Here is a 128,067-nt window from a genome sequence, read left to right on the forward strand (position 1 = left end):
ACGCGGGAGTGGGAGGGGGGCCCGGGACCTGCCCTGCCTCCCCCTCTCCCTTCTCCCCAAGTCCCCTTGCAGGCAGCGGCTGCAGCTGCGTTCCCTCACGAGGAAACAGCTCGGAGGCACGATTCGAACTCGGGGCACTTCGCCATCTGAGCCGCGCCTGGTCCTCAGCTGCACACGGCCGAGGCGCACTGCGCACTGGCTCGCGCTCCAGGAAGAATGCAATCACTTATTCACTCATTCGCACCCTAACAGGGGCCACGAGCAGATTAGAGCCCTTGACCGAACAGCCCAAGTCCCTGCTCCAAGGGGACTCAGGGGCTGGCAAGGGGGACGTTGCACAAAAGTCACAACACTGACCCATCAGTGAGGGCAAGTGCGGGCAGGGGTGGGTGGGCATGAAGTTTGCTGTTTTACGTGAGGTTAGCAATGAGATTTGAGTAGAAACCTGCAGGAAATGGGGGCGGGGGGAGAGAGAGAGAGAGAGAGAGAGAGAGAGGGAGGGAGGGAGGGAGGACAGGAAACAAGGGCACAGCACGTGCAAAGGTCTTGGGGTCCGAGGAGCAGCTGGGTGTGTTCAGACCTGCAAAGATGCCAAGGCAGCTGGACCCAGAGGAGGGCAGGCAGGAGAAGATGGACACCCCCAAAGTGCCCAGCCTTGTGACCCAGCCAGCACAGGGGCCAGCTGTCCCTGCACACGTGTGTGCCTGTGGCTGGCCACCTCCCTCCCCGCTGTTGCTCAAAGGATACTCAGAAACTGAAAGCAGAAGCAGAGGGTTTTCTGCGCCCTCCCCGCACCGTCCCCAGCCCTGAAAACACACAAGTGACTTCCTCTCTCCAGCACATATAAGGCCCTGCCCGGGTGACAAGGGAAGTCGAGGCCCGGCTGCTGCCCAGCCATGGGGGACATCTTCATCCGTCACATTGCCCTTCTGGGCTTCGAAAAGCGCTTCGTCCCCAGCCAGCACTACGTGAGTAGGCAGTGGCACGCAGCCAAGGGACAGTGCTGTCACCCTCGCCACCCCTAGGGCCACCTGGACTGGGGAGGGTCATGGGGCGGGGGCTTGGTTGGGCACTTGTGCCCAGGTCTTTGGGCCTCAGTCTGCCCGTCGGGGGTCAGCAATGGCCATGGACCCCCTTTCCGCCAAAGACGCCATCCAAGCCTGGCCCAGATACCAACCTTTTGGTCCTGCCCTACCCAGTCCCCTCCCCACTGCCACCACCTGCAGCTCAGAGCCCAGGACCAAGGCCCACTCCTCCAGGGAGCCCTCCCTGACCAGTCCAGCTCTGGGAGGCCTGGCACGCTGTCCTCCAGCCATCCATGCTACATTAATGTGTTGTGCCTTCCAGAAAAGCGACAGCACCCGGGGGGCGGGGCACGGTCACTGCTTCCCTGGGAGGCTGGAGAAATGTCTGTCTGTCCAGGCCACCATGTTCCTGGTTTCTAAGCCCAGAGGAGGGCCAGGGGACTCAACTCAGATCCTGTGGTACTCAAATGGGATGTTTAGTGCTAAGACCGATCTCTCCCTCCCTCTCCCTCTCCCTCTCTCTCTCTCTCTCTCTCTCTCTCTCTCTCTCCTCCCCTTCCTTTTCGCTCTCTCAGTACTGGGGTTTGAACTCAGAGCCTACACCCTGAGCCACTCCACCAGCCCTTCTTTTGTGATGGGTTTTTTCAAGATGGGGTCTCGAGAACTATTTGCCAGGCTTGGCTCCGAACTGTGATCCTTCTTTTCTGCCTCCTGAGTAGCTGGGATTACAGGCGTGAGCCACTGTGGCTGGCTTCATTTTAAGTGATTTCAAATTTATGGACGTGTTCCCCTCAAAGGACTAACAACTGGAATAGATTTGCACTCACATTTTCTCTCTCTCTCTCTCTCTCTCTCTCATTTCTCTGTTTCCTGTCTCTCTCTGAATCTCTAGACAGTAAGTAGGACACTGTGTTTCGTTTCCCCCTAAGTCCCTGCTGTGAACTTCCCGAAATCTAGCAGCGCCCGGTCACACGAACCTCCATAACAACGCTCGTCACGGGGACTTCACCCAGATGTCCCTTGTGGTAAAAAAAGGTTTTTAGGTCAGGATTCAATCCAGGATCAATTAGCTCGCACGACTTTGACTTTGTGCTGGGGGTTGAACTTGCTAGGCAGATGTCCCCACTTCAGCCGTGTCCCCAGCTTTTTCTGCTTTAGTTATTTTTCAGGTAGGGACCTTGATCCTCCTACCTATGCCTTCCATGTAGCTGGGATTACAGCCACACCCACCACACCCAGCTTCTTAGTTGAGATGGAGTCTCCATAACTTTTTTCCTGGGGCTGACCTCAGATAGAACTCCTCCTTCCGAATAACTGGGAATTGCAGGTGCCCTGGCTGTTGTGTGAGATGGAGTCTCACTGTGTCACCCAGGCTGGCCTTGAACTCTGGCTCCTCCTGCCTCTGACTCCTGAGAGAGCTGGGAACTGTGCCATCTTGAAGAGAGCTGCCGTGTTCCCCGGGGCCTCCCCGGGTTTCGGTTTATGTCATGCAGAGGGTCTTAGGGCCAGGCTGTGTTCACCCTGCGTCCTGGTCAGTGGTATTCGAAACCCAGGCCGGGGGCGTCTTTCAGGTCTCTCTGCCGTCCAGTCTTTTGTTCTTTGTCAGTAATGACTAACCCGGGGGTTCCGTGTTCCTCACAGTTTTGGGCTAAAATGACTGTGTCACTCAAGAGTGATTTAAAAAACTTTTTGGTGAGACTGGGATTTGAACTCAGGGCTTCATGCTTGCAAAACAGGAGCTCTAGCGCTTCAGCCACTCCTGCAGTCCATTTTGCTCAAGTTATTTTGTAGATGGGGTCTTGTGAACTATTTGCCTAGGCTGGCCTTGAACCATGATCCTCCTGACCTCAGCTTCCCAAGTAGCTGGGATTACAGATGTGAGCCACCACACCCGGCTGAACCGGTGAAATTACAAATTAGGCTCAGTAAAAGATTAACAGTGGCAATAAGATAGAACAGTTGTAACAACACAATAAAAGCTATGTGTGAACAGGGTCTCTCTCTGTCTCCCTCCCTCCATCTCCTTCATCCCCTCTCTCCTTAAATATCTTTTTTTTTCCCTTTTTTTTGTGGTATTGGGGTTTGAACTCAGGGCCTACACCGTGAGCCACTCCACCAGCCCTTTTTTGTGACGGGGTTTTGAGATAGGGTCTCACAAACTGTCTGCCTGGGCTGGTCTTGAACCTCGATCCTCCTGATCTCTGCCTCCCAAGTAGCTGGGATTACAGGTGTGAGCACCAGCACCCATCATCCCTCATCCCAACAACCACTGTACACTCTCCCCTTACGCTGCCTTTGCTACAAGGTCCCAGATGTGGAATCGTGCCGTGCCGGGCCGTGGGTGACCTTTTGTGTCTGACCTCTTTCACAGTGCGTCCTGGGTTCTGCTGCTTCACTCACTCATTTCTTTTTCGTGGCTGAGTAGTATTCCCTTTGATATGTTTGCAGTTTATTTTCCCTGAGTGTTTTTAACAATTTTGTTGAGATATAATTCACACAGTATACAAACCACCTCAGTAAAGTGCACGATGCAATGGTTTGAAGTGTACTCAGAGCTGTTCAGTCAAGCCCAAAGGTAATTTTAGGACATTTTTCATTATACCTCCTCCAGAAAAACCCAAAACAAAACACTCTGCCTGTTTTCATGACCCCGTCCACCCTAGCCCCTGGCAACAACGTGTATAATTTCTATCCATATAGATTTACTTATTCTGGACATTTCCTATAAGGGGAATCACACATTACCTCTCATTTGTTTTTTTGGTGGGACTGGGGTTTGAACTCAGGGCTTCGTGCTGGCAAAGCAGGTGCTCTAGTGCTTGAACCACACCTCCAGTCTGGTTTTGCTCTGCTTATTTTGGAGATGGGGGTCTCCTGAACTATTTGCACGGCTGGCCTCCAACAGTGATCCTCTGGATCTCAGCCTCCCAAGTAGCTGGGATTACAAGAGTGAGCCACCGCGCCTGGCCCCTTCTGAGTTCTTGTATCGTTTGAGCCCAGCCCCTTCCGTTTCTTACCTTGTGTGACACCCATGCTGGTCCTGGGTGTGACATTTTACTTTTATTTCCAGTTTTGGATGAGGAATCTGAGATGGGCGTCTCACTCTGTAACCAGGCTGCCCTGGAACTCGTGATCCTCCTGCCTCAGCCTCCCAAGCACCGGGATTACCCGAGTGCATCGCCATGCCTGGCTTAGCTAATGGGAGAGACGCTGTACTTCTTGACTATAAGGAAACACCCAAGGCTGGGTACTTCTAAAGAAATGAGGTTTATTTGTCTCACAGTTGGGGAGGCTGGCAGTATAAATGGCACAGGGCCAGCTCTGGCTAGGATGTCATGAGGGGTGGCACCCGAGAGGGACGGGGAGGAAGGGGAGGGAGAGAGAGAGGACTTGAGTCACACAGAGGCTGATCTCGATCTCAGGATTCCACCGAAGATCCCACAGAAGCGCTCAATCCATTCCCTAAATGCCTCCCGCTAGGCCCCACCTCTTAAAGGCACAGCCACCTCTTGACATTGACACCGACAGGCAAACCGCTGTTGGGGCGGACAGACGTCCTGACCTTCACAGAAGCTGACCCAAAGTTGAGCTGCCTTTTTTTTTTTTTTTTGGCAATACTGAGTTTGAACTCAGGGTCCTGCACTTGCTAGGCAGGTGCTCTACCCCATGAGCCTCTCCCCCAGCCATTTTTGCTTCAGGTATTTTGGGGATAGGGCCCTGCTACCTTTGTCAGATCACGATCCTTTTACCTCTACCTCCTGGTAGCTGGGATTACAGGTATGTGCCACCACACCCAGTCCTGGGGTCGGCAGCTGAGTACCTGAAGCTTGTGCCCTGTGTGTGCCCCAGGCTGCCCCAAAGACCCCCTCACCCCAACCTGCCAGGCTCCCAGCCGGGGCTGTAGGGCCGCCCTCTGCGAGGTGAGTGACCCATCCTGGCCTCCACAGGTGTACATGTTCCTGGTGAAGTGGCAGGACCTGTCCGAGAAGGTGGTCTACCGGCGGTTCACGGAGATCTATGAGTTCCACGTGAGTGTGGGGGATCGGGAGGAAGGGGGGCCATGTCCAGTGGTGGCTCTGCCCTTTGGGGCTGTGGGGCGCCATGGAACTCAGGATCCCCCAGCCCCTCATGACAAAAGCCGGGCGCCGTGCCTCACACCTGTAATCCTAGCTATTTGGGAGGCTGAGATGGGGAGGATCATTCAATTTGCTGTAGATTGAAACCCGCAGAGAGATAAAGCAGGGAAGGGGGTGGGGACGGGAGGAGGGCCACTGTCGCACATTGATCCTAATCACGGAAAGGCCTCACTGAGGGGTGCCATTTAGGAAAAGACCTGGAGGAGGAGAGGACAGGGGAGAGAGAAGGGAGGGGTGAAGGAATAATAGGAATTGAGAGTGCAAAGGCCCGGGGCGGGGGTGGCCTGAGTGTCCACAGGTGGCAGGAACAGAGAGAAGGAGGAGAGTGATGGCAGCAGAGGTGAGGAAGGAAGGGACAGGTCGCTTGGGGCCTCAAGCTACCCACAGCCAACCAGGAAGTGGCTTCTTAACTGAGGCCAGACGAGGGTGGAGGGGACAGAGATGGGAGGAGGTGGCTCTGACCAGGTAGCCAGTGGCGGGGGTGGGGGAGGAAAGGGTTTCTGGGGTTTCAGGGAAGTTTCTAGGCCGGGGATGAGAGCGGTTCAGGTTGTCACACTTCCCCACCTTGCTGGTGTTAGGGACACAAAGTCTTCTGCTTTCTATCTAGAAAACACTCAAAGAAATGTTCCCTATTGAGGCGGGGGAGATCGCCGCAGAGAACAGGGTCATTCCGCACCTCCCAGGTGAGCGGCTGGGCCCCCCCTCCCGGCTCCCTTGAACTTGACCTTGCGCTCATGGCTGTCCTCTGCCACAGCCCCCAGGTGGTTCGATGGGCAGCGGGTGGCCGAGAGCCGGCAGGGCACACTCACCGAGTACTTCAGCACACTCATGGGGCTCCCAGGGAAGATCTCCCGCTGCCCATACGTGCTGGACTTCTTCAAGGTGCGCCCCGACGACCTCAAGCTACCCACGGACAGCCAGTGAGTGGCCGGCTTCACCCACCACACGGGACAGGGAAGGGGGACAGGGAGCCCCGAGGGCGGCAGGACTGTCCCTGGCTTGCAGATTGGAAAAAGTTCAGAGAGGGAAGCAGCTTGCCGGAAGTCACACAGCACGGAAAAGTAGCAGGCAAGGTTTTAAATCTGGACAGTGGACCCAGACCTCACAAAGTCCTGGGTCTGACCCCGTGACTGCCTGGTTGTGCCGCCTCAAGCTGCTGACCTCCACTCTGTGTGGATTGGCTGGTGAGGACAGAGGTAGCGATAGGTGACAAGTGCTGGTCACTGTACGACATCACCTGGAGGATGCGGGGCACCTCTGCTAACTGCTGAGGTTTTGGGGCTCCTGTCCCAGGGCCCTACCTGGAGGCATCGGGAAGGCCTCCTGGGCTCCAGGCCTCCTGGAGGACCTCTTTCCATTCTTTTCTGGTCACTGAAACGGGGGGCAGCCTGGAGGCGGGGTGTGTCCTGCACCGAGACACCTGGCTGCCAGACAGAGGCTGACAGCATGGCCCCTGCCAGCTGTGGCCTGACCTGACCTTGAACCTGCCCCTGGCCCAAGGAAGGGCAGCTCCCACCTGCCGGGGTCCCCTCCCCATGCCTGCTCTCTTGGGCTCCAGAACTGACTTTATCCGGCTGGTGGTGCCATGTCTCTAGGTTCTGTAGGGAGGCTAGGTGGGGTCTCCCCTTTGCCCCTTCCTCAGGCTGGCCAGCAGACGCCCTGGTCATTCCCCCAAACTCCCCTGGCAGGTCTCTGGGCGTGACCCAGGGTCATGGTCATTTCCTTCGTCCCATTTGCTGGTGGGAAGTCCTTTTGCAGGTCTAACCCAGAGCCTCCCCATGATAACTAGAGTCTGACGGAGACTGTGTTCTTTTCTCAGGGCAAAAAAGCCAGAGACTTACCTGATGCCCAAAGACAGCAAGAGCAGCGTGGCCGGTGAGAGGCTGGGGCATCCCAGGCAGGGGTACCCTGGGGGATCCACACTGTGGGGTGGGCAGGGAAGGGGGCAGGAGGGGAAGGCAGGGTGTGCAGGCTTGTGGTTGCTCATGGAAGATCTGGGTCTTGGCGGTCACACTGCAGGTGTGTCACATGTGTCCTCACATCTGTGGCTGTGGAGTCCAACACAGACCCTGCTCTAAGAGGCCTGGGGGATGTTTGTGACTGAGTGAATGAATGGGTTTTGGGAGCAGGGCAGGACAGCACCTCTTACAAGAGCCCTTATCTCCAAATTCAGTCACATCTTAAGTTTGTGGGGGTTAGGGCTGCAACATGTGAATTTGGGGGTGGGGGGTGTCACAATTCATCCCAAAAGGCAGCACAGCATCGCCCTGCTAGAAATAGTCCTGTTGCGATTTGTAGGATTAAGCAAATTCCTAGCAGGGATCCGAAGTTTCATCATGCTGAGATACTGGATGGCGTTGGGAGGTCAATGAATGAGTGGCTAATAATTTTTATTAATGGGTGTGTTTTTCGGATGTTTGTCATTAAGAGTTTCTGTAGTTGAATTACAACGATGATTTTTAGGGCTGATCGGAAGTGCACATTGAGGTCCCCACAGCTCTAGGTGTCACAATCTCTGCTTTAGCAAGGTTCCCAGTCAATCTGAGTACATGTTAAGCCACATTAAAGCCATGGAAGAGCCAGGCGAGGTAGTACACACCTGTAATCCCAGCTAATCAGGAGGTGGAGGTAGGAAGATCGAGGTCCAAGTTCAGCCTGGGTGAAAGAGTGAGGCTCTGTCTGAAAAGCAAACTGAAAACAAAAGGGCTGGGGTGTGGCTCAAGGGGTAGAAGGCACCCTGGCACCTTGTTAACTTGTCACCTGAGAAGAAGTCTAGCCCTTTTCCCCTATGTGGAAGATGCTAGGTGCTTAATAAATGCAGTGCTGATACCTACTGTGCAGTTGGGTGAGGCTTAGCTGGGTGGGGCAGGTGTCACTGCCAGCTCTGGTGGCCTGCATGGGGACTGCCCTGCCATCCCAGCTCACCCGCCCTCCCTCTGTCCCTAGACATTACGGGCCCCATCATCCTGCAGACATACCGCGCCATCGCAGATTACAACAAGAGCTCGAGCACCGAGATGGCGGTGGCCACGGGTGACGTGGTGGACGTGGTGGAGAAGAGCGAGAGCGGTCAGCCCTCCCTGCCCTCCCTCCTCTTCCCCTGCCCCTGGGGCCCCTACACAGGCTCAGGCAGCCCGAGGTCATGTGGGGACATGTGTGCAGACTGCATTCATGCGGGTGGACATCCTGGGGAGGGACTCATCGTTGTCCCCTGAGCCTGTGTGTGCAGGTGTGGGCTTTGGTGGCATTGCTGAATGTGAGTGCTGGGTGTCTGTGTCTCTCTTGGCGTCCTTGTCACCTTGGTACACAGCTGACCCTCTCACTTCCACATGCCCCGGCACAGGCTGGTGGTTCTGCCAGATGAAGACAAAACGGGGCTGGGTCCCAGCTTCCTTCTTGGAACCCCTGGACAGTCCTGATGAAGCGGAGGACCCGGAGCCCAACTACGCAGGTGTCCCCTGCCCTCCACGGCTCAGGGTGGGAGGAAGCGGCAGGAGGGGCCCAGGGTGATGGGAATTCTGAAATGACTGCTCTGGGGTGTCTGATTGCTGGCTGGGCAGAGGGTAGTGGGGCTGAGACTCCATTAGCTCTGGTTTGGGGGCCCTGGTAGTTCATAGTGTTTTTTTTTTTTTTTTGCGGTACTGAGTCTACACCCTGAGCCACTCCACCAGCCCTATTTTTGTGAAGGGTTTTTCAAGATAGGGTCTTGAGAACTATTTACCCAGGCTGGCTTCGAACCGTGATCCTCTTGATCTCTGCCTCCTGAGTAGCTAGGATTACAGGTGTGAGCCACGGTGCCCAGCCTTTCTTCTCTTTTTGAGACAGTTTCTCTATGTAGCCTAGGCTGTTCTGGAAAACTTGTAATCCTCTTCTTGAGGATTATAGACGTGCGCCACCATGCCTGCCTTGTCCTGATGTCATTGGTCAGCACAGGAGTCATGGAGGTGGATGGGGACAAATATTGGTAGCAGCATAGGGCTGGTCCAGCAGGGAACTGAATACTGAACCAACCTGAGGCTTGGAAGGAGGCTGCTTGGGGTTGGGGCACCCTCGCTGCCCACAAGGAGGGGCTGGCAGCCCTAAGGTTGGACGAGGTCTCTGCTCAATTGGAAAATAATTACAATTGATTAGTTGTGTTTTTTTTTTTTAATTTTTTTTATGGTACTGGGGCTTGAACTCAGGGCCTACACCTTGAGACATCCTGCCAGCCCTTTTTTTGTGATGGGTTTTTTCGAGATAGGTTGTCAAGAACTATTTTCCCAAGGCTGGCTTTGAATCTTGATCCTCCTGATCTCTGCCTCCTGAGTAGTTGGGATTACAAATGCAACCACAGGCACCCAGCTGGGTTGTGTTTTAAAATTAAGAGATTTCACCATTTGATGGGGGATTTATGGTGCTTCTTTATAAACTGGAAAAGCAGGGAGTGGTGGTGCACACCTATAATCCCAGGACTTGGGAGGCTGAAGTAGGGGGATCTTAAGCTTCAGGCCAGCCTGTGCTGCACAGCAAGACCCTGTCTCAACAAAGAAACAACGAAACAACCAGGAAAGGCCTGTACCCCATGTATCAATGGTTGGCCACATGAACAGGTGCTCTGCCCACCCAATTTTCCTATTTGGGTGCCTGGCCAGACTTCTGTAGTTTCCAGGCTCTTGGCATGGGCAGTGTGGGGTAAGCTCAGGTGGACATAGAAGGCAGAAGTCCAGGGCCTTTCGCAGGAGTGGGTGCAGGAGGCACCTGCACAGGGAAATGAAAAGGAGCAGGGCAAGGGACAGAAGAAGGGGCCCCGAGAGGAGAGCAGAGGTAGAGAGCCCCATCCCAGGCTGACGGACCTCTCACTGTGCCCTGTGTCTCCTCCATGGACCAGGTGAACCCTATGTCACCATAAAGGCGTACACGGCTGTGGAGGAGGATGAGGTGTCCCTGTCTGAGGGGGAAGTCATTGAGGTCATTCATAAGCTCCTGGATGGCTGGTGGGTCATCAGGTAGGACAGCCCCTTCACCACTCCATGCAGCCCTGAGTCACCCTGGGCCTGGGTGGACCCCCCTGGGGCTCTGGGCTAACTTGGCTGTATGACTCTGAGTGAGCCACGGTCCCCCCATAGGCGTCAGTCTCCATCTTGGTAGCAGGTGTGGGGTTCGGAGTCCAGTTGTCATGGGTTGGGTCTCTTCCTGGTGGTTCTTCCCTAGCAAGGCAGCTGTTATATGGATTACTATCTGACGAATAGCACAGCAGACCACACGGCCCTGTTCCTGTGAAAACTGACACTGCAGTTTTGTCCAACTGGATGTTAGGATATGAACTATTTTTTTATGGTTCTGGATCAAACAGAACACTGGAAAGAGAGGGCCTCTCAGGTCATTGCCTGGATTTTCAGAGCCCAGGGACACCAGGCCAGCCCTTGTCCCAACATTGTGGCCACGAGACACGCACAATTCCAGGCTGGCCTTGGGCTGTCTTTAAGATAGTGATTCTCAGCCACACTCAGTTAACCCCCAAGGTGCACCTTCAGCAATCTCCTTATAATTTTCCCACTAACTAAGAATTAGGTTTATCTGGTGATGTTTGTGTTAGGCAGAGACTATTTTTTTTGGTGCTACTGGGATTTGAACTCAGGGTTTCACACAGAGCTTTTTAAAAAAATCTCTTAAGTATACTATTGAGAATAGAAAAGAAAATCTTTTCAACAAATGGTGCAGGCACAGCTGGATGAAAAAAACCCCTCAAAACAGAAACAGAAAACCCCTGATCCCTACCTCACACTATAAACAATTATTTTCGATGGATCATAGCTTTTTATTTTTGTGGTACTGAGGTTTGAACTCAGGGCCTACACCTTGATCCACTCCGCCAGCCCTTTTTTGTGTTAGGTTTTTTCACGTGAACTATTTTGCCTGGGCTGGCTTCAAACCTCCATCGCCTGATCTCAGCCTCCTGAGCAGCTGGGATTACAGGCGTGAGCCACTGGAGTCCGGCTGCATCACAGCTTTGCCAAAGATAAAAATCTAAAACTAAGCACTTGGGAAAAAGCTGAGAACTTGGTGATTTTCTTAGGACACAAAATGCAATCACCATAGAACTATATACTAAAAAACAGAATCCTGAAAGTGTCTTATATCTGCTAAATCTCCCTCTCCCCGCTAGACTTTGACAGGACAGCTGGGCGGGCTTTACTTAGTACATTTGAGGAAACTGAGGCCCACCAGGCAGGATCTGGTTGTTTGCAACCTTTTAGCTTGCCTTGACACCCCCCACCTCCGTGCACCCCACCCGACGACTGCTTGGACCTCCAGGACCACCTCTGTTACAGGAAGGAGGACGTCACCGGCTACTTCCCGTCCATGTACCTGCAGAAGTCGGGGCAGGAGCTGACTCAGGCCCAACGCCAGATCAGGGGCCGAGGGGCGCCACCCCGCAGGTGAGTGAGGGCCCCGGGGACTGGGGGGACCAAAGGGTTCGTTTTCCAGGCCAGGCTCTGGATGGACAGTGGGGGACTCCCGGCCTGGTGGGGGATCCAGGACCCCCATGGGATCGAGCGGCTGGATCTGAGCTCCGCAGGGTGGGGTCGGTACGGGGGTGGGGAGGGTCCCTGCGGTTGGTGGGTGAGGCCTGGGGCAGTCCTGGGGCCTTCTGGGGAGGTGGCAGGCTGAAGGACAGTGCGGGGCATGGGTCAGTGCCTATAAAGGGCGCAGGTGCACCACCCGCCGCCCCACTTTCTCGGGTCAGTCTTTGGACCCGAGTCCCGGTGTCAGGGACACCGGCTCTGACGACGCCCCCGTCCCGTCGGGCCAGGTCGACCATTCGCAACGCGCAAAGCATCCACCAGCGGTCGCGGAAACGCCTCAGCCAGGACACCTACCGCCGCAACAGCGTCCGCTTTCTGCAGCAGCGTCGCCGCCTGGCGCGTCCCGGGCCGCAGAGCGCCGAGAACAAGACGCGTGAGTGCCGGACGGGGCGGGGCCAGAGGCGGGACCAGGAAGAGGCGGGGCGCCGAGGCGGGGCCAGATTGCCGAGTGTCCAATGAATGAGGGCCGGTAGGGGCGGGGTCAGAGGAGAGGCGGGGCCAGATCGCCGAGAGCCCAAGGGGTGAGTGCCGGACGGGGTGGAGCAGGGGCGGAGTCAGACTTGAGGCGGAGCCTGGAGGCGGGGCCATAGCGCCGAGAGTCCAAGGCATGAGCGCTGGCTGGGGCGGGGCGTGGCGAGTCCAATGTGTGAGCACGGTGGGGGCGGAGTCAGGTTTGAAGCGGAACTGGGAAGCAGGGCCACAGCACCGAGAGCCCGAAGCACGAGCGTCGGACGGGGCGGGGCTAGGGACGGAGTCAGGGCAGAGGCGGGGCCAGAGGGCAGGCGCACACCCGGGCTAGGCGGGCTGGGGTTGGAGGGCGCGGGGGCGGGGCGGAGTCAGAGGAAGAGGCAGGACCAGAGGGCGCTGATAGGCTGGGCGGCCCAGGCGGCGGGGCGGAGCCAAGGCAAGGGGGCGCGGCCTCTGACCTCCCTTTCTGTCCACCTGCAGAGAGTACGCAGAGCCAGGGCTCCAAGCCGCAGCCTGCGGTGCCCCCGCGACCCAGCGCAGATCTCATCCTGCACCGCTGCAGCGAGAGCACCAAGCGGAAGCTGACCACCGCCGTCTGAGGCCCCAGATAGCGTTCCGGCTCCTATACCTGTACATACATGTAGATGCCCGGCGTCTGGACGCCTAGGGCAGCCCCGACCCCTCGCCCCAATTAGCTATCCGCCATCCCCAGTAAAGGTTTTGCTTGGAGTGAACCGAGGCTCTGCAGCGATGCGGGACTGGGGCTATGTCTAGAATGAGCAGAGGAGGCCGTGAGCTCTGCTGCGTGGGAGGTCCGGTTCCGTACTGCCCCGACCCTGGCCAAAGACAGGTTTGCAGAAGGCCAAGTGCAAGAGTAACTTCCGGTCCTCGATGACCTTCTGCATGTGCAGAAATTACCTTTGCTCCAACTCTGACCGCCATGCATAAGAGTGCTGAAGGGGGGGCCGACGCAGTCCCGTCCCATGTCATGTGGTCCAGAGAGAGGATAAGATAAATATTTATTTTCATCACTTTTAGTTTCATTGCTTTTTGCCTAAGCAGAAGTCCTGATCAAATGTTTTTTTTTTCCTTCTATTTCTGGTGCCTTGTGCCAACGCTAGCACCTTGCGTGTGAGGTTAGGGAGGCCCAAGGCAGCCAATGTCTGTAGGGACACACGTGAGAGTACAAGAAGGGGCTGCAAGACTGGCAGCAGAGCTTAGGATCCCTGGATCAGGCCTTGTGGGTGCCTGGCTAAGCAGGCTGGAGGGGGGGCACAGATGCACGTCCAGGGGGAGGTGGGCCTGGCTTCCGGAAACTCCTTAGGCCCCAGCTTGTGTTGCAGGAGTGGCCAGCTCTTTCTTTTGACCATCCTGGGAGGGGAGGGGGACAGGGATGCAGTGCCTGTCCCTCCCTGGACCTGACAGTGACCACCACATCCAGCACCCATCCCCCAGGCCGGACCCTTCTGCAGCATGCCATACCGCTTCTATTGATTGGCAGACACCCCATCCCAACACTGTGACTGCCAAAATCCACCTAGCCCATTCAGCTGTTACCCATAGTCTTGGCTCAGTCACATGGGTGACAGTGTTTATCACTGGTCACCTTATCCCAAACAATCCAGGTCCCAACGTACACTTTAGGGTAAAGAAAGACTGGGGCTGGGCACTGTGGCTCACGGCTATAATCGTAGTTTCTCCTGATGCAGAGATAGGAGGATCCGAGTTTGAGACCAATCTGGGTGAAGTAAGTGAGATACTAGCTCAAAAACCAAAATAACCAACCAAACAAAAGATGGGCTGGGTTGTGGCTCAAGGGGTAGAATGCCTGTTATGTTCAAGGTCCTAAGTTCAATACCCATCACACACACACACACACACACACACACACAGAGTCTTGGGAGTTGATTCAAAGCAGAAGAGAACAGTTCCATGAATGAGTAACAGAAGGCTGGCTGGGCTAAGCCCTGCTATCCCTTTCCTGTCACCCAGTGGAGTCACCCCAGGGAGCCACACACAAGTCAGTGAGGAGCGCAGGGACCAATACCTGTTGGGTCTCTGTGTCAGGCTCAGTGGCTATTCAGAAATGAAGAACAGGGACTTTGGAGTCACAGAGACCCAGGCTTGAATTCTGACAACTCCTGTAATTGCTGTGTGACCTCAGGCAAGCCACACACCCACTCTATGCCTACCCTACCTGTCTATGAGTGAGGGTGTTATCTTTTCCTGTGGGAACCACACCTCTGATACATAGTGTCAGCCTAAATTCACGGACACCATGAGCTGGTTCTCCCGCTGATTCCTATCACAAACCAGTTCATCCTAGATTCTGTCTCAGGAGGTAAGCCAGTTGCGCCACCAGCCAATATCTTAAAGTCAAGAAATGCCTGAATTGGGCCATTTTCCAGTGTCTGAGGACATGAACTCGTTCTGGCTGGGGCTGAACACCTTGTGCAGGTAGCAGCAACCTGGGGTTTGTTCGCTGGCTCCTGGGCCTCCCTTTAATCAAAGGCTTTTCCTAGCCAGTGGCTCCCGCCTCCAAGCCCAGCTACTCGGGAGGCAGAGATCAGGAGGATCAATGTTGAGGCCAGCCCAGGAAAACAGTTCTTGAGACCCTATTTTGAAAATACCCAACACAAAAAAGGGCTGGTGGAGTGGTTCAAGGTGTAGGCCCTGAGTTCAAGCCCCAGTACCACAAAAAAAGAAAAAAACACAGAACTTTCCTGGTTTTTACTGAACTACGGTGAAGCAGAACACGTCATACAAACAGTTCTGATTTTGTGATATTACAAATCCATTTCTGATTCCAAGTAGAAAAAGACCTCAGAGAAACGGAAATATTTAATCTTTCACTTTCTCGTCTCACAATCCCCTGGGCCTAGAGGATCCTAGGTTGGCTTCCCCTGGGGCAGGGCGTGGGGTTCCGCTTCAGGACGTGACCACGTGGAGCGGGGTGCCCCACGGCGCGTCTTTGACCTGGGCACTGTATTTTGCCTTGCTCAGCTTCATGATGGAAAAGAGCTGTTCGCAGACGTAGGTGCTTCCGAACATGGACAGGATTCTTGCGCAGTGGGTCCTGTACTTGGGGTAGCTACTCCACAGGTATTTGTAGAATTCGGGTATGCCCACCTTGTCGTACTTGGTTTTGAGCACCGTGTTACACTGCAGGTCAATCACCTCCATCTGAAGCTCTTCGTGTACACAGTCGATCTTGGTGGAGAAAGGTGAACTGAACAGAGAGAGCTCGCTCTCATAGACTTTGAAATCCGAGAGGCGTTTCTGGAACTCGGCCTTCAGTTCCACGATCTTGGGGATGTAATTCAGGCCATCGCTTTCGTTTTGGGACACAGATTTCAGCGTGGGAAAGTGGGCCAGGTTATTCCTGGCCAAGTGCGCTTCCCAAAGACACAGTTTGGCCAGGAAGGCTCGGATCAGGTCGTACATCTGGGTCACGATTTGGGAGTGTCCTTGCAGGGAGATGGTCAGAGTGTTCAGATGTGTCGTCATGTCAACCAGGAAGGCCAAGTCCATGACCCAGTCCTTAGAGCTCAGTTGAGGCACGGGTTTTCCTCGGGATGACATGAACGTGTCAATTTCTTCCAAGGATTCAAAGAACCTCTGGAGCACCAGCCCCCGACTCAGCCACTTGATCCCCGTGTGGTACAGAAGGCTGCCGTACTGGCTGTCCAGCTCGTAGAGGAGGGTTGTGAACTCGCCGTGGTTCAGGCCGCGGGAGCATATCCAGTTCACTGAGTTCACGACCACGTCCATCACGTGATCCAGCTTCAGCTTCTGGGCGCACAGGGCCTCGGGGTGGATAATGCAGCAAATGGATTTGAGATCGGAGCCTTTGCAAAATGTTGCCACTTTTGATTTCAGCTTCGTCACCACGCCATTATTGGCGTCGACCATGGCCGGGGTGCCCGTGGAGGCCACGCTGACCAATTTGGACCAATCGATATGGAATTTCTTAAGACTTTTCTCTACTCGTGAAAATACCTCGTTTGCGGACTTCGTGCCCGTCATGGGTACTGTGTCCAAAAGTTCTTCTGACACGTCGAAGTTGTCATCCACCCCGCGGATGAAGATGGCCAGTTGGGTGATATTGTTAATATCTGTGATCTCATCGATTGCAAGGGAATACGCCACAGAGGATTTGATTTTTTCACGCAATTTCTCCCATAAGCTGCCAGCCACATCTTCTATGGGCTGCGCGACGTTTTCGGGTGGGCTCACGTTGGGGAGCGCTTGTTTTGGCTCAGGGCACAGGATCTCTGAGGACCCCAAAAGATACTTCCTGAGCCCCTTCTTCAGCTCCTGAAGCTTGATGTCCCTCGTCTGCTCGGTGTACTGGTCGTAGTGCTTGCTATGGTTGGTCTGGTAGTGACGCCGCAGGTTGTACTCTTTGGACACAGACATGCTCTGCTTGCAGATTAAACACGTGGGAATGTTCTGCACCTCCACAAAGAAGTAGGCTCGCTCCCACTTCTCTTGAAACACACGGCCCTCCTGATCTATCTTGCGTTTTCCCACTGCGGATGAGACACAGAAACAAGAACCATTTCATTTCCGCTCTTGTTTTTGGGATTTGAACTCAGGGCCTCACACGTGCTAGGTGGGTGCTCTACCACGCTAACCACTCCCTCGCCCACGAACCATTTCATTTTTCTCTTAATGGTACTCTTAGAAAAGCAACAGCAGAATTGTGATCACAAACATGAGGAACACTGGACACCAGTGGTTCACACCTGTAATCCCAGCTACTCATGGGGTAGAGATCAGAAGGATCACAGAGCCAGGCACCTGTGGCTCACGCCTATAATCCTAACTACTCAGGAGGCAGAGATCAGGAGGATCGCGGTTCAAGGCCAGCCCAGGCAAATAGTTCTTAAGACCCTATCTCGAAAAAACCCATCACAAAAATAGGGCTGGTAGAGTGGCTCAAGGTGAAGGCCCAGAGCGCAAACCCCAGTACCACACACACACACACACACACACACACACACGCACAAATAAACATGAGGAAGAAAACCAATGAGTGGGGTCAGGGTGGGGTTAACTGAAGAGGAAGCCATTCCTGGTCTCTCGAGCACACTGCTGCGATGCACTGGGGCCAGCACTTCAAATCTCTAAGGAAAATTTAGAGATTGGGCCGGGCATCACACCTGTAATCCTAGGTACTTGGTAGGCAGAGATAGGAGGATTGCAGTTTGAGGTCAGCCCAGGCAAAAACTTAGTGAGCCTCTATCTCAAAAACAAGCTGGATGTGGTTGTGCATGCCTGTAATCTCAGCTATTTGGGAAGTGGAGGTAGGAGGATCACAGTCTGAGTCCAGTCCAGGCAAAAGTACAAGAGTCTATCTGAAAACAAAAACAAAACCAAAAAAACCCCTAAAGAGCAAAAGGGGTGGAGGCATGATTCAAGTGGTAGAACACCTGCCCAGCAAGTGCCAGACCTTGGGTTTAATCCCAATATCATAAAAGAAGAATTTAATTTTTTTGCAGTACCGGGGCTTGAACTCAGGGCGTACATCTTGAGCCACTCCATCAGCCCTTTTTTGTGATGGGTTTTTTTCAAGATAGGGTCTCCTGAACTATTTGCCCAGGATGGCTTCAAACCTTGATCTTCCTGATCTCTTCCTCCTGAGTAGCTGGGATTACAGGCATAAGCCACCCATGCCTGGCTGAAAAATTTCATTAAAAAAATGTAAGCCAGGTGTGGTGGTGCACGCCTGTAATCCCAGCTACTTGGAGGCAGAGGTAGGAGTGTCACAGTGCAAGGCTGGCCCAGGCAAAAGCATGAGACCCTGTCTGAAAAACAAATGAAAGTGAAAGGAGTGGGGGTGTGGCTCGAGTGACAGAGGGCTTGCCTAGCAAGTGTGGGACCCTGGGTTTGATCCTGAGCACTGTGAAAAAAAAAAATACAGGTGACAGAATTAAAGAAGTGCATAACATGCAAGGAAAAATAAAGTACATACAACTGGGCAGGGGTGGCGCTCAGGGGTAGAGAACTTGCCTCCCATGTGCGAATGCCAAAAAAAAAAAGTTCATATGAAAGATGACAAGTTTTGCTCAAAGTCTCAAGGCTCTAGGCTGCAGAAGCCAGGACCCCAGATGTGTCCCCAGCATAATGGGTGCTGGGGCGTTGTCATCACGCAGACTACTTACCATTGCTGAGCTCCAGTCCTGGAAGGGGTCTGCAGAGAAAGAGACACTGGTCAAGGTGATTTAGCTCATCTGTCCCCTGTGTCCCTTGAGTTTTGACTGGCGCACTTTTGCTGAGTGTCAGTGCAGTGCTAGGTGCTATGGGAGCTGGAACTGGGTGGGACCACAAACGCACCTTGCAGAAGTGGTGACAAAACACAGGTGAGGTGTGGTGTGGCCAGGAGTCATCTGCAGGGAGCCCCTGGGACAAACTCCTTGGGTGCCACTTGTCCACTGTGACCGAACCCAGGACCCTACTGACCTAATGACCGTGAACTTGATGAACTCTGCAGCATCCAAGATCCTTCTCATGGAGCTGATTTCCAGGTACCCGGGGGCTTTGAACACCACCCCCGGGGGCATGCCATCAATCACCACGCAGCCAGGGTTGAAGGTGATTTTCCTGTAGGGAACTTTCACGGGGAAGTCCACACCGATTGCCTCCCCTGGGACGAGACACATGACATAAAACTGGTTGAGTATGCAGCTTACTTTTCCCAGATTGTAATTTGTATTTTTTTTTTTTTGCAGTACTGGGGTTTGAACTCAGAGCCTTCACCTTGAGCTACTCCTCCAGCCCTATTTTGTGAAGGGTTTTTTCAAGATAGGGTCTCACAGAACTATTTGCCATGGCTGGCTTTGAACCGTGATACTCCGGATCTCTTCCTCCTGAGTAGCTAGGATTACAGGCATGAGCCACTGGTGTCTGGCCAAAGATAGGATCTTATTATGTAGCTCAGGATGACCTCGAAGTCACGATCCTCCTGGTCTGCCTCCCAGTGCTGAGATTATGAGTGTGCACTACCATACCAGGCCTTTGTGCTTTATCTTTATTGCCAAGATTTTAAAATCAGGGGCTAGAAGAGTGGCTCAAGTGATAGAGTGCCTGCTTAGCAAGTGTGAAGCCCTGAGTTCAAACCTCAGTACCACTCCCCCAAAAAAGAAGCATTTACGTATTCTGGATATGTAAAAAGTATAAAAAAAAAACTTACCAAATTTTCTACTAAAGAGGTCATTGACTTGCTCTCGTAGCTGTTTAATCTTTTCAATGCTTGATAATCTTTCCTTTTCAGTCTCTAAAAACAAACACAACCAGGTTCTGAAAGCATTTTTTTCCCCAAGAAAGATGTTAGAGGCATTTACCTGGCTCATCGTTCACTTTACTCTCAGCAGTAATGAAGCATTCTGGAAACTTCTGAGTGGAAGCCATTACAGATGAGAGAATATTTTCCGAATGGTAACAGTACATAACCATGTTCCATGCTACGCTTAAGGAACGCTTTTGATGTTGTGTGAGACGCAACATGGGCTGGGGGGCAGTGGCTCATGCCTGTAATCCCAGCTACTCAAGAGGCAGAGGTCAGGAGGATCACGGTTTGAAACCTGGGCAAATAGTTTGAGACCCTATCTAGAAAAAAACCCATCACAAAAAAGGAATGGCTCAAGTGGTAGAGCACCTGCCTAGCAAGCATGAAGCCCTGAGTTCAAACCCTAGTACTGAACAAAAAGAAGATACAACATGGTACAACACCACTACTCTTCAACACTGTAATACAAATCTTTGCCAATGCAATATGACAAGAAAAAGGAATATAAGGTACTAGGACTACAGGGGATCTTTTTAAATACTTTAAAATTCTATTCTACTTGATCCTGTTCTATTTGATTTTGAGTAACAAAAATAATCATGGGTCAAAATTCAAGAGACACAAAACAGCAAACAGAAGCATCTCTCCCCCACTCTCTCAGCTCTGTTTCCTGCCCTGAAGGAACTATGCTATTAGATTCTTGTGCATCTCTGCAGATAGATCTAAGTAGACATGTTTAGAATAGGAGGTTATTCAATGAGTGCAGCAAATAAAATGTCACCTCTGTGGCCAATTCTAATTCAAAGGCAGCTGGGGCTTGAAGCTGCCTGTCCTGAAGTGAGTAATCCAGGCAGGCCCTGGAGAAGCTATACATCTCATTAACGATGTGTGGTATCAGCAAGATACCTGGTGTAACCTGCAACATATTTTATATTCCTGAATTATTATTCTTTAGTTGTCAAAGTGAACGAAGCGAAAAACAAACAGATGGGTGCCAGTGGCTCATGTCTATAATCCCAGCTACTCAGGAGGCAGCGATCAGGAGGATCGTGGTTCGAAGTCAGTGCGGGGAAATAGTTCGAGAGACCTAAAACATAAAACAGGGCTGGCGGAGTGGCTCGATTTGTAGAGCACCTGCCTACCAAGTGTGAAAGCCTGAGTTAAAGCCCTAGTCCTGCCAAACAAAAAACCAAACAAACAAAAACAAACCAGCCAAAGAAACAAACAACAATAACAACAAAACAACAAGAGACTTACCCATGTCATTAAATAGTTAAGGCCAAAGGAAAAACGTAATACAACTTATGATAAACCAAATAAACGTCCCTACCTGGAACTGTCACTTGCACAATCTTGAGATCTTCTACACCCGTGGCAGAAGTTGTCACACTGGACAAGTTGGTGTGTTCTTGAAACAGACAGAGAAGTTTAGGTTACTCTTTTCATGGAACTGAGGTTTGAACTCAGAGTTTCACACTTGCTAGGCAGGCGCTCTACCACTACAGCTGTGCCTCTTACCTGAAGTTTAGAACTTCTGGGAAATATGGCCAGTTTGCTTCTAGAAATATCAAAATGTTACTTTGGTCAGAAGCCTAGACTGGATTTCTTGAATTGAAGGGCTGGTGGAATGGCTCAAGTGGTAGAACATTTGCTTAGCAAGCTGGAGACCCTGAGTTCAAATCCCAGTATCACCAAAAGAAATAAATAAATACAAGTTTTTGGTTTTTTTTTTTTTTGGATTGTGAAGAACACTGAGCTGCAGGGTAACATGGTGGCTTGGCAGAAGTTGATATATCACTGTCAACATCAAGGAGAAAGGCACGGGGACTTTGCTTTCATTCTTCACCTGATGCTTCCATCTGTCTAATTTTATTTACAATGAAGGCTGTTAAAATTACATTTCCTGCAGCTGGGTTCACACCTATGGGTGATTATAGGTTCAAACCTATAATCCCAGACTCAGGAGGCTGGGGTAGGAGGACTGAAGTTCAAAGTCAGTCTGGGCTACATAATGAAACCCTACCTCAAAAAATTTTGTATTTCATAGCTGAAAGGGGAAGGAAGGAACAAAGTTATGTAAACACACCTCAGAGATCATTTGAAAACCAGACACCATATGAAACATGAGTTAACATAATTAGGGAAAGGCTTCATCAGACAGCACACATTTTCTGGTTAAATGATAAATGTGATATTTGAATTCAGTTTTTTTTTTTAGGGCACTGGGATTTGAACTCAGGGCCTCACACTTGCTAGGCAGGCATTCTTGCTGCCTGAGCCACTCTGCCAGTCCTTGTTTGCATTTTTTTTTTTTTTTGATAGGGTCTCGCAAACTATTTACTCGTGTTGGCTTTCAAACCGTGGTCCTGCTGATCTCTGCCTCCTCGGTAGCCAGAATTACAGGCATGAGCCACTGGCACCCAGCACACTAAAAAAGTTTGAATTTGACCAGCAAGGGTTGGTCCATCCCAACTGAGGTATCTGACAGACAGGGACGAATTGTTCAGTTGATCTGGCTTGTTCTCATTTCTCCTCTCACCTGCTCGCCATCTGGAATTCTGTCCCTACTTTTATAGAGCACAGTCTGGTCTCATTGTGGCCCAGCGCTAATTTGAATGGCTTAATTGTGTCACATCAAATGTCCATGCGTTAGGGTCCTTGTCTTTCTCTCTTACACACACACCTACACATGGACTTCAATCTCTTCCCCACAGCAAGCCTTCCAGAAAGGCTGAAAGCCACACTTAGCAATGACTGTGACAAGGATTTTACAACTAACCTTCCATCTGGACATTGGCTTCAGGGTCCTTGCTTGTTTGTGAAGAGAGAAGCTGCAGGGACTCTTGGAAAAAAAGTTCTAAATTGACATTCATTGTTAAGAACTCTCAGTGGGCTGGGCAAGGTAGCCCATGCCTGTAATCCTGACTACAAGGGAGCAGAGGTGGGGAGATCGCAGTTCCAGGTCAGCCTGGGCAAAAAGCAAGACCCTATCTTGAAAATATTCAACACAAAATAGGGCTGGCAGAGTGGCTCAAGAGGTAGAGTGCCTGCGTTAGCAAGCACAAGGCCCTGAGTTCAAACTCCGGAACCACAAAGATTAAAAAAAAAAAACCCAAAAAACTCAGTTTACCACTTTCATACCTTATCCTGGCATTTTAAATACATACGTAATAAATATTCAGGGGGTTTTGATGTCATAAGGGATGGTAATAGGGCCATAAAAGAATTCATAGGGATTTTTTTCTATGGAATTGGGGTTTTGAACTCAGGGCCTCATGCATGCTAAGCAGGCACTCTACATTGAGCCATTTTCAATTTTCAAGGAATTTTCTAATAAAGGATATGCAGAGACAGAAACTTCCAGATGTTATCAAATAACACAGAGTTACCCACATTCATGGATACAGGAACCCTTCTGTTTGCAATTCCTGTATTCATAATATATTCTTGTCCTCAGGAATTACTAGCTTTTAAAAAAAATGTTTGAGCCAGGTGTGGTGATACACACCTGTAATCCCAGCACCCGGGAGTCTGAGGCAGGAGGATCATGAGTTCTAGGGCAGCCTCAGCTATATGGATACCCTGTATTGAAAAAAAAAAAAACAAAAAACACAAACTGTGTGTCCCCTCTTATCCTGCCAGTGACCCCAGGATGATTGACAGCTTATTATTCCATGGAAGTCCAACCAATTTTTCTGGCAGGCAAGAATGACAACATACAGCTGGGCACCATTAGCACTTTGGAGAGTTTTCTTGACTTAGCAACAAACCTCCTGTGGGACTACACTTGTTACTGTCTAAGACAGATATTCAGCTCCTAAATTCAAGACAGCCTTGTCACTAAACTGACAAATTTTCCATGCCTCTAGCTTTATTAACTTCAACTTGGACATACAGAAACCCCTTTAAGACTTCAGGAATTTTTTTGGCAGTACTGGGGTTTGAATTCAGTCCTCACATTTGCTAGACAGGCGCTCTACCACTTGAGCCACATTCCAGCCCTTTTTGCTCTAGTTTTATTTTTTGAATAGGCTCTCAATGTCTGGGTAGGCTTAACCATGATTCTATTTATGCTTCCTGCAAAGCTGGGATAACAGGTCTGCACCACCAATGCCCAGTTTTTTATTGGTTAAAATGAGGTTCTCATGAACATTCTGTCTGGGCTGACCTTGAATTGTGATCCTCCCAATCTCTGCCTCTTCAGTAGCTGAGATTACAGGTGCAATCTCCCAGCTTATTCTTAAGATCTATAAATGAATGTAGGAAATAATTACAACATTTTACTAGGGAGGAACCAAGGGCTTCGTGCATACTTAGCAAGTATCCACTGCATCAGATCCCAGTCCTAGAAAACTTTTCTTTTAACTGAAGAAAAATATTCCACATTATTCAAAAGAATTTTAGCATAGTATATTAAAAATCAAAATGGAGCTGGGGATGTAGCTCAGCAGTAGAACACTTACGTAGGCTGCATGAGACCCTGGGTCCCACACTTAACACTTATGGAGAAAAGACAAAATGAGTCTGTTGTGGTGATGCACACCTGTAGTTCCAGCTACTGAGGAGGCTGAGGTGGGAGAATCCCGAGCCCAGCAGTTCAAGACCAGCCTGGGCAACATAGCAAAGACCCCATAGCAAAAAAAAAAAAAAAAAAAAAAAGCAACGTGTAATTAAGCACCAGTGTGAAGTCAACTTTCATTCAGGTCATGATGGTCACATAAGGAACTAGAGTCCTTAATACTATTTTTAGGACAAAGGCTCAACCTCTTCTGAGACAGGCAAGTCAGGAAGTCACTGTTTATTTTCAAACATACATGTTTAAGACTGTGTTCTCTATAAAATACTGCAAACTCCAAAATAGAGGGAGGGACAGGGGAGAGGGAGAGAGAGAGAAGAGGGAAGGAGAGAAATTGAGAGAGGGAGGGAGGGAGAGAAAAAGAAAGCTTCACTTTTCTAACCTTCCATTGGTAACTCTGCTCCTATTACTTCACGGCTTGCAGAAGAGCAGCGGTTTTCTGAAAGGAAAATAAGCAACAGATGAGAATGACAGAAGCACAAGTTGGAAAAAAGAAGTCATTAATACAGCACCAAGGCCACAAGGCCACAGTGGAAGATCCACGAAATACTTCCACTCCTTGCACAAAATTTAAGCAGGTCATCCTTTCTCTACTTCTTTTCGCTATTTTATGTTCACTGTGGAAATTTTCAGGTACCCAAAGTGGAGATGGTATAATGAAACCCACCTACCCAGTTTCCTGTGCAATCCCATTTTGTTGTTGGGACAGGGTCTTGCTGTGTATCCCAGGCTGGCCTGGAACTCACTGTCCTTCTGTCTTAGTGCTGGGATCACAGGTGTGTATAATCCTGTTTATCTGTGTGGACCCCACCTGTGCCCATGGGGGTTTACAGTAAATAAGTCCCAGCAGTGGTAGGATTCCATGTACAAACAATTCTACAAGTAAGACTGTGGGTAAGTAAAAAATAGGGACTCTTTCTTGGCTGGCATGGTGGCTCGTATCTATGATCCTAGCTATGAGGGAGGCTAAGGTAGGGAGGTTCACTGTTTGATGCCAGTCCAGGCAAAAAGTTCACGAGTCCCCATCTCAAACAGTGGCTGGGCACAGGGGTGCATGCCTGTCACCCAGCTATGCTGGGAGCACAAACAGGAGGATTGTGGTACAGGCCAGCTAGGGAATAAAGTGAGGCTTCTTTCTTGGTGGTGGTGCCTGCTTAGGTCTCTTACCTTGGTTTTAAAGTTTATCTGTTTTCTCCATTGTTTCTTACTGTCAGTAAAAACTGGCTATTCTACGTCTTCATTGCACAGTGCATGGCCCTGGCATCGTGCAGAACAGGGCGCCCTCCCCACTACCATGTTCCCCATTTTAAGTTTGCCTGACAGCTCCTCACCATTAGCTCCAGGTGTATTTGATCACCTGGTTAGGTGTGGTCTCATTTCCCCACTGTTTCTCTTCCTTCTTGCAATCAATAAGCCTCCCGTGGGAATGTTAACCCGAGGGGAATTTGATCCTAACTGGCTGCCACACCTGAGCGATACAGTTTGGCCCAACGCAGCCTCCATACCTCGTGGAAATCAAAGCCTAACACAAGAGCATGTCCTTATAACCAAGCAAAAGAAGATCAGCCAATCACAGCAGCCACACTTCAGCCAATCAGAAACTTCCAGGTGATCAGACCATGCCCATATTAGGTAAATGCCTACTGCAGCCAATCAGCTTGAGTCTGACGTCACTTCCTTTCCTCTGCTATAAGGAGACCCGCACGCGGGGAGGGGCAAGTGGAAGTCAGCCCTGTGTGGAGTGCCGCGTGGCCGTTTGAGCCTTTTTCTTCCAGTACATTGCGGCTCAGTTTTTAACAGGAGAAACGTTAAGACCACGTGAGTACTCTTTTAAATTTAGCATCTGTTGATGATGCCTGCTCGATCCACCGTTTTATCGTAATGGAACAAAAAGAAGTTGTCCAACTCTTGCGTCTCCCCATTTCTAGTCGTTTGACGATCTGATCGTTCTTTCACACTAGGATCGCGACAAAACTTGCGCGTTGGGGTTGGGGTGCGGCTCGGTGGCGGAGCGCACGCATCCCGTGAGAGGCCTTGGGTTGGGTCCCCTCCCCTGCCCGACTTCCTAAGCAACTGCTGCGTACTTGAGGCACACCCTTGGCCCTTTTGCTTTTAGGTTCTTTTTATTTTGGTGGGACTGGGGTTTAAACTCAGGGCTTCGCTTGCAAAGCAGGCGCTGTACAGCTTGAGCCGCTCCTCAGTCCATTTTGCTCTGGTTATTTTGGAGATGGGGGTCTTCTGGCCTCGAACCATGATCCTCCTGATCTCTGTCTCCCAATTTAGTTTTTTGTTTGTTTTTTAGATAGGGTCTTTTGCTTTTGCTGAGGTCAGACTGAGACTTCAATCCTCCTACCTCCCCAGTAGCTGGGATTATAGATAGGCTACACCTCTCTCAGCTCTTTAGCTTTATTGCTAAGCAAGAAATAAAGAACCAGAAGTGGGCTGGGGGTGTACCTCAAGTGGTAAGAGCACTTGCCTTGCAAGTGTGAGGCCCTGAGTGCAAATCCCAGCTCCATCAAACAAACCAAAAACAACAAAAAACCCTCACAGAGGCAGAGAGTAGAAGGTGGCTGCCTGGGGCGGGAGAAGGAGGGATGGGGAGTGAGTGTTTAGTGGGGGCACAGTTTCAGTTTGGAAGATGAAAAGGGTTGGGGAAGCGAGGTGGTGACAGCTGCATAGCACGAATGTCCTCTAAAGTCACTGCACTGTGCATTGAAAGGTGGCTACTGTAAACGTTATGGTGTGTACATTCTGTAACAATAAAATATAATGAAAAGTTAATAAGATTTCATAAAATCTTAATTCTAATATAAAAATTAGAATAAGGAGAAAAAAAGTAAATGAGTAGCAGATGATTGCGGTCAATTTACTGAAAGGACAAGAACAGCAGAAATATTCTCCATCTGGACCCCACAGTAAGCTCACATGGACTGAGTGGGTGTTGGATGGACTGCTCAAGTCACAAGTTAAAACTGAAAACTAATTGTTTTCTTACAATTTATTTATTTTTTATTGTCTTCTGCATTTATGCAGATTATAGACACAGATTAATTTTATATGGAATAGGTTTCTCTCTTACTGCTTAAATAAATCTCTTCTTTTTGGCAGTACTGGAATTTGAACTCAGGGCTTCACATTTGCTAGGCAGGCACTCTACCACTTGGGCCGTGCCTCCAGCCCTTTTTGCTCTGGTGATTTTGGAGATAGGATCTTACAGTTTGCCCAGGCTGGCCTGGACTTCGATCCTCCTATTTTATGCTTCCTGCTGAATTGATGATGACAGGCGTGTGCCACCATGCCCAGATTTTTACTGTTGAGATGGGGTCTTGTGACCTTTTTGGCACAGGCTGGCCTAGAACTGTGATCCTCCTGGTCCCAATCAAATAGCTACAATGACGGGTGCACCACCATTTCTAGCTAATGGTTGAGATGGGGTCCTGTGAACTTCCTGTGTGAGCTGGACTCAAACCGAGATCCTCCGGATCGCAGCCTCCCAAGTGGTTAGGATTACAGCAGTGAGCCACCAGCACTTGGCTTTTAAAGTGTAATCTCAAACTTGTGATCTTCTTCACCTTCAATTGTGTGCCGCTATGACTGGCTTATTCATTTATTTATTATCCTTATACCATAAAATTTGCCCTCTTGAAGTGTACAATTTGTTGGTTTGGGGTATATTCACAGGGTTGTACAATAACCATCACTACTTCTAAAACATCTTAATCACCACCCCAAAGAAACCGTGGCCCATTACCAGTGACTTCCCTACTGTCTGCTTTCTCCAGACCTTGGAAACTATTAATCACTTCCTGTTTCTATGGAACTTTTTCTTTCTTCTTTTTTTTTGGTGGCACTGGGGTTTGAACTCGGGGCCTCACACTTGCTGGGCAGGTGCTCTTACAGTCTGAATCACTCTGCCAGCCCTCTATGGACTTCTGAACCTTTCACATAAATGAATCACATGACATGTGGCTTCTACAGTGGCCACATACAGTGGCCTTTTCACTTACATAACATTTTCAAAGTTCATCCACACTGCAGCTCATGTCACCACTTCATTCCTTTTTTGTGGCAGTGTAATATTTCACTGCATGGCTAGACTATATTTTGTTTACCTATTCATCAGCTGATGGACATTTGGATTGTTTCTACCTTTTGGCTGGGCATTAGGTTTTCAGTTCTCTTGGGAATTAACATGTAATTTGGCATACACTAAAGCTTGCTGAGTTATACAGGGACTGTCAAAACTTTTTCTTCTTGGTGTAGTGGGATTTGAACTCAGGGCCTTGGGCTTGCTAGGCAGGCCTGTATGTTGAGGATGTTTCTATGTTTTTCTCTAGTAGTTTCAAAGCTTTAGGACTCATCTTAGTCTTTGATCCTTTTGCAGTTGATTTTTGTATGGGGTGAGAGATAGGGATGGAGTTTCAGTCTTCTACATGTGGATATCCAGTTTTCCCAGCACCACTTGTTACAGAGGCTGGCTTTTTTGCAATGCGTGTTTTTGGTGGCTTTGTCAAGAATCAGGTATCAATTCCTACTTGCACTTCTCTCTGGGTCTTCTATTCCACTGGTCTTGGTGTCTGTTTGTGTGCCGATGCCATGCTGTTTTTGTTACCATGGCTCTGTAGTAACTTAGTCACTGTGATACCTCCAGTGTTGCTCTTCTTTTCTTTGCTCAGGATTGCTTCGGTTATTTGGGTCTTTTGTGCTTCCATGTGAATTTCAGGATTGTTTTTTCTATTTCTGTGAAGAATGTGGATGGAATTTTCCTGAGGAGTACATTGAATCCTCAAGGGGTTTGGGCAGCGTGCCATCTTAACAACATTTTGCTGAATCATGAATGAGAGATCTTTCTAGCATCTTCTGTCTTTCCTTCCTTCCTTTCTTCCTTCCTTCGTCTCCCTTCCTCCCTCTCTCCTTTCCTTTCTTCTCCTTCCTTCCTTCCCTCCTTCCTTCCTTCACTCCCCCTTCCTTTCTTCCTTCCTTTTCCTTCCCTTTCTTTTTTTCCTACTTTCTTTGCTTCTTTCCCTCCCTCCTCTCCCCCCTTCTCCTGCTTTCTTTTTGTGTTCATTTACTCATAACATATTTTTTCATGTTTTTACTTTAAGACTGTGTTTGTCTTTGCCAGTGAGGTGTGTTTCTTGTAGTTAGGTCATTTTTTTTGTTTAAATTCAATCTGTAAGCCAGTGTCTTAATTCAAGAATTGAGACCATTAATATTTAGAGTTATCATTAAAAGGTATATACTAATTCCTGTCATTTTGTTGTTTGTGTAATGATGTTTGATGCTATCCTAATCCTCATTTGCTTGTCTGCTCTTCTAGTGAGATTATTCTTTCCAGTATTCTCATGTTTGTGTTTATCTTCCACTTCTTTACGTACAATCCCGTTGGGTATTGTGTAGAGATCAGCACTGGAGAAGCAGTGCTGATTCAGTGCTCATGAATTCTTTGTGTTTGTGATTATTATGGAAGGTTTTTATTTTTCTTTCAATTATGAAGCTTTTTTTTTTTTTTTTTTTTTTTTTTGTGGCAGTACTGGGCTTTGAACTCCACTACCCAGGGCCTCAAGCTTGCCAGGCAGGTGCTCTACCACTTGAGCCACTCCTTCAATTCTGGAGCACTGCTTTGCTGGATACAGTAATATAGGATGGAAGTTATTTTCCTTTCAGGGCTTGCAGTACACGATTCCATCCCCTCCTGGCTTTTATTGTTTTGGTGGTTCTGGAGTTTGAACTCAGGGCCTCAAGCTTGCTGTACAAGTGCTCTACCACTTGAGCCACACCTCAGCCTGTACTCCAGGCTTTTAGTTTCTGTTGGGAAATCTACTATTTTTCTAATGGGTTTGCCTTCTCTCTTGCAGCTTTCAGTATTCTTTCCTTTTTCTGTATACCTAATGTTTTAACTAAAATATGAAGTGGGAGGTTCTTTCCTAGGCTCATCTGTTTAGTGTTCTTAAAGCCTCCTGTACCTGCATGACCATCTCTTTCTCAAGAGTTGGGATATTTTATGCTATTATTTTATTGAATATGCTTTCTTTGCCATTAGCTTGTATCTTTTCTTCTATGCCCATGATTCACAGTTTTTTTTTTTTCCAGTAGTGGGGTTTGAACTCAGGGCCTACACCTTCAGCCACTCCACCAGCCCTTTTTTGTGAAGGGTTTTTTCAAGATAGGGTCTCATGAACTATTTTCTTGGGCTGGCTTCATACCACAAACCTCCTGATCTCAGCCTCCTGAATAGTTACATTTATAGGCTTGAACCACAGGCACCTGACATGGTTTGGTTTTTTAATGGTGTCTCAGAGGTCTTGTATGTTCTGTGTGTACTTTCTTATTTTTATGTAACCCCAGCTGTGGGGTTCCAAGTCTGATAAGGTACTTGGTTCTCAATATTTGACTAGACTAGGACATTCCTCTTTTTCTTTTTTGTTTTTCTTTTGGTGGGACTGGGGTTTGAGCTCAGTGCTTCACACTTTCAAAGCAGGTGCTCTACCACTTAAGCCACACCTGCAGTCCATTTTGCTGTTTTTTTTTTTTGGGAGATGGGGTCTCATGAACTGTTTCCCTGGGCTGGCCTCAAACCTCAATCCTCCCCATCTCAGCCTCCTGAGTTAGGATTCTAGGTGTGAGCCACTGCACCCATCTCATCAGTCACTCCTATCATCATTCTTTGGAGCTCTTTGGGATCTTATCTGCTTTACTATCCTCAGAATCTGCTGCAGTCATTGGTTTTGGAGGAGTCATGTTACCTTGTCGTTTCATATTTCTTGTGTTTCCACACTGGGATTTGTGCATCTGGGGTCAAGTAGCTGGAGTTTTTAATCTCCTGTATCTTTCAGTTGAAATACTCTCAATGTTCAGGCAGGGATGGGTGGTGGCAGGGTGGAGGTGCAGTTTCTCATTACTGAAGTGGGAATGTAGCCAGATAGTCCTAGTGTGATCCAGGCACCAGGCCCAATCTCCAGCACCACTCAGAAAAGAGAAGTCTAGGTGTAGAAACAACCACAACTGATAGACACATGCGCGATGGAGGTACAGAAAATACCTGATTAAAACCATCACTGCCATAACTCCCAACAGCCTTAGAGGAAAAAAGAAGCAAAGATACTACTTTGTAAGATAAGACGATACTGGCTAATAGGGGTAGTAGGGATGAAAAGAAAATAGGAGGAGGAATACTACTTGTGAATAGTAAAAGCGAAATAAAAAAAATGGAAGAACAGGAAGGAAAAATAGAAGGGGGGGAAGGTGAAAGAAGGGAATAAAGATGATCCAGCTGGTGGAGTACCTCAAGTGGTAGGTTAGCAAGCATAAGGCCCTGAGTTCAAACCCCAGCATCCCAGCACAAAAAATATAGAAATGCAGTTCTCTTTCAACTTAAAATGTCCTCATATTGACAAATACACATATTAGTTGCTTTCAAAACTATTACACTTTGTTGAGTGTTAATAAATTGCATTTTTTCCTTGGCTATTCACAAAAAAAGGATGATCCAGCTAGCATTACGTGAGAAAGAGAAAATAATAACAATAATATCCATCAGACCACCGACTAAAACTATGACAATAATTAGAGAAGGGGGAACAGAGGAATGAGAAAAGATAAACAGAGAGAAATCTAACTGAAGAGAGAAAAAGAGTAAAAATAGGACTGGTGGAGTGGCTGAAGTGGTAGAGTGTCTGCCTTACAAGTGTGAAGCCCTGAGTTCAAACCCCAGAACCACCAATAAATAAATAAGGACAGAGAAATGAGGAGGAAGAAAAGAGGATTGAAAATTAAAAATCAAAACCTGGTGTGGCTGGCTTATATCTGTAGTCCTAGTACTTGGGAGGAGAGGCAGGGAGGCCAGAAACCCCAGACCAGCCTGGGCCCTATGGGGAGAGACTGTCTCCAAAACAGAATGAAAGACAACAAGACCAAAAACAAAAAAGCAGAGCAGGATGAGACAGGCTAAAGTTATTAGGAGTATAAACGCAAAGAAGGCTGGTGGAGGGGCTCAGTAGTAGAGCACCTGCCTAACAAGTATGAAGCCCTGAGTTCAAATCCCAGTACCACAGTAAATAAATGAGTTAAAAACAAATTGCATAAAAATAGAGTGAAAATATTTATATATGAATATTTAAACCAATCACATTAGTTTTAGAAGTCTCTATAGACTGGGCTCTAGTGGCTCACACCTGTAATTCTAGCTCCTTGGGAGGCTGAAATCAGGAGGGTTGAGGTTCGAGGCCAGCTCAGGCAAATACTTTGTGAGACTCTATCTCCAAAATAACCAGAGCAAAATAGACTGGAGGTGTGCCTTGCAAAGCCCTGAGTTCAATTCCCAATCCCCCCACCCCACAAAAAATGTTTTTAAATAAAAAGGTTCCCAGTCCTCTAAAGATGCCACCGTGGGCTGCAGTGCAACTATGGATCTGTGCCAACTTGTTTTTCTACCCAGTGAGGGTGTGTAACCTGGTTTTCTGTTTGCCTTCTCGTTCACCTGACAACCAGAGGGGGTGCTTTCTCAGTAACCCTCCTCTGGGCTCTGTCCTTCAGGTCTCCACCTCTGGATCCCTGCCCAGATGGGAAGTGGCTTCTGTTTTCCTCTCTGAGTCAGTTTCCTCTGCAGCTAACTCAGCAATCCTGGCCAGCACTCAGTAAATGCCTGCCGGGTCCCCAGAGACCAGGCCATGCAGGGACTTGTGGTCCCGAAAGCTGCCATCCCAGGATTTTCATGCAGTGGCCCTGAGCAACTGCCCTGTGCCCGTGCACTTGGTGGCCACCATGACCCCCGGCTGGCTGGGCTGTGGTGGGAGGAGGATTGGTACTGACTGTGTCTCTGAGTCTCTTTCATGTCTGTTCCTTCTCTCTGCCACACTGTCCCTGCTGGACCTCTTGCTCAGTCCTTCAGTCTTCCTGTTCCAGTCTCAATATCCTCTCCCCTTTTGATTAGATAAAATTCGATCTGTTTACTACTGAAATCACAGTGTGTGTTGTCTGTGACTTTTGATTGTTTTTTGTCGCCACAGTTCCCGCCCTCTGCAGTTGTGTGTCCTGTGCTCTTGGTCCCCTGGAGAGGACTTTCTCTCCCTCTGTTCTGCCTGCCAATGCCACCTTTCTTCAAGAAAAAAATTGGTTCTATCTGAACAGTACTGAAAGCTCAGGGTCTTCTATTGTCACAACCTTGATGGGGACCTTCTTCTTAGGTGGCTTCCTGGAAGATGCTGGCAAAGTGTGGGTGCCATTACTCCATCTTCTTAGACTCTCCAGTTTTTGAGACAGGGTCTTGCTGTAGCCCAGGCTGGCCTCAAACTCAGTATCTTCCTGCCTCAGCCTCCTGAGATTATAGGAATGCACCACTGCACCCGGATTATAGGATGTTTTTGGTTCTTCCTGCAAACTCTTTACTTTTTGTATGACTATCCACATTTTCTGTTTTATCTTTAGTCAGTTTCAGACGTGTGCGCATTTCATTAGGTTTGCTGCATTCACTGGCATACAATTATTCATAGTAGGTGTGGTAGGTAGCTCAGTGGCCCCCAAACATGTCCCAAACCTGTGGCTGTCTTGTGTATGATGGGGAAATTAGGGCTGCTAATCATCTGACATCCAGAAGAGATGATTCTGCATTATGTGACCGAGCGTGGTGTCACCAAGGCGTCATGTAAACAAGGAAGGCCGGGGCAGAAGACAGGAGACGAGAGGTCAATGTGCGTTGTCCATGTTTTGCCCTTGGACTTCTGTCTACTTTTCCCTCCCACAAGTCATGCCTTGACGACACGATGGCGCTCTGTGGAGCCCAGGTGACTTTACTGAGAGCTCCCCAAGGGCCAGTCAGATGTGCTGTCTTTATGGATTTAAAATTTGCCCAGTATTTTAAAGACTACAAGAAGCTATCGGTGCTTGCTATCAGTGTGAGCATTTAATCTCGATGGTTACAAAAGCACTCAGTGCTGTGGCACCTGGGACAGTCAAACCTTAGTACCCTGTGGTATTGAGAAGTAAGTTTCCAGTGTAACGAAGAAGGTAGCCCGTGTAGTTTTGTCATGACAAAGCCATGCCAGAGAAAGACAGCAAACTACACATTTAAACTCCACATTTTTCTTTCTTTTTTTTTTTTTGTTCCAGTACTGGAGATTGGCCTTGCATTAGCTCCAGTCCTTTTGCTTTTGGATTTTTTTTTTTCAGATAGGGTTTCATGCTTCTGCCCAGGCCAGACTTGGACAGAGATCTTCCTACCTCCACCTCCTGAGAAGCTGGGATTATAGCTGTGCACCACCATACGTGCCTTCTAATTTTTTTTAAAAGATCATTTTATTAATCCCAACTCCTCACACACATGATTTTATTTATTTATTTATTTATGGAAGTGCTGGGGGTGAAACCCAGGAACTCAAGCATGGTAGGCAAATGCTGTACCACTGCCCCAGTTCCCTACATGTTTTTCTTAGAGTAACAATTCTCTCTGAAAATTTGAAATGGCATGATCACAGGTCCATCCACTTCAACATTTACTTGTTTAGCTGCTGCCTTGGGAGCAGAATCTGTAAGAACCCTGTTCATTTTGATCATTACCAAGGTCACTTAACTTCATATGTAAGATTCTTGGGAATCAAGACATGGTTTAATCACAAGAACTTCTTCAAACGAACAGTAAGCTTTGTTGTTTCCTATTTTTGGTTTTTGGTTTTGGTTTTTCTGAGACTGGTCTTGTTCTGTAGCCCAGGCTGGCCTGGAACTCGTGATCTTTCTTCCTTAGCCTCCCGAGTGCTGGGATTACAGGTGAGCTCTGCCATGCCTGGCTCCCAACAGTATTTTACAACCAAAAGTTACAGATTCTTGATGAAGGACACCCCAGCTCAACAAGCACAAGTGAACACCCAGTGTGTATACAGTCCTGGGCTCAGGGCTGGAGGAGGATGCTGTGCCTTCCTGGGCTCACCACATGTGAGAAAACTCTCAAACAGGGGCATGAACAGGACCCAGCAGACCGCAGATGAGCAGTCTGTAGGAAGGGAGATGCCCACAGGGCACAGAGGGAGGGTGGGATCTCACTAGAAGTCACAGAGAGAGAAGGGAGGATGCCAGGAATGAGTTATACAAAAGCCCAGTGAAGGAGGATTTGGGCAAATCATGGACCAACCATAGTGTCCAAAGAATGGAGGAAGGGTGATTGTGGAGGGAAGAGCAGATGGAAGACAGGAGGCTGGAAGGAGGGGCAGGAATGCTACTGTATAATTGGAACTCTGTATTGGAACTCTCTGTAGGTGATAAAGAGCCATAGACAGACAAGGTGTGGTGGCACACACTTGTAATCCCAGCCCTTGGGAGGCTGAGATAGGAGGATTATGAGTTCAAGGCCAGATTAGGCTACACAGTGAGATCCTATCTCTTAAAAACAAAACACAAATAAAAGAGCCATACTCGCACAAAAAAGAGTATGTGAACGGGAGAGGTGCTACTTAATGCTGTAGGAAAGTGTTAAAGCTAAGATTCTTTTTTATTTATTTATTTTTGGTGACACTGGGTTTTGAACTCAGGGACTCACACTCACTAGCAGGCATTCTATCACTTGAGCCATTCCGCCAGCCCTTTTTTGTGATGGATTTTTTCTTGATAGGGTCTCTCAAATTATTTGCCCAGGCTGGCTTTGAACCACTGTTCTTCTGATATCTGCCTCCTGAGTAGCTGGGATTACAGGCGTGAGCCACCGGCACCCAGCTAAAACTAAGATTCTTGTAGCATACATTTCAAATTTGATAATCACATCAGAGGGATTCAAGGAAGAAGAATGCCATCACTGTCCAACATAACACCTTGGGAATGAGGCCAGCAGGAGTCTGGGTCTTTGTGTGGAGGACCCAGCCACACAGCTGCACAGGTCACCAGCCTGTACTATCTCTCTGAAGTGCATTTGGAATTAATCGTCTCCTGCTCTCACTTATTTTCTTGGGGGGCTGGGGATGGAACCTGGGGCCTCATGCATGGGCAAGAGCTCTACCACTGAGCCATATCCCAGCCCTTGAGTTCCCATCTGAGGCAGAGGACAAGCATTTGCATTTCTTACCTCTCATCTCTGTAATACTGTCCCAGAAAGAGGGAGGGCAGACTGGTTAGGAGAGGATGAAGTGAGAAGTATTGGGGAACATAGAAAACAAGAATATTTAATGAGCTGGGCGCTGGTGCTCACATCTGTAATCCTAGCTACTCAGGAGGCAGAGATCAGGAGGATAAAGGTTCGAAGCCAGCCCAGGCAAATAGTTCCTGAGATCCTAGCTCAAAAAAACCCATTCCAAAAAAGGACTGGTGGAATGGCTCAAGGTGTAGGCCCTGAGTTCACATCCCAGTATCAAAAAAAAAAAAAAAAAAGAATATATAGTGAACAAATTCAAGTACTGAAATGGCAGTACGGTTCTTTGTAATCAACACACCTGGCTCTTGGCTGTCTTGGCCTGTTTTTCACATGGGTGGTAATCACCATTTTCAATCACAAATAACGAACAACGACTGCAGAAGAACATTCATCTAAGGCTCTAAGGCAGCATTACCTTGCACATTATAGACACAGTAATTAGGGTCTTCTGACTCTTCCTTCACTGACACAGCTGGTGCCTTCGGTGAAATGCCTGTGAGGGCAACGGAAATCATACAATCAGGTGTCCTGCCAAACGCACCAAACGCAACCAGCAAATAAGCTTCCGGTTCTATGACCACCACAGCTTCGGGTTCTATGGTGACCATAGCTTCCGGTTCCAGGGTGACTATGAGGTCCAGTTCTATGAAGAACACAGCAAAGTTATAATTAGCAGGAGGCCGTATAGGTCTCAGTGCGAATGCATTGGCCTTACTGATATTAAGCTATAAATAACATAAGTACTTCATATACATGTTATTTAATTACATCTATAAATGAATATTTACAAGTCCATGTATAGGCACATATAAAGTAATATGAATGACATCAATATAAAATACAAACTCAGTATGAAAGGAAAGGAGGAAAGAAGGTGAAAGGAAGGAGTGGGGGGTGAATTTGGTTTCCAGTTCTGGCCCCAGTTTGGAGGAACAACCCTTTCAAGATCTTTGAATAATGGGGCCAGGGGTGTAGCTCAGTGGTACAGCACTTGCCTAACATGTGCAAGGCTCTGTGTTTTATCCCAGCCCCACAAAAAAGAAAAAAAAGATCATTGAATAGATGTATGCAGTTACATGAAATGCTGTAAGTATTCTTTTGTAATAGAATTCGAATTGGCAGGTATAATCTTTTTTTTTTTTTTTGGTGGGACTGGGATTTGAACTCAGGGCTTCACGCTTGCAAAGCAGGTGCTCTGTTGCTTGGTCCACACCTCCAGTCCACTTTGCCCTCGTTATTTTGGAGATAGGGATCTCTCAAACTATTTGCCCTGGCTGACCTCAAACCTAGATCCTCCTGTTCTCAGTCTCTCAGGTAGCTAGGATTGCAGGTGTGAACCACTGGTGCCCCTCAAAAGATATAATCTTAACATATTCACTATGGTGAAATGGATTTCCAACCTGGGGAGTGGGCTGGGGATGTAGCTCAGTGATAGAGCACTTGCCTAGAATGCATTCAAGGCCATGGTGTAGCCCCCAGCAACACAAAAAGCAAAACAAACAAAAAAACCCCGGATAAACTGCATCAGTGAAACCAAAAGCCTTTATCAAGGAAAGGTGTGACTGATAGCAAAAATTAGCCTTAGACTTCTCCCATCCTGAATGTTGCCTCTTTGCAAAGTGGCTCTCCCCTTTTCTGCTGTGCCCTCTAAGGTCGGGACTGGTTATATGACTTGCTGTGGATGATGGATGTTATCGGGATACAAGCAGAGGCTGGACAAGTGCCTTTAGATTTTATGAGGAACATTCTTCAATAAAACTTAAGGAACTACTTATGCTGCAGGAAAATTCAAAGTTACCATTTTTGAGCAAACATTTCAAATTTGATAATCACGCTGGGCGCCAGTGGCTCATGCCTGTAATCCTAGCTACTCAGGAAGCAGAGATCAGGAGGATCGCAGTTTGAGTCCAGCCCAGGCAAACAGTTCCTTGAGATCCTATCTTGAAAAAACCATCACAAAAAAGGGCTGGTGGAGTGGTTCAAATGGTAGAGCACCTGCCTAACAAGCATGAATCCGAGTTCAAAACACGGTGCCACCAAAAAAGTTTTTCTGGGTGTGGTGATGCACGCCTGTAATCCCAGCACTTGGGAGGCAGAGGCAGGAGGATCTCAAGTTTGAGGCTAGCCTGGGTTACTTATCAAGACACTGTCACATAAAAAATTAGTAATGTGCATGTATTCTCTTGTTAATATCTTTTGTTATTGATGCCTAAGCCATGAATTTAGCGATGGAAAACAGAGATATATTTCCAAATATACAAACTTGTCTGAATTATTTTTTATTTAAAATGTGTATTAGGTTTGTAATATTTTATAATACATTGTTAATGAAAAGTACATGTTCCAAGTTAATTAGAAACTAACAATTTTACTAACAGAAGCAACTGATAAACATGTTCTCTAGCTGTGCTGTCATGAAAAAAAAATCCTTTGTATTTAATCCAAGCAATCAAAACCAGATTTGACAGTTGTAAAATATGCCTGAGGGCTGGTGGAGTGGTAGAGTGCCTCCCTAGCAAGAAAGAGGCCCAGAATTCAAACCCCAGAACCACACACACAAAAAAGAGAAAAAAAAATAATAATGTGCCTGAAAGCTTTTAGGCTTTCTTCAAAATATGACAGAGAGAGGAGGAAAGGAGGTAGAAAGAGAAAGAGGAAGAAGAAAGGAGAAGAAAGAAGAAGAAGAGGAAAGAAAGGAAGGAGAAGAAAGGAGGAAGAGGAGGAGAAAGAAGGAAAGAGGAGGAGGACAGAAGAAAGGAAGATGAAAAGAAGGGAAGAAAGGGAAGAGAAGGAAAGAAGGAAGAAGGAAATTCAAAATTCATCATCTGATTTACTCGTTCTGTGTAGCCAGTCCAACACAAATATCCCAAGAAATATGATCTAAATAGCTAGCCAGCACTTGGAACCACTCAGGCAGCTGGAATCAATTCCTATTGTGTCATGAAATGCCCATGTTCCCCCCACCACCACAAGGAACCACATCTCCAAAGGGAGGCCTGCACAAAAGGGGCCTCTTTCAAGGGGGGTGAGAACATCTCATGCAGCTGGGCAGGAAAGAGATGGAGGGGGGAGCTAGGGGTCCCTGACATGGCCCTGGGGACATATTCATAATTCCTCATTTCCACCCAAATGGGAATTCCCAATTTCTCTGAGGAGCCTCCACGGGAGACTGTGACCATCCAAGACCCAGGCTGAACATGTCTGAATTTTGAAAAGCTTCCAGGGCCAGAGTTGAAGGCTGGTCCTGTTACTAATAGATTAAGATTCGGCTGAATTCTGCTGAGTCACAATGCTTGGCTCGGTTCTTTCCATTAACTTGGGTCTCCTCCAGTACCACTGCTATAGTTGCCATCTTGAATATTCCCCAAAGGCCTATGTGTTAAAGGCTTGGTCCCCAAGTTGTCACTCTTGGGAGGTGGTGGTACCACTGAGAGGTGAGTCTTGGTGGGAGGTCTTTAGGTCATTGGGAGTGTGACCTGGAAGAGAACTGTGGGATGGCAGCCTCTTCCTGCTTTTGCTTCCTGGCCATGAATGGAGCAGTTGTGCTGTACCACACACTCCCACCATATTGTGCTGTCTTGCCACAGGCCCAAAACACTGGGGCCAACTGATCCTGGACCGGAACCACCAGAACTGTGAGCCAAAGCAACCCTTATCTCTTCTAAGCAGATTATCTCAGGTGTTCTGCAAGGTGAGAAAAGGCTGACTAACTGCCTTCAGAGGACAAGGGCTACTGTTTTTAGTCATGTAGAAATGGCACTTCCACTGAGCATGGTGGGTGTGAGGATGGGAGGAACACAAATGCCCCAGCTAGGGTGAAAGGACTCTTGAGTATAACAGAGGAAGAGTGGCCACAGCACAGAGGAGTCCTCCCCAGGACTTGCGGCCTGCTGAACGTGAATGATCCTGGCCTGCCAAAGACTCTGAGCTCCATTCTACTTACTGAAGTTTCCTTTTTCCCTTTTACTCAGTTTTGTTTTCCTTTTGGATTACCTTGGGTTGAATTTTAACTTTACATTTTGAACTGGTTGGTGTTTTTTAAATTTTTCTTTTGGTGGTACTGAGGTTTGAATTGAGGACCTCATGCTTGCTATGCAGGCACTCTACCAGTTGAGTCACTCTACCAGTGCTGTTTTATGTTGGGCATTTTCAAGGTAGGCTTTCACCAACTATTTGCCTAGGCTGGCCTTGAACCATGATCCTCCCAATCTTAGTCTCCAAAGTAGCTAGGATACAAGCATGAGTCACTGGGGCCTAGCACTGAACAGTATCTTAATAGCTAGTATTTGCTGAACTAGAAGACTCTTTTACTTAGGTATTTGAGTCAAATATGATTATAAGTGAACATCTCAACAATCCAAAAATCTGAAATGCTCCAAAATCTAAAACCTCCTGCATGCTGACGTGACACCCTAAGTGGAAAATTCCATGCCTGACCTCATGTGAGGATCACTTACAAAACACAGATGTGCTAAAAATATTGTATCCAGTCACCTTCAGGCTCTGTGGATAAGGCCTATATGAAACAAAAATGAATTTTGTGTTCAGACTTAGGGCCCTTCCCCCACAATCTCTCTTTATACATTTGTGCAAAAAATTCCCAATCCCAAGAAAATCCCAAATCTGTAACACTTCTGGTTCCAAGTCTTTCAGAGAAGGGATACTCAACTTGTACTCTGGAAATAAATCCCAGATGAAGTTAATACATGTTTCAGTTCTCATCTTTAAAAAGCAAAACAAAAGACAGCAGCCAAATGATAGCTTGCTAAATACTTGCTCCCGAGAGCATTGCTGTACCTACCAGACTCTTCCATGGGTTCACTTTTCACATTGATGGGGCCACAGCTGCAAGGAGAAGGGACCCTGGTCAAGACGGGCAGCATGAGGACTGACCACAGGCTCTCAATGTTGAATTCTCATGGCACCACATCCCCTCCCCGTCATCCAAATGTAAAGTTATCTCAACTTTAACACTGACGCACTGAGTAACTGGTTATAGAATTAAAGGTGTCAGTTGCATGAAGTCTTAGGATGTCCTGTGACCTTCTGCATTTTTGAAATAAGACCAGCATATAAACCTTCTTACTGAAGTTTGTGTTCTTTTTTTTTTATTATTATTATTTTCCCTTCATATTGTATTTTAAATATTGTAATAAAGCCTTCCCACTATGTAAAAGTCATTACTTGGTGTTTGGATATGTATTTATTATTTATCCTTCCCCCTTCCTTCCTTCCTTTTTTCCTTCTTTCTTCCCTCCCTTCCTCCTCTGTTTTCTTTTTCTTTTTTTGTGGTACTGGGGTTTGAACTCAGGGCCTCACACTTGCCAGGCGGGTGCTCTACCACTTAAGTCACACCCCCAGCCCTGTTTGCTTTAGCAAAAGGGCTGTCATGTGCTGCAAACTACAAGCCTCCTATTTACACTGCCATGACAGATATGTGTCCTCACAGCTTTTAATGGATGAGATGGGGGTCTCACCAACTTTTTTGCCTTGGATGGGCTCAAACAGCAATCTTCCCTATCTCTGCCTTTCGAGTAGCTAGAATTACAACTGTGAGCCACTGTGCTTGGTCCTTTTTGGTTTTTTGAGTCAGGGTCTTGTTATGTAGCCCAGGCAGGCCTGGAACATATGATACTTCTGTCTCAGCCTCCTGAGTGCTGGGATTACAGGTACGCACCACCATGCCTGACTTTATTCTTTATTATTCTTTACCTTTCATTTGGTGGTTGCCTTGATCTCTCAGCATCTGTTGTTGCCCCATGGTCACCTATGCAAGAAATAAAAAGGTACAACTCTCTGAGCACATTGAAATATGACCAAACATTCAGTCATATAAACTGAAAGGAAATACAGAGAAAACAGAGCTCCCAGCTGCAGTCATCATGGAATGAGGAGAGGAGACCGACTCTCAGCATCTCTGAGTCCTGAGGCCCTGAGTGGGACTCCTGATGAGGATGGGGAGCAGACAGGTCCAGAAATGGTCAAGGATCCCAGCCTTGTGGCTCACCTGCTGAGCGACCCAGAGTAAGTCTCTAGACCTCTCTGTGCCTCTGTTGCCTCATGAAAATGGTGAGGATTCATGAATAGTCAGCACTCCTTACCCAAGAGTTCTCAATCCACAGACTCAACCGAGCATGAGTCAGAATCCCATTCAGAAAGAGAATAAATGTATTGACCACATACAGACTTTTCCCCCTTCTCGTTATTCCTTAAACGATATGGTCTAACAACTGTATTTCTTTTTCGTGGTACTGAGATTTGAACTCAGAGCCTCAGGCTTGCTAGGCAGGTGCTGTACCACTTGAGCCACTCTGTCAGTCCTTTTATGTGATGGGTTTTTTCGAGATAGGGTCTTGAACTATTTGCCTGGGCTGGCTTCAAACTGTGATCCTACTGATCTCTGCATCCTAAGTAGCTGGGATTACAGGTGTGAGCCTCCAGCACCAGGCTAGTTTAGCGAGTATTTATGTAGCATTTATAATTTACCAGGTATTGTAAGTGATCTACAGGTGACTTAAAGTATACTGGAGGATGGGCAGAGGTTCTGTGCAAACACTACACCATTTTATATGCAGGATTTAGTATTCACATGCGGGGTTCTAGAACAACTATCCCACAGATACTGACAGATGACTGCACATGCAAAGTGATTAGAACAGTGTCTGTACCATGCAATTACTAAGGTGTCAGCTGCTACTGCTGTTATTCTTTAGCAGACATAAGTTTCCTGGGATGACAGTCACATGGCCACTTACCACCAAAGTCCCTCTTTTACTGTGAGTTAGAGGACTACAGGAACTCACAATTGTTCCAGAAACAGACTTTGTGCATGGTGGGAGCACACCTTGTCACCCTCTGTGCTCAGCCCTGGGAATTGTCTCCCCCTTCACTCCAGGCTGACGTGCCACTTTACCTATGTGGCCTCAGCACGCTGGTCTTTCATGAACAGCAACTGGCCAAGGATTGCAACTACATTCTGAAATAACGATGTGAGAAAATAAGAGGTGGCCTCTGAATGCTTCTGGTAAAGTTACTTTTGGTTGGTGTGTGTGGGGGTTCTCTTCAGTGTCACTCGTCAAAGAGTCAGACGGGTTCTGAGTTCCCACAAGCACTTGCCATATAGCTTTGTTCCTATGATGTGGGCCTCCCTAGGGGACCAACCTGTTGACAACCTGCTTAGCTTAAGGGCCAGTGTGCCAAGGAAGCCCTTCTCAGCAAGCCATTCAAGCTCCTTCCTTGGGGCTCTCTGTTAGACAGACCTGAGTCTCAGAAGCACAGGAACGAATCCAAGATTCCTGCCCAAACCTAACAATGCCTGGAGTATGCAGAGTTGGTACTCAAAGGCATCCGGTGACCTTCCCTAGCAGCCACATGCTTCTGGGGAAAGGACAAGGTGGATGTCACGGTCTTCTAAGGTTGGACACAGAAGCTCCCTGACATGGGGCTGGGACAAGGAGCAGTGTCCTGGATCTCCTGGCTGGTCAGTGTATTTTTCCATGAGTTGCAAATTCCCTGCAGACGTCTGTCCCAGCCCTGGAGGGTCACATGTTACCTCCCTTTTTTGGCGGAGGTTACCAGGGATTGAAAGGGCCTCCCACACCCCCAGCCCAGAAAGCCTCCCAATGAGGGAAAAAAATCAAGATGTGGGCCACAGTGAGCACATCCATTAAGAGAAGCAGATGGGCTCTGGGCACCACAAAGGATGAGACACTTTCACTTACCCAGAAGGCTCTCGGCATTTAGGAAAGGTCTGCAAGAAAACCAACACCATTACCCGACATGAACAGCAGAAGAAACAGTCACACCCATGTGCACAGGCAGCATTTTGGGTTCCTCTGGTTTGAACTCAGGGCACTGCGCTTGCTGGGCAGGTGCTGTGCCACTTGACCCATGCGCCCAGACCTTTTTGCTTTAGATATTTTTCAGATAGACTCTTGTGCTTTTGCTTGGAGAGGCCTTGGATCATGATCCTCCTATCTCCACTTCCTGAGTAGCTGGGATTACAGCAGTGTGCCAATACAACTGGCTCAAATTTTAAAATGTGACAAGGTGTGATTAATAAACTGATCTCAACTGAGCTGCCAGCCTGTCTTTAACTGGCCTTTAAGAGCATGTTACCTGTTTATGACAAATGAAATCCCTTCTTTGTTCTCCAAGATCCATGTCAGGGTTGCAAGGTCATAATTCTCAGGATGCTGGAAGGTCATACCTTCAGGAAGGCCCCGCACCCCCACGGCTGCCTGGTCTCTCAGCATCTTCTCATAGGGGATGGGGACCATCTCTGTCCTTCCCAAGGCTTTACCTAGAAGAGGAGGGAGAGGACTCTGACTCCTCCAGCCAGCTTCATTTAAGGTTGTAAACAAACATGGGTGGTGGCATTTAGCTTTGAACATACATTACAAGCACACAGTACCTTATTTCTCTCTACCCCAACATAGATTAAGACAATTCCCAACCAAACAGCCAAGAATTTCAAAGAAAATGTTTTTGAGGCAGAGCCCACTATTTAGCAGAGGCTGGCCTTGAACCTGCCATCCTCCTGCCTCTGCATCCAAGTGCTGGGATTACAGTATGCACCATCATGCTTGGCAACAAATTAAAAATGTATACAATCTTTTACCTTAAACTTTCACATAAGAAAGAAAATAATTGGCCTTTTTCTCCATTCTCTTGGAGCATGAACAATTTGAGATGCTAATATGAGCTGCTCTTGGTGGACAGCACCCCTTGCTTACCTAGAGAATGAAACCCCAACCCAGAGTGTAACCAGCCATCACTATGACACTACACAATTCAAGCCAACCTGCCTGTAGAGAAAGCTAGGTTGTCAACAGGCCTTCAAGTCATGACCTGGGCTGTGTCATACTCTGATGCTTGGTGGGCCCCATTTCTCATAGAGAAGTGTCACCTAGGGCCCCAAGTCACCCTTTGGAGGTCCCCAAAGTCAGATGCTCACAGGTACCTGCAGGTCTCAGAAATGCATGAAACTAGGTACAATAAGCAAAGCCCTAAGAGTCTAAGGTCCTATGTGCTGTGCTGCTGTGGATGGGAGACAGGGTCTCACACATGCCAGGCAAACACTCTACCACTGAGCTGCACCCTAACTCTCTAGCTTTTTAAAACCCTGTGCATGTATTTTTAAAAATGCTTGTCTTGGGCCAGATGTGGTGGTGCATGTCTAACCCCAGCTACTCAGGAGGCAGTGGTAAGAGGGTCATAGTTGAAGTCCTGTGGGGACAAAAGCTCGAGATCCTATCTGATAAGTAAACTGAAAAGCAAAAGGACTAGGGGCTCGGTTCAGGTAGTAGAGTGCTTACGTAGCAAGAAGTGGCCCTGTGTTCAAATAAAACAAAAACTTTTTTTTTTTTTTTTTTTTTTTAGAATTATGGGTTTTTTCCCTTTTTTATTATTTTATTTTATTCATATGTGCATACAATGTTTGGATCATTTCTCCCCTCAAAAAGCCTGTCTTAATGCATGTAGAAACTATGGAAAGGTGGAGACACAAGTGAGGTGAAGGGCCATCGAACCAGTGCTGACCACCTTTCACAACTGCTCTGGCCGTGGCATGGGGAAACTTAAGGTGGCTTGGGAGACTAAGTATGATGAAGGTAGAGGTTTGGACAGATCCTAAGTGACTGAGCTGTGTTCTGTAGGAACACTTAGTCGAGTACACAGCACTTGGTTGTTGCTTGAGGAGTGGGTTTGACAATATTTGCAACCTTCTAAGTAGTCACAGTGAGCCACCGTCTGCGCTCCTGTCTTGCTCCTTAGGGACTGTTTTGGGGACTTGCACTTAGTGTGGGTGTTACCGTAACAAAAGCAGAAATGGTCCTCCACTGCCTTCCTGAGTATTTCCATCTCTCCCGAGTGGATCTGCATCCCGTTAGCAGGACATGGAGGTTTCACCTCACTCAGCCCTTCCGCATCACCTGCAAACATGCCACGGGCAAAGGTAAGAATCCAAGCTTTCACGTCTCCCTTCCCCGTCTTTGTTCCTGGTATTGAAAGGAAAAAGGGAGAAAAAGGAAAAAATGTAAAAGAAGATATTTTAAGCATATATTAATGGTACAGAATAACGGATTTCATTATGACATTTTCATACAAAGATCTTGTCACTTAAGAAGGAAGAGCCACTTGGCGTGGTTCAAGTGGAAGAGCACCTGCCTGGCAAGTGTGAGGCCAAAACAAGCCTGGCAAATGCACAAGAAAAGAAAACCACAGGTCTATACTCTTGATGTCAATTGATGCATAAATCCTGCAAACAAAATTCAACACCACAGAAAGTATTATTCTCTGTTGTTGAGGGGACTTCCTTTTCAGATAGAAAGATGGTTAATATATAAAATCAGTCCATATAATCCACCGTACTAACAGAAGGACAAAAATCACATGATCATCTGACAAGACTGAACATCCTTTTGTGATTAAAAAAAAGCACTCGACAAATGAGAAATAGAAGGAAATGCACCACTGTAAAGGCCATTGGTGGAAAGCCCACAGCTATCTTGACTCAGTGGTGAGGCTGAAAGGTTTTCCTCTGAGATCAGGAACAAAGCAAAATAAGCAAAATGCCTACTTGCCTCACTTCTATTTAATGTAACTGGATATCCTAGCCATAGCAATCAGGTAAGAAAAAGAAATAAAAGGTATCCAAATTGAAAAGGAAGAAATAAATGATCTCTGTTCATACTTAACAAAATCTAATATGCAGAAAACTCTAAAGATTACACACACACACACACACACACACACACAAAACCTGTTAGAATAAAAAAAAAAAACAGCAAAGTGACAGGATCCTAAATCAACACACCAAACCCAGTTGCATTTCTGTACACTAACAATGAATGATCTCAAAAAGATACCACAATCATACTACCTCAGTTTTACCCACCAGCATTTTTGGACTTATGAAATGCAGGGGACAGAGTCGTGAACACCTACAGTATTGTGCAAAGTCTTTCTGCAAATCCTTCCTGGCCTCCATGAAGGCCCGTCCTCTCTCGGTCCCCACCACGAACACGTCTGCCTCGTACACCGCGATGCAGGCCACTTCGGCCTTGGATTTGGCCAGCTCCTTGCACTGAAATAGAAGTAACAAAATGACACATTCTGTAGCAGGGCGGGTCTACAGTTCACGTGGTCCACTGAAGGGTCTCCTTGCAGAAAGCAATACAGAATTAGGTTCAAGGAGTGATATTTATTTAGAATGAGAAAAATTACCAAGAAAAAATTATTACGGAAATACCATAAACATCAGGAAACCCAGAGAACATATTTTTATTGATGGCCTGACATGCCTCTCCAATATGTCTTTTTTCTGTATTTTTATTTTTAGAAGTGGTGGGAAAGGAATCCAGAATTCATACACAGACTCTTAAAACACTGATGAAGGCAGAGTATGGACGCTCTTGGGATCCTCTAGAAGGCATGCAGCTGTTTCAACACCTGGACTTCAGTCCCATAAAATCTGTTTCTAGAGTCAGGTGTGGTGGCACACACCTGTAGTCCCAGTACTTGAGGCTGTGTCTTTAGAGGCCACTCATTCCTTGGCTGGTGGCCCCTGCCAGGCAGTGGCATCACTCTGATCTCTGATTCCAATGTCACACCTCCTTGACTGATGGTTCATGAGTGCCACTCCTTCACTCAAAATCTCCAAATGGCCACTATTGTGAGTAGCACCAAGTGGGAAAAAAGCTCAATATGACTGAGCCACTAGGCACCTTTTTATTTCTTAATTAAATGATTTAAACACCTTCTGAGCCTCTTTTTGTTTTTTTTTTTTTGTGGTACCAGGGTTTGAACTCAGGGTCTCATACTTACTATGCAGGTATTCTACCACTTGAGCCATTCTGCCAGTGCTTTTTGTGGTGGGTTTTTTTGAGATAGGATCTCATGTACTCTTTGCCTGGGCTGGCTTCAAAACATGATCCTCCTGATCACTGCCTCCTGAGTAGCTAGGATTACAGGCATGAGCCACTGGTGCCCAGCTGAGTCTCTGTTCTGGTCACTTTTCCCTCACTCTGCTCCAGTATTAATGGACCTGTTGATGTTCCTTGAAAATACCTAAATCTGTTTGCACCCCTGGGCTTTTGCACAAGCTTTTCTCACTACTTTGAACACTGCCCCCAAATGGCATGGCTGTTTTTCTCACTTCATCTCGGTCTTTGCATAAAAGGCAAGTGCTTGGATAATTCCTTCCGATGCCTATCCTACCCAGCCACTCCCTCCCCTAACCATCTGTTTCCTCTTTATATTATTTATACTGATACAAATGCATACACATAGAATTTGTTAATTGCCTAATTGTCTACCTAGACTGTAAGATCTGAGACTGGGACCATATCTGTCCTCTCAATTTTGTAGCCCCCATGTCTGGAAGAGTCCTGGAGGCAGGTGACCCTTTGTGAATGTCCCTCTTCCATGCCCTGGGGTCAGATATTTCTGGTTCTCTTTAAATAGATTCTAAAGTTTTATTTAAATTTTTTACAAGTATTTTGTATTTTTGATTGTACTAGTTTGAACTCAGGAACTTATGCTTGCTAGGCAGACATGTTACTACTTGAGCCACACCCCTAGGACTTTTATTTTTATTTTGTTTTTGAGATAGGGTCTTGCTAACTGCCAAGGCTGGCCTCAAACTTGCGATCCTCCTGCTGCTGCCTCCAGGGTAGCTGGGATTACAGGCAAGCATCACCATGCCTAACCTGTGTTTGGTATTTTTGCCAATTGATCCAATAGTATTACTGATAGAAAAAGAAAAATCTATATATTAAAATTTAAATTTTCATTTTTTAATTTTAGCTTTTGGCCTAGATCCAATCTGTGTGGCTGTCCTGTCTCTTCAGTCTCCTTCCATCTGGAGGTATCCTCCCACCTTCCTTTCTCTTTTGTAATGCTAACATTTATTAAAAGTTCATCCCAGGGGTCTATGATGTCCCTCGGTCTGGTTGTCTGAGGCTTCCTCGCTGGATCAAGGTTCTGCACTCTGGGCAGGAGTGACACACGTGTGGTGCACACACGAGGTCCTTTTCAGTGTGTCAGCTCAAGAGGCACCTGTTTTCATTGTCCCACTGCTTCTTGGGTCCCCTGAATCTGATGGCGTCTGTCTGGTCAGCCATGTAAAGTTAATGATCTTCCCTACTTTCTTTTTTCTGAGACAGGATCTCACTGTGTAGTCCAGGCTGGCCTAGAACTCTCTATTCTCCTCCCTTAGCCTCCCCTGAGTACTGGTATTACAGGCATGCACCACCACACTGGCTCCAATTCCCCATTTTAATCAATCAGTGTCTTCTGCTCAGACACCTGGAGGTTATGCACACTTCTTACCCAATCTTCACTCACCAGAGAGTTCACATATCAGATGTAAAGAGATGCGTATGAATAGCATATTGGTTTACCTCTGATTTCAGACAAAAAATAATTCTCAAACAAGGTAACAGAAGTACTGTCATTAAATATCCAATCTGGAAAGTTTAATATATATATGTAGTTACATCCATAATGTAAAAACCAAGAAAATAAGTAATATGACAAACTCATCATCCTATAAAGGACACCCTCTTCCTTTTTGTTTTCTTTCTTTTTTTTGAGACAATGCCTCGCTGTGTAGCCCAGGCTGGCCTCGAACTCTTGATCCTCCTGCTTCAGCCTCCTGAGTGCTGGGATTACAGGGGTCCATCACCACACCTGGCCTGAAGAACAGTCTTAAGCAGAAAGCTGTAAAACTGGATCAAATATCAGAAGTGACCCTGAGATGGTTTGCAAGCCTGCGGTTCCAACAGTGATCCAACTCTGAGCCAGCTGGCAGAAGCGCGGCCCTCTCACCATGGACTCCAGTGCAGACACGAGGAATGTCACCACCATCCTGCTTTCCGAGGACTCCTTGTCTTCAACGGGCAGGGTGGACATCGCTACTTGGGCCATTGTCCCTGCAAGAGAAGCAAGGAGGAGGTGAGTGGACGGATCCCCTGTCCTTCTAACTACACCATGAGAGCTAGGAGGTGATAGATTCAAAACTGAATTTTTTTGTGTGGTGTTGGGGATTAAACTCAGAGCCTTGCACGTGCCAGGCAAGTGCTCACCACTGAGCCACACCCCCAGCCCAAGTGACTCTTAAAGACATCCAGTGTGTTGCTGAAGACCTCGTGACTAAGAATGTTAACTTTCACAGTATACCCCATTAACCTCCCCATGATGCAGATTTGAGCATTATGCTAGAGAGGTGCAGCCCGTTTCCCAGTGAAGGAAAGACTGGGCCTTGTTTTGTCTTGATTTTTTGTGTGTGTGCTTACAAAGGAACCCAGGTCCTTGTACATGCTGAGAAAGTGCTCACCACTGGGCTAATGACATTTTGTCAGATTTCAGCACACATGTGCCAGATGCCATGTTCTGTTTCACTTACAAATAAAAGGGAGGTAAGTAGAAAGTTGAGCGTGGAGGTTCATGCCTGTAATTCCAGCTCCTTGGGAGGCAGAGGGAGGGAGGAAGATCTCCATTTCAATGCTAGCCTGGGGAAAAATTAGTCACTTAAGCCATTCCTCCAGCCCTTTTGTTTGTATTTTGTCTTTGAGATAGGGTCTTGTCTAGCATAATCTAGGCCCTGAGTTCAACCCTCTCACTGCATTTAAAGAAAAAAAGGGGGAAAACAAAGCCACCCCCACACACACCTCATCCTGAGCATCTGGTTCAGCTCCTGGCCCACTGACCGTGGTGTGGCCAGGTGATTCATATGGGCCATGAGGCCAGGGAAATATCACTGCCAGCTACAGACCTGCCAGGGTCCCCCACGAAAATTCTAACAATGCAAGTCTCCACCCACATTCTCTTAATATACCTGGGCCAGGGAGAACAGTGCTGAGCTGCTAGGATGCCAATTTTTTTATTAAAAATGTTTACAAATCGATTTTCCTACCCTGGGGATGGTGGTGTACACCTGTAATCCCAACAGTCAGGAGGCAGAGGCCGGAGGATCTCAAGATCAAGGCCAGCCTGAACTACACAGTGACACCCTGTTTCAAAATGAACAAGTAAAACAAACACCTAACATCTATCTCCTCTCCCTAATATGGAATAGTATGTGAAGGACCTGGACTTAATTAATTTGTATATAACAGCCTGGTTATTAACAGGCTTTTTTTGGTGGGCCTGGGATTTGAACTCAGGGCTTCATGCTTTGCAAAGCAGGCACTCTATCACTTGAGCCATCCCTCCAGTCCATTTTGCCCTGGTTCTTTTGTAGATGGGAGTCTCGAGAACTATTTGCCTGTGCTGGCCTCAAACCATGATCCTCCTGATCTCAGCCTCCCAAGTAGGTGGGATTATAGGCACGGGCCACAGTGCCTGGATAGTTTGTTCTTTTCATTAGTGAGAGTTGTGTTTTAGGGGTGTAACAGGCTTTGTTTATCCATTCAACAATAAAAAGCACTTGAGTTCTTTCTGGTTTTTGGCAATTAGATCTAAAGCCACAACAAGCAACTCTTCCCCGTACAAGCTTTTGTGTCAACACAGGTTTTTGTTTCTCTTGGGGAAATACCTGAATGGGTGCTACGGCTCTGGTGTGGACTGTCTCCTGAGGTCCACTGTAATCACAGGCTCGGTCCCAGGTGGTGCTGGGGCATGTGGGAGGCTGGGCCTACTGGGAGGTCCGTAGTCACTGGGGTGTGAGTTAATTCATGTGACTCCTCAGTGGTCCTCTTGAGTCCTTGAGAAGGCTGCTATGAAAGGGTCAGCCTGTCCTCACCTGTCCCCTTCTCTCTGCTGTTTGAGATGTGCTGTGTACTCCAACATGCCCTCTGCCATGATGTGCCACCCTCCCCAGAAGCCATCCTAATGAGGTTGCCTGACCTTGAACTCAGAACCTCCAAAACTGTGAGCCAAATCACCTTCCTGTGTACGTAGCCTGTGTGAGGTATTTTATTACAGTGATGAGAAGATGATCAATACAGCGGGCCACAGGTTAAGTGTGGTCTTAGCTTTTGTAAGAAAGTGTGAGTGGGAGCTGGGAGCTAGTGGCTCATGTCTGTAATCCCAGCTACTCAAGAGGCAGAGATCACAAGGAATGTGGTCGGAAGCCAGCCCTGGGCAAATAGTTCATGAGACCGTATCTCAAAAAACAAAACAAAACAAAAAAACCACAAAAAAGGGCTGGTGGAGTGGCTCGAGTGGTAGAGCACCTGCCTAGCAAGCCTGCGGCCCTGAGTTTAAATCCTAGTACTGCCAAAAAAAAAGAAAGTGTGAGTGGAGACTTGGAGGTACTGCTGCTAAGCTCACTGACTGGTCACTTAGGGCCTGAGCAGTCTGCTGGGCGCAAAGTGCAGGATCGAGCTGTCACCTCTGCCTCCGTTTTGGATTCTTCACTTTGAGTCAGATCCTCACTCAGTTCTGTGGGGAGGCAAGTCAGCCGCGTGGAGGTTCGCGTGGAGTGTTCGTGTAAACCTGGGATCCTCCCCCTTCATGAGGAAGACACCAAGTAAGAGTATCCAAGATGTTTCCCTGCCACTTTCAAAGAGGTCCTGTTCCACACCCCTGGGAAGGTGCCTGAAAGTCTTGTCACAGCCCTAAACTTGTCAACAGCTAGCCTGGCAGGAAGGTGGCTCCCCCACAGGGAGTAATCACCCATGACAGGACCTGAGTCCTCCCAGCAGGGACAGTCATCTCATAGGAACAGGATCGTCCTGTTAAGTGATAAAGGCTTTTCCAGAGCCACCTCGCAGGACCAGAACTGAGGTAACAATCGATCGGCCAGGATGGCTTCATCCTGCACGCTTCTCACCCTCTGCCCCAATTCCGCCTCTGCTTGAACTGAAAGCTCATGTGACACCAGAGATGGGGCCGAAGACGCTGGTCCCCTGTCCTCCCCACAGACATGCGGTCAGTAAATTCCCTTCCTGTTCTCACCCTCCTTCCCTCCTCTTCCTTCTTTCTCTCCCTCCCTCCCTTCCCTCCTTCCTCCCTCCCTCTCCTCCCTTTCTTCCTTCCTGTCTCTCTCCCTCTTCTTTCTTTGCTTTCCTCTCCCTCTCTGTCTCCCTCCCTCCCTCCCTCCCTCCCTCCATCCTTCCTTTTATTCCCTCCTTCCCTTTTTCTTTTGTGGTGCTAAGGTGGAACCCAAGTTCTCTAGCACTGAGCTACCTCCGTGGTTTTTGTTCTGTTTTGTTTGAGACAGGGTCTCTTTATCTCCTGCCTCAGCTTCTCAGTGCTGGGAGTGCTGCTGAGATTACAGCTGTGAACCACCACATCTGGTTCACCACTATTTTCCTTGTTTTTGGTGGCACTGGAGTTTGAACTCAGGGCCTCATTCTTGCTGGGCAGGTGCTCTATCACTAGAGCCTCTCCACCAGCCTTTTCCTGCTTTTAGGTTACTTTTCAGATAGGGTCTTGCTTTTGGTTCAGGACCAGCCAGGATGGTAAGCCTCCTACCTCTGCCTCCCCCAAAGCTGGGATTAGATTTGAACCACCACACCTACCTTGTTTATTGAGACAGGCTTTCACTAACATTTTGCCTCAACTGGCCTCCAACCTTGATCCTCCTAATCTCTGCCTCCCAAGTAGCTAGGATTATAGGTATGCACCACCACATCCAGTTTGTGTGCTGTCTTTGGGGAAAGTGGCCAGGCCTCATTTGATGAGACCCCTTCGCCCCCAAGTTGAGCCTCTGGCCTGGGACTCTAGTAACAGGTGAAAACCTGTTTTCTAAAGTAACTGTACCATTCTGTGTCCTTCCCACGGCCACTGTGCCGTTGCTAACCCATAGCACTGTCAGCTTTTAGGAACATATAAGCCCCTCATAGGTGTGTGGTGGTATCACTTGGTGGGTTTTGAGTCAGGGTTTCACTGTATAGCCCAGGATGGCCTCAAACTCGTGATGCTCCAGAGTGATGGGATTACAGGCGTGCACCACTGTGCCCTGCTCACTTTGTGGTTTTAATCTGTACTTTCCTAACAACTACTAATGCAGGCATCTTAACAAGCATTTATTTGCCATCCATAGATCTTCTTTGGTGGCATATCTGTTCAAACCTTTTGGCCACTTTTAAACTGGGGTATTTGGGATTTTGGTTTTTTTTTTTTTTTTTTTTTTTTTTGCAGTACTGGGGTTTGAGCTCAGAGACTACACCTTGAGCCACTCCACCAGCCCTTTTTTGTGATGGCTATTTTTGAGATAGGGTCTTGTGAACTATTTGCCCAAGCTGGCCTTGAACTGCAGTCATCCTTATCTTTATCTCCTGAGTAACTGGGATTACAGGCTACCGGTGCCCGTCTGCTTATTTTTATTATAAGGCTTATATGTTTCTTTACATATTCTGGATACAAGTCCTTCTAAAATTCATTTGGAAACACAACCCCCAAATAGCCAAAGCAATGCTGAGCAAAAAGAGCAACACCTGACTTCAAACTACACTATAGAGCCAATGTAACAAACCAGCATGGCAGTAGCACGAAAACAGACATGTAGACCAATGGATTAGAATAGAAGATCCAGAAATAAATCCACACAGCTACATCCACCTGATTCTAAACAAAGGTGGCAAAAACACACTGGAGAAAAGCCAACCTCTTCAACAACTGGTACGAGGAAAACTGGCTGTCCACATGCAGAAGACTGTGTGCAGGTGAGACTATCTTCCTCCTGAACAACAACAACAACAAAATCAATTCAAGGACCAGGAGTGTGATTCAAGTGGTAAAGCGCCTGCCTAGCAAGCCTGAAGCCCAGTTCAAACCCCAGTGCCGCAAAAACAGCACCAAAAAGAGAAAGGTTTACCTCTGGGAGTGAGTGTGCTTGCTTACACAAGCTGTTGGCGAATGCAACGTTTCCTTTAGCAGACACAAAATTACAAAGACGCCAGGGTGCTGGTGGCTCCACACCTATAATCCCAGCTACTTGAGAGGCTGAGATCAGGAGGATCGAGGTTCAAGACCAGCCAGGCAAATAGTTCACGAGACCCTTAGTGACAAAATAACCAGAGCAAAATGGACTGGATGAGCAGCTCAAGTAGTAGAGCGTCTGCTTTGCAAGCAAGGCGCTGGGTCCAAATCCAAATGCTACCAAAAAAATTCAATTCAAAATGGATCAAAGACCTTAACATAAGACCTGAAACTGAAACCGTGACAGGGAAACACGCGGAAACACTTCAAGATACAAGTGTAAGTGATGACTTTCTGAATAAGGCTCAAACAGCTCAGAAAATGACAGCAAGACTCTACTAGAGGGATTGCATCAAGCTTCTGCGAGGCAAAGAAAACAATCCCCACGCTGCAGACAGAGGGAGAAAAATTTTGGCAGTTCTTTATTTGACAGAGAATTTAATAAGGAGAAAATCTAAAGAACTTCAAAAAGTAAACACTAAAAGAAGCAGTCCAATTAATAAATGGGTAAATGAACTGAACAGACAGTTCTCAAAAGAAGAACAAACGGTCAGTAATAATGAAAATGTGTTCAGGGTCCATAGACATCAGGGAAATGTAGAAACAAAGCCACACCGAGATCCCATCAAACCCCCATAAAAACTGCTATCAGCAATGCTACAGTAAATGCTAAGTGTTTGAAAGGATATGGGGGCCCTTCCACACTGGTGGTGGGGGTGTAAATTAGTGCCGACACTGTAGAAAGCAGTCTGGAGGCTCCTCAGAAAACTAGAGCTGCCATTTGCTCCCTCTCTAGCACTCCCGGGTGCACATCTGAAGGAATGCAAGAAGAGAGACGCCTACACACCCGTGTCCACAACAGCCAAGCCGTGGGGCCTGTCTTGGGCCAGCTATGACTGGGTAAAGAAATTGTGCTGTACATGCCTGATGGAGTATTACACAGCCATAAAGAAGAATGAGATCACTGTTTGCAGGAAAATGGATGGACATGTTAAGCAAAATAAGCCAGAGTCAAAAAGACAGACAGCCCGTGTGTTCTCGTGTGTGGAATCTAGATTTAAAAAAAAAAATAAAGATATGATAGTAGAAGGGGGATTGATTAGGGAAGCAAAAGAGGGCCAGTAGAAGGGAAAAGAATGAGAAAGGATAAGGGGGAGTGAGTATGATCAAAGTACATTATATTTATGTGTATGTGTTTATGTGTATATCTATACACATATACACTTATACATATATACACATACACACATGTACACACACATATATATAAGTATACACATATATGCATAAAAATGTTGTAATGAAATCCATTATGCTGTGCAATTAACACATGCTAGCCAAATTTAAAAAAACAAAACCCTGGAGAAACAAACCTAAAACACCTCTGAAAATGCCACCTAATTTTCTCAGCTACCCTTGAGGAATGATTCCCTAAAGAAAAGCAAACCTTGACAAATCACGCCTGTAATCCCAGCTACCCAGGAGGCAGAGATCAGGAGGATCGTGGCACAAAGCCAGCCTGGGCAAATTGTTCAAGAGACTCTATCTCGAAAAAACCAGACACATATACACACAAAGTGTGAGGGCGCTGGTGGAGTGGCGTATAGGTCCTCAGTTCAAAACCCCAGTCTGCCAAAAAAAAAAAGAAAGAAAAGCAAACCCTAGAGCAGTGTTAGCATTCTGCAGCCTGTGAGTCAAATCCAAACTCCAGCCCAGTTTTGTAAATAAAGTTTTATTGGAACACTTGTTTGCTTACATCTTAGCCAGGCCTTGCTGCTGCACAGACAGGGATGCATGCATGTGACAGGACGGCATGCCACTGTGAGCTGAAGTTCTCCTAACAAGTCACATCAGATATCCAGGAATTGAGAGACTATCTGACTTCTGCTGACTGCAGCATGGTGGCTGTGGAGAAGGCTGCAGATCAAGAAACCTAATGTTATGTAACTTTTTTTGTTTTGATGGGACTGGGATTTGAACTCAGGGCTTTGCACTTGGCAAAGCAGGTGCTCTGCCACTTGGGCCATACCTCCAGTCCATTTTGCTCTGGTTGTTTTGGAGATGGAGGTCTCTCTATTTGCCTGGGCTGGCCTCCAACCTCCCCATCTCAACCTCCCAAGTGGCTAGGATTACAGGCACTGCCCAAATGTTATCTCGTGCATCTTTAGTGGCTTTTAATAGCCAGTTACCATCCACCTCTGTATCTGATCCAGCATTTTGTGACTACCAGATAAACCTCTTGGAATGTGTGTAAGCCTGACAGACCTCTCCCTGGTCTGTACCAACTCAGAAGCCAGGAATGACAATATCCAGACTGTAAACGACACCTTTGCCTTGTTCAGATGGCATCTGGGACTGGGGTGTGGCTCCATGGTGGAGCACTGGCCTAGCCGGCTCAAGGCCTGGAGTTCCATCCCCAGCACTGGAAGGGGAAAACACCCAAACAACCCAACCCTAAATCCCACGGAAGCGATTTCCCCGCTTGTTTATAATCTGCCTGTTTGGTGATTCTGCCTCTCTCCCTCTGTACCTACAAAAGCTTACATCACCTCTCTATTGTACTTTTTAGTGGTAGGTACTAAATAAGGTTTGAACTCCGGGCTTCCTGCTTGCCAGGCAGGTGCTTTACCATTCAATAATGCCTCAAGCCCTTTTTGCTTTGTTATTTTGGAGCTAGGCTCTTGATTTTGTGGACCATGACCCTCCTATTTTTATGCTTCCTGCTATAGCTGGGATGACAGGCATGTACCACCGTGCCCAGCTTTTTTTCATTAAGATGAGGTCTCACTAACTGTTTTGCTTGGGCTGGCCTGGAACTGTGGTCCTCCTGATCTCAGCTTCCATGTAGCTGGGATGACAGGCACTCACCATCATGCCCAGCTTTTGAACTCTTTGCATAGGTTGGTCTTCAACCTCAATCCTCCTGATCACCACCTCCCAGGTAACCAGGATTATAGGTGTGAGCCACCACCCCGGCTTTATGTTACATCTATTAGGAAAGAATCACATGGTTCTGGGAACGTGCCAGTCATATTTGGTTCAGAATAAACTATTCTCTTATTCTAGAGTTATTCCATTATGTTGGTATCCACAAAGTGAAAAAATATTATTCAAACAAGGACAGATAGAAACCCTGATGTCAGGTGTTGATCCATTGCTTATGTCTTTTCACCATTTGAAATGTCACCCACTCCATTTATTAAGCCTCTGAAATCTTGAAACAGAAGCCTGGCTTATTTTTGAAACTTGTCCATTTTCCTTTCCAAAGGTAAAATTTTCACGTCCCTGAGAGCCTGATTTTAACAAACACGTTCCAGGGGTGTCACCTTGGCTGGCTCAGCTCAGGTGTACAGTAAATAAAAACTACAAAGTCACAGCAGTCAACAAAAATGTACCGAGCAAGCCGGATGCTGGTGTCTCACGCCTGTAATCCCAGCTACTCAGGAGGTCATGGTTCAAAGCCAACCTTGGGCAAAACAGTTCGTGAGGCCCTATCTCAAAAAAAAAAAAAAAAAAAAAAAAATCATACAAAAGGACTGGTGGAGTGGCTTAAGGTGTAGGCCCTGAGTTCAAACACCAGTACCAAAAAAAAAAAAAAAGTCCACACAGAAACAAAGTACCCAAATGAACACAGCAGCATTATTCATGACAGCCAAAAGATGAAAACAACGCAATTATCCATCACTTGTTGGAAAATCAAAAGAGAGAGAGAGAGAGAGAGAGAGAAATGTGTGTGTTACTTTACTGCAGGCACTACCACTTAAGCCATACCTCCCTCCCTTTTTTCCTCCGGTTATTTGGGGTCTTTTTGCCCAGGCCAGCCTGGACTATGATCCTCCTGGGGCTAAAATTAGGAAAGTTCGGCACTCAGAAAAATTTTGCACGTCAGATTGACCACGCTGTGGCTCAGGGACCGCCCTCACCAGGCAGGGAATCACCTGGTTCCTCCCTTCCCATGGGTTAGTGTAAAAGCACCGCAGAAGAGAGGCACCTCTCTCCGCCTCCAGCTTCCACCTGTACCCACCATGTTCCCTTTTGTGTTTCCCTTCCCGAACTTTCAATAAACTCCATTTACACCCACGTGTCCTGCCATTGATTCTTCCTGGTGGGACACAAAGAATTTGGAAGTCTTTTGATCACAGACTGCATCCCACCAGCAACACTCCTATTTTATGTTTCCCACTGTAGCTGGGATTACAGGCATGGCCCCCATACCCAGCTATTGGTTGAGATGGTGGTATCTCCTGAACTCTTTTTTTACCCAGGGTGGCCTTGAACCACGATCTTCCCTATCTCAGCTCCCAGAGGGTTCAAATATACCAGAGCCCGGTTCAAATATAAAATATTAATACCATGACTGCGGCGACAGCAGGGAATGAAAGAAGCCAGGTACCAAAGCCTCCTAGGGATGATTCCATCCACACGCAACGTTCAGAGCCAGGAAGTAAGTCCACGGGTCATAGACCCGTGGTCAGTCCTGGAGGGAACGGCTCCAGTGGTGGAGCCCTGCCTGGCAAGCGCGGGGTCCTGAATTCAAATGCTAGTACCGCCAAAGTGGTGACCAGAGGCTGGGCAGGGAAGGGGTAGGAAACGGGAAACCACAGCTTCTCGGGTCTCGAAAACGACCTGGAATGGTAACAGCAGGAAGCACATTCACAAACCCACTGAACCTTGAATTACACAGTTTTAAAAGGTGAGTTAAACGATTTATCTCAATAAAGCCATTAATACCAAAGCTTGGATTTGAGAGCTGACACGCAGCCTTGCGAGCCTTTTTCCTCCCGGGAACTCTAAACCAGAATTGTGACAAATGCATTCCTGAGCCTTTTTCTCCGCATCTAGACTCGCTTTGCGCCAACCACCAAGGTCTCTAGGTCCACATCACAGACAAAATCAACCTCCTTGGGGGCACCAGCAACGCGTGACGCAGGGGGCGGGGCCAGAGCGTCGTAACCGAGCAACAGAGGCGGCCCCGCCCCCTCATTTAACCAACCAAACGCTTCCATATGCAGCGCGAGAACCTCACGTACGTCAAATTGCGCCTGACCTCACGCGCACCGAGGCCAGAGAGCCCACCCTCTCTGCCTTCGTCCAGCCAATCAGAAAAGAGACGGACGCGCGCCCCGTGCGTGCAGCCGTTTCCCCGCGGTGGGGCTTCCCCGCCCCACCCCCACTCCCGTCCGCCCGCGGAAAGGGGGTTCCGGGGGCGCCGGTCATCTGAAGGCCACGTCCCCGCCGTGCAGCCGAGCAGGCAGGCGGGCATCCCCTCCGTGGACCTCCGGGAATGGCGGGGAGGGTTCTGAGAAATGCACCCGCTCCTAATGGCGGCGGGGGTGGATACGCACCTGAGGGCCGCCGGGCTAGCTGGGGGAGGGGTCCTTGGCCTGGCCGCGGGGGCAGTGGCGGGAGCGTGGCGCGGGGACGAGCACGACGCAGGCTGGGCGCCGCCTCCCCTTCCTTTCTTTCCCTTTTCCCTCTTATTTTTTTTCCTGGTTGGGTTGGCTTCCTGGAAGGCGGCCTGTCCTCGAGTGTCCGCAGCGCCCCAAGTGGGCGGCGCCGCTTCCGGTGCTCGGGATCCCGCTGGCGGCAGTGCTGCGAGCATCGGGCCGCGTCCCCGGGTCCCCACGCGCTGGACCCGCGCCAGCTCCCGATGCGTGGCCGGCACGTGTCACCCCAGACGCCGCCCCCAGACGCGGACGTCGGTTCTGCCTGTCCCTTAATAATTGCATGATTGAAACTGTTAGAGCACCACTCGAGTGACTGGTGGTGAATCGGCCCTAAAGCCATCAAGTTATTAAAAAAAAAAAAATTGCAACAGCGCGTCTTGACCTTTGGATGGGGCCAGTGGCATCACCAGGTGTGTGACGGTGGCGGCGCTCAGAGCAAATAGTCCACCATTGCGATCATGCTATACCGAATGATTAAATCAGACGGCCGCTGGTGCTCGCGCCTGTAATCCCAGCTACTCAGGAGACAGAGATTAGGAGGATTGTTGAGGTTCAAAGCCAGGCCCTGGGGAAATCATGAGACCCTATGTTGAAAATACCTAACACAAAAAAGGGTTGGCAGAATGTCTCAGGTGGTAGAGTGCATGTCTAGCAAGCGTGAAGCTCTGAGTTCAAGCCCCAGTACCGAGGAAAAGAAAAGAAAGAATGGCAGAGCATCACTTTATCCTCTGCTTGTTAACTCAGATTGGCTGCTCCGTGCAGGTCTGTGAACTCCTGGGAAATCACCTCCAGAGTTGATTTTGGGTTTCCCAAAAAATTTCAGCGAGTAGGCATATTCACCAGTATGAAATTCAGAAACAAGGAAAATTGATTACTTTGTTGCCAAATATATATATACGTATATATATATATATATATATATATATACACACACACACATAAAATTCTCACATTTGTCATCTAAAGCTGGACAAAATTTTCTTTTAACTTTTTTTTTTTTCTTGCCATGCTGGGGATCAAACCCAGGACCTCTACTGCTAAGCCATACTCCAGCTCTACAATTTTCTAATCTCAAAAATTTACACAAAAGAGTTTCAATGTTTTGAACCCCTTTTTTAAAAAAGTTTTGATTGGTCCCCCAAAACCCAACTGATTGCTGTCAGGAAGAGTTGTATAGACCTACAATCTCTTTCTGTCCTCTCCTCCTTTGAGCCTATTCCAGTGATTCCCCACCTTTCCACTAAAACTTTTTTTCAAGATCACAAGTGATCACTCCATTGCTAAATCCTGTGGTCGTTCCTTCAGAGTCTGAGTTCCTTGATCTGTCTCCATTTGACATAACCGATCCCTCTTTCCTCTTTGAAATATTTCTGCGCTTCTAAAAGACCACACTTGGCTGTTGCTCTGCCTATTTCTCTGGCTTATCCTGTAGGAGGTGCCTAAAATGGCTTTTGCTGAAAAGCAGTGACTCCATGAATTAACTGAAAGCAGAAAAGCCTGACATCTCTGTCTCCATTTTGCACCTGTTGTCCTTTGCTCTGAGCCATTCTCCTGCAGCCACCTTGGAATCAAGGAAGGACAGGAATGATCGATAATATCTTTATGTCAAGGGGCTAAAAACTTCCCCTAAGGGGCAGTAAGGCCTTGCAGAACAGACTACCCGGCTGAATGAGGACAATGACCTATAATGACGAGGCTGTACCCTGGAGCAGGAGCAATCATCTCATAGGGACCTGATGGCTCCCCTGAAGTGATGTCAGTGATAACATCACATCTCCAGAACACCTGGACTGAGACCGTAGTCAACCAGACCACACCTGTAACTGGGCTGTTTATGCAGACCTTTGTCACCTGTCCCCACTTCTTAAACCTATAGCTCATGTCTGTACCCTGAAGATGGCTGAAGATGGGCTGAGTGTAACCCTGCCTCTTCCCATGGATGTCCCGAGCCGTGTCATAAACCTCCTTTCCCTGCCTCCACCAGGCCTCTATTTGGTGTTTAGGGACTGTTGACTAGACCAGGCATGTGGAATCTCAGGAATTTGGGCCTTGGGTCCAAAACTCCAGTTTCAAGTTCACACACTTGTTGGTCCTTCTTTTTCCCACCCTTTTCGTAGTATAGCACCAGGGTTCAGTGTTGGATCTCTTTACTCTGCCCTCTTTCCTTGGGTGACCTCATCTGGTGTCAGGCTTTTAAAGTCCATTTATGTGCTGGCAGAATGGTTCAAGAGGTAGAGTGCCTAACTAGCAAGCGTAAGACCCTGAGTTCAAACCCCAGTGCTGCAAAACAAAAATGATATGATCATGAGTTTGAAATGCGTCTCCAGTCTAGATCGCGCCCCCAAACTTCAGAGCTATACACTTGGGAAAAAAAACATGCCAAAAAGACCTGGGTCATGCCGTCCTCCTGTAGTTTTTCTTGCCTCCCTGAAACCAAACTCCTGGTTCCTCAGGCCCAGAGCCTTGGCCATCTGGTCTCCCTCCTCCTCTGCCCAGTCAGCACTTTTATCCTGGTTCTCCCATTTCCTGATGACCACCACACTGGCCCGAGCCTACATTGTCTCTTGCATTCATCCCCTGAATCTTTCTTTAACCCCCTCAGCCCTCCTTAACACAGTGACCAGCAGCAACCTGGAAAGTGACTCTTTTCACTCTTCTGCCTGAAGCCATCCATCTCAGAGTGAAGGTCCTGACTGAACTGCCAAGGTGAAGTGACAAGAATTGGACTTGCTCTCTGCCTAAAGCAACTAAACCAGCAAACAACCTATGTGGAACAGTAGTTTTTCTGCCCAGTGGATACCAGGGAACGAGAAGCAGTGTACCTGTGAGGTGTAAACAGGTGAGGGAGCCCTGTCATCGCCCACTTTATAGACTTAGATAGTTGTCAGGTCATGGTGCAGCAAGGTGTCTTAGTTTACACTGTTACAGCAAGATTCCTCAGACAAGAAAAAACAAGTTTAATTCTCAGGGTTCTGGATGCTAGGATCAAGGCACCTCCAGGATTGTGTCTTTTGGCTGAATCCCTCAGAATAGAGTAACATCATCCTCACGTGTCAGAAAGGGATGGAATGGCAGAAGAGGGACAAGTTCCTTCCTTCAAAGCCCTTCTGTAAGGGCGCCCTTATTCGCCTGTTTGGGTACGGTATAAAGAAGTTTCTTTTGGCTCATAGTTCTGCTCCAAGGGTGAGGGGCACATCTGCTGCTGGTCTAATTGCTGGCAGAATCCTGAAGTGGTATAGGACATCCCATGGCAAGAGATAGGGAGAATAAATGTGTTGCATGTGTCTCTTCTGTCTGGTCTTGCTCTTTTTTAAAAATATTTTTTGATACTAGGATTTGAACTCAGGGCCTCACACTTCTTGCTAGGCAGGTGCTCTACCACTTGAGTCACACCCTCAGCCCTTTAGCTTTCAGTTTATTTTTCAGATAGGGTCTCATGCTTTTATCTAGACTAGCCTTGGACTGAGATCCACCGCCTGTCTCTGCCTTCCAAATAGCTGGGATCAAAGGCATGGCCCTTCTGTCTTTTTTTTTTTGCAGTATTAGGATTTGAACTCAGGAACTTCACCTTGAACCACTCCACCAGCCCTTTTTAGTGATGGGTTTTTTTTTAAGATAGGATCTCTTAAAACTATTTGCATTGGCTGACTTTGAACTGCGATCCCCCTGATCTCTGCCTCCTGAGTAGGATTACAGGTGTGAGCCACTGGCACCACATGGTGCTCCAGACCCAGCTAAAAAAAAAATCAAAAAACCAAGATCTGAATGCAGCATGGTGTTCTCAAGAACTTCAGTGTATCCCAGAGCAAAGCTCAAGAAGATTTATGGTTGTACAAAAATCTCCAGCTTTGAAAAAGGCAGCCTTTAGAGGGTTTGGCATCTGGTCAAAGGTTCCCAGGCAAATAAGCCATAATGAGAATCATGAATTGCAAATCAATCCAGAACTTGTACAGACAGTACAATTAGGAGAGAAAGACATTAAAACAGTGTCTTCCAAGGGTTCAAAAAGTTAAGCCAGGGTCTGGTGGAATGTTTTAACTGGCAAGAGTACTTGCCTAGCAAGCATGAGGACCTGAGTTCAAATCCTAGTGCCACACAAAAAAAAAGTTAAGCCGGTTTGCTGGTGGCTCATGCCTGTAATCCTACCTACTCAGGAGGCAGAGATCAGGAGGATGGAGTTTTGAAGCCAGCCTGGGCAAATAGTTCATGAGACCCTATCTTGAAAAAACCTGTCACAAAAAAAAGGGCTGGTGGGGTGGCTCAAGGTGTAGGCCCTGAGTTCAAATCCCAGTACCACACAAAAAAAAGTAATGTGGAAAATATTTTTAAAGCCTCAAAGTAAACTTCTAGAGATGAAAAATTAGATGGGGTTAATACCAGGTTAGACATTGCAGAAAAACACGTTAGTGTCCTTGAAGGGACAGTAATAGAGACTACCCAAAATTAAGCACACTGCTACTCAGAGAGAAACTTGGGAGGCAGATTTAGGGAAACTCTCAGTTCAAGGGCAGCCTGTGCAAAAAGTTAGTGAAACCCCATCTCGACCCAAAAAAACTTCATGTGGTGGTCCATGCCTGTCATCACAGCTATGAGGGAGGCATAAACAGGAGGATCACAAAACCTATCTGAAAAATGACCAAAGCTAAAAGGGATGGGGTGTGGAACAAGTGGCAGAGCATCTGCCTAGCAAGTGCAAAGCCCTGAGTTCAAATCCCAGTGCTGCCAATAATAATAATAATTCATTTTTAGGGACCACTGCCCCCAAAAGTTGGCAGATTTTGTTCTCAGAACACAAAGCAGTATTTGTGTTCACTGAGGGCTGAATCCATTCAAGTATATGACTGACACCAGTGACAGTGTCAGAGAATACCACACTTGCCTGTGGAATTGTAACTGTCACTTCTCCTAGTCAGTTTCTCCCAATTAGCTCATAAATTCAATTCAGAAAACCCAGTGGGATTCTTCTGCTACTTGACACAATGATTTCAAAATTTATATGGAAGTAAATGTTGTGAATAGCAAAGTCAATTTCATAAAAAGAGTAGAGCGCAAAGCAGACATTGACTGAATGCGATGAGACTGTGTCAGAGAGTACCTGATGACACCTTGTGTTAGCGCAAGGTTTCCAGTGACTAGCCTGTCTTTATAGAACTTAGCATGTGTCCTAATTGGTTTTTAAGATTTTTTTTTTTGTGGCACTGGGGTTTGAACTCAGAGCCTCACACTTGTTAGACAAGCACTCTATCATCTGAGCCAATGGCCCCAGCCCTTTATGCTCTGGTTATTTTGGAGATAAGGTCTCATGAACTGTTTGTCCAGGCTGGCCTCAAACTGCGATCCTCCCAAGCTCAGCCTCCCAAGTAGCTAGAATTAGAGACGTGAGCCACTGCACTCAGCATTGTATATTGTTCTTGAAGGAGGGTCTCACCTATCTTTGCCTGGGCTGGCCTCAAAGTTGTAATCCTCCTTCTTCCACCTCCTAAATAGATGGGATTAGAGGCATGCACCACCATGCTTGGATCTAAACAGTGTTTCAAATCTTCAGATCACATCTGTACTAGACAGTATATTTTGAGATAATCAGATACATATTTATGAAAATATCAACAAATACACAGCCTGGTCTCAGAAAACTCATAAAAAAACAGCCTAAATATTAAGCCTAAGTATAAAAAAAAGTAGATTAACATTTTACAAATATAAAGTACAACCCTTTGGGTAAATACAGATTTCCTAAAGAAAGCTCTAGTGGATAAGATTAACAAGTGGTTATATGAAAATGAAATTTTATATGACAAAAGACACCACAAATTAAGTGAAAAGGTGAGCGAGCCAGGCTCCAGTGCTCATACCTACTCAAGAGGCAGAGATCAGGGGGATGATAGTTTGAAGCCAGCATGAACAAATAGTTCTCGAGACCCTATCTTGAAAATACACGACACAAAAGAGGGCTGATGGAGTGGCTCAAGTGGTAGAGTGCCTGCCTAGCAAGCATGAGGTCCTGCGTTCAAACCCCAGAATGGCCAAAAAAAAAAAAAAAATCAAAGGCAGTTGATTGCCTGCAGGGAAATGCCATTATAGGGGTGTGTGGGGGTGGAATTTAGCTTGGCTATCATTAGCAGACAATGGGATATAGTTTATATTTTGCTAGGAGACTACCTTTTCCAAAGTAAAATCAGACAACAAAAGGTAAGCACATATAAAATCAGTCTACAAAACCAAGCAGGTTTTGACAGTAAAATATAAAGCACAATTTGTGACCCTGTGTGTACATGCGCACTGGGGATGGAGCCTGGGGCCTCACACACAGCAGGCAAACCATAAATGCATTTCTTAGTTGGTCTAAAATGACCTTTACCCTGTTGAATGTGACTGCTCAGTGAAGGAAAGCCACTAAATTGCTGGGCTGACATTGCCACCCAGCGGCCAGAATTCACACTGCAAAGTTTATCCTTGTGGCACCAAATCTCGGGGGTGTGTGTGTGTGTGTATGTGTTATGGGGTTTTGAACTCATGGCCTTGCACTTGCTAGACGAGTGCTCTGCCATTTACGCCATGCCTCAAATCTTAAACCAAGGCCTCCTTCTTTTGGCTATCTCTTAAAAGGAAAAGGTTTTAGAAATTTGGGGGACCTTTCCCCTCCCTGCTCTTGCAGGGCTATTGATTTTCAAGTTTTGACCAGCAAGGTTTTTTAAATTTATTTTTAATTTTTTTTAAGCTTACAACCCAACCTATTGTCGTTACTGTTTTTGTGAAAGGAAAGACGGTTAAATCTGAAAAAAATTCAGAATGTCTGTCATCTGAAATAGAAGTCCCAGGGGCCAGGAATGTGGTTCAGTGATAGAGGGCTTGCCTAGAATGTGCCAGGCTCTGGGTGCCATCCCTAGCATAAATACATAAATAAACGAATTAATTAATAAGTAAATAAATTAAATAAAAAGGAGGAGAGGATAGTGTGGTGGTCCACATTTATAATTCCAGCTACTCAGGGGGCAGAAGTAGGATGATCAAGGTCAAAGGCTAGCCAGACAAAAGCGTGAGACTGTCTGAAAACAAACAAACAAACAAACAAGCAAAACTAGTCCAGCACTGGTGGCTGTCGTGCATAATCCTAGCTACTTAGAAGGCAGAGATCAGGAGGATCGTGGTTCAAGGCCAGCCCTGGGCAAATAGTTTGGGAGACCCTAGCTCCAAAAATCAATACAAAATAGGGCTGGTGGAGTACTCAAGTGGTAGAGCATCTGCCTAGCAAGTGCAAGGCCCTGAGTTCAAACCCCAGTACTGCCAAAAAACCAAAACAGTCTGGCTTATGAAATACCTTCATTTCATACATATATAAGTAGCTGCATAACAATAATACTGACATAATTCTTAATTCTCCTTTGTTGATATATGTCTTAGCTTATCAATGAAAGCTCAGTCACAGACAAGGTTGTTTTTGCTGTTGCTGGCTTTTGGAGGTGGGGTCTTGCTAGCCCAGGCTATCCTTGAACTCATGACTCTCCTGCCTCAGCCTCCGGAGTGCTGGATTAAAGGCTTGTGTCACTACACTATACACCTGCTCAGCTCAAAGACACAAGCTTGCACACAGATACTCATGAGTTGCTCAGTGAGTAATGTCTCATTAGATGATTTTTTTCATGGGATTTGAACTCAGGGCCTTACGCTCGCTAGGCAGATGCTCTACCTCTTTAGCCACACCCCCAGCCCTAGGTAATTTTCTTGCAAACACCAAAGCATGTACTTACACAACCTAGATAGTACAGCTGACTGCACTCCTAGGCTGTAGGTATACCCTACGGCTCCTGAGCGACAAGCCTGGTGTTCAGATAATACTGTACTGAATGGCACTGAATACTGCAGGCAACGGTGGCGGTGCTGAGATTTGAACTCGGGACCTTGTACTTGTGAATCAGATACTCTACCACTTAAGCCATGCCTCCAGCCCTTCTGAATGTACCTAACAAATTTGTTCACACCAGCCTCACCACAGACATGAGTAATGCAATGTAGCTACAAGAGTGTGAGGCCACTAAAACCTAACAGGACACATGGCCATCAGTGACAGAACCGTCTTCGTGCAGCTCATGTTAACTTGCGAGGCACCAGGAATGACAGAGTAAGGAAGAATTGCTGGATTAAGTTGTCTTCCTTTGGAGAAGCAAACTACCTTCAATCCTTTTTTTAAATTGAAAAAAAATTTTTCTGGTGTTCTGGGGTTTGAACTCAGAGCCTTGTGCTTGCTAGGCAGGTGCTCTACCCCTTGTGCCATGTCCCTACCCTTTTTGCTTCAGGTTGTTTTTCAGGTAGGGTCTTGTGTTTTTGCCCAGGCTGGCCTCAGACTGAGATCTTCCTACCTCTGCCTCTCCCTCCCCAAGTAGCTGGGATTACAGGTGTGAGTGACCAAACCTGGCTTGTTTTTGAGATAGGATCTCACTAACTTTGTGCTTGAGTTGGCCTCAAACCTTGACCCTTCTATTCCTCCTCCTGATTGGCTGACCTTCAATCCTTTTTTATCACTTGGAACTGAGGGGAACCCACTGAGCCAATCAGTGTTCCACACTGAGTTGCAGGGACTGCATCAACTATCAATTCATTCCAGACAGAGCAGCTATGATTGGGCTACGCACTTATCTCTGTTTAAATTGCTCAAGTCTCATTTGCCAAAAATCCAAACGATTTTTTCAGGAGCCAAAGAGGCAAACTGAATAGGGGTAGGACAGAATAGGAGCCCACACCAGATCCTCTGACTTCTGAGGTGGTACCAACGCCTTACCATTCCATCCAGGATGCAGTATGAGGTCTCACTTAAGACTGGTTGGGCCAGACAGGGTGCAAGGGTTAGGATGCAGCTCAGTGGGAGAGCACTTGCCTAGCACGCACAAGGCCCTGGGTTCAAGTCCATATCTGGAAAGAAAAATAAAGGTGTGTGTGAGTTTCCCAGTGTATCTACCTCACTTGTGCACTTCGTAGCATGAAGTAGGGACACACAGAGCTGACCCACTGTGAGGCAGACTTATACCTGGTATCCACAAGCCCTCACTCTAACTGGGGCCCTTGATTATGTTTTAGATCTTTTGTGTTTTGTTTTGTGAGATGGGGTCTCACTGTGTAGCCCAGACTAGCCTTGAACTCTGACTCATCCTGCCTCTGCCTCCTGAGTGCTGGGATTATAGATGTGCACCACCACACCTGACTGGAGTTTTCGATCTTATCGTATCAGCATCTAATCAGACCCTGTGTCCAATAGCTCTTGGGTGATCTGATTCTTATTTCTCCCAATGTCTACTACCTGTGGGGACCAATCACAGCCTCCTTTGGAGAATAATCAGAATAGTTACTGATGTGACCTTGGTGGCCCTGCAGGGTCCTCCCTCAAATGTACCCAGCCTCCTCTTCAATTGCTGGACCCTGATCTAAAACTGGGATCATATTCCAAAAGCTGCATGGGGGGTTGTGATTTTTTCCATTGTTCTAACCAATGTCAGCCTTTGGTTTGCCAGACTTTATTCTGATTTTGCAAGTCAAGGAAGCGCCCTGGCCATCTACCCTTGTGTTACTTCCCTCGACACCATGGTCAGACTGCCAGAGGTCAAACTATTGCTGGTCAGGGAACCATGGTGACCACTCTGCCCTGGCATCCTGTTATGTCACACTCATCTGCCTTCCGATGGCGAAGTTCTAGAATCTCCTGTGCTCTTTGAGAATCAAGTTTCATCACAGTGCTATCCTATTGCTACCTTACTGTAGTCACTCCAAGCTTTTCCCATCAGTGAAGGGTCCTTAGGGCACCCCCCAGCTATGCAGCTGGCAAGTTCTCTGGTCTCATGTATTCAATCCACTCTAACATATGTGTGGAATGAACCAGACAAGGGTTCGATTCCTCGTACGCCAAACAAACAAGCAAAAACCAACATGGCTGAGCTGGGGCTGGGGCTCCATGGTGAGCGCTTATCTAGCATGAATGGGGCTGTGGGTTTGAATCCTAAAGCAGGAAAAAAAAACTCTGCTAATATTTCCACATCCCCAAACATTCTCACTCTTCTTGGCCAGGGAGCTCCAGCATTCTCACCTAATTTACTATAAATTATAATATATAAATTATAATAAACAAGCACCTTACAAAACTAGGCCATCAATGCATTAGCACTGGCTCCTTGTCAGGATGTAAAGTTATAGAGATGCCCTATGTCCACAAACTCTCCTCGTTCACTCTTTCTGCCTTGATGGTCCACACCCTAAAGACACAAGTACCCACATAATCCCCTAGTTCTTGTTGGTTTGTACTTGCTATATTGCCTTCTTGGAAAATTATCAGGAAGATGTAAATGGCTCACTCTCTCACTTCTTCATCACTCTGCTGCAGGGTTACCTTATGTTAGTTTGTGTCCTCCTAGAAGAAGGTTCCAAGAGGGAACTCAACAGCAGGGATTTGTAAGAGAAATGAGAATGGAGCATGAGAAAGATGGGAGGACCATGAGGCCAAGATGCAAGTCTGACCGTAACTGAGGAACAGGAATTAAGGTTGGGCAAAGATATCCTAGACTGTGATGTAGTCTAAGGAAAGCCTGGAAAGGCCACTTGGGAGTCCTTGAGGAGAGGTGACCTTCAGAGGAGTCTATTTCTAGGAATTATGCCTCCTGTCTATGCCAGCCTTGCTGTGTTATTATGGGTGGCCCAAGGGAAGCAGACCTCAAGGAAAACAGAGGATAGACTTCATAGTCTAGCAGACGGGTGATGTGACCCTTGATGAGCTAACCCCCGGAGGCCTTTGGGCAGCACTCTCACAGATACACCTTATGGGTGGGTTTTCTCTGATCACTCTATAAAACAGCCTCATATAATGATAAATGTGCTTCACATGGATGAAGGAGGGCCCCAGTCACTGGCCCAACTCCATTTTGCCTCTCTCTGGCTCCATTTTTGCCTCTTTAACCTTTTCCTTCTGAGTCTGTCCTGCAGTCACCTTGACTTCCAGGAAGGACAGGACTGATGGATAATCTGCTTGTGACAAAAGTTGAAACTGTCCCCACATGACAATGCCTTTCTTTCTTAAAGTGACCAGGCCCTACTTGACCATCTTGAGATAATGAACTGGATTACATCTTTGACCTGGAAAGCTTAATTATACACACCCCTCATCTCCTGCTCCATTTCCTCCTTTAAGTCTAAAGCTCATGCCACTAACCAAGGACAATCTCTGAATCACTGAACCCCTTTTATGTCTTCCAAATGTGGCCACATTTGATTACATCTTTTCTTTATTGTTCTCTGCTTTTTTCAGTTTGTGTGTAGGGATAGGTGACTGAGCTCAGTCCAGCTGAGGCTCTCAGAGGCGGGGCTTTTCCCCCTAAAAACTCTAGTTACATGGATACAAGGTAATGCTACAACAAAATAATTTGAATTGTAGAAAGGAGAAAAATAGAGGGATAAACCAATTTGGTTATAATACATGAAAATGTCACAATGAAAGTCTCTGCATAGATATTCTAAACAAACAAAAAGTCTTTTTTCAAAAACCGTGAACAGGAAGGTAAAACAGGTCCTGCTTGGAGTTGGCACCAGTGAGGGGGGGGGCAGATGTAGGGAAAGGGTGCAGGAAGTGAATATGGTGGAATATTGTGTACTCATGTATGCAAATGGAAAAGTGAGACCTGGTGAACTATTCCAGGAATGGGGTAATAAAGGAAAAATGATGGAGGGGTGAATTCAACTATGATACATTGTAAGCACATTTGTAAGTGTCTCAATGTACTCCCAATACAACAATAATATAAAATAATAATAATTTGAACTGCTCTTGGGAGTAGATTGAAATGGGATCACAATCAGGTCTTGGGCAACACACAGGGAAAAGGAAGCCAGGAAAGAAGAAGTTTGCCAGAATTGGGGACTGTTGTTTGGAAGTCCCTGTCCTGGATCATAATGAGCGCCAAGCCATCCTAAAAGCCATAAAAATCCAAATCCCTCATTTAAAAAATTAACTTTATGAGATTTTTTTTTCCAAGGCTCATTTTAGAGGTGAGGTTGAGAAGGGACGAGATGGGAGAAAGCACGGCTGCAGCACGGCTAGCTAAGAAATGACAAGGGCACTGGCATTCTTTTGTCTTTTTCCCAGCTGCCGGCCAAGGATACCACTACCCACTTCTGTAGCTGAACGCCGTTGCCTTCAGCCAGTAGTAAACATGGCCGCCGACGCATGCACTTCCGGCACGACGTGAGGTCAAAGGTGACAGAAGATGGCAGCGCCCATGAGCGACTAAAGCGTGCGGCGGAGCATGGCGACGCTACCGACGGTGGCTCGGCTGGGGCGGCGGCTAAGGTGGCTGGGGCCGGTTCGCGAGCACTGGACGCCGGCTGGACGGTCGCGGAGCCGGCGCGAGGCAGCAGAGGCCGAGGAGGACGCGCCCGTGTTCCAGTACGTGGGCGAGCGCGCGGCCCGCTGCGACCGCGTCTTTGTGTGGGGCTTCAGCTTCTCGGGGGCGCTGGGCGTCCCCACCTTCGTGCTGCCGGACTCGGGGCAGCCGCTCCGCAGGATCCAGCCGGTGCCCTACCGCCTAGAGATGGGCCAGAAGGTGCGGGCCGTGGCTCTCCCCTCCCCTTCCCTGCTCGCCCCGCACCCCCGCGCATGCGCCATGCTTCCGGAAGTGGGCGATGCGGGTTGCAAGATGGGAGGATGGGAGGCATCAGGGATGTCTGTTAACGTCTGTGGGGTTACAGCACCGTGCCAGGTGTTGTTCCTGGCCTGAGGCATTTGCTCAGCACCTCTGGAGTCGGTGGTGGGCACCCCTAGTTACAGGGGACAAAAGGGAGTCACAGAAAGGTGAAGGCCCCGGGTGTAGGTTAGGTAGGATTCGAACCCCGTTCTGTCTGAATCCACAAGTTTTTAAAAAATAGACTTTTTTTTCTTTTTTGGTGGGACTAGAGTTTGAACTCAGGGCTTCACACTTGCTAAGCAAGTGCTCTACTGCTTGAACCACACCTCTAGTCCATTTTGCTCTGGTCATTTTGGAGATGGTGGTCTCCTTGAACTTTGAGCCTCCTGATCTCAGTCTCCCAAGTAGCTAGGATTACAGGTGTGAGCCACCAGCACTACAAGTGAGCCGCAGGTTCTTATGTGAGAGGAGGGAAAATTCAAGAGGTCAGAGAAAATGTGGGCTCTGTGGATGAGTGATCAGCCACTGGGAAAGGAGATTCAGCCTGAGCAGCTATAGGACCAAGAGGGAGGAAGAGGCTGGCATGGGTGACTCATGCCTGTAATCCCAGCTACTCAGGAGGAGGAATGTAGTTCAAAGCCAGCCCAGGCAAATAGTTCAAGAGACCCAATCTTGAAAAGCTCTTCACAAAAACTGGCTGGTGGTAGTGGCTCAAGGTGTAGACCCTGAGTTCAACCCTAGTCTCAGTACACCCCCCACCAAAAAAAAAATAGAGAAAGGAAGAGGGAGGGAGGTGTGAGCATGGAAAATGGTTGTATGACGCCTCTTAGTGAGCTCAGATTTTTTTTTTTTTTTTTTTAAGGTTGCAAAGACAGTACTTTTTCATTGAGAACTGGTGTAGGAGTAAGAAAATTGGCAATTGGCTAGTTGCTTCTGGTGGCTTAGAGAAATAGGCAACTTCTGTTCCAGAGAGGGCAGGGCTGTGGTGCTGCAATTCAGCTGAACTGGTAGAGAGCAGAGCCTCCAATGCACCTCACTCAGCAAGGGCCAAATTTGTAGACTGCAGCCGCTCAGTCTCCTGGCAGATGTTCTGCTCCACTGTGTCACACTCAGATAGGAATGCCTGAACCTTTTTCACCAAGCCTTTTCTTTTTAACCTACTGTCCTTGAAATTTTCTGGTAGGATCATTGTGTCAATCTCCTCTAAGATCTTCATAAACTGCTCAATTGTACCCTTCACTCTCCTATCAAGTTTGCAGAGAGCTTCAGCTTGCAACTCCTTAGCCAGAAAACCCTGCTGGATTCCAGTAAGTTCTTTAGTCAGTTCTTCTAGGTGGTCAGCAACCTTCTTCACAGACTTCTCCAAATCTTTCAGCTTCTTTAGTTCAACCTCTTCCTCTGGATTGTTCTTTTCCCCAATTAACATAAGCCGGCAACCATTTTGTATTCCAAGTGCTGACAAAGGCGTCTCCATTTCCTTCAGAGATTTTCCCTTAAATATGAGCTTCTGAAAAGGCAGTGGAACCCCTGTGGCTTCTTCAACAACCTGGGCCAGGTCTTGCTCAGATTTTAAAGGGTTATCAGCAAGAACATCTGTCCCAAGGTGCTTTGGAAGCCAAAGTGCTTAGAAGCTCACTTTTTTTTTCAGTTTCCTGGTTACTGGGTGTTGAACTCACTGTCTTGAGCTTGCTTAGGCAGGTGCTCTACCACTTGAACCTCACCTCCAGCCCTTTTTGGATTGGTTATTTTTGTGATAGGATTTTGTGTTGTGTCTGGGCCAGCCTGGACCATGATTCTCCTAATTTGTGCTTCCCACAGTAGCTGGGATGACAGGCATGCGGTACTGTGCCCAGCCCTTGGTTGAGATGGAGTCTTGTGGTCTTTTCCTGGGATGACCTCAAACTGTGATACTCCTGATTCTTCCAGTCTCTGCCTCCTAGGTAGCTAGGATTACAGGTTTAAACCTCCATACCTGGCTTATTTTCTTAATAGTGTCTATTGAAGAGCAAAAGTTTAAATTTTTATTATTATCATTATCATTTTCACTATTAATTTATGGTGTTGGGGATTGAACCCAGGGCCTCCTGCTTATAGGTAAGGAGTCCACCATTGAGCCACACCAACACGCCCAGAGTTTCAGATTTTGATGAAATTTGGTTCATTAGATTTTGTGCCAGGGATTGTGCTTTTATTATCATCTCTAAAAAAAATCTTTGCCTAACCCAAGTATTTTCTTATAGAATCTTCATAGTTTTATATTTAAATCTACGAACCATTTTGGGTTGATTTTTGTATATGGTGTGAGGTAAGGATCTAAGTTCATCTTTTTGTATGTAGATAAAAGGTTGTACTAGCATCCTTAGTTGAAAAGACTAAATTCTTTCTTTATCATTCATCTTTGTGAAAAATTAGTTGACTGTAAATGTAAGGTTTATTTCTGAACTGCCAATTCTGTTCCATGGGTTGATATGCTTGTCCTTATGTCAAAATGACACTATCTTGATCACTGTAACTTTTTTTTTTTTTTGCAGTACTGGGGTTTGAACTCAGGGCCTTCACCTTGAGCCACCCCACCAGCCCTTTTGTGTCTTGGATATTTTCAAGATAGGGTCTTATGAACTATTTGTCCAGGCTGACTTCAAACTGTGATCCTCCTGATCTCTGCCTCCTGAGTGGGTGGGATTACAGATGTGAGCCACCGGCACCTGGGTGCTGTAATTATTTTTCTGGTAAGATTTGCATTTTTACCACAGGCTGGCCTCAGACTGAGATCCTTTGCTTAATGCCTCCCCCATAGGGATCACAGAAGTGTACCACCATGCCTGGCTTATTGATTGAGTTGGGGGTCTCACTAACTTTCTTTCTTTCTTTTTTTTTTTGCCTGGCTGGCTTTATAGTAAGTAAGTTTTGGAATTGAGAAGTATAGTCCTCCAAATTCATTCTTCTTTTTTTATAAAAAATATTTTATCTATTTTAGTCCTTTATTTTCCATATTACTTTTTGGATTGGCTTATCAGTTTCTGTAGAAATACTTATGTTTTGATGGGGGTGATGTTGAATCTGTGGGTGGATTTGGGCGGAATTGCCACCTCATCAATTTTGCGTCTTCTAATCTGTGAACATGGGCTGTCTCCCCATTTAGTTAGGTCTTTATTTTTTTCTCAACTCTGCTCCATAATTTTCTGTGTATAAGTCTTGCATATCTTTTGTTAAATTTACTAAACAATTTTTTGGTGCAGTTATAAGTGGTATGCTTAGTTTCATTTTTGGAATATTTATTGCTAGTATATAGAAATAACAGTTTGTTGGTGTTTTGTAGTGCTGGGGTTTGAACCTAGGGTTTCACACATGCTGGGCAAGTGCTCAGTCACTGAGCTACACCTTCAGCCCTATGGTTGTTTTTTGTATCTTTTCTATTTTGTGATGTTGCTGAACTTACTAGTTCAGTAGATTTTTGTGTATTTCTTGGATTTTTTTTTTTTTTTTTTTGTGGTACTGGGGCTTGAACTCATGGCCTTCACCTTGAGCCACTCCACCAGCCCTAGTTTTGTGATATGGTTTAAGGTCTTGTGAACTATTTGCCCAGACTGACTTTGAGCCATGATCCTCCTGATCTCTGCCTCCTGAGTAGCTAAGATTACAGGCATGAGCCACCGGCACCTGGTGGCATTTTCTATATATAGGGTCACATTGTCTGGTTGCCTGTGGATAGAGACAATTTTATATCTTCATTTGCAGTTGGGTGCTTCTTATTTCTTTTTCATGCCTTATTGCATTGGATGGAACCTCCAGTACAGTGTTGAATAGAAGTGGTCAAATCCAGACTTTTTGCCCTGTTCCTTTTTGGTTTTGTTAATGTGTTTTGACAGTACTGGGTTTGAACTCAGGGCTTTGCACTTGCTATGCAGGCACTCTACCACTCAAGCCACATTCTCAACCCTTCTTACTTTAGGTTAGTTTTCAGCTAGGGCCTTGCTTTTTTTTTTTTTGCCCAGGCTAACCTGGGACCACGTTCCTCTGACCTATGCCTTCCTCCAGCTTATAAGGCTCCTACCTTTCATCACTGCTGTGTGTGTGCAGGTTGGTAACCACATTCAGAGTCACAAGTCTGCCTCTGCTCTGACTTCCCGATGGAGCTAAAGTGCCTCATTTCACTTGTGTAGTTTCTGAGGTAGTCATGGGTGTGTGCAGAGCCTCTGTGCTTGTTCTTCCTATTAAATTTCCTTCCTCCCTCCCTTCCTTCCTTTCTTCTTTGTTTTTTTGGTGGTACTGGGCTTTGAACTCAGGACCTTGTGCTTGCAAGGCAGGCACTCTACCACTTAAGCCATGTCCCAGCCTTCCTGTTAAATGTCCAGTTGGTCCACCTCTCCTGGTGCCCTCATCAGGATGGCTTCTCTTTGTTTGTTTCTTACTGAGTTGGATGTTTGCCATGAATTTTCAGCATACACCACAGATCCGTCCTGCCTGGCAGCCACATAACGGTTTGCACGTCAGCACAGCCCTTGGGGACTGTCCCTGCTGACCGAGCTGGGCTAGCTGGAACAGGTCAGGACGAGAGGTCTGCGGAGTCCTGCTGTTCAGGCCTGAGGTGCCAGCAGTTTTTCCTGAGTCAACATCTCTGTTTATTTCTCTTTGATTTGTTTTCAGAACCCAAGCCTGGTCAGCTTTTTATTTTATTTTATTTATTTATTTTTTATGGCATTGAGATGGAACCTAGGGCCTCATGCGTGCTAGGCAGGCACTCTGTCACCGAGCTAGACTCCAGTCCCTTACTCTATCCTAGTCTATTCTATTTTTATTTTGTTTATTTATTTATTTAGGCAATACTCGGGTTTGAACTCAGGGTCTTATGCTTGCTTGGCAGGCATTTCTACCACTTGAACCACAGCTTAAGCCCCTGTTCTGTTTTATTATTTTCTATTTCATTCTACTTTTATACAGTTGTGTCCTGTTTTTTTCTTGCTCTGTGGGGAGAGCTGGCCAGCCACTGTGGCTAAAGTCCCCTTCTGGCACCGTATCCTCACAGGCCCCACTTACACTGACGCTGCCATTCACATATTAACAGATCTAATGACACAGCATGTGTCTGTCAAATATTTATTGACTTAAATAAACACGCATCACCTTGCAGCGAGAAAACCCGAGTGTGCTGAGCATCGGTATAGACCTTCTTCTCATCTGTGCTTCCTGCTGTGTGGCCGGGCTGGCTCCAGCCTCCCACGTAGGTCGTAGGTCGGTTCTGGGGGGCTGGGGCCATTCAGAGGTGTGGGTGGGGACTCTAGGAGGCCAGAGAGGCGTTTTGACTTGCACAGGGTGTGGGTGTCTGTGTTCCATGTGAATCTTAGCAGAGAAAATATCACGAGGTCAAAAGGAGGGATACCTTCCTTTTGGATGACTTCATTAAACAAAGTATCAATAAATCCATTTAAACATTTTTATTTATCTATCACTTATTTATTTTATTTTATTTATTTATTTTGCAATACTGGGGTTTGAACTCAGGGCCTACACCTTGAGCCATTCTACCAGCTGTTTTTTTGGTGATGGGGATTTTTGAGATAGGGTCTCACAGACTGTTTGCCTGGGCTGATTTTCCTGATCTTTGCCTCCTGAGTAGCTGGGATTACAGGCGTGAACCACTGGTGCCCAGCTATTTATTTATTTATTGTAGTACTGGGGTTTAACCCAGGGCCTCACACTTGCTAGGGAGGTGATGTGTCACTTAGGCACTCGTCCAGTCCTTTTTGCTTTTAGTTATTTTTCCAGAGACAGTCCCATGCTTTTTCCCGGGGCTGGCCTCTAACCACAACCTTCCTATTTCTGTCTCCCAGCTAGCTGGGATTACAGGGATGAACCACTGAACCCTGCCCCAACAAATCCAATTTTACAGACATTTCTCTAGCTTTCTTTGATACATGCCATAATCAAAACGGTTACTCCTGTTTGTTTGTGATGCTTGGTGTGCTGGCATTTTTATCTGGATTTGGTTTGATTTGTGTGACATCTCAGAGAGCTTACAAGGCCTCTGATAAAACGTAAACAGCTGAGAGATAGTGGGGTCATTACGGTGAGCTTCCTATAATTCATCACCCTGTTTATTTGAGAGTGGACGTTGGGACATCAGGTATAAACCAGGACTGCCCAAGCCAGCTGGGAACATGGGCACAGTGGGGAGTGTGGAAAGAGGGCTGATTTTAAAATCAAACCACCTTGGCTTGCTTCTAGCTGCTCTGGAAGTTGAGTCCCTCACCTGGTCATGAAGGTGAGTGTTGGTGACAATTTGGGTGAAACCCCAAATACCTTGGCACCTATGATGTGTCAAATTCACAGTGGCTGGAACGCCACCATCTCTGCAAGGCCCGTGGTTTGAGGTGTGATAGCATAGCCTGGGGTTAAGGGCCACCCCTGGCTTTGTCATCTACCCAACTACCCAACGCTGCTCCTGTGATAGTAAGTACTCAAGTGACTCTCCCACCACCCCAGGTGCTGTTCACTGGGTGGCTTCTGATGTCTCAACTCGGTCCTTCTTCACAACAGTCAGTGAGAAGGATGCTAGAGAAACAGCCAGAGAGATAGTGCACCTGCCTCAGGCCACACAGCGGCCAGGAGTCAAGCCAAGCAGTGTGAGCTGCTGCGCTTGGCCGTGCTGGGGTGGGTGGGGTGACAATGCGAGTCGGTAGGGTGAGGGCGAAGGTCCCTTGACACACAGTGAATGCTCAGTTGCTAGTAAACTGTGTGGTGTGGTTGGTAACCTGCCTTTTGTGCTGGGGAGGCTGGGCCTCACCAGTCGGTTAATGCTTCCTGCAAACCTTTTTTCAGATTTCCTCTGCGGCCTGTGGCTATGGATTCACGCTGCTGTCCTCAAACACCAAGGATGTCACCAAAGTTTGGGGGATGGGACTCAACAAAGACTCTCAGCTTGGGTTCCACAGGAGTCGGAAGGATAAAAGTGAGTAAGCATCCTCACCCTGGCTTCTCTGCTGCAGCGGGTCGGGCAGTGTCCCCTAAACCAATGACACATTTGCTCAGGCTGTCCTTGAACTTGATCCTGCTGCCTCAGCCTTCTGAGTGCTGGGATTAAAGATGCGCACCACCACACCTGGCTGGAGTCTTTTTTGTTGTTGTTTATTCATACGTGCATACAATGTTTGGGTCATTTCTCCCGCCTACTCCCTTCCCCCTCCCTTCCCCCCCACCCCCTCTCTCGGCTGGAGTCTTGAAGGGATGTTTTCAGCCATGTGGACTAGATTATTTTTCTGCCTCTTTGGTAAGGAGATTGAGCCTTCAGGGAGAAGGACAAGTTACCTGCTCTTTGCCGATAAGTAACGATGTTCCCATTTGACCCAACATTCTGTAGTGACTAGAATATGGTCTGGGGAAAATTTTTAATGAAATCCTTAAAATGAAGGCTTTATTCCATATGCTTCAAACTTGAATTGTAAAAATCTTAGAAATAATTTATAATGACATTTTTTTTTATTTTTTTGTTATTTCTTTTCATTGTTGTGCTGGGTGGTGGCATTTACAAAAGTCCTTACTATATATCAAACGCACCGTGCTTGAATTCACACCTTCCACCACTCTCCTTCACCCCCCCCCACCCCTATTCCTGGAACAGTTTCAGCAGATACCATTTTTCCATTTACATACATGTGTACATGGTATTTGCACCATACTCACCCTCCTACATAGAATGATATTTTAAAAAGTCAGTAGATGCTAGCCAGACAATATTATAAGAACAATAAGCGCTGGTGGCTCACGCCTATAATCCTACTTACTTAGGAGGGAGAGATCAGGAGGATCGAGGTTCAAAGCCAGCCTGGGCAAAAAAAGCTCCCAAGACCCTATCTCCAAAAACGTTTCACAAAAATAGGGCTGGTAGAGTGGCTCAAGGTGAAGGCCCTGAGTTTAAGCCCCAGTACCACAAAAAAAAAAAAAAATTAAAAAGAAACATTTCTCTCTTTCTGAGACAGGGTCCCTCAAGAATTTTTAGTGGGTATTGCAGAAGGAAAGTGCTTTTACTTCCTTAAAAACTTAAACAGTAGTCATTGACGTGTAAAAAGATTTCTTTTTGGGTGGGAGTAGTGGCTCATGCCTGTAAGCCTGTAGTCTCAGTCCTAGTGCATGGGAGGGTGAGGCAGGAGGATCACAAGTTCCAGGCCCCCCTGGGTTACACACATGGTGATCTCTGATTTTTGCTGCATTTTGTGAGACCCTGCCTCACAAAAGTGCTGGGTGATGGGTGACAGATGGAACCCTGTGCACAGTAGGTAAGTGCTGTGCTTCTGAGTGCCGTCCCAGCCCAAGTGATTTCTTTAACACTAAGTGTTAGGATACCCACTGGGTGCCGGTGGCTCACGCCTGTAATCCCAGCTACTCAGAAGGCAGAGATCAGGAGGATCGAGGTTCAAAGCCAGCCTGGGCAGATAGTTCACGAGACCCTATCTGAAAAAAACACATCACACCAAAGAAGAGCTGGTGGAATGGCTCAAGGTGTAGGCCCTGAGTTCAAATTGCAGTACAGCCAAAAAAAAAAAAAATTACAAAGAAACCCATTTGTACAATTAATATACACTAATTAAAGAAAAAAAAAGAAAGGGTCACAAAAATTAAAAAAAAAAAGAGCTAAATGTGCCATTCGTTAAACCCACTTTCTGTCTTTATGTGGTGTTGGCCATGTGGCTGTGCCCCCAGACTTGGGCTCCTGGTCCTGACTGTGCCTCTCACCCACGAGCCTCGAGTCTGCCATGGTGATCTCTGATTTTTGCTGCATTACAGTGGGGCTGGGGAGGATGATTTGATGCTGTGACACTCAGTCAGTGTGCTGCCCTGTGACCCTGCCACTGTCTCCAGCCAGGGGCTATGAGTACGTGTTGGAGCCCTCACCTGTCCCGCTGCCCCTGGACAGACCTCAGGAGACACGGGTGCTGCAGGTGTCCTGTGGCCGGGCGCACTCCCTGGTGCTGACGGATGGCGAAGGTGGTGAGTGGACTTGCTCACCTGTGGGTGTGGTCACGGGGTGAGTTTCAGCCCCATCTGATTAATCGGTGAGCGTGGCCTTTCTGGGGCTCAGTGGGATTGTGGCATGGAAGACCCTGTTCCCTCTCCCATGCCCTGTCCTCTGTGTGCGTGGAAAGTTACAGGCACTTAAAAGTGCTTCTTCCCCGGGGCAGGGGCTCCTGGGTGCCAGGCCCCTGTGCCATGTGCCCCTCCCCATGTGGGCTTGTTTCAGGAAGAGGCCAAGGTGGTGGCAATTTTCACATCATTTTCTGGCTAAGTGTATTCAACAGGAAAAGGCAAAGGTGCATTTAGGAACTTTTTAAAGAGGGGATTTGGTGTCACAGACAATCTAGTGACAGGGACAGGGAGTGGGGTACTGGCCTCAGAGTGTGGGATTCCCTGGAGGCAGAGGCAAAGGCTGGGATGTGGTGAGCGACTGGGCCAGAACCGCTGGGAGCCTGCCTCCCCGCCCCCCCCTTCTCTGCCCCTTCCCAGTCCTGACCTGCAGGGATCCTGCAAATGTGACAGCGCAGCTGATGTGACACGGTCTGTTCTTTAGTCTTTAGTATGGGGAACAATTCGTACGGGCAGTGTGGCCGGAAGGTGGTGCAGAGTGAAGTTTACAGGTGAGTTTCCAGGACCTCCTCCTCCAGGTCAGGGAAACACTAAGGCTTCTGTGTGATGGACAGGCTGAAGAGTGATAGGCCGGGTTCCTGAAGCAGGTGAGGAAGCCTGGAGCTTGGTGCAGGGTCCTAGGCAGGGCTGCTGTGTTTCTGGTGAGCCCCGTATGTTAGCTTGGTGGGAGGGGAGGGCGGAGGAGTAGTGCTTGTAATGTGTGAATTAATTTTGGAAGTTTTGTTTATTTTATCAAGTTGATTAATTTAAAAAAAAAACTCCCCTTCATTTCCGTCTTTTCATTTTGGTGTTTAAAAAATTTCTCTCTAAGCCAGTAACTCACACCTGTAATCCTAGCTTCCTTGAGAGGCTGAGATCAGGAGGATTGTGATTTGAGGCCAATCTAGACCCCATCTCAATGGAAAAACCTGGGCATGGTGGTGCACGCCTATCACCCCAGCAACAGGCAGCTTAAAATAGGAGGGTCGTGGGCCAAGCTGGCCTGTGCAAAAAGGGTGACCCTAATACTATCAAAAACCTCCCTGAAAAACATTTCCTCTCATTCTGGCCTCAAGTACATATAAAAACCACTTTGTGTTTTGTTTTGTTTTGTTTTATTTTCATGCCTTGCATTTGACCTTGGGAGGTGCTCTGAGTGTTACTGTGTGCATATGGGGACCACCAGCAGCGGGAGAGATGAGGGCAGGGCCTGGTTGCACACTGCTCCTGACCTGGTCTCTTGCCTCTGCTCTCTTGGTTTCTGGTAGCGAAAGTCACAAGGTCCACAGGATGCAGGATTTCGATGGAAAGGTGGTCCAGGTAAGAGATGTGGGCTGAGACTCGATTGTCCTCTCTCCACGGTGCTTTTGAAAGATTGAAAGCTGTGGGGGGGGGTAGCAGATTTGTTAGGGGGATTTTCTGAATTATTAATTTAGTGTAAAAATGTTTGGATCATTTTTGAATCAATGCCAGATCCTAGGACTACAGAATTGGATAAGATTGGGGGTGGGGAGGGCAGGTGATGTCCCAGTAGGTAGACAGGCTGCGTTACAGCCTGGTTAGTGCCACTGTGTTCCAGGCTGGCTGTGTCTGGCTTACCACCTTATTTTCCTTTGTGGGCAGTGCCTGGCACACAGTGGGTATTTATAATGTCTACTTAAATAAACATGCAGGTGTTTACAGGCAGTGCTGGGGAGTCCCTAGCGGGGGCTACTGAGTCTGCCAGGAGCTGGAGAGAGGGAGGGAGGGAGGGCCTGCTGCAGGAGGCATAGGGGTTCAGTGATTTCCTGGTCAGACCAGGGATGGTGATAGAGAGGCTTTCACTGCCCTGGCAAATCTCACCCTTCAGGAAGCCTTAAGGACTTAAACCTTCTTAGAAGTCTTCTTTTTTTTTTGATGGTACTGGGATTTGAACTCAGGGCCTTCACCATGAGCCACTCCACCAGCTCTTTTTTGGTGATAAGTTTTTTTGAGCTCAGGTCTCATGAACTATTTGCCTGGGGCTGGCTTCAAACCCTCCTGATCAGCTGGGATTACAGGCATAAGCCATTGATTCCCAGCTGCCACAGGCTTTAACCCATCACTAGTGTTCTGTGTGACTGGAGGTCAATCTGCTTGGGGCAGTATGGAAAGCCACCTAGAGGCCAAGGGCTCATGTATCTAGCTGAGGAGTTTCCTGATGGTTCTCCCCGGGTGCAGCTCAGTGGTGAAGCCATCACTCAGCACGCACCAGGTCCTGGTTCAGTTCCCAGCACCACCAAATAAAAAGTAGTAAGCAGGGTTAAGTGACACTCCATTTAGAAAGATGGTGTTGGTTGTGGTATTGGGGAGTAGGTGATGAAGTCCCGTTAGGCATCTTTGGAGAGAAGGGGCAGGTTAGCTGGGCAGTGGTGGCTCATGTCTGTAATCCTAGCTACAGAGAAGGCAGAGAACAGGAGGATCATGGTTTGAAGCCAGCCTGGGCAAATAGTTTGTGAGACTTGATCTTGAAAAAACCCATCACAAAAAAGCGTTAGTGGAGTGGCTCACGGTGTAGGGAAAAAAGAGAAGGCGCAGGTGGAGTAGACTTGTGGAGAGGAGAACGGATGGACAGAAGGGATTGGGGCTGAGGGAGCTAGAAGGCTGTGACTCCATATGCTGATGTTCTGAGCCCAGATGGTGGAATGAGGGTAACGGGTCTGACTTGGGCAGAGGGAAGCGAGAGGAGCTGGAGGGGGAATCTGGAAATGAGGCAGTGGAAAGGACAGGGCTTCTCACCCAGGCCTCAAAGTCGAGCGATGCAAGTTCAAGTTCCCTCTCCTTCACTGGGTAAGTTGGCAGACTTCTGTGAGTCCCTTTCAACTTGGCCTTGGCTGTTGATTCAGTATGGTACCCTGTTGAAGAATGTTCCATGATTGCTACTTTTCGAGGGGCAGTTAGTGAACTCAGGAAGTCCAGCACTCACTGCTCTTGTTGATGGAGACGGTGTAGAGGGGCAGGCGGGCTTGGCGAGTCGAGGCGTCTCCTAGGGAAGGGACAAGAGGAGGGGACTGTGGGGCAATTCTCTGGCATTGAAGGGGCCGAAGAAGAGACTGAGCTCACAGCCAAGACTGGAGGCTGGCGGGGGACGGAGGTTGGGGGGGCAGGTGTCATGTGGGCAGGGGGACAGAAGAGCTTTGGGTTGCTCCTTTGGACACCTACACTTGACTTTACCAAGAGCAGTCTGAATGGATCAGGTGACAAAGGCTAGGCCGGAGCCTTCAGGGAGAATGAGACACACAGGCGGCCTAGGCAGCATCCGGCCTCCTGGGTTCAGTCCCTGCTGCTTTGGCTCCAAGGGGTGGGACAGGACTTACCTCACCTGCTCGCCTCTGTCTGTTTGCCAGGTTGCCTGTGGTCAGGATCACAGTCTGTTCCTCACAGATAAAGGCGAAGTGCACTCCTGCGGATGGGGGGCTGACGGCCAGACAGGTAGTGTGCTTGCCACCCCTTGGATGCACCCAGCCCATCACATGGAGCTACGCACTGTAGGGGTCATGGTCTGGAACCCAGCTTCCTTGGTTTGGCTCTTCTCATCACTTACAGGAACACTGCCTTTGGCATCCCTTTCTGTTCCCCTCACCCTCTGAGCCCCTCATCCGTCACCAGGTCTGAGCCTGGAGGGGCAGTGGCTCACCCCTCTTTCTTTTTGTTTTTTTTGGTAGTACTAGGGTTTGAACTCAGGGTCTCATGCTTGCTAGGCAGGGACTCTGCTATTTAGCCACTCTACCAGTCCACTCACCCCTCTCAGTTCTGCTGTCTTGCAAGGGGTGCGTGTGTGTTCCTCCTGTGCTCAGCGAGTTTGGACTGTGAGCTCATCTTTCACAGAGTTTAATTTCTTGGAACCTTGAGTACCTAAGTAGGAGACTTCTCCTCTGAGATTGGGGTTTGCTTTTTTTTAAATTTTTTTGCGATACTAGAGTTTGAACTCAGGGACTACACCTTTGAGCTACTCCACCAGCCCTTTTTTATGTGATAGTTTTTTTTTTTTCAAGATAGGGTTTCCTGAACTGTTTGCCCAGGCTGGCTTCAAACCTCGATCCTTCTGATCTCTGCCTTCTGAGTAGCTGGGATTACCGGCATGAGCCATCAGTGCCTGGCTTAGGGTTTGCTTTTTTTTTTTTTTTCTTTTATTCATATGTGCATACAATATTTGTGTGGGTCATTTCTACCCCCTTCTCCTCACCCCATACCCCCTTGCTATCAGGCAGAAACTATTTTGCCCTTATCTCTAATTTTGTTGAAGAGAGAGTATAAGCAATAATAGGAAGGAACAAGGGTTTTTGCTAGTTGAGATAAGGATACAGGGAGTTGACTTGTATTGCTTTCCGGTACATGTGTGTTACCTTCTAAATTAATTCTTCTCGAACTAACCTTTTCTCTAGTTCCTGGTCCCCTTCTCCTATTGGCCTTTGTCACTTTAAAGTATCTGCATTAGTTTCTCTGCATTGAGGGCAACAAATGCTATCTAGTTTTTTTTGGTGTTAGGGTTTGCTTTTGCCTGGTGCTGAGGGGGTTGGCTACCTGCCACTGCCTTGGCTGCTCTGAGAGCCTGGTTTAAAGCAGGGGTGTGAGACTCAGTGTTCCTCTTTGGTCAGCTGCCCAACCATGACCCCCTGCTGCAGTCCAGATAGCAACCTTTGTCCTTAAGCCAAATCCTGCCTTTTTCTCTGCTTACCATCAACCTCACCAGTTTTATGGGGGTGGTGTCTTGAGATAATGTCTTTCTGTATTGCTGAGGCTGGCCTGCAATGCCTGGGTTCAAGTGGTGTCCTCCCTCAAGGACAACAGGTGTATGCCACCATGCTGGCTCCTTTATTTTCTAGCCAGCCCAACACTGCATTAAAAATTGCTTCCTGTAGGGCTTCGGATATATTCAGTAGTACAGTGCTTGCCTAGTGTCTGCAAGGCCCTGGGTTTCATCCCAGAACTAAAAAACACAAAAACAAAGAAGAAAAAATATTGCTTGTAATTTATGAAAAGCCTAATAGGTTCATCCTAGTGCTGTTTCATCTTGTAGTTTTCTGACTTGATTTACACCTATAAATTTGCAATGGAGCCAGGTGCTGGTGTTCACGCCTGTAATCCCAGCTACTCAGGAGGCAGAGATCAGGAGGATTGGGGTTTGAAGCCAGCCCAGGCAAATGGTTCGTGAGACCCTATCTCGAAAATACCTAATGCAAAAAAGGGCTGGTAGAGCTCCTCAAGGTGTAGGTCCTGAGTTTAAGCCCCAGTACCGAATTAAAAAAAAAAAAACACACCAATTTAGTTATGTCCATTTTCCTCCTCTGAGAACACAGAGGAGGACGGTGTGTGAGCTACAGAGGAACAGGTGAGGATTTCTGATTGATAGTAAGAGCAAGTAATTAAAAGTCTGTGTCTCCACCGTGCCAGGCCTGGGTCATTACAACATCACCAGCACACCCACCAAGGTGGGCGGAGACCTTGCTGGGGTGAAGGTCATCCAGGTGGCCACCTACGGCGACTGCTGCCTGGCCGTGTCAGCTGATGGAGGCATCTTTGGTTGGGGCAACTCTGAGTACTTACAGCTGGCCTCTATCACGGACTCCACACAGGTATTGGTTCACCTGCCTACTGTTGGGGTATTTAGAAACAACAGAAGCTAAGGACCTTTCCAGAAGATTCTTCAAGTTGGGATGTGTGAGCCCTAGTCAGGCCTAGCCTGTCATAAAAGGGCCTCATCCTGGTCATCTCCTTGGAGCCTGGAAAGAAGTGTAGGTTCAGCCAGGTGCTGATGGCTCACGCCTGTCATCTCAGCTACTTAAGAGGCAGAGATCAGGAGGATCATGGTTCGAAGCCAGCCCAGGCAAATAATTGGAGAAACCCTATCTCAAAAAAACCCATCACAAAAAAAGGGCTGGTGGAGTGGCTCAAGGTGTAGGCCCTGAGTTCAAATCCAAGTACCACAAAAAAGTGTAGGTTTAAAAGCCATCATGACTGGTGCTTAGACAATTAAAAATTGTTTTGTTTTTTTTAAAAAAAAAAATTGTAAAAAATTATTATGTCTGTAACCCTAGCTAACAGGGGGGCAGACATCAGGAGGATCATGGTTTGAGGCCAGCCCTGGCCACAGGTTGCAAGATCCCATCTCAACCAATAAAAGCTGGGTGTGATCAGTACTTTAGGTCTGCACCCCACCTTTATCTAAAGGAGTCTGAGGTGGTTAACATAGGTTCCCAGTCCCAGTGCACAGCGTGCATTGAATGTCCAGGAAGTGTTTGTGGAATAAACAAGTGACCAGGATGTGCTTCCCGCTGCCTTGTTTTCCTAACCCTGCAACCCTGTGTCGATCCAGGTGAACGTTCCCCGGAACTTGCCGTTCTTAGGATTGGGCAAGGTGCAGCAGGCAGCATGTGGCGGGACGGGCTGTGCCGTGTTGAACGGTGAGACCTCTTCCAGGTGGCAGATGGCATGGAGTAAGGTCAGGAGGTGTAGACCTCAGCCGAGGGTACGACCCAGCTGGATGGGGGTCAGTGATTATGGGTTGAGCTTGCAAGTCCCGGTGGGAAGATGACAGTGTGACAGGTGTATAGGCAGCAGCACGGCTCAGTCGTCCTGTGGTGGGCCTGGAACCACACGTGAGCCGCTTTCTTCTCCCTCACCCTGGGCCAAGGACGCCAGCCTAGGCTTTGCCAGGCAGAAAATAAAAGGCACCAGGTAGCGAGGGGGTAGGGGAGGAGTGGGAGGGGGCACAGGAAGGGGGGAAGAAATGACCCAAACATTGTATGCACATATGAATAAAATTAAAAAAAAAAGGCAGAGTTTAGATATGAGACCCACACCCTGGGATTAAAGCCCTGTCACCAATTAATATTAAAGTTCATTGTTTTTGTGGGGGAGGGGTTGTGGGTCAAAGCCAGAGTGACACCACTGAGCTACACCACGGCCCCAGGGTCAGACTAATAGCTGGGGCTGGTGTAGCTCAGTGGCAGAACACTTACCCAGCGTGCACAGGGCCCTGAGTTCTACCCTCAGCACCAGAAAAAAAACAAAACTCAGGTGTGGTGGCCAAACTTGTAATCCCAGGCCTCAGGAGGCTGAGGCAGGAGGATCACAGGTTCAAGGCCAGTTTGGGCTACATAGCAAGACTGTCTCAAAAAACTAAAACCAACAAAAATCTAGTAGCTTTAAGGATCCGGCCAGAGACATTGTGTGTGTTTGTGGTCCGGTCTTCTCATCAGTATGACACTCAGAGCCACCATCAGGGGAAGCCACCTCAGGGTCTCTGACCACACAGGTTTTCTGGGTGATGTGTGGACTGGGCCCCCAGGTTACCCTGAAGAGTTGGGAAGTCTGTGCTCTGACATTGGCTAGCTGGCTATGTAAGACTCCACAGGCTAGAATTTAAGCAGGGAAGCTTTTCATTCAAAAAATTTTTTTTGGTGGTTTGGGGTTTGAACTCAGGGCCTGTGCTTGCTAAGCAGCCTCTACCACTTGAGCCTTGCCCACAGCCCTTTGGCTTTGGTTTTTTTGGATAGGGTCTTGTGCTTTTGGCTGGAGTCACCCTTGACCGTGATTCTCTGACTTAATGTCTCCTGAGTAGCTGGGATTACAATTGTGAACCACCATGCCTGGCTTTTTGTTGACATGAGGTCTTGCTAACTTTTTGTCCAGACTGGCCTCAAATCTTGATCCTCTTACATAAGATGGCAGGCGTGAGTCACCATTCCTGGTGAGAGGAGTCTTATTTTAAGTCCTTGTCAGCATGTTCTTGCAACCAAGGAGGAAAGACACAAAGTGCACGTGGATGTCATGATCTTCTGGTGAGGGAGGACACCCCCAAGTTTGCTGTACTGACTGTTGTTTTGTCGTAGCACAGGAGAAGGACATGTTTTCGTCTGGGGCTATGGGATTCTCGGGAAAGGGCCAAACCTGGTGGAGACTGCTTTTCCAGAAGTGATCCCACCCACGCTCTTCGGGGTGACGGAGTTCAACCCAGAAGTCCGTGTTTCCCACATCTGGTGCGGACTCAGCCACTTTGCAGCACTTACCAGTAAGCGACCAGACTATGGCCTGCAGGGGGCCCAGCAGGGCTTGGCTCCTTCAGGTTCAACCTTAACTGGGGTCAGCTCCTGGTCTGTCCCACTGAGTGTGCCTTCTCGAGGGTCACTAAAGTGAGCAGCCAGGCCAGGTGCAGTGACTCACACCTGTAATCCCAGCTACTTGGGGGGCTGAGATTGGGAGGATCGCAGCTTAAGGCCAGCCTGGACAGTTCACAAGACCCCCATCTCCAAAATAACCAGAACAAAATGGACTGGAGGTGTGGCTCAAGCAGTGGAACACCTACTTTACAAACTTGAAGCCCTGAGTTCAAATCCCAGTCCAATCCTCCCACCTACAAAAAAATGGCCAAGTCAGAAGTGTTGGGTTTGAGGTTGTGGTGTGGGTGTCTTTCTTTCATCCTGGGATTTTGTGTCTGATTTCTTTGGTTTGTGGTTTCTTTGGAGTGTGAGCTGGAGGCCAGGTATGAGAGGCTGCATCCCCCGTGGTCCTAAAGCTCCAGTGTGGTGTCTGTGTCCTGGGAGGTCTTAGTCTGTGTCCTGTTGCTGTAACACAATACATGAGACTGGAAATTGATAAAGTAAAGAGGTTTATACTGACTGGCTCATGGGGGACCAGAAAGTACAAGAGCATGTGGGGAAACTGAACTCATTTATAATAACCTCCTCTTGCAGGAACCTACCTGGTCTTTTGGGAAGAACATTAATCCTTTGTTGGGGTCCTACCACCTCTTAGAACCATTACATTGGGGACCAAGTGTCCAACACATGAATTTTGGGTACAAACCGTATTCAAACCATGGCATGGGACCTCTTTCCCTTGGTGGTCCTTTTCTGTCTTGTAACCCTGTGTGCATTGGTTTGATCATTTGTTTGTTCCCTGTTCTGGGATCCCATGAGAACAGGAGCCACGTCTGTTCAGTGTCTGTCCTGTCCCCAGGCACTAAGTCCCTGTCACTTGACTGCATGTCCCAAATACAGAAAGCCAAACATGGAATGAGGCACCGTTCTTCTCACTGTCAGTTAGCCCGGGTGTAGCCAGGGTTTGTGGCAGGCACAGCTGTCCTGCCAGAACCTCGGTGGTGGCGCAGGTGGCCGCGCATGAGCAGAGTGGCTGTGTGGCAGAGCCCTGGCCGTGCTGCATGTGTGGATGCACCAGCCCTGGGCTCGGGCACCTTCTTGGCATAGCTCAGCCCCCACCATCTTCTTTCTTTTGCAGACAAAGGTGAGCTGTTTGCGTGGGGCAAGAATGTGCGTGGGTGCCTGGGCATCGGCCACCTGAGAGACCAGTACTTCCCGTGGAGGGTAAGGCTATGTGAGTGCGCGGACCAGGACGAGGGACACAGGACCTGCTCCCCTGCCTCGCACACACTGCCACAGCCTCAGGAGGCCTGAATGGTGGCTGCGGGGTCACTGCTTTCCCTGCAGTGGAGTCTGTACATTCCTGGGGCCTGTTGGGTGTGAGGTTGGAAGGAATGGCCCACCCAGCTGTGCCAGTCTCTGTAAGAAGCCATCACAGGCTGGGCACCAGTGGCTCCTACCTGTAATCCCAGCTACTCAGGAGGCAGAGATCAGGAGGATTGCAGTTTGAAGCCAGCGAGCAAATAGTTCATAAGACCCTATCTCAAAAAAAACCATCACAAAAAAGGGCTCTAGGTGTAGACCCTGAGTTCAAACCCCAGTACCACAAAGAACAGGGATACAAAGGCATGCCAGGCACCAGAGCGAGTACTGGTGGGGTGAGGCTCGGACTGGGAGGTGCTGGAAGTTGGCATGCATGGGGTGGTGTGTGTTTTCCAGTGAACTGGAAAGGAAACAGGCCGGCTAGGGTGCAGCTTGAGTGCACAAGACCTTGGGTTCCATCCCCAGCACCACAGTAAGCGAACATACAGGCGGGCTGTTACCTATTTTGGTCGCTCAACCACACCACTGAGGTAGGGCGTAAATGCCCTGCTTAGGGCTAGGATGCAGTTAGAGGCTTGTTTCAGATTCAAGGGGAAAGAGGTTCTTTCTTAAATTGTACTTTTTTGAGTGTTGTTTGCTGAGTCAGTAAATAACTTCTTTATTTATTCCTTCCGAATATGGGATATCTGTTTATGGTACAGAATGTATTGTGTGAGGTGGTGGTGCACACCTGTAATCCTGGCACTCCAGAGGCTGAGGCAAGAGGATCTTGAGTTCCAGGCCAGCCTGGCTACATAGTGAGATTCTGTCTTAAAAAAACCAAACCAAATGAAAACCCAGGGCAGAGGAGGCTGTGGGAGAAGCATGGGAAATGGAGACTCATTAGGGGTTGTGTGGCGTGTGCCTGGGGAGGAAAGGCTGTCATCTGTGCGGTGTGAAGCAGCTAGGGCACCTGCTGTGCGTGTCAGCATTCACGAGGGCCACCTGTGCCCTGGCAGCTTTCCCCCTCCTTTTGTCTGAGTGCATGTGGCTGCCCCGATAGGCATGAGTGATGATGAGGGTGTGCCACCTGCCTTCATGTCCTCCCACTTGGAGTGACATGGCTAGCCACGGCTGGCCTGCTGGGTGATGGGTCTGTAGGTCCAGGCTACTGGAGCCTGATGCCTGGGACACTCAGGTGGCGCCTGCTGACTCTGACTCCTCACTCACTACGAGGGGAATGGCATCTTTCTGGCTGCTCTCTGCCATGTGCCTGCCGTCAGGGGCCAAGCACACCAGTCTGTCCTGGAGCCAGCTGTGTCTTCCCTCTTGCACAGTCCGTGAGTCCCAGGGTTTGTGCTCTGTCACTTGAGCCACTCCCCCAGCCCTGTTTTGTGATGGTTTTTTGAGATAGGGTCTTGTGAACTATTTGCCCAGGCTGGCTTGGAACCTCGATCCTCCTGAGTAGCTGGGATTACAGGTGTGAGCCACCCATGCTGGGCTTAGGCCTTGCCTCTCAAAGGCTCCACTGCCTTCCAGTAGTGCCAATCCCGGGACCAAGGCTCCAACATGTGGGTCTCTGGTGTGTGTGGGGCCTGAGCCTGCTGTGCCAGGCGAGCTGTGAGACCTGAGGCCCCACAAAGGCCACGTCTGCCCAGTGCTGCTGGGACCGTACTCCATCTCTGCTGTGCACTCACTTCTTAAAAAATGACAATTTGTGCTGGGCGCCAGTGGCTCACGCCTGTAATCCTAGGTACTCAGGAGGCAGAGATCAGGAGGATTGTGGTTCGAAGCCAGCCTGGGCAAATAGTTTGCAAGACCCTGTCTCGAAAAAAACCTTCACAAAACAGGGCTGGAGGAGTGGCTCAAGTGGTAGAGCACCTGCCTAGCGTGAGGCCCCGAGTTCAAACCCCAGTGCCACCAAAGGAAAAGTACCAGAAAACTGTTAAAACGGGAACCTACGTTTGTAACACACACTGTGGTGCCACTCAGTCCTTCAGAGGCTCAGGGAGGGGCTGTTCTGATAGTGTGCGGGCCCGGGCCTCTCCTTCCAGAAGCTTGCCTAGGGCCTGTGCTCCTCAGAGCTTCACGTCCAAGTCAGAGGCAGAGCCAAGATTCTCTCAGCCGTGCCACCTTCTCCGATGATGGTCTTTTCACTGTCACCTGCCTCTTCCTGAGAGCCCGAAGCTGGAGTTTCTGGGTCCCTGGCTGTGGAGGGTGGTACAATGCAGAGATGTGGAACATTCCAGAAGGCTGTATGCCTTTCAGGACCCTGTGACCTAATGAGCCCTGCAGACCTGGAGGGCAGTGTGGGGCTGTGCGTGACCCCTGGCCCTGTCCTCGGGAAGCCCCTTCTCATTTGGATGCCCACGTTAATGGGCATTCTTTGCGGAGAGTGGGGCAGGGACCTTTGGGCTCAGGCCTCTCGCCCCAGTGTGCACAGGTGGATGCTGTGGGATGTTAGGGCCACAACTGAGGTCTCCCCCAAGTGCCTGTGCCTGTTGTGACCCACAGACTGCTGCAGACTGAGCCCCCTTTACCCATGTCCCTCTGGTCACCACCGCTGGGGCTTGGGGCCTCTTTGTTTGTATGACCCACTCCATTGCCATGGGCCATAGTGGGTCTGACAGCACAGGAGAGGAGTGTGGGAAAAGCTGTCGCTCTGGCAGCCTTCTGGCCCCAGTGGGGCTTTTCTAGTTAGGAGGACATCCTGGGTTCTGGGCCATGTTACAAACCCAAAATAAGGTGGGGGCAGCTGGTCCCTGCTCATGAGGCAACGGAGGTGGTGGGGAGGAGGGGACGCTCGCCGGGGTGCTGGAGCCTCAGGAGCTACTGTTGACCCCCAGAGAGGCCTTGGGCGAGCGAGCCTGGCTGTAATGGCCAGAGCGCTTGAACAAGGACTCAGGTGCCTGCGTGCCACAGGTGCGTGAGGAGAGGCACTCTGAGTGCTCTCCAGAGGTTGCCAGGAGTCCATCTGTTCTTGTGACTGCAGGCACACGTTGCTGTGTTCCAGGCCTCCCTGGAACGCTGTCACCGGGCAGCGCTGTTTGCTCAGTGGTTTCTGTGGCAGGTTCTGCTGAGGTGTCTGTTTGGGGAGGCAGGTGAGAGTAGCATGACTCAGTTCCTGCTTCCTTCCCACCTGTGACCAGGAGCCCTAAGGGTCTGGTGGCCCCTGCTGTTCTGGGGTCAGCACCTTCCATCTCCGTGCTCATAGACCACTGTTTTCCTCCTTAGTCATGAGCTGCGCGGGTTGTCGTGTGTGTGTGTGTGTGTGTGTGTGTGTGTGTGTGATTTGTGTGTGTGTGTGTGTGTGTGTGTGTGTGTGTGTGTGAAAGTGATTAAAGAGGACCCCTGGAAGGACCTGAGCATCCTGTCAAAGAACTTCTCAATTCCAGGGAAGGCGGGGAGCGAGGCAGAGAGCATTGGGGGTATTAAGAGATATTTAACACCTGTCATTCTCACTGAATGACCTTTTATAGTGTAGTCGTGGGACTACACTACCTGTTTGTAATCATAATAAACAAGAGAAAGCCGGGCTTAGTTGTGCACATCTGTAATCCCAGCACTTGGGAGGCTGAGTCATGATGAGATCCAGACCAGCCTGGATACATAGCAAGACACCATCTCAAAAACACAAACAAAAACTGACAAAAAAAAAAAAAAAACCCTAAGAGAAGCAAAACAGGCCCTCTTGGAGAACTGGCCAGGCTCTGAGGTATGCCTGGAATGGTTTGAGGCATTGATCCCCAGGGAAGGTTCTAGAACAGCGAGTGTACTTGGGAAGGCAGGGAGGCCCCAGGCCCAAGGGAGCGAGGCCTCCTGCTGGGTGGCAGGTTGTCAGCCCGGCCAGGCAGTATGGTCAGGACTGTGGCAAGGCCTTGGTGTCTGCTGAGGCATAGCCAGTGCCTCTCCTGAGGGCAACAGGGCATGGAACACAGCCTGTGTCTGCAGGGAGGTTTGTGGGATGTGTTCCCATATGTACCTACCGGCGGGGAGGGCTTCTTCTATTCTCCAGGAGCCCTGTGGTGATGGGGCAGGGAGTCTGGTGGCCACACTCAGGGGAGCATGGCCTCTGTGACACAGCGTCTGTGCCCTTACCCAGGGCGGCCTGTTGGGTGGAGGTGAGCAGTGGTGGGCAGGGAGCTAGGATGGCCTTTCCACTGGGTCACTGCCCATTGTCCAGTGAGCTGTGGGAGGTGTGGGCATCCCCGTGTCCAGGACAGGGAGCCAGACTCAGAGAGGCCAGGTGACCGAGAGCCAGGTTGATCAGCTCCAGGCCTGTGGCCTCACAGCGAGTCCCTCTCACCATGTGCTGGGCTTGTGTTTCAGGTGACGATGCCCGGTGAGCCCGTGGACGTGGCGTGTGGCGTGGATCACATGGTGACTCTGGCCAAGTCTTTCATCTGAGCCGCCTGAGGATGGCCCCCATGTCAGCAGAAGCCGGGTGTGGGGACCAGCCAGGCCTCCTGATGGTGGGGAGTCCCCTGTCACAGCACACTGCGTTTGGACAGGCTGTGCTACGTCTCCTGCTGGCCCCCAGCAGCCTGTGGCTTTCATTCTGATCACCTGACTCATGCAGCCACCTCTGGTCACTGCCGCTCACTCATTGCTCCCTGGAAGGACACAGTCCCACAGCCTGAAGTACCTTGGCCTGGGAGTGTGCACGGAGTTGTGTGCCAGCAGTCACCCCATGGGCCATGTCAGACCCAGCCTTGAATCTGTCCTCGCTGCCAGGCTCAAACAAGCTGGGAAGTCCCCACAGGAAGATGCTTGGGGTTACTAACCTATGGGCTGAGGGCTCCAAACATATCCGCCAAAGCTTGGCTGGAAAGCCAGCCTGGAGAACGCTCAGAAACCATGAAAATCATTGACTTCCTAACAAAACTTGGCTTTCCCTTTAGAAATAGTATTTAAAAATGTGTTTTGGAATAAAACCTATTTTCTGCCTTTTTAAGAACAAAAGAGGTCCTTTAAAAATTGAGATTAGCTGTGAAAATAAGACTTTTTTTTTTTTTTGGTGGCACTGAGGTTTGAATTCAGGGCCTCACACTTGCTAGGCAGGTGCTCTACCACTTGAGCCACTCCTCCAGCCCTTTTGTGGGCTGGGTTTTTTCAATGTAGGGTCTCATAAACTATCCACCTGGGCTGGCCTCGAACTCTGATCCTCCTAATCTTTGCTTCCTGAGTATCTGGGATTACAGGTGTTCCCAGCTAAGGCTTTGATCCAGAGGGAAATAGAAGCTAGTGGAAAACACAGTAAAAGTCAGTCCCGCTTGGAAACTGTTTTCTGAATAGATTCGAGTCCCCAGCTGGGGTCTCACGCAGTGCCTGCTGTGCCCCACTCCTGTACCCCATCGTCAGCAGGTACTGGGGGCCCCTGAGGTACGAGTATGTCGTGTCAGGTGGTGACACGTTCATTCAGGGAGGGAAAGTACTTCTAAAGCACTCAGGTGTAGGGGGTGCTGGGGGCTCGTGAGGGACGTGGGGAGACAGAAGTGGTATCTGGGGAGCTGCCGGCCATTGCAGGGGCCACAGGCAGCCTTACTGGCTGACGCTGTCCCCCATTTCCCTGGGGTCATCCTTATGCATTGTTACTGCAAACTCGGGATAGAAATGGGAAACCAACCCCAGCACTGGGGAAGAGAAGCAGGCGAATTGCAAGTTCAAGGTCAGCCTAGGCTCTAGAGACCTGTCTCCAAAAAAAAAAAAATCAGAAAGTTCATTTTCTTCCTGAAGCCTGTGGTTGGGCCCACATCTGAAGTGACCACAGCAGTGAAGAGTAACCCAACCCCTACCCCCTGCAGAGGGTTAGGACCCCAGGGGCTAGACCTGGCTCGCACCATGGGAGGACAGGGATGGTCCGTGATGATGGCGATGGGGGTTCTCTGTAGAAGTTAGGAATAGTTTTAAACCTCCCACCAAATGCCAACCATGGTACAGATCTACTAATGACCTTGACCTTGGAGCCAGCGTGGTGGAGCATGCCTGTCAACCCAGCACTTGTGAGGCTGAGGCAGGAGGATCGTGAGTTTGAAGCCAGCCTGGTCTACATAGCAAGATTTTCTCAAAACAAAACAAAACAAAACCTAGAAAAACAAACCCAAAAACTTGACCTTGGACAGAGTCACCAGTATGTATAAGATAAGTGGTGTCCTCGGGTCTGTGTTAAAGCCCAGTTTCTATACACTAGCCTTGGTCTGCCTGATCAGGCAGCTCGCTGTGCTAGGGGCTCCCCTGCCACCCACCAGGCCCTCCCTCCAGCTGTCATCTGTGCTAGGTTCCCAGCATTTGTCCTCTCCCTGTCCCTCCCAGCCTTTGTCACCTGCACAGAAATTGTGCTGTGCCATTAGCTCTTCGCTAGGATTTATTCTGTTCCTGTGAAAACAGCATTTGGGTGGCGTGAGCCCGTGCTGACTCCCACGTATCCCTGGTCACTCCCACACTTGGCCTCAGTGCATTCGTCTTTGGGGACTGGGAGCCCCAGTGGGAGGTGCCAGATGTCCAGTTACTGGCCACACAGCTGCCATTCCCTCCAGGGCACAGAATTGTCCCCATGGTGCCTGGATCTTTGTCTTTCATCATCTTAGCCCTTGAGGCATGCAGGCGACCACTCCATCGGGATTTCTGAGAAGGGATGGCTCTTGCTGGCATGAAGAACCTTAGATGAGCTAATCAAAGCCCGCGCTGTGCTTTGCTCAGCCTCTGGGAATCTGATCGGGATTCTTCTTGCTCCTGAATACAGAGGGACCTACTGAGTTCTGGTAAATCCTGACAGGCGTGTGACACTGGGGTGTGCCACTCAGCCCAGCAGATTCAGTCTGGCTGAGCCTGGGCTCGGGACAAATGGGTGTGTTCCTGGTCACTTCACCCTTCACCTCTTCCCCCTCCCACTCCCACAGTGATGGGAGTTATTCCTCCCTTCTCTTGTTTTTTCTTCAGCAGTACTGGGGTTTGAACTCAGCAGCTCCACCTTGAATCACTCCATCAGCCCCACACACACACTTTTTTTTTTTTTTATGATGGTGGGTTTTTTTTTGAGATACGGCCTTGTGAACTATTTGCCTGGGCTGGCTTCGATCCTCCTGATCAGCTAGGATTACATGCGTGAGCCACTGGTGCCCAGCTTCTTGGTTTTTTTTTTTTTTTTTTTTTTTTTTTGAGGCAGGGTCCAAGGCTGGCCTCGAACTCTTGATCCTCCTGCTTTATCTTCCCAAGTGCTGGGATTACAGGTGTGAACCACCACTTCTGGCTCATTTCTTCTTCCTCCTCTCATGTCCGTTTTTCATGAAGACTGAAATCTTAGACTCATGCTGAAACTTACATGGAGGCCTGGGGCAGAGCCTACCCCCCCTCCATCAGCTAAGAGTGGAATTGCTGGTCGTTCATTTAGTTTCTTAAGTTTTGTCTGGTATCATTTCATGCAGAGCACGCTCAAGTGTCACAAGACTGAACATTCCCGACTACAGGTTGCGTGGTCCCCCATCTCGTCTGTCTCTGCACTAGGACTCCGTGGTGCCCAGCACTCATCAAACCTTAATGGCTGGATTTGGAGGTGGCCAGGGTCTAGCTAGGGCTGCTAGGGTCCTGCTGGTAGATAGATGTCCTCCTGTTCGGATCAGTGTCTCTTGGAAGAGCATCTTGAATACCACCATTGCAAGGTGAAGACCACCCAGCTCTTCCCTGTAACTTTTTTTTTTTTTTTTTGGTGGTACCATGGTGTGAACTCAGGGTCTTCCTAAGTTTTTGCCTGGGCTGGCCTCAAACCTTGGTCCTCCAAATCCCTGCCTCCTGTGAAGGTGGGATTACAGGTGTGAGTTATCACACCTAGCTTATTGTTTCTTTTCTATGCACTTTAGTGGTCAAGAGCGGTCAGAAAAATCCCATCTTTCTCTTTTTATTTTTTGACTGTCCTTCAAGCTGTGTATCTAGATTTGTCGCTTTTTCTACCACACTCTTTTATTTAAAAATTGAGATGTAAGTCACTGGGCAGCATAGAGTTCAACGTCCAGCCAGCCCCTCAAAGCCACTAATGGGCCCGCTTTCTTCAGTGGGGCACACAGCAAACCCTTGTGGAATTGTTGCCATGATTTCATTCCACATTTTCTCTTTCGGTGCTTGGTTTTTTTTTTATTTTTCTAGTTTTCTTTGCTAACAAGAGTGGCCTCCCTCTCTCCCTCCCCTCCGTCCTTCCTTCCCATGCCACCACCCTTTTTACTTTAGTTTGCTTTCAGATAGGGTCTTGTGGTCTCAGACTACCATCTTCCTACCTCCGCCTCCTGAGTAGCTGGGATTAACTGGAGCGTCACCACTTCTGGCTCCTTTGTTTTCTCTATTAAATTTTGGGAGAAGTCGAGGAGCTTTTAAAACTGTGTTGAGACCACGACCGGCTGAATCAGATTCTGGGATGGGTGAATGCACAGTGCGATCAAGGCAGCCAAAACTGCATCTCAGGAAGAACCATAGCCTCCTGGAAGTCAGGGAACAGCTGAGGTGCTGGCTGGACATCTGCCTTGTACATCTAGTACTGGCCCTGCCACTCCTGACTCTGCACTGGGAAAGCTCAAGACATGACCTTGAGCCAGCCAGGCCATCTCTCCTGAGAACTGAACCTGGACATCTCCTTTGGCTTCTCTCATCTGTGCTTGGCAACCCAGAATTCAGTATTCCGATGCTAAGCTGGGCTTTGCCACATATGAGTTCTCCATCTGAGGCTCTTAGCCAGCCTCAACCCCCTTCGTGTGTGTGTGTGTGTGTGTGTGTGTGTGTGTGTGTGTGTGTGTGTGTGTGTGTGTGTGTGTGTGTGGTGTGTGGTATTTTTGGCAGTATGGGGCCCACACCTAGATCCACTCCACCACAAAACCTGTTTTGTGATGGTTTTTTTTTCAAGATAGGGTGTCATGAACTATTTGCCCAGGCTGGCCTCTAACTGCAATCCTCCTGATCTCTGCCTCCTGAGTGGCTGAGATTACAGGTGTGAGCCACTGGCGCCCAGCAAGACAGTAAGTGTTGGGAGAACTTGTCACACAGCATCAAGTAATACAGCCCCTTTTGCTCTGGACGGTTCTTTCTGGACTCAAGGAGTAATAGCTGGAGGTGGTCCTCCCCTCTCCAGCCAGGCCTGCGCTTCCCCGGACCACAATGTGGAGAAAGAGATGTGATCCTGCATCAGACAGACACAGAAACCAAACCAAAATCAGCCACCACCATGTTTTCCTTCGTTTTAATTAACACTTTACAAAGTACAAAATATACTGTCTTTTTTCGGGGGGGGGGGAACATTAGGTATTTTTTTCTCTCGTCATACAGTACATGAATTTCAAGGGTTTTGTGTTTCTTTGACAAAGAAAGCATGAGGGTCCCAGGGGTGGGGTAGGACGGCCCGTTCTCCCCTTCGCCCAGGCCTTGGGACGGAGGAGGTGCCACGGGTGCTGGTGACAGACAGCGTGCCACTTAAGGGCCACAGGGGCTGTGGGCAGGAATGCCCTGCTGCTTCCCAGTAAGAGGCTCTGGGCAGGGTAGAGGTCCCTCAGGACCTGCTGTGCCCTTTCTTCTGCTCCCCCATCTTAGGATAACAGACATGATTTGGCATAGAGCAATGGAGGGGCTGGGATTTTTATTGGTGGTGTCCGTCTCATTGATTTGAAGATAACCCCACTTAACTCTTCTTGGACCATTTTCTGAATACAGGTAAACTGAGGCAACAGGAAAGGAAAACACACTGGGCTTGGCCTGGGGTTGAGGAGGGGGCCTGAATTTGGCCTGCCTTTCACTCCTGCTCTCCCACATGGGTCTCCAATGTTGTCGAACCTTCTTCTAAGATGAGCCTCCATGATGGGGCAGCCACCCCCACCCCCAACACCTCTCCCTGTGAATACTGTCTTAGGAACTGGGTGATTTGAAGAGTCCCCTGGGGCACCTGGGCACTTCAGGATGGCAATATGGCCTTCCAGGCCTCTGAGGAGCACAGCCCCCGCTGGGACACGTCTGCCCCTCTGCGGAGCAGTTTGTCAAGTGTGGTGAGGTTATCCTAACCAGGCAGTCACCTCCTCTACCCCAGAGCCAGGCCCTGTGCTCCCACCTGGCCACCTCTGTCCACGTGGGCAAGGTTGCTCCCTATGATCCTAACTGCTGAGCATCACGAGCAAGTCCTGCAGCTGAGCTGTGCACGTACACATCACACACACACCAGCACCCTGACTCCCAAGTCCTCCCAGCCTCTCCTCCTCCACAAACTCCCCCACCAGGCTGGCTGCCCAGGCCTCGGGCTTCTATTCCAGGCCACTTCTGGTGCCTCCAGCCCTGGGGACAACTGGCTGCCCCAGCCAGGGCTCCACCTCCCCATCCCGGTCCTCAGAAAAGCAGCCTTTGGGGGATGACTGGAGGTGACACTGGGGCCATAACCCACCCTGTGGCTTATTCCAGGGACAGTCAGCAGTCAAGCATGTCTTTTTGCCACTTCTAGTTTGAAAATGAAAAAAAAAAAGCTAGGATGAGGTTGGAAGATGTTGGGAAAGTCCTGGTCCTCCCGTGACAACCCCAGGCCACTCTCCTCAGCCTGTCCTGTGCAGCCTGTGGGGCTGATGGATCATCAGCCATCTTGGCTGGTTCTCCTCCAGAACGAACCCCCCCCCCCCCACATCCCCAGCACAGTGTCAGGAAACCTAAAAAATCAAAGCTCAACCTTGTTGCCGCCGGGGATCCCATCATCACGGCCACCAACTCGTGCTCACCATTTGCCCAGGCTGGCTTCAAACTGCGAACTGTGATCCTTCTGACCTCTGCCTCCTGAGAAGCTGGGATCACAGCAGTGAGCCACCGGTGCCGGGCTTCCTACACTCAATCTTGAAGCTCAGGAAGGTGGCCCAGGGTGGTTAGGAAGGGTAAGTGGCAGGCTCAGTTTTCAATGTCATCCATCAACCAAACAGTGCTCTGGCCTCTCCTACCTGTCCAAGTCCTCCCTCCTGTCCTCCACAGCCCCCTCGGTCACCCTGGAGGAGACAAGCCTCCCCAGACTTAGAATCTTCCTGCTGGCGCCACCCTGGTTAGAGTGGCCATGTCACTTACTCTGTCCCCTGCCCGCCAGGGACCTGCTGTTGCAGCTGCTGGGAGGGGTGGATACTGGTGGTTTGGATCTTGGGGAAGAGAGGCCACGGGGTCAGGGCTGCCTGCATCTCTGGGGGCTCTGAGCCCCCCATGAAGGAAGGAGTGTAAGCTGCTAACACCTGTTACCTTGGCTGGGCCAGGACTGGGGGTAGAGGGAGAAGGGGGTGAGCCCTACCCTAAGGGCTAAGCCAAAGAGGGGATTTTGTCACTGGGGGGAAGATGGCCACACACGAGGCTGTGGTGTAGAGGGACCAAGTGGGCGAGGGTAAGGTTTAGGACTGTTTGCACTTTTCTAAAGAGATAGCCCCTCAGAAGGAGCCACACTCTTGCAGCCCAGGTGGCCTGAAAGTGACTTCACTCACAGCCGGCCAGCCTTGTCTGGTGGCCATTTCTGCTTTGAGAAACTCAACCTTGTGAACAGTCTCATTCTTCTCATTGTCCGCACACCCCAAAGTCAGAGCCAAGAGAGCCTCAGGTGCTGGCTGGTGAGATCTCAGGGCCACCACCTCTGTGGCCAGGCCACAGAAACACACGACCCTCCACGTGGGGTCTGGAGTGACCATCACACCCAACAAACCAGAAAGCAGCGGGGCACACAGAAAAGACAAGGGCAGTCAAACACTGGGGAACACTCCCATCCCCCCAGAGCTGTGGTGACCACACCACGACCATGACACACACAGACCACCAAGAGAACCCCAGCTTCCTCACACAAGCAGGAGGATGGGGTGGGAAAACAGGGCACCACAGTGACCAAGCAACAGGGTCCCTGGGGAGGCTGCAGAGCAGAGCCCTGGCTCTGGTCCCTCCCAGGACACACGGTGGTGCCATTCTGGATCAGAGAGGGGACAGTCCCCAGGAGGAGGCTGGGAAAGAGAACCTGAGAAGCCTGTATGTAAAAAAAAAAAAAAAAAAAAAAAAAAAAAATCAGATAAGCTGGCAGTTTTGCAGCCATCCAAGAAGAGGTGACCCTGGGGGCAGGAGTGGGCTACTTATCCATGTTCACGGTTTTTCGAGAACCCTGGAGAGGGGGGCCATCGTGTTAAAAGTCAAGAAATTACTTCTAATTACTCCTCCAGCAGATCAACATCCCCTCAAAACAAAACAAGAGTGTCCAGGGACCTTGGCTGTGAAAATGGGGGCACAGATCATACTTGTCCCAAGGCTGGGGAGGGGGGCGCTGGTTTTGTCCCATTTCTAATCAAGCCCGAGAGATTTCTTATCATCGTATTGCCTATATACTTGAATTAAAAATATACGGTGGCTCAAAATGTGCCTGTGTACACGCAGCAGACACGACAGGGGTCCTCACGCCCACACTTGTGCACACGGGGGAGGGGGTCTGTGTCTGCATCCTGTGCACACAGAATATATTAACATATATATTGCCCAAATATATATGCTATTTACAGAATCTCTATCAACATAAGACAGGTATTTATAGGTGTGTACCAGACAGTACTGAGGAAATCTTGGGAGCCACACGATTCCGGGGACACGAGGCCATCACACTTGCACGGTGGGAAGGACTGACCAGAAAAAGCAAGACAAAAAAAAAAAAAAAAAGGGATACAGATAGATGCACCCCAGAAAAATCAAGGCCTTCCACAGACAGAAAGTGGACTCCGGGCCTTTGGCCATCGCCCGGCCGCGTGGCCGACCTCCACTCGGGACCAGATTTGGTTGGCAGCCAGTTTTGTGCAAAATGATTGACTTAAAAAACAGGAATGTGGGATTCTGCTTAGTGTGCTGGGCGCTCAGCCCTTGGAGGGGTCTAGAACGGTTTCCTGGGGACTCCAGGCTCACCTGGCCTTTCGCTAGATTAGCCTTGGGGACAGTGTCTGAAAAAAAACACCTGCAAGAGCATGGGTAGGCCCCTCGTCCTACACCACTTCCCCGAGGCCCTTGGGTCCCCTCACTGCTCAGATGCCCAGACAGAACCACTGTGGCCGGAGGCCCTGGGGTGCTCGAAAATCCCCATGTGACAGATCTCTGCGCCCAGCCTCTCTTAGAAGACCTGGCTGAGGTCTCTGTGACTCTTCTTGGTAGTTGCGCCCATTTTCAAAGCCACAGGCCACCAAGTGACAATGAACCCTTGGGGCCTCCAGGCAGAACTCAAATTGGCCTCATCTCCTAAAAACAGAAACTACTGCCCAAAACAGCAGCCCGGGCACAAATACATTAAATAAAAAACTAAAACAAAGGACGGTTTTCTCTATTAAGGCTCAGTTAAGCTGCCTCCAGGCTAAGTAACTCAGGAGCACCATGGCCCCAGATGGCGGGGTGGGTGGCAGGCAGGCGACTTATCCCCCAAAGGTGGGGCAGGGGAGAATGATGGGGGAGCCCTAGGCTGGTCTAGTTAACAGCTGGAGAGGTGGGATGACCTAAGACATCCCAGGCCCAGGGTGCTTCGGGAAGTCCCCACTGTGGGGGAAACTGAGGCTCCAACCTACCCAAGTCAGGTTTGGGGAAAGTGTATAGGACAGGAGTCGGTGCTCCCAGGCTGGTGGCTCTCTGGGCCCCCTCCTCCCCCAGGAGTGAGTGCTTGTGGTGATGGTGGGAGGGTCTGGTTAGGGCCCCTCTTGGCAGTCATGCTGGGAGTTGGGGAACAGGCCCTGTGGTTGGCAGGCGGGGTGTGCTGGGTGACGTGGGCCCTCTGCGCTCCTGTCTGAACCTCGCCAGTCACAATGACAGCCTGCTGGCCTCAACTCTGCGGGAACCAGCCCTGAGGTGATGGAGCCAGGGACCAGCAAGCATGGCCCCCAGCCAGGGCCTTCACGGTCGGGGGGTTCCCACATTCAGCCCCGCTCCATCAGCCCCCCAAAGACATCACCAGGAGCATGGACCCTGTCGTCCCGTGAGAGGCTCTGGCTTCCTTTGGTGTCAGCCCCGTGCTGTGTGTGAGGCCACATGAGAAGGTGGGTCTGCTCCCTGGCCCTCTGGGCCTCAGAAACCATTTTCTGGGGTATGGCTGGGGGTGGGGAAGTACCTCATTCTTAGGAAGGTGGGGCTCAGGGAAGGGAAGAGGAGGGCACAGGCTCAGGCCTGGAGGGTCAGCAATCATGGGAGTGTCCCAGAGGCCCCTTCTTGGGGTCCCCAGGCCTGTTTTCCAGTCTGTGGAGAAATACTGCAGAAAGAATTTTCAGGAAGGGGCTGGCGCAGGCCGGGTTGGCAGGGAGAGCGGAGTCCTAACGCTTCTCTGCCTGACTGACCTTCAGGGCACCAATGACACCACTGATATTCTCTTCCGGGACCTGTGAACCAGAAGCAAAAGTTGGTGACCTGAGCAGCTGCTGCCCCTGCCCTGCCCCGCCCCGAGCTGGCCCTGCCCGGCAGGGGTGACACTCACCAGTGCGTGGTCGAACTTGAAGGTACTGATGTAGTAGGCTGGGATGTCAGCCGCAGCCAGGGGCTCAGAGATCTGGGCCACGATCCCACACTCATCTGGAGAAAGATGGGGTGCTAAGACTCAGCAAAGGCGCCCCAGCCTCCCTGCACCCATGATCTCCTTAAGCAACCCCATCCTACCGCCCTCTAGGGCTCAGCACAATGGCCATCCATGAAGGGGTCTTCTCGGACCCACTGGCCGGAAAAGCATCTTCATCTTCAGGGCATCATACACCCTGTTTCTTTGGCCCTTTGCTTTCTGGTCTATGTCATGCTATAAAACACTGGTCACCAGTCTTCTAAATTGATGTCACAAGCCACAGTTTTTTTTGTTTTTTTTTAAGAGCCAGGCATGGTGGCGCACGCCTGTAATCCCAGCACCCAGGAGGCTGAGGCAGGAGAATCAAGAGTTCCAGGCCAGCCTGGGCTACTTTGCAAGAGCCTGTCTCAAAAAACCAAAACCAAGCAACCAAACAAAAAACCCGAAAGCTTTTGTCTGGACACTGTGGAGCGAGGCAAGACTTGAGTTTTAGAGACTGATGACAAGTTTTCTCCTGTGGGATCCTCCCAGGGTGGCAATGTCAGGGCAAGGTGACAGATCTGGGGGTGAGGTGGTGGAATGTCCTAGACCTATAGGAAGATGGTCAGAAGTTCCTGGCACTTGCTGGGCGCTGGTGGCTAACGCCTGTAATCCCAGCTACCCAAGAGGCAAAGATCAGGAGGATCACGGTTCAAAGCCAGCCTCGGCAAATAGTTGGAGAGACCCCTCTCCATCTTGAAAAAACCTTATCACAAAAAATTGGGCTGGTGGAGTGGCTCTAGGTGAAGGTCCTGAATTCAAACCCCAGTACTGCAAAAATAAAAGTAATAATAAAAAAAAAGTTCCCGCACTTATACAAAGGAGACTAACAAAAACCCTCAACACTCATTATGTTTGGTTTTTATTTTATTTATTTACTATTAATATTATTTATTTATTTACTATTAATGAGGTATTCTCATTACCTTTGGGCAGTGAATTAAAGAGTGATTTCTTTTCCCTTCCTAATTTTTTAAGTTTTATTTTTAAGGATGCTAGGGGTGGAACCCAGGGCCTCTGCATGCTGGGTGGGCCCTCTCTCACTTGAACCACACCTCCAGCCCTCTCCTCTCGTATTTTGTTACTGAGTCAGGGTCTCGCTAACTTTGCCTAGGCTGGTCTTGAACTTGAGATCTTCCTACCTCTGCCTTTCGAGTAGCTGGGATTATAGGTGGGTACCACCATGCCTGCCTCAATGTATTAATTTTTGAACTGGGGGAAAACAGGAGGCCTGTGTCTGCCTGTCATACCCTTGGCCAAGGGACCCCTCAAAATGGGAACTTCAGCCTTCCTAAGCTTAGCCTCCCTGTTCATACCACCGCGCTGAGCGTGACAGACCCAAGTCACCCCACCTGGGGGTTGAGGCCCAGGGCTCACCGAATCCCAGAGGCTGTCCTCCGATTCGCACCATCTTCCACAGTTCTCCGGATGCGCTCGTGAACAGCAAGTTACTAGGGAACCTGTCAAGGGGGGAGAGGAAGTCGGGGCCTGGTGTTAACTGTGACCCCTGTGCTAGTTCCACGCACTCCTGCGGGGCCTGGGGCAGGGCCAGAGGGGGGGACAACCTGTCCCCAGGGTGGGGCAGAGCTCAGTCCCCATCAATGCCTGTGATCCTCTCATTTTGGGGTGGAGACAGAAAAGCAGTAATAGGATGGGGTTTGGGGACAAGTGGCCCTGGGCCATGGTTCAAATCCCTTTCTTGTACCTTGGGCCACCCTGTATCTATGGGAGCCAGGTACCCAGGACGAGGGGAATGGGGATGGCTCACAAGGGACAAAGTGGGAGCCCTGCCCCAGCCTGAGAGTCCCCTCCTTCCCCCTGCTCACCTCTGCTGGGTCTGCACGTCCATCACCAGGGAGATGTAACCCTCGATGAGGGAGAAGGAAAAGAAGCGGATGTGACCACAGTCGTCGCCAGCAGCCAGGGGGTCCTTCACTCTGCAGGCCAGAGGATGGGCTGGTAAGAGTGGGGTCCCGCCGCCTGCCCCCCACACTTGCCCGTCATCCCCGGCATGACGGTCCCCGCCTGGGAGACCTGGACCCAGCCCTCATCCTTCCATGAGTCTGGCCCTTGGATTTCTTGTCATCCTGCGACATTCACAGAGGCAGGGACAGCACTTTACAGTGCCAGAGGCCTGGTCTGTGCATATCCCTCGCTGCACAGGGTGTCTCTGGCCCTGCATTTGCCTGTGTGTCTGGACATGGGCTATGGTCAGTGCCAGCTTGCTGGTCCCCTACTGCACTTGGCGTTGCCTAAACTTAACGAATCCTCCCTGAGGAGGCCTACCAAGTCTTTGGTCCGCTGAATGAGAAAACTCCGGCTGCCTTTGGAGCTCCTGGGAATGGTGTCCTTTGTCACACCTGTACCCGCCCCATGTAGGCTTTGCCAAAATTTTCAGTTCCTAGCATGGGACGTCTTTCCCCTCAGACTGGGCTCCTAGGCAGGTCCCTCTCTCCCTGGGCCTCCCCCTTCCCCTGCAGCGTACTCTGTCCCAGGGTCTTACCCGTTAGAGTAGAACATGACATCCATAAGGAGGGTGGCGACAGCGGGCAGTGTGTCGGGGTCCAGGCTGGTGACACAGAATCTGTTGCTGGGGCTGGACAGCGGGTGGATGACCGGCCTCTGGACTGAGAGTGCACACAGACATGGTCCGCTTAGTGTCAGAGTGGCATGGAGCTGAGTGGGTGGGTGGGTGAGGAAAGGCCCAGGGAGGGGGCAGCTGGCAGCTAGCCCAGTTCCAGGCTTTTGGCCCAGTTCTTGGCCCCTGTGGCTCTCCAGCAGCTCTCCAGCTGGCCTCATTCTCCACGCTTGCCTTCAGACCCCAGGGCCTTTGTACATGCTGTGCTGACTGCCGTGAATGCCCTCCTGTTGTCACTCCATATGCTCCAGCTTCTGCCCCCAGTCCCTGCCCCTGGGTGGCCACCATGGGCACCTAGACCTAGCTAGCTAGATCTTGGTCGCAGTGTCTGACCAGGACTGCTGTGCCTTGTTCTGCCAGGTGCCCCGTAAATGATCGGTAGGTGGAAACCGGTGCTCCAGTACCTGGGAGCTTCCTGAAGTGTCTCTGTGCAAAACCCCTAACCCCAGCTCACCCATCTTGGACTTCATGAAGCCGTTGGTGATACCAAGGTTCTCGGCAGCCACTGTCTCGCCATTGACCACCCGAAGGATGGTGAACTCTGATGACAAGGTATGGGTGACGAAGGGTAGGTCACGCTCGCGCACCTGGGGACAGGAAATGAGGGTCTTGAGTCCCCAGCTCCCTCCCACCCCCTGGTGTGTGGCCCGGGGCGCAGCTGGGAGTGTGCGTGGCCCCGTGTGGCTATGGCTCACCAGGATGAAGTCCGTCTGGTATGTGGACAGCATGAACACGGAGATGTTCTGGTCGGCCAGGGGAGCGATGACTGACTTGGCGATCTTGGTCACACCAATGGGCTGGGAGCTGGAGAAACTGCCACCACCGGACACCACATTCAGAGCCAGCCAGGTGGCGTCTGCCACACTCAGGTGCTCTGAGGAGGGCAGCTCTGTATGGGGGAGGCACAGACAACAGACCTGTGACTGCCGGGGGCCTGGGTGTCCCCAGAGCAGGCCAGGCTGAAGAGGCCTAGGGACTGAGGCTCTCGGCCCGGAGCTGCCAGTTCACTGTGCTGTGTGGCCTTGCAGAGCTCCCTTTGGGACTCAGCTTCCTTATTTGTCATCAGGAAGGGATCTGCCCCTAAGGTCCTTCCCTGGGAGGACGAGGCCAGGTGACATGGTGATATGCCAGGGCAGGAAGCCCATGGGGAGTAGTTCATCTATGAGCCTTGGTTGTAAAGTGGAGTCGGTGTCTTTGTGACTTCCCATGGGTCACAATCCTTGTGTGTATCTGGCGCTGTCACTGTCACCATCATCTTACATGTAACTGCAACATGGTTTTCAAGCCAGGTTCCCCAGGACCTCCCAAAGGGGTTCTGGGTAGAGGAAAGTTTGGAAGGGTACAGTGTGCAAATCCTGGGATTTCTCTCCCTGCTTCGGCTCACTCAGCTCTGGGAGAAGACCCAGAATCCAAATGGCTGACTTGTCCCTCTGCCCTGTCCTGCACAGACAGTCCCCAGGAGCCCTGGGTTGGGCTTGCACATGTGCAGTGTCCTCATGACATACAGCCTCAAGTCCAACCACAGGCTGCCTGCGGGATGCTCTGTGCGTCCCTGGACACCTGCTTGAACCCACCTGTGCCAGGTCCAGAGGGGGTCAGGGGACCCAGGTCTATGGAGGGGGTTCCACTGCTGTGTACCCCACCAGGATTATTCCAGAAACCCCAGAGGGTCAGTGATTTGTCAAAGGCCACTGAGATAGGACACAACAGAGCCAGGGCTCAAATTCTGTTGGCCTCAAAAGCCCAGGCTCTGTGCTGAGCACGGAAAGGAGGAAGTGTCAAGTTCCCAAGGATGGGGTGGCTCAGAGATGCCAGGGAAGGGCACTGGGCTGGCCTCAGGCAAGACGGCTCTGAAGGAAGGGACATGGAGTAAGTCTCATCAGAGCTTCTACCGGCCTCGCTCTGGTCGCCATGGTGACTGCAGCCTAGGCCAGTGGTCAGCCGGTGAGTGACGGGGAGGCAGGCGGCTCCACAGAAAAGGCAAAAGGCCTGGGCTTCCAAAGACCACGGATCTCAGGCTCCCTGACCACCTGCTCTCCAGGTGAGGACTGTCGCTCTCCCTGTTCCCCAGGGGATCAGGACTGAGGTTCCCCAGCAGAGGAAAGACGTCCCCCAGAACCAAAGCCTTATCTTGCTTCTGGAATTCCAAGGGACCTGCACTGGGTGGTGTGACACTCCTCACCACTTCTATGACGTGTAGGGAGAGAGAAGCCGGGAACCACAGAGGGCTGGGGTGCTTTGATGCTTACCACATCAGGTGGCACCCAGTGCCAACTTCACCTTTTTTTTGAGACAGCATCTCACTGTGTAGCCCAGGCTAGCCTGGGACTCTTGATCCTCCTGCTTCCACCCCTCCCGAGTGCTGGGATTACAGGCGTGTACCACCATGCCCTGCTCAACTCATCTCTTCTCCTGGAGGTGAGTCATGCAGCCTGGACAGCAGTGAGTCACTGGACAGAGGCCACCTCCTCCATATATTCAATGATGAAATAGAAAGTGTCCCTCTGTACTGGAGCAGACCCCTAACGCCTTCTTGGGAAAATTCCAACAGGGTGGATTATACCACACACCAGGACCACGTGGGTGAGCTCTGGCCCCAAGCTCTTTATGAGGCAGAGCCACCAGTGGCTTCATGTCTCCTTTGGAGTAGAAGCCAAAGTCCTTGCAATGGTCCAGCCCAGTGCCACCCAGGAAAGCTCTCTGTGACAGTGCCCATGGGTCTGTCCCTGTCGTGTCCACCTGGGCCCTGTGTGACACTTGCCTGTGCCTGGAGGAACTGAAACTTCTACACTTTGAACTGTTTTTTTTTGAGACAATTTTGCTAGGTAGCTAGCTTGGGCTGGCCCTGAACTCATGCTCTTCCCGCCTCAGTCTCCCCAGTGCTGAGATTACAGGTGTGCACCACCACACCTGGCTTTTCACTTCATCTTCATTAAAATTCCAAAAACCACCTATGGCTGAAGTGCTGGAAAGAGGAGCTCGTGGGTCAGCCCCACAGCTGTGCCAGGTGCCTCTCCTGGTCTCTGCTAATTCTGGTGCCAGCAGAGCAGATGGGGAGGGGCTGAGGGGCTGCGCTGCCCCACTTTTCCCACCTGTACCCACTTACTTGCTCTTCCTTCCCCTACCAGCTCAGTCTCTGGGCTCCGGCTGACCTAGGGATGGGGTCACCTTTAACATCGTCCTCCACTCCTAACCCTGGCTTGTCACTATCAGGCAAAGGGCAGGGGGAGTCACTGCTATTCTAACAGGACAGCCACGTGGCTGGTTAGCTTCTCTGAAGTCCGTCCGTCCGCAGGGATGGAGTGGACAGCTGCCTGTCTGCTCACAGATGCACGACTGTCTCCTTCCCCATCTTACAGAGCACAGGGAGGCCCAGAAAGGGAAGCTGAGCGGTTCAAGGTCACAGTCTCATCCTAGCCTATGTCGTGCCACACCCACCTCCCCCAAGGGTGGGGGGGCTTTGCTTTGGAACTGTGCAAGGAGGTGTTCCAATCCTGATGCCCAGAGGGTGGCCTCCACCAGCCCAGCCCTTCCTGTGGGGCCTGATCTTAGTGGGACAAGGCAGGATCGACTAGGGACACGAGGAGGTAGAACCCAGAATCTCAGGAATATTGTATCAATGTATAACCTGATTAAAAGTGCACAAACACCTGTTTTTCTTTTGGCAGTACTGGGGTTTGAACTCAGGGCCTTGCGCTTGCTAGGCAGGTGCTCTACCACCTGAGCCATGCCCCCAGCCTCCCCCTGCCCCTCTTTTTATGGGTTGAGATGAGGTCTCGTGAATTTTTTGCCTGCAGCTGATCTGGAACCACAATCCTGCTCTCCACCTCCCCAGTAGCTGGGACTACAGGCGTGAGTCACTATACCCAGCTACCATTTTCTTTCAAGCATCACATTCCTTCGTTGAGCAATGTTAGGCAGTAAAACGATGACCTCCCCTTCCCACCTTTGTCACTATTGTTATTACACCTCGGATCAAGCGTGCACAGTTTCACGACAACTGCCTGCTCCCTTCATTTGAGAGGTAGGATCGTGACAAGTTACAAAAAGCAGATACCTTTCATTGCACAGACCTGGAATTATCTTTTCAGACTTAACATCTCTGGACTGAGCTGATCGCGTCAGAACACTATTGTGACAGGAATGACTGGGATGTCCCAGGTCCCTAGGACAAGCTAGCACCCACGGCTACACCCTAAACTTACTCCCTGGCCTGTTTTACCTGGTGTGTGAGAACACTTGCTGTCTCTCCTCTGTGCCAAACCCACATCTGGGTGTGCACTGCTCTTCCCTTTCTAATAAATTCCCTTGGTCTCTACATTCTCTGGATTCTTCTCTGAAATCAGAGCTGAGGTCCCCTGGGGACCCTTCTGGCCCAACCTGGTTCTGGTGACAGGGCTGTGATTCATCCTCCTGGGTACAGGTGGGCAGGGGACAAACCCCCGGGCCTTGGGCACAGATAGCACAGTCCTGCTCTGCCCTCCCCAGTGGGGGTCTTGAGGGAGTGGTTGCTAACCCAGGTACGTGTGTGGTAGTGGGAAGGGAGGCGGGCAGGTGCACTTGCATCTTTAGGAGATGTTGGTGCCACCAGAATTCTGCCATTCGAGTCCCTGGGGAGGCGTGGATGAGTCCCCGGTGATCTCATGGAGAAGTCCAAATCTGAGGCCAGCTGCAAAGGGGGCCTGGGATTAGGGGAGAATGTCGGGCGGTCCACAGGGGCCATGGCGGCCAGTCTGGTGGGATGGGACCATGCCCTGCTCCTGGCTTCAGCTCTGGAGATTCATCAAGAGATGACCTGGTGGTCATGCCTGTAATCCCAGCTACTCAGGAGAGAGAGAGCAGGAGGATCATAGTTCAAAGCCAGCCCCAGGCAAATAGTTTGCGAGACCCTATCTTAAAAATACCCAGCAGAAAAAAAGGGCTGATGGAGTGGCTCAAGGTGTAGGTCTTGAGTTCAAACCCCAGTACTGCAAAAAAAAAAAAAAAAAAAAAAAAAAAAGCCTTCTAAGAAGACTTAATCCTTAAGAGGCTTCTAGAAGGGTGAGATTTGCCAGGGCAGCAGAGGAACGGAGACTGGTCCTCGCTGCTTCTTGTCCACGGACCCCAAACACTGCCTGGTGTTCTGGGGGCAAAGAAAGGTCCTCGGACCCTGTCCTCACTGCAGGCCATGTCTCAGGGTACCCGAGGTGTCACTCTGAGGCTGCTGGTACACGTCACAGGGACAGTGGCAGGAGGCGGCCAGCTTGCCTTTCCCCAGAGGAAAAGCAGTCCAAGAGTGAAACGGAGCACTTGTCACTGCCCAGAATCATCCTTTGCCACCGGCCCAGGACCTGCAGCTCCTCCTGCAGCATGGCCACGCCCTCTGCCCAGAGCCTAAGTGTCTCAGGCATCCCCAGCTCCATCGTGGGCTGAGTCCTGGGGTCAGGCAGGTGGCTGGAATCCTAGAAAGTCACCATCCATGCCTCAGTTTCCCAGTTTTCAAATGTGGGAGTCCACCCCCTAGCATTTTCTAAGCACCTTGTGCTCAGTGTCCAGAAAGGCCAGAGGCCTTCCATTGTTCTGTGGCTGGAGCTGCAGTGGGTCCACCTTCTTGGGTGACAGTGGGGAGGACGTCTCAAGGGTCACATGACTGTGTGGGGCAAAGATTCAGGGGCAAGACCTGGGAGTCACCTAAAAGGATTATGTAGACCCTCCATCCTTCACCTACTATGTATGGTTTTAAAACATGTTTTTTGAGCTGGGTGTGGTGGTGCATGCCTGTAATCCCAGCACTTAGGAGGCCAAGGCAGGAGGACCATGAGTTCCAGGCCAGACTGGGTTACATAATGAGATGTTGTCTCAAAATAATAATAATAATAATAATAATAATATAATAATAATAATAATAGTAATAATAATACTGTAAGTAAGTAAACACAAAAGCATGTTTTCCAGGTATAAAACATGTTTTTGATAGGTGGGTCTAGCTCTGGGTAAAGGGTGTATGGTGTCCTGCAAACCTGAGGACTGTGACAGTTACAGAGCCTTGGAGCTTTTTTGTTTTTGGTGGTGCTGGGGTTTGAACTCAGGGCCTACACCTCGAGCCACTCCACCAGCCCTTTTTTGTGAAGAGTTTCTCGAGATAGGGTCTCAAGAACTATTTGCTCAGGCTGGCTTTGAACCATGGTCCTCCTGATCTCTGCCTCCTGAGTAGCTGGGATTACAGACGTGAGCCACCAGCCCCCAGCTCTTAGGTGCATCTTTGATTTAGGACATTTCCAGCTGATGGTAGGTTTACTGACACCCTGTTGGAAGCAGAGGGACATTTCTCCTTCCCAATCCAAGGCCCCTCCTACATGGCCTCCTGCACAGAGCCCTGTGTGGTGACACATCTTCACGGCACCCGCCACAAAGGCTGCCCCGTGACTCACTGTGCTACCAGCTATAGGTCCCAGGCCCACGGAGTCTGACAGTGTTCTGGTCTCACGTCCAGGGCCAGCACACAGCCGCTGTCACATAAACACCGCCTCTGGGGACACCTAGGGGCTCAGCTCCTCTAGCCAGGACACTTCCCTGATTGTGTGGCCTTTCAGGACCTGCAGCCTCCCAGGCAGGCACTGGGTCGGGCTGTTGGATCAAATACAGGATTTGTTCCCAGAGGCCAGGCCCTGTGCGAGGCTCACCAGTTCTGGGGGACAGTATGTGAGTGACATAAATAAATTAAACAAGTCTGGACTGCCCGGGCTCACGGTCTGTACTTGTGCTCAGAGACGCAGGTCTGTCTGTGGTTCCTGTGCACAGAAAACACTGAGCGAGCAAGTAGGTGGCACCTTGGGCATGGGTCAGGGCCAGCGCTGGGTGACCTGGACACAAGCTCTCCTTACTGAGTTGTGTGCCCCCCCACAGACACACAATGTCCCCCCAGAGACAAGGGAGAGACACGGTGCTTCTTAAGATGTAGGGGGGCCCTGGCTCAGCACCCCACGCTAGCTCGACCTCCTGAGCACAGCTAGGGGGAGTTGTTTCTGGAAGTTTTCTCTGAGATTCATTTTCTGAGCAGCATAGAGGCTCTGATAAGGGCTGCCCTGGCAACAAGAACCGAGAACCCTCCCCTGGTCCCCTCCTGTCCCACAATGTCACTCCTAGACCTGTTGCAGGAATGACGGGAGCAAGAACTTTTATGAAGTTTATAAGTTTATCATCGAAGAAAAATGCAATCAGCTAAAACTCTAACCGAAGAGACCTGGGTAAAGGAGCAGGATGGAGTGACCACTGTGTCTCCTGTCGAGGCCGGGAGTGACAGAGGGCGTTTTCAGCTATAATGTTTAAGTGAAAACGTTTCTATGTAAGTGATCATAAATATAAGTGGAAAGGAAACCCCTGGTGCCCAGAAAATAGCTGGGAAGGAAAAAAAAAATCCAGACATTATTATGCAGGAGTCACCTCTGGGGGTGGCACTGTGGCTTTTTTTTTTTTTTCTTTTTGTAGGTCCTGGGATTTGAACTCATGGTCTTGTGCTTGCTAGGCAGGTGCTTGACTACTTGAGTGATATCCCCAATCCTTTTGTTTTTATAGATAGGGTCTCACACTTTTGCTCAGACTGGACTTGGAGTGTGATTCTCCCACCTACACCTCCTGAGTAGCTGAGATTACAGGCATGAGTAACTGTACCCGGCTGGACTGCAGCTTTCTAAAATGTCTAACTGAGTGCATCTCTGCATGATCTCATTTATTTGTTTATTTATTTACTTACTTATTGGGACAGGGTTTCACTATGTAGGCCAGGTTGGCCTGGAACTCTTATGGCAGTTCTAGGATTTGAACTCAGGGTCTTACACTTGAGTTCAAAATATAAGCTGCTCTACCACTTGAGCCACTCCACCTATACTTTGTTTTCTTTTTTGGCAGTACTGGAATTTGAACTCAGGGCCTCACACTTGCTAGGCAGGCGCTCTACCACTTGAGTCACTGCGCCAGCCCTGGCCTGGAACTCTCCATCTCCCTGTCTCAGCCTCGATGGTGCTGGGATTACAGGCATGCACCACCATGCCCAGGTTCCTCGGCATGTTTTGAAGAGTGTGACTTGGATTTTGTAGGAGTCTAGTGCCACTGCCTGTGTGCAAGGCACGTGGTGTCCTTCTGCCTTGTCACTGGGTAAGAACAAAGAGAGCTTATTTGCAGGACATCATCCTTTCAGCTCAGAGGGACCCCGGCAATGACTGCTGTCCCTGGGGAGCCACACACACACATGTCATAAATTCGCAACAGAACTCCAGGAACTGCAGGTGGAATGGGGGAGTCGGAGAGTGACCACTGAGGAGTACAGACGTTCTTTTCGGGAATCAGGTCAGGTGATGGCTGTGCAACCTCGTGGGCCGGCTGGGGCCCGTGGCTCATGCCTGAAATCCCAGCTACTCGGAAGGTGGAGATCAGGAGGATCAAGGTTCAAGGCCAGCCTGGGCAAATAGTTCTCAAGACCTCATGTTAACCAACTGCAGGGTGTGGTGTGTGCTCCTGTCATCCCAGCTACGTGGGAAGTGTAAACAGGAGGACTGAGCCTCAGCCCCACCGAGGCAGAAAGAGGAGAACCTACTAGAAAAAGACTGGGGTGTGGCTCAAATGGCAGAACACCTGCCTAGCGATTGTGAGGCCCTGGTACAATAAAGGAAGGAAGGAAGCAGGGAAGGAAAGAGAAAGGAAAGATGGAGGAGGAGAGGGAGGAAGGGAAGAGAAGGCAGGGAGGAAGAAAGGAGAGAGGGAGAGATGAGAGAGAAAGAAAGAGGAAGGAAAGAAGAAGGAAAGGGAGAGAGAGAGAGAGAGACAGAAAGAAAGGAGGCAGGCAGGGACAGGAACAGAGGGTGGTGGCACTGACGGAGACCCAGTGCGACCTCAGGGTGGGAGGGACGCGCTTACCCAGGAAACCCTCCTCATCGACAATGATGGTATAGTCTTCGGGCGTCTCTGTCAGACTGAAGAACTTGCACCTGGGCGGACAGACAGACACAGGACATCTGGTTACAGCAGAACATGACACAGGTTACCCAGGGGTCTGATCCTAGGCTGCTGCTGCTGACCCTCGAGAAGCTGGCTGCCCTGCCTTCCGTGCTCCCCCCACTTCTGGCAGAGGGGGTCACAGGGAGGCCATGACAGACGTTGCTGACTAAGTCCTCTATGCCCCCATCTTTGGGGACCCTTGAACCAGCCATCCCTGAAGCCCGTGTACCAGGGAAGGAAGTGACAGAAGGACAGCTTGGGCAGGGCATGTGTGTGTGTTCTGGGCCTTGTCACTGTGACCCCCAGGCCTCTGTCACTGCGACCTCTAGGCCTCTGTCACTGCACTGTCCTGGGCCCCTTTGATCCCCGGTCACTTAGGCCCAAATTCTACCAACCCCACAGCACAGCCCTTGAACTTGTTTATGGGAGAGAGACTGTGGCTGTCATGTGTGACATGTGTTGACATGACCATGGTGTATGTGGCTCATTTATTCCCCAGACAAGACCTAAGGACAGGGACTGGGAGTCTTTGTCCCTTCTGGCCTGGGTCCTTAGCACATGCTGGGTACCCAGCAGACACAGCAGCTTGGGTCCAGACTGCACTTGGGCTGGGCTTTGAGACTCTGCTTCCTGGGTGAGGAGAGTCAGGTCGCCCCCGACACTCATGTCCCTGTCCCCCACGCAGCCAGAGCCCCTTGGATTTGTGTCTGCAGGAGGGACACAAGTCTGAGCATGCACAGGCAGCAGCTGTAGGAAATCGAGCTGGTGGCACTCTCCCAAGTGTCAGACACAGGCCCCACGCCTGATGTGTGACATTCACAGTCATGCAAAGCTGCGACCAAGAGAACCAGGGAGTCACCCAGGTGAGGCTCAGACAGCCTGTCCCCAGACCAACATGGAAATGGAATCTGGAAGTGGCCAGTGTCACAGGGATGAGGCGGTCAGTGTGTCCATGGGTCCCCTCCACTCCATCCTCTTTCCCATCAGCTGCGCTGTGATAGACACTGCAGCCTTAACAGCAAACACTCCACGACATCAAATTCGTTCTCCGGGACGTCCACCAGGGTGTGGAGCCAGGAGAGCCCTCGCTTGTGTTGCTGGTGCTACAGTGGTGGTCCATTTGCACCCCTATCTGCGGGTCCTTCCTTCCTTCCTCCTTCCCCCTCCCTCCTCTCTCCTCCCTTCCCTCTTCCCTTCTCTTTCTTGCACTTCACTCTTGCTAGGCAGGTCCCCTACCACTTGAGCCACACATCCAGCCCTGTATGCTTTAGGTTATTTTTCAGGGTCTCGGACTTTTGCTTGGGCTGCCCCCGGACTGTGATCCTTTTACCTCTGCTGCTTAGCTGGGATTACAGGCCTGCACCACCACACCCAGCCCATCCCTCAGTTTCTTACACAGGGAAGCACCCACAGACCGTGGGGCTCAGCGATCCTGCAGCTGGGGATTTACCCGGGGAAACGGGAATGTGCCCACACAGAAACCCGTGGGCAAAGCTTCCAGCCTGTTTGTAATCACTGCAGACTGGAAACCAGCCAGCTGTCCTTGGACTGGAAACGGGCATGGAGTAGCGGCTGGCAGTGAGGAGTGGGGAGTCGCTGATTCGCACAATCGTGAGGATGAGTCGTGGATGCCTTTGGCTAAGGTGAAGAAGCCACACCCAAAATGTTACATACCGGAGGAATTTACTTACACAATGTCTGAAAGAGTAAAACTCTAAGGATGTACGAGTGACTGCCACCCTAGCTTGGAAGGGGGCTGGGGAATTTTTCTTGTGGTGATGGGATTGCTTAGTCTCACTGAGTCAGGGTCTCACTAATGTAGCCCAGGCTGGCCTGGAACTTGCAATCCTCCTGAGTGCTGGGATTACAGGTGTGCACCACCACGCTCAGCAGTCTCTCTCTTTTTATTTATTTTCAGGCTGATTTCCTTTTTCTTTTTGGCAGCACTGGGGTCTGAACCCAGGGCTTCACTCTTGTTAGGCAGGTGCTCTTACCACTTGAGCCACTCCACCAGCTCTGTTTTTATTTTTTTTGAGACAGGGTCTCCCTGCGTAGCCCCAAAACTGTCCACCTCAAAGGGTAAGTTTTGTTCTGTATAAATTCCTGACCTTCAAGAAGATGTCAGTGCTTGGGTGGCGATCGAGGTGCCTCGTCTTCCCCTCTGACATTCTGCTCAGCCCACACCACCCACTCCTTCATTTCCTTCCAGCTCTTTGGTTTTCAAATTACCTCTCTGTTACTGCTTGTAGTATAGCCAATCTGCAACTAAGGCCTGGATAATAAAATCTCTAAGTCCTCCAAGGACAACAGCAAATCATCCTCGTAGTAAGTAGTAATTGCTGGTCTGGCCTGGCTCCTTCCTAGGGACCCCCCCATGTTCTCAGAGAGAACCTTCTAAACCCCAATTTCTAGACAGCACCAAGCAGGTGCACACTGGCTGGGGAGGGGCTATGTGTTGTCTGAGAGCCCTGGTGAAGTCAAATGGGCAAGATGCTCGCTCCCGCCACCCTTGCGACCGTGGGGACACTCCAGAAATAGACTGAATGAATTTTTCTGGAGGACATAAACACCAGAAAGCAACCTCAGCCTCTGTGGACACAGGGTATAAATAAATAAATATAAATAAAGAAGTTGTTGAAGTGATCTGTCCCCTGGGGCAAGTGCCTGTGGCCTGCCAGCTGTTGCATGTCTGTCTCAATGCCATGGGCGCCTTGGTCTAGGGTGAGTGGCCAGTCAGACCTGCTGCTGTCTTTCAGGTCACCACTTGAGTCAGCTTCAAGACCCTTCTGCTGCTTCCTTGGCCTCCACGTCCTCTGCCAGGGAGTCCTGTCCCACTTGAACTCCAGGCCACTCACATCTGCTCCATCCCCCTGACCTTTTTTTTGGGGGGAGTCTGGGGTTTGAACCAAGGGCTTTGCACTTGCAAAGCAGGCACTCTATAGCTTGAGCCACATCTCCAGTCCATTTTGTTCTGGTTATTGTGGAGATAGGGGCTTGTAAACTATTTGCTCAGGCTGGCCTTGAACTGTGATCCTCCTGATCTCAGCCTCCCAAGTAGCTAGGATTACAGGCGTGAGTCATAGGCGCCTGGAGAGGCTTGATTCATGTAGAATCCTGATATCCTGAGAGTCAGCCAGACCCCGTCAGGGTTGCGGGCTGGTTCACCCCAGAATAACCCAATCTTTCTAATAAGAGCCTGGCTGGCAGACTTTAAAGTCAGGACTGGGGCTGTGGCTCAGTGGTAGAGCCCTTGCCTAGCATGCATGAGGCCCTGGGTTCCACCCCCAGCACTGAAAAAAAATTAGATAATGTAAAAGAATCCAAGTCTTTGTTTCACAAATGACCTGGCCCCCCAAACCAAAGGAGAGGGGCCCTGCAAAGAGCCCCAGATGGGCTGCCTGCATTTCACAGGCACCTGTAAGTGACAGACGATAGGCTGTGGCTCCAGCACACCACCCGTGGGAGGGATGGTGTTCTCTCCCATGGACCTTTTGCATTTGCCAGCTCATCCATCACCTCCCCAGTGGTGATGACAGCCATCTTCATGAGCAAGCCCTCTGCTCTTAGGTCCTCAGTACCTGGCATGGGACTAGGTACACAGTGACAGTACACAAAGAAGGAATGGGTGGGGCCGGGTATGGTGGTTTCCACCTGTAACCCCAGCTATGTGGGAAGCAGAGATGGGAGAAGCATGGTTTGAGGCCAGTTTGGCAAAAGTTAGCGTGACTCCATCTCAACAAATAAGCTGGGCACAGTGTGCCTGCCTGTCACCCCAGCTCCGTGGCAGACATAGGTAGGAGGACTGTGGTCCAGGTTGAACTGGGACAAAACTGTGAGACCTTATATGAACAATCACTAAAGCACAAAGTGCTGGAGGAGTGGCTCAAGTGACAGAGCACCTGCCTAGCAAGTGTGAGGTTCCGAGTTCAAATTGCAGTACTGCTGAAAAAAGAATGAATGTGCAGTCCAAATCAGTCACTCTTTGTATCCACAGGGATCCAGGATCCCATGGGTCACCAAGTTCTTGGAATGCAATGACATACTCTTTGTATGCAGCCCACACACATCCTCCCGGTCACAATTAGGTCGTCGGAGGTGACTTGGATTACCCAACGCCATGCCCCCGTGCCACCTCATTCACACAGACTCCCTGGGATGCTCGGTGTGCAGCTAATTTAATTTCCTGCTTTTGGAAACTTCCTGGACTTTTCTCCCCCAAAGTAGTTTTGGTTGGTTGAATCTGCAGGTGCAGAACCCGTGGATACAGAGTAAATATCCCCATTTCACAGACAGGAAGACTGAGGCTCAGCTGGGTCGGGCCACCTGCTTGTGGGGTTCCCTGGGTAATGCTGCCCCAAGGTTGGGGGTGGGGAAAGCCAGAGGCAGGGGTGGCCCACAGCCCACTCCTCATGACTCAGTCTTGCTGCTCCGCAGTGTCCACCCTTTTATGGATGTGTGACAGGATCCTAGAGGAGGGAATTCGGAACAGCGTGTTCTCTGGCCCTGGGCCAGATGCCCGTCAGCATAGAGGACTCAGCAGGTGACAGGAGCAATTCACGGGCACTCGCAGAACACCAGCTGCACAGCAGTGGTGAAAACAAGTCCCCCGATATTTTACATAGAACATGGTACTCTTGGTACAGAGTTAAAAGCAGCTACAATCTTTTGTTGTTTTTTGAGACACGGTCTACCATACAGCCCAGGTTGGTCTTGAACTCATGATCCTCCTGCCTCAAGCTCCTGAGTGTGTTGGGATTACAGGTGTGCACCACCACACCCGGCTTGGAAATCTTTACTCCCCAACTTGGTCTCTTGGACCAATGTCCGGCCTTCAACCAGCTCTCTGATGGAACTGTGGACAGGGGGTAAATTTTCTGGAAAGAGCAATGGAACTGGGGACCCTGGGGTGGGGTCTTAGCTTCAGCCCTGTAGCCCCAGACATTCACAGATTCCCTGAGCTTGAGCTTGTCCCACCCATCAAGAGGGGCCTGTCCTCTGCCCTTGGTGAAACCGGCATCCCTGTGTGACACAAAGTATCTCTTTCCCTCCCTCCCTGCCTCTCTCCCTCCTCTCTCTCTCCCTTCCTTCCTTTCTCCTCCTTTCCTCCTTCCCTTCCCAGGACATCATGAATGCTGGCGAGTGCCACCACCAAGCTACCCGTTTGCACCTGTTTCTTCCGTCCTCGGCACCCCGAGTTCGCCCACAGTGCCAATGGTTTCCTGGTTTCACCTGGCTGGCTGGAGGCTCTAGGATCGTGTGGCTGAGCTGGGCTGAGCTGGGCTGAGCTGGGCACAGGCTGGCACCTTTTTGGGGACACACGACTTCTTGCCAACTCAACCCAGTAAGCGAAAACCTTAAACCTTTAGGGTCCCTTACCCACCCTGTGAGCCTACTGGGCACCCACCATGTCCCCGACACCATCAGCTGGCAAAGCACATCCCTGGGACTCCATCACAGGACTTGGGGCCCCACCGGGCTGTCGCCTGGTCTGTTGTTCTGTTGCCTGGCAACTATGGCCCCTGGGTCACCCTCGGTTCCTGCAGTCACCGCCACTCCAACTCCCCATCTGTGGCCAGCCTTTGGAGGTGTTTGTCATTGGTGGCCTCTTGGCTGACCCCATCCTTAAGTGACCCCAGCAACACTTTTTTCCCAGCACTGACCTCCAGCTTGGAAGCCCCCCAGACCTGGCTCCTGCTCCAGTGCCCCCCGATTTCTCCCCAGCAGGCTTGCTCGGTACCCCACACCTTCTAAGCTACAGGCCAGCTGATGGCCTGTCAAAGTGCTTCTGACTGTTTGGCTCTTAGCCCTGGCCGCAGAATCCTGGCTCCTGGGCAACTGTTCTCCCAAGGGCCTCTGGGAACACCTGCCTCATCTTTGGCTTTCTCCTCACTTAGGCTCAAGTTCCCTCCATCCTAAAAACGGTCTTCCCTCACTCCCATCTCCTTCTCAGGCCACCACCCTGGCCTTGGCCATCTGGCTGGCTCTCAGCTCCTCCGCCCGGCTCAGCTCACCAAGGACTTCCACCAGCCAGACCTGTTGGCCTTGCCCTCATCCCTCCTGTCCTTGACCTTGGGCTGGCTAATGTCTTCTGCTGAACCTGGAATCTCCCACACTGGCTCCTCCACCTTCCCTGGGCTGACACTCTTCTTCTGTTCCCTAAAGGGACTCCTCTTCTCCCTGGTGGATGCAGCCCCAAGGGCCTCCCCAGGGCTCTTCTAGCCTCATGGTACCCAGGTCCAGCTCCTTCCTTCCTTCTTTCCTGCCTCCCTCCCTTCCTCCTTCTCCCCTCCCTCCCTCTTTCCTTCCTCTTCTTTTCCCCTCTTCCCTCCCCCTTTCACTTCTTCCTCCTCTCTCCCTCCTTTCTCCTTTCCTGCTTTTTCTTCCCTCCCTCCCTCCCTCCCTCTCTCCCCCCTTTCCTTCACTCCCTCCTCCTCCCTGCCTTCCTTTCTTCCTTCTCCTCCTCCCCTTCATTTTATCCTTCTATCCTTCTTCCCTCCCTTCGACCTTGTGGAGCTGGGGATGGGACCCAGGGCCTGTGCACACTAGATAAGCACTCACCACTGAGCCACACCTCAGCCCTCTTGCACACATTTCTCACATCTGCTCTGATGTGGGAGTCACTGCTCCCCATTTCCCAGACGAGGAACCTGAGGCTCGGGGAGGCTGAGCGATCCGACAGAGCCCTCTAAAGGCAGCTGGCGCAGGTCCCGAGCCTGAGAGGATGAAATGGCACCACAGAAACTCCAAAGTGCCATTGTTGGGTCCTTAGATCTGGCTAGAGTCAGCCACTGGGGTACAGGCCAGGCCTGGGGCTGCTCTGCCGGGGGTCCAAGGAGCTGAGTCACCTCTGACAACAATATTGTCATCTTCAGTCACTGTGGTCATCCCTCGTGGAGGGCTGGCCAGCCCTGGAAATGCTACCTGTTTACTCCTGGCCTCCCGGAGCAAGGCCCTTGCGTGGGCCTGTCTCTGGCCATCTGAGGCATAAGTTCCAAAGCCCAGCCAGGTGAAGCCCTGTTCCAGAGACACCTCTTCAGCTAGAAGGGAGGGCCAAGTGGTCCTGCAAAACCCAAGCCCAGATTTCAGACTTATGAACCAGGTACAATTAGCAGAGGGAGGAGAGTCTCAGGTGTTTGTTTAATTTGTGGCACGGTTTATTATAAGTTCCTCACTGAAACCACACAGCAGGGACCTTCCCAGCAGCCATCACCCAGACAGGGTGAAGGAGGAGAAGGGAACAGTAATCAAAACTGGAAGTGTATGGCGGGCTGCAGTGGCACACGCCTGTAATCCCGGCTAGTATGGAGATGGAGACAGGGAGGATCATGGTTTGAAGCCAGCCCAGACAAAAAGTTAGTGTGACCTCATCTCAACTAATAAAAAGCTGGGTGTGTCAGTGTACACCTGTTGTTGCAGCTACGCAGGAGGTGGAGGTAGGAGGATCACCATTCAGTCTGACTCTGGGTGAAAACAGGAGACCTTACCTGAAAAGTAACTGGAGCAAAAAGGGCCGGGGTCATAGCTCAAGTGGTAGAGCGCCTGCTTAGGAAATGCAAGGCTCTCAGTTCAAACTTTGGTATTGTCAAAAAAAAAAAAAGGAAAGCTCAAAGATCTTCCCCTACTGAGTAGCTGGGGTTACAGGCATGCATCACTGCACTCAGCCTAGATGGATCATTTTTAGTGCAAAGCCCAGACTCACAGAAGGGAGAGGATCTGTGGAAGGTCACATGGCGACCTTGTGCCATCTAGGAGCAGAAACCAGGCTACCTTTCCTCTGCACATGGTGACCTGGAGCCGCTGCACACCTAGGAGGGCCTCTCCTCTGGGTGGCCACAGCTCCCATCTCCATGGAGGGAGCCCAGGCTAAGTCCCAGCCCCCAGCATGGAGTGAAGGCCTGAGCGCTTATTTCTCCTGGCTCTTATCTTCCCCTTGCTCTGGTAGCAACTTGAGGTTCAAATCCTGGCTCTGCCACACATTGGCTGTGTGACCTTGGACAAGTGACTCAGTCCTTAAACCCTTCAGTTTAGATACCAGTAACACAGGGCTGGATGTGCCTGTGTGCCAGGGTGGTCACGGGAATGAAAAGGCATGACCCATCAAGTCCCTCCGTTCCACACTTGCACCCTACAGCCTGGTCCTCACCAGGTTCATCTGTCAACCACTTGGGCCTCCATTCTAGCTCTTTTCACCTCTGCTATATTTCCCCAGCCTTCTTCTGGACCTCTGGAGCCTCTAACCTGTCCACCCACTCTCCCTATAGTGCAGGCAAAGCCCGCCTCCCAACCCGAAAATCTTACTCTTCAGGTCAGATGCGTTCTATGGCTCCCCAGTACCACCATGACAAAGCTGAGTGCTTCAGTGTGGCTTTTAGAGTGCCCAGTGGTTCAGGGGGTTCCTCTGCTGGGCACTGTATTTACCCCACCATATTCACACCTTCTTCAGTCCTTACATGTGCTCTATGGCCCCTATCTGGTCCCCAACCTTCAGGTCTCAGAGTGGACACCTTCACAGATCACCCTTCCCTGGTACCTCTCCTCTGCTGGCCACCAGGACCTGCTTAGCGAGGTGGCATGCACAAAGCCACAGTCCAGCCTGCTGAGTTACTAGGGGATTTGCTACCTCCAGCCTCGATGCCCACTGTGTGAGTGGGTGGGGAGCAAGGCTGGTTTGCCATTGTGACCAGATGTCCAGGTGGCCTCGGCAACACCTGACCGATGCTGCCACATGACCTGGGTACAATTAGAAAATGCGTAAGTTTTAAGTGGTGTGTCGTTTTGAGCAGCATAGTGCCATCTTGTACTGTCCTACTCCACCTCTGCCTGGATGCGAATTACCCCCTTGTCCAGCGTATCCACGCTGTATAAGCTGCCCTCCCATTAGTTACTTAGTGTTTTTCTCAGTTATTGGGTGGACTGTTACAGTATCATAGTGCTTGCTCACGTAACTCTTAATTTGCTTCGTAATGGCCCCAAAGTACAAAAGTAGCAGTGCTGGAAATCTAATTACAGTACATCGTTACACTTGCATTGTTTTATTAGTGGTTTTTGTCAATCTCTTACGGTCTCTAATTTACAAATCAGCTTTATCATACATAAGTATATGTAGGAAAAACCATAGCACATAAAGGGGTTGGTACTTTGTATGGTTCCAGAGAACTCCCAGAAGAGGGTCCCCTAAGTCAAGGAAGAGAAATACTCTATGGTGTGGCAGAATTTCTACCACAAGAAACATATGACATCTTCTACACTGTGCAGTGTGACTTGGACTGAAATAAGTCAGCCATCAGCCTGGGGAGGGGGTCTTCAAACTCCCCCCCATGGATAAGAGGGGAGGGAACAGCATTTCCCACCACAAGTCAGGCAGAGCACCCTCACAGGCTGCATGGCCTAAGGATTTTCACTTTTCACCTCATCAACCCTTGGAAAGGTGTTGGTGGCCAGATGCATTTTTTTCTTCACCCTAAAGCTGAGCCCACACATGCTGAAAAGATACACCAGTGTGTGGCTGGGGAGCTGGGCATGGTGATGCATGCCTGTAATCCCAACTACTCAGGAGATGGAGGTAGGAGAATCACAGTCTGAGGCCAGCCTGGACAAAGGTAGCTTGAAGCTCTATCTGAAAAATAACCTACAGTAAAAAAGGCTGGTGGAGTGGTTCAGGTGGCAGAGGACCTGCCTAGCAAGTGTGGGCCGAGTTCAAACAAACAATCAAACAAACAAACAAACAAACAAAAGAAAGAAAAGAAAGGAAAAGAAAAAAGGCCAGGGTAATGTCAATAATGCTTGAAAAACAGGCAGAACAGCACAAAGGCAACAGAAGTTAGGTCAGTGGTGGGAGAGGAGTGGACACTGGGAGGGCTGGCTGCAGGGTGTGTTAGGTCTGTGACAATCTCTGTGCACGTCCCATGTGACCCACACCTCACTAGGGAAGGAGATGCCCTTGGGGAGGCAGCAGGGCAGAGGTTGTGCTGTGAGTTCTTTCCTTCATCCTGTCTCCCTTAGGGTCTGCTCCACAACCAAGCAGACAGCTGAGCGATCCTCAGCAGGAGGAGGCCACGTGGCTCAGACTCCAGGGGGACACTCAGGGATCCCTAGAAGTAAAGGCCGTGAGGTGAGGTTCTGCCATGGCTCTTCCCTGTGCACCACAAATATTTTTAAAGAGATAACATCTAAGTTGGTTGTGGTGCCTCATGCCTGTCAT

The 128,067-nt window shown here is 49.3% G+C and overlaps 4 protein-coding genes and 1 pseudogene across 9 annotated transcripts in view; 2 read left to right on the top strand and 3 right to left on the bottom strand.

Moving 5' to 3' along the window:
- The first annotated feature begins 606 nt into the window (after positions 1-606).
- Positions 607-12,929, top strand: Ncf1 (neutrophil cytosolic factor 1). Its single transcript, XM_020164492.2, has 11 exons — positions 607-968; positions 4,973-5,053; positions 5,769-5,844; positions 5,916-6,081; positions 6,981-7,036; positions 8,108-8,230; positions 8,505-8,612; positions 10,029-10,146; positions 11,473-11,580; positions 11,955-12,100; positions 12,676-12,929. The coding sequence occupies exons 1-11, from the start codon at positions 897-899 to the stop codon at positions 12,792-12,794; spliced, it is 1,173 nt and encodes a 390-aa protein (XP_020020081.2). The 5' UTR covers positions 607-896; the 3' UTR covers positions 12,795-12,929.
- Positions 12,930-14,910: 1,981 nt separating this feature from the next.
- LOC109686981 (general transcription factor II-I repeat domain-containing protein 2B-like) lies at positions 14,911-72,773 on the bottom strand. Of its 5 annotated transcripts, XM_074075758.1 has the most exons (16): positions 72,637-72,773; positions 69,268-69,398; positions 50,005-50,108; positions 47,122-47,260; positions 45,987-46,106; positions 44,293-44,476; positions 43,896-43,924; positions 41,887-41,941; positions 40,976-41,019; positions 36,590-36,667; positions 24,445-24,501; positions 20,817-20,894; positions 19,391-19,474; positions 18,661-18,844; positions 18,363-18,391; positions 14,911-16,727 (listed from the first exon to the last, which is right to left on the bottom strand). In XM_074075758.1, the coding sequence occupies exons 3-16, from the start codon at positions 50,101-50,103 to the stop codon at positions 15,124-15,126; spliced, it is 2,784 nt and encodes a 927-aa protein (XP_073931859.1). In that variant the 5' UTR covers positions 50,104-50,108; positions 69,268-69,398; positions 72,637-72,773; the 3' UTR covers positions 14,911-15,123. The 5 variants fall into 5 exon arrangements, with proteins under 5 accessions (XP_073931859.1, XP_073931862.1, XP_020020164.2 ...); XM_074075761.1 differs by lacking the exons at positions 69,268-69,398; positions 72,637-72,773 and adding an exon at positions 60,390-60,723 and having other exon boundaries at positions 49,522-50,108; XM_020164575.2 differs by lacking the exons at positions 69,268-69,398; positions 72,637-72,773 and adding an exon at positions 60,390-60,721.
- Rcc1l (RCC1 like) lies at positions 72,770-96,667 on the top strand. 2 transcript variants are annotated; one of them, XM_020164563.2, is made up of 11 exons: positions 72,770-73,066; positions 79,967-80,096; positions 82,004-82,132; positions 82,710-82,776; positions 83,533-83,584; positions 85,630-85,714; positions 87,677-87,858; positions 88,599-88,686; positions 90,123-90,296; positions 91,523-91,608; positions 96,016-96,667. In XM_020164563.2, exons 1-11 carry the CDS (start codon positions 72,770-72,772, stop codon positions 96,091-96,093), a joined length of 1,368 nt encoding a protein of 455 aa, XP_020020152.1. In that variant the 3' UTR covers positions 96,094-96,667. The 2 variants fall into 2 exon arrangements, with proteins under 2 accessions (XP_020020152.1, XP_073931863.1); XM_074075762.1 differs by having other exon boundaries at positions 72,778-72,909; positions 96,016-96,666.
- LOC141423956 (BAG family molecular chaperone regulator 1 pseudogene) lies at positions 74,010-78,404 on the bottom strand (annotated as a pseudogene).
- Positions 96,668-100,890: 4,223 nt separating the features above from the next.
- The window catches only part of Castor2 (cytosolic arginine sensor for mTORC1 subunit 2), a 46,148-nt gene continuing 18,971 nt past the window's right edge, over positions 100,891-128,067 (bottom strand). Inside the window, exons 2-9 of the mRNA XM_020164552.2 lie at positions 117,786-117,856; positions 109,589-109,782; positions 109,348-109,480; positions 108,759-108,882; positions 108,082-108,192; positions 107,633-107,715; positions 106,139-106,233; positions 100,891-106,043 (exon numbers count right to left, since the gene is read on the bottom strand). Of these exons, the coding sequence (XP_020020141.1) occupies positions 105,978-106,043; positions 106,139-106,233; positions 107,633-107,715; positions 108,082-108,192; positions 108,759-108,882; positions 109,348-109,480; positions 109,589-109,782; positions 117,786-117,856 (877 nt within the window). The 3' untranslated portion in view covers positions 100,891-105,977. The remainder of the gene's footprint in view (positions 106,044-106,138; positions 106,234-107,632; positions 107,716-108,081; positions 108,193-108,758; positions 108,883-109,347; positions 109,481-109,588; positions 109,783-117,785; positions 117,857-128,067) is intronic.

The sequence above is a fragment of the Castor canadensis genome, chromosome 6 (genome assembly GCF_047511655.1).
Source record: "Castor canadensis chromosome 6, mCasCan1.hap1v2, whole genome shotgun sequence".
Taxonomy (NCBI): domain Eukaryota; kingdom Metazoa; phylum Chordata; class Mammalia; order Rodentia; family Castoridae; genus Castor; species Castor canadensis.

Excerpts from the sequence above, each read along its gene's own strand:
- Rcc1l (XM_020164563.2), top strand. The coding sequence starts at position 72,770 with ATGGCGACGCTACCGACGGTGGCTCGGCTGGGGCGGCGGCTAAGGTGG. Across the intron at positions 80,097-82,003 it reads CAGGAGTCGGAAGGATAAAA|CCAGGGGCTATGAGTACGTG; the intron begins GTGAGTAAGCAT and ends CACTGTCTCCAG. Across the intron at positions 88,687-90,122 it reads GGGCTGTGCCGTGTTGAACG|GAGAAGGACATGTTTTCGTC; the intron begins GTGAGACCTCTT and ends GTCGTAGCACAG.
- Ncf1 (XM_020164492.2), top strand. The coding sequence starts at position 897 with ATGGGGGACATCTTCATCCGTCACATTGCCCTTCTGGGCTTCGAAAAG. Across the intron at positions 5,054-5,768 it reads CGGAGATCTATGAGTTCCAC|AAAACACTCAAAGAAATGTT; the intron begins GTGAGTGTGGGG and ends CTTTCTATCTAG. Across the intron at positions 11,581-11,954 it reads CGAGGGGCGCCACCCCGCAG|GTCGACCATTCGCAACGCGC; the intron begins GTGAGTGAGGGC and ends CCGTCGGGCCAG.
- LOC109686981 (XM_074075758.1), bottom strand. The coding sequence starts at position 50,103 with ATGGCCCAAGTAGCGATGTCCACCCTGCCCGTTGAAGACAAGGAGTCC. Across the intron at positions 47,261-50,004 it reads TGTCTGCACTGGAGTCCATG|TGCAAGGAGCTGGCCAAATC; the intron begins GTGAGAGGGCCG and ends CTTCTATTTCAG. Across the intron at positions 44,477-45,986 it reads CCATTTCTGCTTTTGTTACG|GTAAAGCCTTGGGAAGGACA; the intron begins GTAACACCCACA and ends CTCCTCTTCTAG.